The sequence below is a fragment of the Papio anubis genome, chromosome 11 (assembly GCF_008728515.1).
Source record: "Papio anubis isolate 15944 chromosome 11, Panubis1.0, whole genome shotgun sequence".
NCBI classification, from domain to species: domain Eukaryota; kingdom Metazoa; phylum Chordata; class Mammalia; order Primates; family Cercopithecidae; genus Papio; species Papio anubis.
This window is the reverse complement of record NC_044986.1, coordinates 44,208,255-44,348,730: the sequence shown is the minus strand read 5'-3', so window position 1 is coordinate 44,348,730 and position 140,476 is coordinate 44,208,255. Positions and strand designations below refer to the sequence as shown.

Sequence of the window (140,476 nt, the reverse complement as noted above, 5' to 3'; positions counted from 1 at the left end):
GGCAACAACGGACTGATGTTCTTTAGGGAGGATGCGAATCTGGATCCAAATGCTGGCCAGTGACTGGGTTTCTGCAGCACTAGAAACATCTAGGGTTGCAGGTCTGCAGTTTATCTGTTTTATCAAAATAGAAACAAAGTTTCATTTTCCCCCAAGCAGGAATTCAGCTAGCTTTACTTTCACTTTCTCGTTTCGGTTTCCGAGGTTTCCAACTTGCAAGGACACACCCACAGCTTACACCATTGGCTGCTGTTTAGCTCCCTTATATAACCCTGTCTTGGGGTTTAAACGTAACTGAAAATCCACAAGACAGAATAGCCAGATCTCAGAGGAGCCTGGCTAAGCAAAACCCTGCAGAACAGCTGCCTAATTCACAGCAACCATGAGGTAAGGATTTCTTTGCTTCTCTGCCATAATATCTAAAATTTTTGAAAAAATGATAATTAAATACTATTTCAACAGGTTAGATCTCAGTGAGGTCAAGTTTTCTAATTCCTCAATTTGTGTATCTGCTTATGGACTGAATGTGTGCATGCATGTGTGTGCACATTCGCACATATATAAATTGTTTAATTAATGCATTTTTAGTTTGTTAGTGTGAACTTGAGGAAGCTTACCTCATGCTGTAGCCCAAAGAAGGGGAGGGAAATGGGAAAAGAGTTTTGCAGGAAGGGAGAAAATGATCCCAATCTGAGAGATTCCTTCCCATCAGATTCACTTCTGTCTGATCTGGGGAAGGAATGGACAGCTTGTCTGGGTAGAGGCATTGCTTTCTGCTGGTTTCTTACCACAGAGAAAAAGCAGGACCCACAAGAATTTGAAAGCCTCAGTCTTGCAGCCTCTCTGATGTCTTGTGGGTAATACAGTGGAGATGTGTTAGGAAAAGCTCACAGCCTTCCTCCGTAGGCTACTGGTCTCACTTTCTGCACTGCTGGCCTCTTACAACAGATTTTCTTAATCAGACTGAGCTTAAGATAAACAGATTGCCTCTTCCCTGGAAAATCCAGGCTCTTGGTATATCCTTGACTGAAGATGATCCACATCTGCTTGGGAAGATCCATATCTTCCTTACCTAAAGGGCTTAATGTGGGAATTCCTCAGCTGATTTAAAAACTGTTACTTAGGCCAGGCGAGGTGACTCACGCCTGTAATTCCAGCACTTTGGGAGGCCAAGGTGAGCAGATCACCTGAGGTCAGGACCTCGAGACCAACCTGGCCAACATGGTGAAACCCCATCTCTACTAAAAATACAAAAAATTGGGCATGGTGGTACTCAGGAGGCTGAGGCAGGAGAATCGCTTGAACCTGGGAGGCAGAAGTTGCAGTGAGCTGAGGTTGCACCACTGCACTCCAGCCTGGGCAACAGAGTGAGACTCCGTCTCAACAAAACAAAACAAAACAAAACAAAACAAAACAAAACAAAACACCATTACTTAATACTGATTTGCAAATTTTCCCCTCAATGCTCCAGTGGTCAAACTTTTGAAGGAGTAAAAATTCCAGAAAATGCACATTACGGGCCTATGATGAACCCTCCTCTGTAAACAGATGGAGTTGGTATTGATAATTAAATCATAATAATATTAAATGTTATAAAGGTAGTTATCACTTTCTGAATTCTTATTAAGTGCCAGCCTGGCTTCTAAAAGTGTTATGTAAATTATTCCATTTAATTCTCAAAAGATACTTATGAGGCAGGTACTTCCACAGTCATGCATCATGTAACAATGAGGATACACTCTGAGAAATTTAGCTGTTAGGCAATTTCATCATTGTGCAAACATCAAACCTAGATGGTGTAGCCTACTACACACCTAGGCTATAAACCTGTGCAGCATGTTACTGTACTGAATACTGTAGGCAACTGCAACACAATGGCAAGTATTTGTTTATCTAAACATATTTAAACATAGAAATGGTACAGCAAAAGTGTGGCATTAAAATCTTATAGGACCACCACCAAATATGTGGTCCTTTGTGGACTAAAATATCATTATGCAGTGCATGGCTGTATGATCCTGATTTTACAATAAGGAATCTTAGATTTAGAAATGTTAAGATCACATAGACAATAAGTGGTAGCTTTGAGATACGGACCAGGATCTCTACATTCAATGATATTTCATTAAACCTTTAAATCAGTGTTTCCCAAAGGGTGCCAGTGGGGGCTCATGAGATTTTTTCAGATGGCAAACTCGTTTGCTTTTATGTTTTCCTGCTTTTATGTTTATGTCAACATGTACTACAGAAAAAAATATATATATGTATATATAATTTGTAGAATTTTATTCAGTTTAGCAATGTAATTTTTTATTGTGATAAAATATATGTAAAATAAAATTTATCATTTTAATTACTTTAAAGTATACAATTTAGTAGTATTTAGTATATTCATGATACTACTGTTCAATCATCATCACTATCTAGTTCAAGAACATTTTTCTCACTATGTGGAGAAACTCCATAGCCTTTAAGCAGTCACTCCCTACTTGCCCCTTTCCCCAGGCCCCAGCAACTGTTACTCTGCTTTCTGTCTCTATGGATTTGCCTATTGTGGATATTTCATATAAATGGAAACACATGCTATGTGGCTATATTGAATTGTTATAATTTTATATTTCCTAAGCATCCCTTTTTGAATATTAAGTTGGACTTTCTCATTCCAGAAGCAGGACTCAGTCACCCTTGACACAGTTTCTAGTTCTTCACCTTTTTCCAGTTCCTCAGTGTGATTGATCCAGATATCTGCTTTATAGAACTACCTCCTGGTGACCACTTTCCTATAGCATAGCAGGGTATGACCTATTTGACTTGCCCCCACTGACCTCACCCCCCGCTATGAACCAGGTAGATGTGCTGCAGTGACCACCTCTCAGTCACAGCATGACCCCTTGGCAAAACTTGCACCTGCTTGCTCTAAACCCACCAAATAGAACTTTCAGCAGGAAACCCACCTAGGTAACACCCTGGCCTAAGGCCCTAAAGGCTCGGGCCCACATTCCCCACTCGCTGGTTGAGCATGCATGTCCTCAATGGTTCCCCCTTTCCCATTGGCCCTGCAAGGCGTATTGCCCTCTTCTTTCTGGATCTGTAAGTAATAAGCTGCTTCTGTTATTTCACATACTTTTTTTTTCAATTGCCTCCTTTGTATCTCACCTGACCAACACACTCAAACCCAACTTCTTCACGGATCATGGCTTTCCGAGAGAGAGGCTATCTCGGCAGAAATAAACTAAACACATGTCAGGCAAGAACCACAAGGGCATCTGCCCAGTATAAACAAGTTTCCTATAAAAAGGGACACCTAGACATAGATCAGACACTTAGACATTAGGCTATTCATCAAAATAAAGAAATACCCCTAGAAAGTCACATTGTAAATATCCATGACCAAATACCCTGGAGCTCTTTCAAGTCAGGGCTATAGATTGTAGCCACTCTCATGAGAGAGACCTCAAGACCAAATTAGGAAAAAAAAAATACAACAGTGACCTTTTGGATCAGTTTTTTTCATTTAGTGTAGTGCTGTCAAGGTTTATCCCTGTTGTGTCATGTATCAGTACTTCATTCCTTTTTGTGGCTACATAACATTCCACTTTAGGGATATATTAACATTTTTCTATCCATCAGTTGGTGAACATGTGGGTTGTTTCCATTTTTTGGCCATTATGTATAGTGCTGCTATGAACATCTGTGTGCAAGTTTTTATTTGAACACCTGTTTTTATTTATCTTAAGTATATATCCAGATGTGGAACATCCAGGAATGTTTACCCAGGAATGTGTCATATGGTAAATATTATGTTTAACTTATTGAGGTACTACCACATTGTTTTCCATAGCAGCTGCATCATTTTACATTTCCACCAGCAATGTTTGAGGGTTTCAATTTCTCCACATCCTTATTGTCTTAGTCCTTTTTTGTTGCTATAGAAGAATACCTGAGGCTGGGCAATTTCTAAAGAAAAAAAGTTTATTTAGCTTACAGTTCCACAGGTTGTACAAGAAATATGGTGCTGGCATCTTCTCAGCTTCTGGTGAGGGCTTTGGTGCTGTGTCAAAACACACTGGAGAAGGTCAAAGGGGAAGCACATACAAAGAGGGTCTAAACCCAGGGGGCATCCTGACATTATAACAACCCATTCTCAAAGGACTAATCCATTCCCCTAAGAACCAATCCAGTCTCATGAGAATGAGAATTCACTCACTGCTACTAGAATGGCACCAGGTCATTCATGAGAGACCTACCTCTATGATCCGAACACATCCCACTAGGCCCTACCTCCAAAATTGTGACACTGGAGATCAAATTTCAGTAGAAGATTTGGTGGGGACAGTCAAACTGTATCAAAACCATAGCACTTGTCAATACTTGTTCACCTATTCTCCTTTTTAAAAATTATTATTGTAGCCAACTTAGTGGGTGAGAAGTGATATCTCATGGTTTTGGTTAGCATTGTGTTAGTGGCTAATGATGTCGAGCATCTTTTCATGTGTTTGCTAGTCCTTTGTGATTATTCTTTGGAGAATTGTCTACTCAAGTCCTTTGCTCATTTTTAAATTGGGTTGCTTGTCTTCTTGTTGATGAGCTATAAGTATACTTACATATATTTCTCCATACATGAGTAATCACACACAAAGAAATATATAAGGATTTGGTTCTTTATAAAACAAAAAATAGGGTAGTGTTTTGGACACTTCTTTACAATTCACTTTTCTTGATTAACTGTATCTTATGAAAGTCCATCAAACTCAACTAGTTTTGATCTAATTCATGTAGTCTAGTGGCTACATAATATTCTATGGTTTTAGATATACTTAATTTATTTAACCATTTCCTGTTAATATTTCCAGTTTGTTGCTAATATTTCCAGTTTGTTGCTAATATATACAGTGTTGGTAATGAATATTCTTGAGCATACATCCTTATGTACTGGTGATTTTTTTCTGGGAGATAGATTCTGAGGAGTGGAATTACTTTGTTGAAGGAAATATAATTTTACTGACTATCATTAATTTTAATTTTGATTTTAAAATTAAATTTTTAATTTTAATTACTTTAAATTTTCATGACTATCATCCGATTGATCTTGAAGGCCATAATAATTCATGGCTTCAGAAATTGTGTCCTCATCCATTTAAACTCTTGCCAATCTGAGTGGAATAAAGTTATAAATTATTGCTTCTTTAATTTGCATTTCTCTAATGACTAGAGGCTAAGGCATCTTTTTTCTTTTTATAGAGACAGGGTCTTACTGTGTTGCCCAGACTGATCTGAAACTTCTGACCTCAAGCAAATCTCCTGCCTTGGCCTCCCAAAGTGCTAGGATTATAGGCATGAGTCATTGTCCTGATCCAGAGCACTTTTTTTCATATTTATTGGCAATTTATATTTGCTCTTCTACAAATTATCTATTCATATAGATTTGCAGTGGTCTGTTGAACTATACCAATTTGCAAAACACTTTATATATTACAAATGAGAATCTTCTCCATATTAAAAACATTTTCCATATTTTTATTATTTTTCTATTTACTTTGTTTAGAGCACCTTTGCCATAAATAAATCATAAATTGTTTCATTATGGTAAAACATATATAACATAAAATTCATAATTTTAACCATTTTAAGTGTACAGTTCTATGACATTAAATACATTCACTTTATTGTGCAGCCATGACCACCATCCATCTCCAGAAAATTTTCATCTTCCTAAATTGAAACTCTGTACTCATTAAACAATAATTTCCTATTCCCTCCTCCCCCAGTGTGGAGGATCAGTCAGAGTGATGGGAAAAACTATAGGGAAAGAATGCAAACCTTCTGAAAGGTCAGAAGGTTCTGCAGAGCCCTGGAGGAGAATAGCTGAAGGCAGCTGTTCTATAACCCTGAGGCAGAGGGCAAGGAGTAGGTACAAGGCAGTGTGGGGGAATTTATCTTAAACAGGCTTGTTTACTTATAAATGTTAATTACCTACAGGTTGTGTTGGCTCCAGGTTTTCGGCATTGCGCCTGCACTGAATAAAAGTAAGCATCTCCAGCTTCTCGGAGATGTTCTCTGGCCATTAGAGCCAGGCAGTCACCTCGCTGCTTTTACACTGCATACCTGTGTCTGAGTACTCATTTCATCCGTCAGCCAGGGTCTGCGGGACAGACCCGGCACCCCAGTCCCTGTTAATCACTGTTCTACTTTCTGTCTTTATGAATGTGGCTACTCCAGGTACCTTATATAAATTGAATCATACAATATTGTACTTTTGTGGCTGGCTTATTTCACTTAACACAATACCTTCAAAGTTATCCATGTTGTAACATGTATCAGAATGTCTTTTCTTTTTTAAGGCTGAATATTCCATTGTATGTATATACCACATTTTGTTTATCCATTCATCCATCAATGGACACTTAAGTTGCTCCTGCCTTTTGCTGTGTGAATAATGCTGCTATGAATATGGACAAAAAAGTATCTGCTTGAGTCCCTGCTTTCACTTCTTTTTGGGTATAAAACCAAAAGTGGAATTGCTGGATCAAATGGTAATTCTATGGCTAATTTTTTTGAGGAATTACCATACCATTTTTCACAGCACTTGCCCCCTTTTACATTCCTACTAGCAGTGCACAAGTGTTTCCATTTCTCTAGATTCTCACCGATATTTGTTATTTCCTGGTTTTTTTTGTTTTTTGTTTTTTGTTTTTTTAAATAATAGCTAACCTAACAGACATGAAGTGGTATCTCATTGTGGTTTTTATTTGCATTTCACTAATGATTAGTGATATTGAGCACCTTTGCAAATGCTTATTGGCCATTTCTATATTTTCTTTGGGGAAATGTCTATTTAAGTCCTTTGCCCATTTTTTTAATCGTTGTTTTTTGTTGCTAAGTTGTAGAGTTTCTTTATCTATTCTGTATATTAATCCCTTATCAGATACATGATTTGCAAATATTTTATTTCATTCTGTGATTTGTCTTACCACTCTGTTGATAGTATCCTTCCATGCATAAAAGTTTTTAATTTTGGTGAAGTCCAGCTTAACTATTTTTACTGTTATTGCCTGTGATTTTGGTATCATATCTAACGAATCATTGCCAATTGCCAAATACAATGCTGTGAAGATTTTTCCTTCAGTTTTCTTCTGAGTTTTATAATTTTAGGTCTTACATTTAGGTCTTTCATCCATTTTGAGTTAATTGTTATATATGGCATAAAGTAAGGGTCCAATTTTACCCTTTTTCATCTGTATATCCAGCTTTCCCACATCGTTTATTGAAAAAACCATCCTTTACCCATTAGATGGTCTTGACATTCTTACTGAAAATCATTCCACCATTGTTATGGACTGAATTGTGCACTCCCAACCCACCCCTACCCAAATTCTTACGTTAAAGCCTTAACCCTCTTATGTTGAACTGTTATTTGGAGATAGAATCTAAAAAGAGGTAATAAAGGTTAAATAAAATCACAAGAGCAAGGCCTTAATCCAACAGAGCTGGTATCCTTAGATACCAAAACTCACTCTCTTTCTCTCTCTGCCACCGAGGAAAGGCCACTTTAGGATGCAGCAAGAAGGAGCCATCTGCAATCCAGGAAGATATTCCTTGCCAGCAACCAAATTGGTTGTCACCTTCATCTAGGACTTCTAGCCTCCAGAACTATAAGAAAATTAAACTGTTGTTTAAGACATCCACTCTGTTATATTGAGTTATGACATTCTGAGCTAACTAATACAGCCAGATAAGTAAGGGTTTTTTTTCAGGACTTTCTATTCTATTTCACTGGTCTATACATCTGTCTTTATGTCAATGCTATAATGTTATGATTACTGTAGCTTTGTAGTAAGTTTTGAAATCAGAAATTGTGAGACATCTAACTTTGTTCTTCTTTTTCAAGATTGCTTTGGCTATTTGAGATCCCCTGAGATTTCATATGAATTTTATGTTGAATTTTTCTATTTCTGCAAAAAATGTCATTGGGATTTTTATAAAGATTGCATTGAATTTGTAGATCACTTTGAGTAGTATTGGATAGTATTGACATCTTAATATTATGTCTTCTAATCCACTAAATGTCTTCTAATCTTCTAAAGAACAGAGGATGTCTTTCCATTTATTTATAGCTTCTTTAATTTCTTTTAGCAGTCTTATAGTTTCCAGTGTACACGTCTTTTGCCTCCTTGGTTAAGTTTATTGCTAAGTATTATATTCTTTTTGATGCTATTGTAAATGGGATTGTTTTCTTAATTTCCTTCTGGGATTTTTTAATTGTTACTGTATAGAAATATGACTGATTTTTCATGTAGATTTTGTATCCTGCAGTTTTGCTGAATTTATTTGTTAATGTGTAGAATCCTTAGAATTTTCTATATATAAAATTATGCCATTTGTGAACAGAAATAATCTTACTTCTTCCTTCCTTTCCAACTTGGATGCCTTGTATTTCCTTTTCATTCCTAATTGCTCTGACTAGAACTTCCAGTACTATGTTGAATAGAAGTGGTGAAAGCAGCATCTTCCCTCATTCCTGATGGTGGAGGAAAAGCTTTCATTTCTTCACCATTGAATATGATACTAACTGTAGGTTTTTCATATATGGCTTTAATTGTGCTGAGATCATTCCCCTCTATTAGTAGTCTGTAGTCTGTCGAGTGTTTTTTTCATAAAGGATGTTGAATTTTGTCAAATGCTTTTTCTGCGTCACTTGAGATGGTCATGTATTTTTCCCTTCATTCTGTTAATGCGATATATTACATTGATTAATTTTTGTATATTGAACTATCCTTTTATATGAAAGTCTCCATTTCGATGACTTTTTTTTTTTTTGAGACTGAGTTTCACTGTGTTACCTAGGCTGGAGTGCAGTGGTGCAATCTCAGCTCACTGCAACCTCTGCCTCTCAGGCTCAAGCAATTCTCCTGCCTCAGCCTCCCAAGTAGCTGGGACTACAGGCATGCACCACCATGCCCAGCTAATTTTTTTTTTTTTTTTTAGTATTTTGAGTAGAGACCGGGTTTCACCATGCTGGTCAGCTGGTCTCAAACTCCTGACCTCAAATGATCTGCCTGCCTCGGCCTCCCAAAGTGTTGAGATTACAGGCATGAGCCACCTCGACCAGCCTATATGACATTCTTGAAATGACAAAATTACAGAGACGAAGAACAAATTAGTGGTTACCAAGGATTAGGGGAGTAAAGGTGAGGAGGTGACAGATGTGACCATAAAGGGGTAATATGAGGGAGATGTGGTAGTGAAGAGTAGTTTCGTTTCTTTATCAAAGTGGTGGTCTCATAGGTTTACTCAGGTGAAAAAAATGACATAGCACTATACAAAAGCATTGTTGTACCAATGTCAATTTTCTAGTTTTGAACTATTGTATTATAGTTGTGTAAGACAGAATCACTGGAGAAATTGGGTGAAGGATACACTGGATCTCTGTACTGTCTTTGCAACTTTCTGTGAATCTATAATTATTTCCAAGTAAAAAAATGAAAAAAATTAAAACCCTGGTCAAATATTCTCTCTGTCATATGATCTTAATTTGTTGCATTCCATGCAGAGTAAGGTCCTAAAGTCAATGTTTCCTAAGGTTCTGCATTTCTAACTGACCTCTGTCCTAATTATCTTAATATTAAAATAAGAAACTCTCATATAGCATATAATATGCTCTCAGTGCTTTACACATATAAGTTTACTAATCCTCACCAAACCCAGTGTGATAAATACCATCATTATCTCCATTCTACAAATAGGACTCAAGTACAGAATAGTTACTTGGCTGGAAATTGCTCTAGCTAGCCTATGAAGCCAAGCAAACAATATCAACAGTCCATGAATAACTTAAAAATACATTAACTTTAATGAAGTCTAAGTAAGTGTGATCCTTTCAAGGATAAGTACTAAAATACAAGGTGTCTTATCTGATGTTTTTCTTCTGGCTGTTCCTCACCTAACAAAGAAAATCTGTTTTTGCTTTTACAGTACAAATGGTGATAATCATCAGATCAAGGATAGTCTGGAGCAATTGAGATGTCACTTTACATGGGAGTTATTCATTGAAGATGATGAAATGCCTGATTTAGAAAATAGAGTCTTGGACCAGATTGAATTCCTAGACACCAAATACAATGTGGGAATACACAACCTACTAGCCTATGTGAAACACCTGAAAGGCCAGAATGAGGCAGCCCTGAAGAGCTTAAAAGAAGCTGAAGACTTAATGCAGAAAGAACATGCCAACCAAGCAAGTGTGAGGAGTCTGGTGACTTGGAGCAACTTTGCCTGGGTATATTACCACATGGGCAGACTGGCAGAAGCCCAGGCTTACCTGGACAAGGTGGAGAACATTTGCAAGAAGCCTTCAAATCCTTTCCGCTATAGAATGGAGTGTCCAGAAATAGACTGTGAAGAAGGATGGGCCTTGCTGAAGTGTGGAGGAAAGAATTATGAGCGGGCCAAAGCCTGCTTTGAAAAGGCGCTTGAAGGGGACCATGAAAACCCTGAATTCAGCACTGGGTATGCGATCTCTGCCTATCGCCTGGACGGCTTTAAATTAGCCACAAAGGGTTACAGGCAGTTTTCTTTGCTTCCCCTAAGGCAGGCTGTCAGTCTAAATCCAGACAATGGATATCTTAAGGTTCTCCTTGCCCTGAAGCTTCAGGATAATGGACAGGAAGCTGAAGGAGAAAAGTACGTTGAAGAAGCTCTGGCCAACATGTCCTCACAGACCTACGTCTTTCGATATGCAGCCAAGTTTTACCGAAGAAAAGGCTCTGTGGATAAAGCTCTTGAGTTATTAAAAAAGGCCTTGCAGGAAACACCCACTTCGGTCTTACTGCATCACCAGATAGGGCTTTGCTACAAGGCACAAATGATTCAAATCAAGGAGGCTACAAAAGGGCAGCCTAGAGGGCAGAATAGAGAAAAGATAGACAAAATGATAAGATTAGCCATATTTCATTTTGAATCTGCAGTGGAAAAAAAGCCCACATTTGAGGTGGCTCATCTAGACCTGGCAAGAATGTATATAGAAGCAGGCAATCACAGAAAAGCTGAAGAAACTTTTCAAAAACTGTTATGCATGAAACCAGTGGTAGAAGAAACAATGCAAGACATACATTTGCAGTATGCTCGGTTTCAGGAATTTCAAAAGAAATCAGAAATCAATGCAATTATCCATTATTTAAAAGCCATAAAAATAGAACAGGCATCATTCATAAGAGATAAAAGTATCAATTCTTTGAAAAAATTGGTTTTAAAGAAACTTGAGAGAAATGCATTAGATCTCGAAAGCTTGAGCCTCCTTGGATTTGTCTACAAATTGAAAGGAAATATGAATGAAGCCCTGGAGTACTATGAGCGGGCCCTGAGACTGGCTGCTGACTTTGAGAACTCTGTGAGACAAGGTCCTTAGGCACCCAGATATCAGCCACTTTCACATTTCATTTCATTTTATGCTAACATGTACTAATCATCTTTTCTGCTTACTGTTTTCAGAAACATTATAATTCACTGTAATGATGTCATTCTTGAATAATTACATCTGATAAAATATTAGTTACAGTCAACAATTAGTGAAACAATGTGTGTGTGCATGTAAGAAAGAGAGAAATCATTTGTATGAGTGCTATGTAGTCAAGAAAAAATGTTAGGTAACTTTGTAGGAAATAAAATATTGGACTTACACTAAATGTTTAATTCATTCATTTTATTGTGAAATAAAAATAAAATCCTTAGCTCCTCCATCAACTGAACAGACCCTTTTGGCCAAGGAGACCCCAGAAACCTTAAAAACTAAGTTTCCCAACCATGACGAGATGAGAGATCATTCACACCTCATTATATTCCCTCCCTTGCTAACTGCCATTGGACTTTTTCCAATGAGTTAAACAGAAACCCATGGAAAACAAAGAACAGAAGACTCACTCCTTGGCTGACTTCACCTAGCTCACTCCACCTAGCACCACGGCCAGTCTCCCTTCCCCTCTTGCGGGTTCCACATGACAACTGATCAGCCTTCCCTCCTAATAAGTGACCACCGCCCACAGACTGGTTCTGGCCAGTCCATGGAGGCTGCACACAGGGTGCCTCAATGTCCTTTGTTTCACCTTTTGACATATGAAGCCTAATTTTGCTGCATTTTAATGTTAAGTCTCCACCATAAAGTGAACACAGAATGCTTGTAACATACATGCTTGTGTACCACTCTTCTGTGACTGCTCCTCATGAACATTCATAGCCCCCTATAACCTGTTAAATATGTGTGTCCAGCCAACCTACCAAGCATAAAACTTCTGTAATACCCTCCCTCACTCCAAGAGCCTGCTTTTGGTTGCTATGGTAGGCTCTGTTTCCCAGGCTGCAGGCTGTGGGAGAGGAGGCTGCAGTGGCTCATGCCTGTAATCCCAGCACTTTTTGGGGATGAGGCAGGAGATCACCTGAACCCATGAATTCAGGAGCAGCCTGGGCAACGGCAAAACCAACCATCTCTACAAAAAATGCAAAAACTTAGCTGGGTGTGGTGGCGTGCAACTGTAACTGCAGTTCCAGCTACTCAGGAGGCTGAGGTGAGTGGATTGCTGGAGCCGGGGAGTTTGAGGCTGCAGTGAGTCTTGCCACTGCACTCCATTCCGGGTGATAGAACGAGACCCTGTCTCAAAAAAAAAAACACAAAAAAAGTTTTCTCCAAATGTACACTGCTTGTGATTTTATGTCAACATCATCAACAAATAGCTTTCAGTGCAAGAAACCAAAAGTACTGTAATACACAGGCAAATATTCTTCCCAAACCTCATGCTGTTTACAATCTAGTGAGAAACACAGATAGCAGTACACAGTCAATTAAAGGTTAGCTTTCTCCATGAAGATGTTACAGGTTTAATTCAACGTGAAAGTGTTCCAAGGAGTTTATCTTGTTTTATGCCATTTTATTTGAAGCACTATTTACTACGTCATTTGCTGATATTAATCTAGTTAAATCAAGAAATACTACATGAAAGGTTGCTAAATAATCAGAGATCATTGGTAACAATCACCTTTGATTATAAATAATCACATTTTATTGAAAGGCAATGCACAACACATAATATTATAAGAAGGAAAAAATAAAGAAGCAATGTTTTTGAGCTTTCATTCTTGTATATGTTTTAGGGGAGAATATATTAGCTTCCTGTAGTGGCTGTAAAAAATTACCACAAATTTGGTGACTTAAAATTTCACAGATTTATTATCTTACAGTTCTGGAGGTCAGAAGCCTGAAATGGGTTTCAATGAGCCAAAGTCAAGGTATTGACACAGCTACACTCCTCCAGAGGCTCTAGGCCTTTTCCAACTTCCAGAGGCTGCCTGAATTATTTCACCCACCTTCAAAACCTACAGTGTAGTAGCTTCACATCTCTCTCTCTCTGCTTCCTTCTTCACATCGCCTTCTCTCCTCTGACTCTTTTGCCTCTTTCTTCTAAGGACCCACCAGGTCCACCTGGACAATCCAGGATCATTGCCCCATCCCCACATCCTTGATTAAATAACATCTGCAAATTCCCTTTTGCTATGTAAAGTAACATGTTCACAGGTTCTAGAGATTTGGTCATGGATACCATTGGGGGGGCATTATTCTTACTACTACAGAGCACCCCAAGAAAATCTCCAAATTTTGGGCTTCCAATCCATTTTGCTTCAATTATTTAATATTGTTACTCCTTCCAGTAGATACTGATTTCATCCATTGTCCTGACAGAGATTATGGCACATCTCAAATTAAATGCTAAATTTTCACTGGAAGTACATTTTTTGCTTCAACTTTTATTTTAAATTCAGGGGTACATGTTGAGGAGGTTCAGGTTTGTTACATAGGTAAATATGTGCCATGGTGGTTTGCTGAACAGATCATCCCATCACCAACATATCATCCCATCACCTAGATATTAAGCCCAGCATCCCTTAGCTGTACTTCCTGATGTTCTCCCTCCCACCAACCCCACCTCCAACAGGCCCCAGTGTGTGTTGTTCCCCCCTGTGTCCATGTGTTCTCATCATTCAGCTCCCACTTATAAGTGAGAACATGCAATGTTTGATTTTCTGTTCCTGCATTAGTTTGCTGAGGATAATCATCGGATATACTTGCTCTGTATTTAGATTTCATAAAATTTGCAACTTAAAAAGTAGATTCGTGTACCTAAGTTTTTCCAAATATTCTTTAAAGTTTTCTATTAACTTATCAGTTTTTAAATTTATATTAAATTAAAAATCAGGTCTTTAATAGCCACATGTGACCAGCAGTTTCTGTATAAGACAGTACAACTGTTAGAAGTGATTGCCTTAAATGAGGCACTAGCTTCAGGCACTAAGTCTTAGGGGGTGGGGTGCCAAGAAGCTCAGTGATCAAGGTAGACAATATTTCAATGCAATATGTTTTTAAAAATTCAAAATCAGGCCAGGGATGATGGCTCATGCCTGTGATCCGAGCACTTTGGGAGGCCAAGGTGGGTGGAACAATGTTTAAGGATTAGAAAAATGTTTGAGCCCAGGTGGTGGAGACCAGCGTGGGCAACATGGCAAAACCCCACCTCTACAAAAAATAAAGTAATGAGCCCGACATGGTGGTGGACACCTGCAGTCCCAGCCACTCAGGAGGCTGAGATGGGAGGATCGCATAAGCCCTGGAGGTTGAGGCTGCAGTGAGCTGTGATCTCACCATTGCACTCCAACCTGAGCTACAGAGTGAGACCCTGTCTCAAAAAAAAAAAAAAAATCAAAATCAATGCAAAAGGTGAATTACGGACAGGATATTGAGATTTTGAATACAGACATTAACTCAATAAGGGTAAGGCCCGAGTCTGTTTTCTTTATTGTTATATTGACAGTACTTTGAACAAAGTCTGGCACTTACAGTTGTTTGTCAACATCTGCCGAATGAATTCAGAGGGGACAAAATGTTTAAGGTATGGGTGGGTGTTTGACATTTTCTGCCTAGATCCCAATACCACTCTTGTCTTTATTGGGTACTCATTACACAAAGCACCATTGGCGAAGGTTGGAAGAGAAGCACTCTCCTACGATTGTGGGTAGGAGTGGATTTTTAAAGCTATTTGGCAATATCCGTCAAAACTTAAAATGTATATAGATTTTAACTCCAAATTTCTCTAGCTTACACCCAACAGAAATAACAGCATAGATAGATGTACAGCATTGCCGTGTTTCTTGTTGAATCAAAAGACTGGAGTGGAAGCAGGGACTTCAGTTTCCGCCTGTAATCCCAGCACCTTGGGAGGCAGAGGCGGGTGCATCGCTTGAGATCACGACTGAGTGACACAGTGAGACCCTGTCTCAAATAAACAAAGAGTTAAACGGGCAGCACGCGAACTCAGCGGACTCAGAGAGGCAGGTAAGAGCCGAGACCAAAGTGCAGGAGCCCAGCTGCAAATTCAACTCCGAAAAACCCTGGACTCCGCAAACGTCTGGCCGCGGCTCTTGAGCTCTTCTATTAAGTTTCGGTTTCTGAAGCTTCGTTAAGTTTCCATTTCTTAAGTTTCGGTTTCTGAGAGCTCGGGCATCACATTCAATTTCCAGTTTCCTGTTCTAGCTGGGGCTGGGGTACCTCCTTTAACAAAGACGGGCCGCGCGGCCGACTCCCAGGGCTGCCGCAGCCTGGCGGGCGCGCGCGCGCGCGCACGCGCACTCGCACGCGCACCCGCCCTCCCACTGCGCGGCTGCCCTCGGTCCCAGGTGCTGAGGAGAGAGAGAGCGCGCAAGGGACTGCGCCGCCCTGACGGCCTGCAGAGCGTTGCCATCATGAGGTAAGAGTTTTCCTCTGCCTCTCCTCCCAAGCCCCGGGTTGGCCTTTGTTTCAAACCGGGCATCTTTTATTCATTTCCAGCGCAATTCTGCGGCCTTTTCAGGGGCCAAGCCCCTCGCGCCCGGCAGCCAGGCATCTGCGTTGGGGACCCTCCCCAGGCACTCTGTCCCGGCGCGCGGCGTCTGAAGTCGGGCCTATCGGGGAGGGTGGCCGAGTGGACGCTTCTCCGGAGTCCGGTCCCTCCCGAGCGCCTGAGGAGGCCAGTCAGGGAGGAGGAACAGGAGATGCTCCCCGGCAGCCTGCCCCATCCCTGGCGTCTGCGGTCGGGACTGTCAGGGCGTGTGCCGGGCGACGCTCCCCCAGGAGGCCTGTCCACCCCGCGCTACCCGACGGCTTTTCTCGGAAGCGGCGACGGAGACCGTGCTGGGCACGCGGACGCCGCCTCCGGGAAACTGGTCAGAGCCTGCAGAGTCCCCCGGGGCCGTTCCGGGGGCAGCTGCTACATGCAGAGTCTCCTTAGGCCCTATCGCGTGCCTCTCTTTCCAGCTGCCATTCCCTCGGTGTGGCATACGCGGTTTCGCCGCAGCCCTCCAGGTGTCACATTCGCCTGCCACTGCCATTTTGCCTTTCTGATTTCTGGGTCTGAGTTCTTCCCTTCCGGGGAGCTACCTCTGTACCAAGCACAGATTGTTATCATCCCACCCAATCCGCTATTTTATAAGGATTTCTTTATCTGACTCCTTTACTGATTCAGTATGATGGCGTCCTTTTCTTAATCATTTTGTATTCGCAGGGGCTAGTACCCTGCCCTGCACGTGGTTAGTGAACATTCCGCATTTAATGAGTTGAGGAATAAGAGGTTAAGGTTAAGGTCTTGGGCTCTAAAAGCAGATAGTCCCTTGTTCTAAATCCTGACTGAGCTCCTACTAGTTGAGTGACCCCAAAGTTTCTCAAACTCTGTGAGTCTGTTCCTTATCTGTAAAAATTAATGGTGACCATCTCTTGGGACTGTGGAAAAGGACAATAATAAATCCTAGCAATTGACTGCTTAGCGCATAATTCTTGCACAATAAATGTTAACTATTCTCATTATTATAAGTTAAAAAAAGGTTTAAGTGCCACCCACACATCTAACTTTTTTTTGAGATGGAGTCTCGCCCTGTCACCCAGGCTGGAGTGCAATGGCTCAATCTCGGCTCACTGCAACCTCCGCCTCCCGGGTTCAAGTGATCCTCCTGCCTCAGTTCACCTTGTAGCTGGGATTACAGGCGTGCGCCACCACTCATGGCTAATTTTTTGTCTCTTTAGTAGAGACGGGGGTTTCACCATGTTGACCAGGCTGGTCTCGAATTCCTGACCTCGTGATCTGCCGGTCTCAGCCTCCCAAAGTGTTGGGATTATAGGCGTGAGCCACTGTGCCTGGCCACATGTAACATTTTTAAGAAAGGAGAGTGCTATCAGGAAGGGGCTTAAAAAAAAAAAAAAAAAAAAAAAAAAAGAGGGTGGTGTGCACCGTACATATGCAGGATGGGGAGGAAAAAGGCTGGGCCCCATTGGGGACTGTCTCCCAAGGACAATGAAAGACTGCTTCTTCCTAGCAGAAGAACAGAATTACTGAAAGATACCCTCTTCTGATGCAATAGCTTCTCTCTTATCAGCTTCCCAGAGACAGAGTTACAAAATTAAGTAGACAAAGTTTAAACAGTAAAAATTCTCATGGTGTCCAGTTGTGCATAAATTCCAGAGCCTGGACAAACCACTTCAGTACCTGATTGAATATCCCTTTGAGATCTTACAACCACATTCATAATACCTGAGCAGCCCTCCTCATCCTCCTTGGGCTGGGCTGGTAGAGACCTTCAAAACAAGCGTTTGTTTTAGGCAGAGGGCTGGTAAAGCAATATTGTGGATTTGAGCAGGCTGTAAGGACATGGCATGTCTTGCCCATGTTTTTGGTACAGTTATACTAGAGAAAGGAACAATTACCAAGGAACAATTTTACCAGGTTTCCTAGTCAGAATCAGTACTCAATACAGAAATGGAATTTTCATATTAATTATTGAATATGTATATCTTTATTCCTAATTTTCAGTGGTTTAGTGACTGCCAAAAGGAAATAGATGCATGTAATACAGAAAGCTCTGTCATCTCTCCAGAACTGTTTTTGCAATAAATAGTGAGAATTTAAATGAAATATTTCTAGGACATAACTGTACATAGAAGAAACTCTAAAGTTATGGGAACCTAATGCTTTAACTGTAAGATCAAATAGGGATAAAATTAGTTGTTATGCAAAGAACAATGTTTAAGGTTTAGAAAATTATTTCTTGTATTTCTTCAAAAATTTAAAAGTATTTTATCTTTGACAGTGAAATTCCTAAGGACCCCTTGAAGGCCATTCTGTTGGAGTTAGAATGTCATTTTACATGGAATTTACTTAAGGAAGACATTGATCTGTTTGAGGTGGAAGATACAATTGGGCAACAGCTTGAATTTCTTACCACAAAATCTAGACTTGCACTTTATAACCTATTGGCCTATGTGAAACACCTAAAAGGCCAAAATAAAGACGCCCTTGAGTGCTTGGAAGAAGCAGAAGAAATAATCCAGAGAGAACACTCAGACAAAGAAGAAGTACGAAGCCTGGTCACTTGGGGAAACTATGCCTGGGTGTATTATCACATGAACCAGCTTGAGGAAGCTCAGAAGTATACAGGTAAGATAGGGAACGTCTGCAAGAAATTGTCCAGTCCTTCTAACTACAAGTTGGAGTGTCCTGAGATTGACTGTGAGAAAGGGTGGGCACTCTTGAAATTTGGAGGAAAGTATTATCAGAAGGCTAAAGCGGCTTTTGAGAAGGCTCTGGAAGTGGAACCTGACAATCCAGAATTTAACATCGGCTATGCTATCACAGTGTATCGGCTGGATGATTCTGATAGAGAGGGGTCTGTAAAGAGCTTTTCTCTGGGGCCTTTGAGAAAGGCTGTTACCCTGAACCCAGATAACAGCTACATTAAGGTTTTTCTGGCACTGAAGCTTCAAGATGTACATGCAGAAGCTGAAGGGGAAAAGTATATTGAAGAAATCCTGGACCAAATATCATCCCAGCCTTATGTCCTTCGTTATGCAGCCAAATTCTACAGGAGAAAAAATTCCTGGAACAAAGCTCTCGAACTTTTAAAAAAGGCCCTGGAGGTGACACCAACTTCTTCTTTCCTGCATCACCAGATGGGACTTTGCTACAGGGCACAAATGATCCAAATCAAGAAGGCCACACACAACAGACCTAAAGGAAAGGATAAACTAAAGGTTGATGAGCTGATTTCATCTGCTATATTTCATTTCAAAGCAGCCATGGAACGAGACTCTATGTTTGCATTTGCCTACACAGACCTGGCCAACATGTATGCTGAAGGAGGCCAGTATAGCAATGCTGAGGACATTTTCTGGAAAGCTCTTCGTCTGGAGAACATAACCGATGATCACAAACATCAGATCCATTACCACTATGGCCGCTTTCAGGAATTTCACCGTAAATCAGAAAATACTGCCATCCATCATTATTTAGAAGCCTTAAAGGTCAAAGACAGATCACCCCTTCGCACCAAACTGACAAGTGCTCTGAAGAAATTGGCTACCAAGAGGCTTTGTCACAATGCTTTGGATGTGCAGAGTTTAAGTGCCCTAGGATTTGTTTACAAGCTGGAAGGAGAAAAGAGGCAAGCTGCTGAGTACTATGAGAAGGCACAAAAGATAGATCCAGAAAATGCAGAATTCCTTACTGCGCTCTGTGATCTCCGACTTTCCATTTAAATACACACTCTAGGAAATTAGCTCTAAGTTTTTCCCTCCATTTTGGGTTCTTCTTCTTTTTTTTTTAATTGTTTTAATCCATTGTTTATTATAGAGCTAATATTTATTGAATAGTTATTGTGTACCAAGCATTGTGCTAAATACTTTATATGCATTATGATGAATCTTGTGTAGTTTTCTTTTTCTTTTTAATTAAAATACTATAATCCGTTGAGAAATAGCAATATTCTAGCTATTGTAACTTTTAAAAATGGTATGGCCATTAGATCTGAGCTTTTTATCTCTGCTTTTTGTAACACTTTGCAGATTACATTTTGGCAAATTTCTCATATTATGTAGTAAATATATTCCTATGTAAACCTTTGATACCTAGATCAGGAATACTCTTCCAGGAGTACAAAATTACATTATTAATAGTTAAGCTCTTAACTATGTAGTTTGCAAAATACAGCACTTTTTAGTTACAGATGTTTTGACTTTGATGAGGATATTTAGCTATCAATCTAATAGTCACCTAAAATATCTTTTTTGTTGGAAAAAAGTTTATAATAAAAAAGTTTGTCATCTCTAGTGACTTCAATAAAATGGAAAAACTAGAAGAGAAGAAAAAAGATTTCCTCAAATTTTAAATATGTAACTTCAGGGATTCAATTCCCAAATGTTTATTAAGTAGTTAGAAATAATTATGTGGGAAAACAATAAATAATGGAAAATAGTGAGTCTCAAATTGTTCTTTTTTTTTTTTAACTAAAAAAAATCTGCAATGAATCTATATGCAATTAATTTTATTCCTTCCAGCTAAAATTACAATATTTTTAGGTTAAAATTATTGAGATATAAAGCAGCCATTGGGAAATTGGGAGAAAAGATAAACAAATGGAAAAAGAAGATGTCCCTAACCTACCCCCATAGATTACCAATATTTCAGTGTACTAATTTTGAATCTGTTCTGAATAGCGTTTTTATACCCTCAATTTCTGGCCTTTGACTATTTTAGCATTTCAAAGTGACTTCTACGAAGCTTTTTTTTTTTTTATGTGAAATTTTCAGAGTGTTGTTTTTTTCATGTAAATACTCCAGGAAGAGTTAAGCGTGGCTTTCAGTTTTAATATCCACCTTCAGGGGTTACTGCTTGAGGGCTTTTATCCCAGGGGACTTTTTAATTTGTATGTTACTTAATGTGGCTTATCTAATGTAGTTTCTTTGATTATAGACTACACAATTATGTACCATCACAGTATTAGTGGAAACGTACCATGTGATTTAATTCTCCATTCCTCCAATGTAACTCTTAAAATTATTATGTAAGTGTGTGTTTTACTTTTTGTTTTTTATTATTTTTAAAATTTCTATTATGGTTTGATTGTTATAAAAATAATGAATTCTCATTGTAAATTTCCAAAAAAAAATTACAAAAATATGTGAATTTAAAAATGAGAGCAGTCCCCTTACCCTACCACAGTTTCACACCCTCAAGGTAAACTTATAACAATTTGATATGTATCCTTCCAGATCTTTTTTCTATACGTAGTCAGACATACATATATACTGCAGTGTATCTCATGTATTAATTTTTTAATCTTTTGTTTTACTTAATTCTGTTTATTATTATTATTATGTTTGAGCTATTAAAGAAGAACAAGGAAGGGAATGATCTTTTCTCAAGAATTTCAGAAAGTCAGCACTGAAGTCCTGACCTATCAGTAGACACATTTTTCCCTTTGAAATATTTTAGGATATTCTAGCAAAGCAGGCCATTTCTCCCACCTGAAAGTACATAACTTCCATCGCTTGCTACGTAATTCAAAAAACTCACATTCAGGGGTTACTCAGACAGTTAATCATAGAAAAGATTATTTGCTTCATCATTTAACTTGTTTTTATAAATCAGAGCTGTGTTCATACACAGAAGGGGCCTGAGATTTCTGCCCTTTAAACAAACTACCAGGTGAGGATGCTGCTGCTGTTCTTCTAATTACATTTTGAGTAGTAATGTCTACAATATTGTTCCTCAAACTTGGCTACATATTGGAATCACCTAAAAAGTTAAAACAAAACATAGATGTCTGGGTCCCACCCCATAGAGAATGACTCACTTGGCATGGGGTGCAGTCCAGGCATCATGATTTTTAGATTTCCCAGTTGGAACTTGTGCAGCAAAGTTTGGGAGCTACTGATCTACAATGTGAAAAGTAAGTATAAATGGAATAAAATTAATTAGGCTAATAGGCTTAAACCAGGAAATCCTAAGTTCCTTGAATATCTGGTTTGCATTTGGACTCCTCATCTTGTACTTGGTATATAATACTCTAATAAAAGCTGCCTGAGTTGAATTGTATATTGTCCTACACCTACCTCTGAAAGCTGCCCTTACCAACTGACTCAAAGTCTCTGAAATGGGTCCAAATCCTACTTAGTTAGATGAACTCATCCTGTCAAGCCTGATAAGAATCCTATGATTCCAGGCCCAAGTTATTTTCTTGCCTATTAGACAAACTTATAAATATGCCCAGAAAAGTGGCTGTGATTGCTATTCAGGGTAATTTGGCCCTTCCGGAAAAGAAATGCCTCCTCTCCAAATCTTGAAGGTGCTCTTGGAAACTATTTCATTCAGCACTAAAGGTAGGCTCCCTGACTCATAAAAGCTGAGAAAAGCCCTTTCAACAAATGACAAATCAGCTGGCAGAAAAACTGGCTTCCCAGTCATGGAGCTCTTAAAGATATTTGCTGTCCTCTCTGGGTGCCCAAATAGTCTTAGCAGTTGATCACATGCTATCAGCCAGAGTTTCAAAAGCAATATAAACTGTCACTATTTCTTTCTAGATTGAGTCAACGATGAAGATTACTTCAGTTCAAGAACAACCTTGTAGACAACACAGAACTTTAAAATCAGGAGAACCTTGAGAAAATCCCTACTCCAACCAACTTTATTGATACGAAAATTGAGACCAGGACTGGTGATAGGACTTAAGGTTTCACAACTAATTTGTGGACCATAATTTTTTTCTCCTGGCTGCTGGTTCAGTAGCACTTACGCCCATTTTATAGTTTCTACCGGGAATCATTTGTTGTAGGCTAAACATCAATTGACAGAGTTTATCTGGCCATGATACGACTATGCTTATGTGACATCAACTATAACACAGGCGGGCCCAAGGAGAGTCCTTTTATGGAATATGTTCATTACTGAGATTAAAGAACATGACGGAACTATAAAACAATGTGGCAAGTTTTTATATAATTGGCAAATTACAAGAAGTGAAAATCCATTTGGCCTTGACAATTGGAACAGTTTCCTTTGAGTAGTTCAAGTGTAATAACATTGTAACCCTAATGTGGTAGCAATGAGAAGCACCTCTCAGATCTCTAGCTACAGGGATTATAATTGTCTGAAGGTCCCATCTCTACACATTGAAGTCTATCACTACATTTACACTGAGGCCATGCTTCCCAGTGTGGCAAGGATACTAAGTCATGCCCTCTCCTGAGAGATGCAATACTCCTCTGACAAGCAATTTCAGCTCAAGGACTCCCCACCAGCCTTGTCAAATGTTCCTTAAAACAATACTGTAATCTAAGATGTTTTTACCCAACTTTTCTTCCTTCTGTCTCCCCTACATATGGGGTCAAACCTGCATCACAGTTGGATGGCTCTCCCAGCCTCTGTCTGCTCTCTTCCCATTTTTTCTCAGAGGTGTTTCCCCGAATACATTTCTTGCACGTTCAACATCCCATCTTAGATCAAACTGACACATCTAGTGAAAGAAATGTAATTAGAGGACTCTAATTGGCTGGGTGTGTAAAAAATGTAATTAGAGGACTCTAGTTGGCTAATATGTAAATAATGTTTACATAATATAAATGTCATTTATTGTTCTTCAACTTTTTGGATCAGTAATTATGATTAAAGAACAAAACATGGCTGGGTGTGGTGACTCATGCCTATAATCCCAGCACTTTGTGAGGCTAAGGCAGACAGGTTGCTTAAGGCCAGGAGTTCGAGACTAGTCTGGCCAACATGGCAAAACCCCATCTCTACTAAAATTACAAAAATTAGCTGGGCATGGTGGCACATACCTGTAACCCCAGCTACTTGGGAGGCTGAGGCACAAAAATCACTTGAACCCAAGAGGCAGAGGTTGCAGTGAGCCAAGATCACATCATTGCACTCCTCCAGCCTGGGCGACAGAGTGAGACTCTGTCTAATAAATAAATAAATAAATCTTTCCAATGTTATAATATTTGATTTGGAAAAGAGAAGGGGGAAGAGAGGTAAGGGAAATAGTCTTAGTTTCTGTTGTGCTGCTATAATAGAATACCTGAGACTGAGTAATTTTAACAATCAGAAATTTATTTCTCACAGTTCTGGAGACTGGAAGTTCAAGATCAAGGAGCTGGCAGGTTTGGTGTCTGGTGAGGGCCTGGTCTCTGCTTCCAAGATGTCACCTTGAATGCTGCATCCTCTGGAAGGGAGGAACTCTGTTCCTCACATGGCAGAAAAGCAGAAGAGAGCAAGAACCCACTCCTGCAAGCCCTTTTGATAAGGGAATTAGTCTAGTCATGTGGACCAAGCCCTCAGGAACATCTCTCCTTAGGTCTCACCTCTCAATACTGTTGCATTGGAGATTAAGCTTCCAATCCATGAATTGGGAGGAGACAAAAACATTCAAACCATAGCAGAAAAATAGAGATGGAAAAGATACAGATCTAAGCGATGTTTTGTTTCTAGAACTGGATTTTGGAATTCAAAGATTTGGAATAAATTCCTCACAAAAGGAAGCTGTGTATTTTGGAAGATTGAAGAACCAGTAAACAATTAGAAGCCAGAATACATACCCAGTCCTTCATCATTGGAAGGAAGGATATATCCCTTGTGCAAAGACCAACCAGCATCAGACCCTCACCCAGTGTGGAGAGCAAAATAAGAAGGCAAGGAGACAGTTGGATTTGGCCATTCCACAATGTATACATATTTTAAAACATATTGTACATGATAAATATATACAATTTTTATTTGTCAGTTTAAAAAGGAAAGGGGGCCGGGCGCGGTGGCTCAAGCCTGTAATCCCAGCACTTTGGGAGGCGAGGCAGAGGATCACGAGGTCAGCGTGAGACCATCTGGCAGGTAGAGCCCGTCTCTACTAAAGATACAAAAACGAGGCGTGGTGGCTGAGGCTCCTGTAGTCCCAGCTACTCGGAGGCTGAGGCAGGAGGTAGTGAACCGGGGCCAGACTTGCAGTGAGCGAGATCGGACCCACTGCAATCCAGCCTGAAGTGACAGAGGCAGACTCTGTCTCAAAAAAGGGAAAGGGAAGGGGTGGGGGATGAGGAGGGGTGGAGGGTGCTGGAACACATGTAACAACTAGGGCTAGGGTCACCTGCGCTTTAACATCCCCTGAGTTTGCCTTGAGCCTCCAGGCCATGGACTTTGGAACGTGGCTGTGAGTCCCTAATTCTATTAAATATTAATTTGGTTCAAGAGTAACTTCATCTCTCTTCACATGCTTTTCCTTTCCATACCACATCAACTCCAGCAAATCTCACCAAAGCAAACAAACAACAACAAATACCAAAACTGAACAAACACCAAAACTCAAATCACTTACAGGTCATTTCTATATAAAAACCCTTTATTGAGAAGATCTGAGGAGACAGAAAAATCTACAACTTTAAAGTTAATATTAGGTAATCTCTGTTTTTCAGGAAGAAAAAGGGAGAGAAGTGAGAGGGTGGAATATTGGGAGAGGGGAGACAGAAAGGAAACAAAAAAGAATGGAGGGAGTAAAGAAAGAAGAAAAGAAGGAAAGATCCCCAACCATTTATTGATATTCCTACCTCTTTCCATTATTCTGAGCTTTGCCTCTTTCCCTGTGTCTCCTCTTCTCCCTTCAAAACCATTCTTCCATTTTTCTTAAACAGAGCAACTCTGTTCTCTTATCCTCATACTCAGTCACAAACCCACCGATGAGTAACCAAATTCATTGAGTTGCTTAGTTCTACATAAGAACTTTCATTTTAACATGATCCATTCTCCTTTGAAAGCAATTTCAGTTATAAATAAATAGCATCCCCACACAATTTCACATGCACTACACATTTAAAGTAAATTTAATCACTAACTTTGTCATTATTGCTGTACAGTATAATCTGATATTTGATGTTTTCAAATCCACATGGAATCCATCCTTCTCTATCATTTGGTTTCAACATTTTCTAACATTTGGCTTCTGATATATGTTTGAGATTCTGTGTCTCACACTTTAACTCCTTTATCAACCCACAACAAATAAATTAACACATTAGTAGGGGTCACAGTGGGAACAAGAATGGGAGAAGGCTGACAATCTGGGTTCCTGAGAGAGGCAGAGGACTCCAAATTTTTTTAACATTATGTTTTACCAATGACTATCCCTAGTCAAGCCAGTCAAAATCGTCATTCATATTAACTTTGATACTCCATGTTGCAGAACTGATATAGGTAACCAAAAGCTGAAAACTGCAACACAGCATCTTTATCCCAGTATTTATACTTGCAAGAGGAACAGGATAAATGTGGGATGGGTAACCAGCAAGGGGGAGTTGGAAGAGGAGGAAACAATAACAAACTTGAATGTCTGTGCTAAGGCAGGCCTTGGGGAGTTGAACAACTGGAGATCTCCTACTCCTGGGAAGTGTGCTTGCTAATTCCAGCAGATGGCAGTGCTGCATAAGATGTCAATTTTAAAATGCTTTTCCCTGCTGTTCAAACTTTGGATCCTTGAGAATGACACTCTACAGTTGAGAGATGAATATTGAATTATAACCCCATACCCTGAAAATCCCTGCTTTGTACTTAAAGAAGGCAACTTCAATCCCCAAAAGTCCCAGACATCTTTATGGACCCATCATCAGAACATTTACGTCCACATGTGCTTGGTTCTGCACTGGCTTGAGATGCCTGCTGAAACCTTAAGGAGCCACACAAAGCAGCTGTCTCACATCTCTTTCCCTCACTCCCAGCCTCTTGCCCTGAAAAAAGTAAGGGCTGATTCCAATCTGTTCAATCCTGTCTTCAGATTCCCCAGAATCAAATTTCTTCACCCATAGTGAATTCTTCCTCTCCTAACCCTCAAAGTACTTACACATGCCCTTAGCCTCAGGTCAATATTTAGTAACTTCTTGGTGTTATTCTAACCTGAGTTGGTTTCAATTTACCAATTAGGCAGTAAACTTGAGATCATGAAGGGGGTGCCATGTGTATTTTTAATTCTCCACCATATATATAACATGGTTCTAGATTCCAAAGAGGTGCTTGATAAATAGTCGGTTGCTTAACTCCTTTCACCATCTCTTAAAAAAGTCTGCCAGCATACTGTCTAATTTTCAACAATGCCTTATGAGTTAGAGGCAGCCATACATCTGGTCAGGACAAATATTTCAGTCAGAAACATCTCCTGCACCTGGCAAAACCCTGGCATAAAGATTTCGTGTAAAAGCAGTTTGTGTGGTGCCTGTAACTGAAACCCCATCTTTTCATGTTTGAGGCATGTGCAATCTACCTTTTCCCAACGTTCCGGGGCTCCCTTGTGTGAACAGTTCCTCTTCCCTGGGGTTTCCATTCATTTGTGCACAACAGCTATTTAATTAAGCCTGTCTGGGTTGAACACAGTAGTATCATTTTTTACATTCAGGCCTCAATCAAAAGTTTGTTATTTAGTATCTTTTGATCAACTCTTCTCTTTGCCACTTTTATTCCCTTTCCAAAACCTGCTCCATAATGGTCAATGTTCCACAGCTTCTAGTGTTTATGTGACACTTCTAACAAGGTGTCCTATTTAGACACACCAAATCTAACGTATCCTATCTGTTCTGGGTACAAGAGCAATTTGTACCCAAACAAACCTGCACCCCAACCCTTCAATCCGCCCCACCCTCACTAATGTTACAATTCTCCTTAGCAGTTTTTTCATTTATTTGTTCTTTACACTCATTTATTCATTCACCAAGTATTCATCGAATGCCTACTCTGGGTCAGGCACAGCTCTAAATAGTGAATGAGTGAGTATGATCCCTATCCTCAGAAAGCTTGTGGTTTTGTGAAGCAGACGAAATTTAAAAATAAAAACACACATCAATATATATGATTGTAACTAAAAGATGTTCTTTGGAGGAAAATAACAGAATGCTATGAGCATGTAGAATGTGGGTGGTACTGGCGGGGGAGGGATGTATAATTTAGATAAGGGCAGTGGTTAAAGATGGACTCTCTAGGGCAGTGACATTTAAACTGAGGCCCAAAATATGAGAAGAGAGTGATCACAGGGATCAACATATGCAAAATGCCCCAAGGTCGGGGGTAGAAAGGGGAGGCTTGGTGCTTGGAGGAACTGATAGAAAAACTGGGCACTAGAGTGTAGTAGAGGATGGGGGATGTAGCCTAAGGACAGGAACCACACCCTGTGTGACCTCGTAGGTCCAGTGTGGGCACTGAATGCTCACACCAGCCCTGTCAGTTCTGTGACTCTGAAAAAGACTTTGCTCTTCCTTGTTTGAGCTTTAGAAACTTAGGGTCAGATATCTGGATTCATCCACCTGCACGTGGGCCGGAGCCTCAGGTAACTACACAGAGGCTGCCCCCCATTCTTTCTCCCACTCCCAAACTCTTCCCTACCTTAACCCATACCCACACCTTGCTCTGCCCCCAGTTGCAAAAATAATCTATCCAAGAATGAGCACAGGTCTTCATCTTTCGTAGTACAAGGTCCTTGAGAACTCTTCTATCATTACACTGGTCAGTGGGAAAAGGTCTAACTTGTCATCACAAAAGAAACATTTACGGAAAAACTTGAAAAGGGCTACATTTGAAATGCTAATTCTAAAGCCTTTTAATGCCAACTCAACCCTCAAAAATAAACTGCTTTTTATTTAATTCTAGACCAATCTTAGTTTCCAGATCCCTCAAAAAGACCTCTGACCCTTAAACAATTAAGAGCAATAATGAGAGTAGTAATGATCACTCTCATCTAAACCTCAAAATCCCTTTTCATTGGTTTGACTCTCTTGGGTCACGAGAGAGAGAGAAAAGAAAAAAAAAAGGCCCTTTTAACTTATTTAATACAGCCCTGGGCCTCAGGTAGATAGACCCTTTAGGGTGCTAGGGAGAGAAGGAGAAAATTTTAATCTTCAATTGATACTCAAAGCCCATAGCAAGAAAGGGGCCCGAATCAGCTTTGTAAGTAATGATGTGGCTCATTAATAGGTGATACTAACCACACGTGTCCCTGTTAGCATGAACAAATTATTCTGGCCAAGTTCAGGTATTCCCTGGCAGCTGAAGGAAACACGAGCTGCGCACAAGTTAATATATTTCAAATTGCTTCATCAAGGGAGAGGATAATGGGTAGATAATTGTAGATGTCGGGGAATAGGTACCTGAAGTTCTTTACACTATTCATTCTACTTTTGTATATGTTTGAAAAATACCATAATGTTTTGTCTTAAATGTCAGTCTTTTTATCATTATTTAGTATCTTCCCACTCCCCCAACCAAATAGTTTTCTGTGCTATGGGACAAAACCTCAGTCATCTGTCATTGGTAGCTGTGCTGGTATTCATATGAAAATATGAAAATCTATTCTTTGACAGAGTTAAAACATTTTTTACGTTTTTTAAAAAACATTTTTTTAACTCAAACTTTCCAGTGTGAGGAAAGAAACTCAGATATCTACCCCGAATTTGTACTATTTCTTTTTTTCTTTTCTTTTTGTTTTTGAGACGGAGTCTCGCTCTGTCGCCCAGGCTGGAGTGGCCAATCTCGGCTCACTGCAAGCTCTGCCTCCCGGGTTCACGCCATTCTCCTGCCTCAGCCTCCCGAGTATCTGAAACTACATGCGCCCACCACCATGCCCAGCTAATTTTTGTATTTTTAGTACAGATGGGGTTTCACTGTGTTAGCCAGGAATGGTCTCGATCTCCTGACCTGGTGATCCACCCGCCTCGGCCTCCCAAAGTGTTGGGATTACAGGCGTGAGCCACTGCGCCCAGCCGAATTTGTACTATTTCATTTCAGTAAACAATTTCAGAATTTGCCCTACTGGGACCAGGAAGGGGAGTGCCAAACAGACATTACCATTTTCATTATCACTGGCAATGGTGAAGGCACTTCAAGAAGAACTCAACTCCTGAGAAAGCCTGTCTTTGGTAATGTGGAAGGCAAACAGTGGAACTAGCTCACTTTTGGGACAAAGTATGCTCCCCAATTCACCCCCTCAACCCTAAATGCTCCCCAGAAGAAGCCTGGATCAATCGACAGCAAATTAAACCACTGAGCCTGGAAGTAGTGGTTTTGAGAGATCCTCTTGGGAAAACTCTTGGAAATCTCCAATCTAGAATCTTCCTTTAATATTGATTAGACAATTGAAGCATAATCCAAAGGATTTTATCTGTCCAAAGGAGCATCTGTTTCCCAACAGCTTCTTGAACCCACATAAGATGATTCAAGTAGGCACAGGGGAAGGACACAGGGCTTCAGAATCAGCAGCATCCCAGTTTTACAGGATTTCACACTAGAGGAGTGCAGTGGATACTGAGCTGTGGGAACTGGTGCTTCATTTTCCACATCTCCAAAACAATAATGATAGAAGTCACTATGGGGATTAAATGAGACAATGCATAGGAAGTAGCTGGCATAATAGCTCACACGTTGGAAAAACTCAATAAAGACTTTTGGTTTTTGTAAATCATTTGATTACTTAACACATCTTAAAATGCTGACCACATCTTACCGTGATCCAGACAGGCCCACTCACCATCCAATCCAAACCTCTTGTCCAAGGGAAAAATGTCTTTCCAAACACAGGACAATAAACTCATTTTATTTTGCTTTTGAAATAAGAAAATATTAGCATAAATATTTCATCTATTAATGAAATTACAATCTGAACAAAGAGCCCAATCATACAGTGTATCTATAAAGTTAGATAATGTCTTCTGATTTTCTACTCAGATAATCCCAAAGTAGAGCTTACAGTAGTAGAAAGAAATATTTAAGATGTAAAATTATCCCGCTATAATTTTGTTCTTGATTCCACAAAATACATCATTCCCATGAATTTCTCAGTTTTGAAATAAACAGTATAGACACATGGAACATTAACACCAAAATTCTGTGTAGAAATGTAAAATAGTAGACCTTAAGATGTACATTTTTCTTACGAATTTTCTAAAAATGCTGCTTCAAAAGGGAAAGTAAAATGCAAATCTATGCACATATAAAGTCAAATCTCCCAAATGTTTTTACACAAAATCTTTAAAAGTTCTGATCACTATGCTCATTTTGCATACTTACAATACTTCACAGAAATTATATTGCAGAACCACATAAACAAAATTTTGTTGTGATCACGATGAAAAAATATGTATAAGAATATTTGTAACTATTCATATTTTAAAAAATCTTTAGGCTTGAAATTCAAAAAATGATATTTAGGGCAAAGTGCTATTCCAAACAGATATAACGTCGTTTTAACTTTGACGTTTTACAGATGTCTTTCAAATATAAAGATATATATATATATACACACACACACATATATATATATATATATATATATATATATTTTTTTTTTGAGATGGAGTCTCTCTCTGTTGCCCAGGCTGGAGTACAGTGGCATGATTTTGGCTCACTGTAACTTCCGCCTCCCAGGTTCAAGTGATTCTTTGGCCTCAGCCTCCCGAGTAGCTGGGACTACAGGCGCCCACCACCATGCCCAAGTAATTTTTTGCATTTTTAGTGGAGACGGGGTTTCACGATGTTAGCCAGGATGGTCTCGATCTCCTGACCTCATGATCCGCCCGCCTTAGCCTCCCAAAGTGCTGGGATTACAGGCGTAAGCCACCATGCCCAGCTCCAAATATTTTTAAAATTGCAAATAACAAAGTCAATGAAAAGTAAATTCTTTTCAGTCCAGTGTGGGCTTCAAAACTAAATTATTAAACTATGTAAGGAGATAACAGATAACATTTACATTTCTCTTTGGAAAACAACAAGAAATATTACCATTTTCTCCTATCAAATCAAGTCAGTATTTCATTCTGAAAGCAATGTATTAACATGTGATTTTATGAAATAATCAAGGTGTAGGCAAACTCTCTTGCTGAGCATACACAGTAACCCAGGATCCTCCTCACTGCTGGTTGGTTTTTTTTTTTTTTTTTTTTCCTCAGCACTTGTGAGGCCTTGTAGGGGACAGTGGATTAAACAGCCTTCAGGGTCAAAACAGTTCCTTAACATTTGGATTTTAAACTCCTGATAATTAAAATTGATTGCATAATTTGCCCCTATTTACAGGTGTGACATGATGTGAGATTCAGGATTATAATCCTTTGGATTTAAAATGGTTGGAGACAAGCTGGGGGATCTGGACTTTTTCTTCCCTCCATGCCTTCCCTCTTCAATCTGAAGACTCAGAAATTATCCCAAACCATAGAAAAGTGGAGTATTTGAGAATGAATCAACTTCTAATCCAATGAGTAGATTTCTAATTATTATCCACAAAGAGATGAAGAGCAGTGGACAGTGGAACAAGAATTAACACAAGGAGAAAGGAATCTCACCTTCAGAATATCTCTAGCATAATATTTGTTCAGATAACTGACCCCCTCCTATCCTCTTTTGGGTAATGATAAAACTAAATGTCTGATCTGCAAAGAAAACTCTCACCAGAGACCTGCTGATTCAAGAATTCAGTTCCTGCCCAACTGGAATACTGCCAACATTTTTTCATCCTAACAGGAATGCGTCTGCAGTTTAAATAAGAGCTTTTTCTCTGAAGGTAAAAAATGAGAAGTTTTGGTGTTAACATTTCAGGTAAGATTGAGAGGTTGTCCTTGTGACTAAGTGTGTTCTGCTAAATTTAGAGTAAGTATTATATGTGATGGTAACAAAGGTGAGAGCCTGGAACCCGGTCTTAGGAAAAGAGCTTTCAGTTTCCAGTGGACAATTTCAAATAGATCTTACCAGCCACCCTTTGAGATCTATTCCAACCATGGCACTCCATGATTATTTGGATTCTCATAGTGGTGTCTACCCTTGGGCAGAGGCAAGGGCTGGCTGCAAGACTAAGAGAGAAAAAAATAAGAGTTTCTTTCTATATTAATCACCACCTTTTGAAGAATCTCAAGTATTCTTTTAACAACCCCAGGTAAAACCCTAATGAGAAACTCCACCATGAAAAAGGTATGGCATCTTCACTCTTCACCACCACACCCAAGCTGACCTCCTTTCTCTAACCAGAACAAGGTTAGCAAAGCTACACATTAATGTTTCCATTTTCTTTCTGAGGAGGGAACATGAAGGGGCTGAGACTGGGACAAAGCTGCTGCCCAGTGTCATCTGCTTTGGTTATGCGTTGAAATTATCCCTAATTACAGCTAATTATATCAGCTGTGTCCTTACATTTCTCACAGAGCTATGCCCATTGACCAAAAGATATGAGTTCAGTTATGAGTACAAATCCCAAATGAGAAGCCTCTGGGCTAGTCCAGCTTTCCTTATTATGTGCTATTTTCCCTTATAAATATTAATATGTTAACAAAACAATAATAATAGTTTCCTTGGAAGGCAATACTTCTGCCAAAATAAAAAGTTTCAGAAACACGAAGAATCTGCTGGCCCCACACCTCTCTCAAATCTGAAGATTCTGGGGCTCAAGGCCATTGGTCATGTGAGGCTGTAGCCAGGCACTGCTGTAGCCACAGGCTCCCCATGTTTCTGATCTAATTCTCTCTCCACAGAATAAGCCACTGATCCATTGGTCCATAGCTGCAGCTTGGGATCGGATTCTTTGGCAATGAACTGCAGCTGGGTTTTTCTCATTCTCTTTACAAGTCTACCAAAGCCAAGCAACACAGAACTAAATATCATTGAAAATCCACAGAGGAGGAATGCTGCAGTGTAGCTGCCAGTGGTATCTACCAGCCATCCTGTAACAAACAACAGCAAAATGATATTGTTAAGTTGAAAATTCAATTGCTTACCCACTCTCAAATTCTAATACTTTGTAAGGTTAATAATAGACCAACAGCACCACCAATTGTAATTTTGTGCAGCAACTGAAAAACACATTCTGTTTTCCAGGAAAACTTCTAGAGTGAATTGATCGTTGTTATGTGAAGTGCTTGGAAGAGCATCATGTACTTAGTAGTCACAACGTAAATATTAGTTATTATTAACCCCGTGAAATCTGGTAAAAAGATAAAAATAGCATCATTTAAATTATTCAAGTCGGAATAATTCACCTAGGGTGTTAAAAGAATGAATTTGTAAAAAATGCTAGTAGTAGTCACAGCACCCATACACTATTTTGAGTAACATGACGCTTCAAAGCAGTATCACATTTTCAACTGGATTCAGTCATTATACTCTATCCAGTTTGAAAAATCAGAACTTTGGGCCATTTTAGAATTCGCAAATGCAAACTAGCTTTTTTTTTCTTTATCTCTTGTTGCAACAAATTAATCTCAATATCTATCTCAGCTCTACATTTTGAGGAAAACCGGGCATATGATATGCAAAATAGGGGCCACAATGACAGAAAACCAGTGGGGTAACATTATACTTCATCAGGCAATTATTTTATAATTAACCAAGGTTTTTTAAAATTCCTTCAAACTTTCTGATCTGCCAAGAAAACCCATCAGAGAAGTATATGATTTCTTCTTTACCCACTTCAAATCCATTAGTTGAAAATGGCATGTAGAAGTTGTTATAAGTCCCACAAAATTTCCTGAATTTAAACTGCTCTCAGATATTTTAGTTATTGTTTGATTTACTTGTGCATTTCTATAGCACCAAACAAAAAAGACCGAGTAGAGAGTTGTTATTTGAAAGGTAAATAAGTAAGAAAATGATACAATAAGAATTAATCCTCGAATTCCCAGTAATGAGTATCGTGTCTGATTTGCCAATGAAGGCCACGAACTGAAAAAAAGATTCATGAATCCCAATTTCATTTGTGTCCTGTGACCTTTGATAGGATGACACTGTTTCTAAAGGTTGGTGAGCACTAAAATAGGCTATGGAGGGAGGACGTGCGAACATTTTGGGGGCAGTTTTCAAAAATGGAGCATTAAACATAAAGATCACCATGGAGTTTAAACTGAACAGGATTTTTTCATCTGCACCACTGAAGCGGCCACAATTTCCCCTAGTTTGCTGTTTTTATTCCACCCCAATTGCTGGATTTGGAAATAGCCTGAAACTGTCTATTCACAATAATAGCTAATAGCAGAAACCGTGTCTTCCTCAAAAAAATTCCTGCCTTCTTTCTAGGCAAAGTTTTGGGTTATTTCTCTTTTGCCTGTCTTCAGAGACCTTGTTCACTCTCTCAGTTTTAATTTAGGCAGATAATAATATGGCACAGTAATTCTCAATATTTACCATGCATGAGCACCACAACAAAGCTGGTTGAAAATATAGATTTCTGGAACTCATCCTCAACATTCAGATCTAGGTGGGAGTGTCAAGGAATCTGCATTTTTAATAAGGTCCCTAGGAGACTCTGATGCAGGTGGTGTAAGACCACATGCTTTAGGAAGGAGAAACAAGTTCCAACCTGTTTACTCCGGTCTCTCCAGCATGATAAACACAATGCTAGTTACATACACAATATATACTTGTTGAATTACTTGTTTAATGCATACGATAAATATTTGTCAAATTATTTGTTTAATCATGCTTTACTCTATAGCATTTTAGAGTTTATAAAACATTCTGGGTGCTTTATATGATGACTCCCAAATCTATATATAAATCAGGCCATCCATTAAAGCTCATATTTCATCTTTAAACAGCTCTATTGAGCATTTCTACCTGTATATTTCAGAAATCTCAACATATCTAAAAACCATATTCATTATTTTTCAGGCAAAGCCACTTTCTCTAATTTCTTTATTTTCTCAACCATGACATTATTTTCTAAGTCATCCTTGACTTATATCTCTCATTCACCTCTGTATGCTAAATTCTGCTGAATTTTGTTTTGAAAACCCTCCTTGCCCCCAGAGCTCATCTTTATTTCTGCTGCAGCAGCCCTAGCTAGGCCTTTATCAGCTGCCTCCTAAACCATTAGAATGGAATCTTAGCTACCTCTCTCTTAAGTTACTAGATCAATTGCTAGATCACATTTTCTAACATATACACTTTACCATATTATCCTTTTACATAAAGACTTTAATACTATCCATAGTCTCTGAAGAATAGAGCCCAGTTCCTTTGTCAGGCACCCAAAACACTCCACTATGACACAGGCATTTATAATTTCAGCCTCATCACCCACTGCCCCCTGTTGGAATCCTGTTCTCCCCTGAGACTTCCCTCTGAATGCACCCTACTTATTTATAAAGCTAAACAACTGCTCCATCCCCCTGCTCCCATCATTAATATGGAAAGCAATCAAGACCCTAATTTGGGACTTACTCTTTCCAGGTAGGCTAAGATTCTTACTTGGTTGGAAGAAGATTATAAAACAAGGATGTAGGTGGGACCAAGATAGTTTTGAGGGCTCATATGTTCCTTTTCTCTTTCACTCTTCCCCAACTCTCTTGACAATTCTTCTCATTGACTGCATGTGAGTTTGCTGTTTTCACATCAATATGCCAAAGAGAAAAGGTGGTTGGGGTTTCTCTCTGGAAACTTACCTGCGATGGGTGGGCTCACCAAGTATGGCACTGCGTGAAGGAAGTATACCACACCAAGCGCTGATGACAAAGAGGTGGTCCCCACTATCTCTGTGGTCACTACTGGGATCAAAGTCACGTAGGCACCATCAAAGTAGCCAAAGGTACAAGAGAAAGGCACGAGCAGAGGGAGACTTTGAAGCATTGGAAGGCAGAGATAGCAGAGCCCATCCATTCCCACAGCAAAGAGGTAGCAAACGTACTGGTAATTCTTCAGACACCTGTTGATATGAAGAACAAGAATGAGTGCAAGATGTACACATTCTGTAAAAGAGCTTTAGAGCCACGGCTATGTAGCAGTAAGCACTGCAGTTATTTACAGAGATGGCTTTCCCATTGTGTGTTATCTATGTTGTCTTCCTATCTTTCCTTTTTGCAAATGCAAGAATTCATCTCCCCAGTAAGCATGGTGTGGTAGAAAGAATATATGCTTCAAAATTAGAAAGGTAGAATATTAAAAGTATTTCTGCCACCCACTGCCTGCCTAACTCAATTTCTTTAGCTATAAAATGGAAAGGTTACTTATCTCACAGGGTTACTCTGAAAGTAGTCGTGAAATAAAATGTAGAGCAGGGGTCTCCAATCTTTTGGCTTCCCTGGGCCACATTGGAAGAAGAATAATTGTCTTGGGCCACACATAAAATAAACTAACACTAATGATAGCTGATGAAAAAAAAGAAAGAAAGGAAAGAGGAAAGGAAAGGAAAGGAAGGAACGAAGGAAGGAAGGAAGGAAGGAAGGAAGGAAGGAAGGAAGGAAGGAAGAAAAGAAAGAAAGAAAGAAAGAAAGAAAGAAAGAAAGAAAGAAAGAAAGAGAGAGTGAGTGTGTGCATAAATCTCAAAGTGTTGTAAGAAAGTTTACAAATTTGTATTGGACCACATTCAAAGCCATCCCAGGCTGCAGGCAGCCCATGGGCTGCAGGTTGGACAAGCTTGACGTAAAGGGTCAGGAGGGTAATTTTCCTAGCAGTCTACCTTATTAGATGCTTTTAGATATGTTATCCATTGGTATATAAATACGCAATAACCCAAGTGGTTACACAAAGGGGAAACTGTAATACAAAGACATTAAAATGGTTTGCCAGAGATGATGGAGGTCTTGGACTAGGACAAAGTCTTAGTGGTATTCCCATTAATTTTCCTGATAACTCCAAACCCATCTATGATATGAATTATTTCAAAGACTCTGTATAATGTCAGCTCAAATATTGCACTGGCTCATTTTACAGAGAGAGATCAATGTGGATCTGAGGATTAGGTGACTTTCTGTAGGTTACAGGGTTAATAAGGAGCAGAGCCAGTGCAAGAACTTAGGTCTAGTATGCCTCAGACTAGAGATGCCTCCATTAGACCTACACCTGGCTGCTTCTTGCTGAGTTATTTGATTGTGAAAATAGGTACTCTTTGCTCTTCTCCTTCTTCTTTAACCATTACAAATGTCCAATTAATACTAAATATCATATTCATAACACTGGATAATGGCAGTTGGATCCTGATTAATTGCCAAAAACATAATTTGTGAGAAGCTACATGATGGTATTAGCTCTGCAAGTCACCTCTCAAGTGTGAATGGTTCACCATTTAGGAGAATATAAGTGGCCTGCATTCTTCAGTCCAAACAGATGAGCATTTGCTGAAGAAATTACTTCGTAGATTTCTTATAACTTTGGTTTCTAAGCCTACAATTACAAGGAAATTATTTGCAATTTGCATTGTCAAACATAAATATGTGGCTACAGATAATGTGTTATCATTGACCCTGGCCCTCCTGCCTGAATTGGATTCTGCTCCTTTTTCCATTGCCAGTCAGGAGTGGTTCAAAATAAACTAACACCACCACACCCAGCCAGAAGTTGCCTTGCTTGAGGACTGACTCATCTTAGGATGGAATTAAATCTTAAATCTACCACCAGAACCTGTAGTTACCCTAGGCTTCTGCAATTTAGACACATCTGGCCCACGACCTCTTTTTGTACTACCTGTGAACTAAGAATGGTTTTTCCGTTTAAAAATGGTTGGAAAAAATCAAAAGAACAATATTTTGTGACACATGAAAATTATAAGAGAAATTCACATTTCAGTTTGCATAAAGTCTTATTGGAACATAGCCACTCTCTTTTGTTTACATATTGTCTGTGGCTGTTTTGTACTATAATAGCAGAGTTGGATAGCTGTGATGAAGAACACTTGGCCTACAAAGCCAAAAATGTTTACTATCTGTCCCTTTACAGAAAATGTTGCCAACCTCTGATCTAGAAGAACCAGCAAGGGAGATGCCTTCAGATACTGCAGACTTATTAACATTATTCAGACCTAGGTATTCTACAGGGTAAGGAGCTGAGGAGAAACTCAAGGCTTAAAGTCCCCTGGTGGGGAACCAATTGTAGTTTCATGAATTTTACCTTCTGTCGGTCAGCCATCCAAATGTAATATTGCCAATAATGTCAATCACTCCAAGTATGGACATAAGAAAAGCAGCTTGCTGATGACTCACTCCAACACTCAAAGCATAAGGCACCAAGTACACAAAGAGAGGGCTGCAGCCATAAGCCATAAACAGAACGGAGATGGCTAACACAACAAAGTCTGACATCAGTAAAAAACTGTACTCTTGCTGCAAACAGCAACAGAGGCAAGTCTGTGCCCATTCTTTGGTCAAAGATGAATAGGGAGACACCCGCTTAAAGTCTTCTTTCTGAGTTCTACAGACATGGTCCTGCTCTGGAGTAGTGTGATCCTCTTTAAGAGTAATTGGCCTCATCAAGGCACCACAAACACAGAGATTCAAGACAAAGCCCCCAAGAATGAGTAAGGCTCCCCGCCAGGAAAACTGTTCAATAAGGAGCTGAACCACAGGAGCCAGGATGAAGGTGCCAATGCCACTTCCTGACATGGCAATACCGTAAGCAAGGGCTTTCCGTCTGCTGAAGTACTTGCCAACCATGGCAATAGCTGGAGAGTAACAAAGTGCAAATCCCAGACCTGAGGATAAAGAGAACTCTATGAGTGCTGATGTACCATAAACAGCCAACGATATCTCAGAATACAATGATTCATATTAAAGAGAATCTGACCTCTCATTAAACACTTTTAAAGCTGCTTTTTACACCAAGCTTAAAATGAGTCTCCCCTCACCAGTCATTCACAATTTGGCAAATGTAGAATATACATGACTTTCTTCTTAGGGAGAACACCCTTAAGGAAATGTGACTTCATAAACAAAGTTAAATGAAGAACATAAAAAGCATTATATGAACTATATTGGAATTCACTAGAAAATCTGGATAATGTCAACCAAAGAAGCTCATCACCTCCTCCATTTTTTAACTTAAATAATCCAGACAATTGCCTCAACTCTTCACTGCCTATGAAGACACAACACTGATAATCTGTACCACGCTGGAATTTGGATTCAAATAGCATATACAACTATGAAAATTCCAGGGTAATTTTACATAGTTGGGAAACATTATGCCAGTTTTATATGTGAACATAGCAATGTATATTTTCACATATGTGAAAACATCTCTTAAGGTCAGGAGACAAATGTTGACGCTCTAGAGAAAGCTTTCTAGAGACTTCAACTTTTGGGCTGGGTGCAGTGGCTTATGCCTGTAATCCCAGCGCTGTGGGAGGCCGAGGCAGGCAGACCACTTGAGCTCAGGAGTTTGAGACTAGCCTGGGCAATATGGCAAAACCCCATCTCTGGAAAAAAAAAAAAAAAAAATTAGCCAGGTGTGGTGGCATGCGCCTGTAGTCTCAGCTACTCAGGAGGCTGAAGGGGGAGGATGGCTTGAGCCCAGGAGACAGAGGTTGCAGCTGAGATTGTGCCACTGCACTCCAGCCTGAGGACAGGGTCAGATAGATCCTGTCTCAAAAAAAAAAAAAAAAAAAAAAAAAAAGATCAACTTCTATGACTTCTTAAGTAGAGAAAATCTGAGGGGCTTTGAGCCTAGATTTTATGGCAACTAGAATGTCAGAGAAGGAAAAAGAGAATCACCTTCTGAAGCTCCTGCTTTCATCTGCAGTGTAGGGTAGCCAGCAACCCAGAGTTGCCTGGACTCAGGGGTTTCTGGATGTGGGACTTTCAGTGTTAAAACCAGGACAGTGCCTGGTAAACTGGGATCCACTGGTCACCATAGCAGCAGTCAGGTTCTTTGGGTTATTAGGGGTGGATGTACCTTCTTTAGCTAACACAGCCAAATTTATAGCCTCACTATGAGGTTACATCCTTTATTGACCTTATTCACGCCACACCAATGGCACAATGCCCAGACAGGAGTTGGCGCTACTCTCCACACCCCTTTGAGTGATGGGCAAACTCCTACTGCAGTCCCACAGCCAACTCATCTTGATCCTATGCCGTCTCTGTAAGTGTGATTTATTGACTGTACATATTGTTTTTTACCCGTGGGATTTATTATAATTTGCTAAAGTTATAGCATTGAGAAAGAATGCGTAATATAAGAATATTCACAATAAAGGGCTTTTTTAAAATGAGAAACTCCCGTTTATTGGACAGCAATATTCATTACAAAGCAGGAGCAACTCAGATTGACTGTCAATAGTATTTTAATGTCTTGGCAATGGTTGGAAGAATGACCATTGCTGAAAATTCACGTTGCCCTGGGTAATATCTTGTTTCTTCTGAGTACAGAATCTCAGCCATACACTAATTCCGAAGAGAAAGCTGCAGTTGCTTTTGCCATCTGGCTGAATTAAAGTGGAGATGCATTTTCATTAGGGTAATATAATCTCATTTCCAGCTCTGTTTAACTGCTAGGTAGGTAAACATAAGCTAGGTCAACTAAATTATACATCTAACAAAACGAATATTTTATGAGTTACTTCTCTGTTGATGTGCTTGGAACCCCCTGGATGGAGTGGCGTGAGACAGGTGGTACCAAGTGCCCTTACCTGTAAGAACTCCCAGAGTGAGGTAGAGATGCTTCAGACTCGTGGCAAATGAGCTCAGGATGAGTCCGGTAGATGCAAGCAAGCCACCCAGCATGATTCCCACTTGACAGGATAAATGGTTACTGACGACACTCCCAAGTGGAGCTTCAAAAACAATAAGAAATAGGTTCAACAGAAAGGCCTTGAGGGCACTGTGAAAAGGCTGTGATGTGGCATTGACAGAGCAGAGAACCTTTAAAGCATTGGGCCCACCCTATTAATTCTGCAGCTTTGCAAACTGAGGCCCAGACAAAGGAAGTGATTGTCCACGGTCCCACAGACAATAAGCAGCAGGGCTGGAATAGAACTCAAGTGTCCTGACCTGCATTTCAAGGCTCATTCCTCTTCATTCTATTATAGTCACACTGGCAGGACTGTAAGGTGCTTTTTAAACAGTGGATCAACTTTCTCTAAATTACATGTCACTTGCACAGGGATGCTTACTATAGTGTTGATCCTATATCATTAGCAATAATGGTGACAATTAATTGGTGGAGAAAGAAAGTGGATAACACCATGTGACCAGCAGTGTTATGCAGTAAAAGACCAGGGAGAGAGATCATAGACAAATTCCACAATCTGGTCCGGTTTTCAGGCTTCAGCAAGCCCTGTAGTTGAGATATCAAAGCCCAGAAAATCTAAGCAAAATGCTTCATGTACATGGTGACATTCTGATTGGTCTCACTCGATTTGTGGCTTACCAGTCAGTGTATCAGAATTATGTTGACCTCAAGGCTCATAGAACATTAAGTAAAGCCAGAAGAGGCCAAAAAGGAACTGAAGTTCAGGGGTATATGGCATGGCCCAAGGTCACCAACAAGAGCACCTAACACTGATTGTGAGGTTATCTCTGCCCCTTACTCTTTGGGTCTCTCTGACTAATGGCAGGAGTGATGGGTGAGGAAGGCATGTGAGTTTCCTTCTAAGGAAAAATTCATGCTGACATCAGTAACTCTTAGTAGCAAGATCAGAAGAGCTGATTTTCTAGGTGTTTGAAGAGTATGATCATTTTCGTATCGATCAGACTGAAACTGGGGGCCAACTCAACTGGTAGCTTCTCTGTTCATCACAGAGCAGATCCGTTCCCAGTGGGTGTCCCACATGTGATTCTGCAGACTCTCATCCATACTCTGAACTTTAATGTTCTAATATTATGTTACAAGGTGAGGAGGTAGGTATATGGTAATTGCTTACAACAGGCCTCTTGATCTTGCATAGAATTTAAATACGTTGCTTCTGACATAACCCTACTCAAAGCTTCACACAGTCATTGGGACCATATTGGTCACCTAAGGTCATTTCTTCCTATTTGGGAGATTATGACTATCCTCCAAAAGATAGAAATGAGGGAAATGAGTCACCTTTATCCTCTGAGAAGACAAGCATGGCTTCTTTGGTGTGCTGATGCAAATGCTGTGACTAATAATGAGACCCTGAAAATCAAGTGGTTTAAAAAAAAAAGACAGGCTCTAAAACTCAAATATATGATTTTTTGATCCCTTAAGACCTTCTTATTAGTTGAAAGAGTGGAGTTGATTTAGCCTTCTCATGAAATCTGCTTTTAGTCTTAGAACTGCTCTCAGCTTCCCCCCAACTAAACAAATGTTATACATTTCAGTTACAATTTAACTGATTCCTGAGTATGTGTATTTTTTTCCAAAAAGAAATATGAGTCAGTACCTAGAATGGAATAAAATGGTACTATGAGTTACTGAATACAGGTATTATTTCCCTTTTGCCACTAAGACATGGCTTGAAGAGATGAACATTTCCTAAAATACTCAGAACTCATTTAAATGAATGGATTAAGTGGGTCTAAGCTAAAAACAATTTGATTTAATCTTAGAAACTCTCTAAGACATCAGTTTAATAATGTGAGTGTGAAATTTATTTTAAACAAATGCCAGGTCTGTTGTCCTCTACTACACAGATGGAATGTTAATTCCATACGTTTCTAGAACACCCTATATACCTTATATAACACGTTTGGAGTTTCTTGAATGAAATTACAGCCATAATGAATATGTTTATCTCATGACGACATAATCCTATCCTTCCCCAATACTTCTGTAAGCATGAAGATTTATACATGATAAAGATGAAATCCATGAGCCAAATGTCAAGTCCTTGGGAAAGGAACAGAATGCAATCCAAGACTTGAGATGTGATACAACACTGTTGGCACGCATTACTGTATAGAAATGGCTCATGGTACTATCGATAACCATTTACATAACTGGAGAATGAGAAGGCCATAGCATTTGGAAGAGAGAAGCCAAGCATATACTGTAAATTGCTTCCAAAATCAGTACAGGTTCTAGAATGTTCAGCATCCTATCGCTATATGGAAGAACCAAATCTTATGGGTTCTTTTGAGTGTATTATCTAACTGTTCTACCTGACATCAGCGAAGACCATTAATTACAAGAGCAAGTCTGGTTGGTTTTGGCTGAAGGTAGGATTGATCTTTTCTTTATATTATATAGTCCTGGCCAGTTTTTAATGTAGCCCTTCTACTTGGAAAAACTGGTAATCAAAGTCAGTGGAACGTCATTGTCATATGCAGTTCAACAGTGGCCAGTAATTCCCTATCCTAGCAAGTGATACTCACCACAGAGCATGGTTACACAATCTACAATGGAATGGATCCATGCCGTTTGTGCATAATCCTGAGTGAAGTATGTCTGGAACTCCACAAAAAAAATTGAGATACATCTGAAAAATACAATGCAGGCATTTTATACAAAAAGTGAATGAGCATGCATTTGAGCCAGAACTTAAAATGCCTGGTTCAATTAGCTGGTCCTGTCTCCAAGGGTTTTAATTGCTAGACTATAATAAGTGGGAAATCAGAAGTTGACCATTTGGGCCATGCTGGAGAACAAGAAGAACTAGTGTTCAACCACCACATGGGCTATACTAAAGCCAAGTAGATGTGAAGACCACTGCTCTAAAGAAGGTTTTATGGAAACAAAAGCAGGTCAAGAACATGGATTCTTATTTGTTTTTGTATTTTGCTAACTTCTTCTAAGAGGTTATTATACAAATTAAGATTTGACAATAAAGAATTATATATCACCAGCATTGTCATTTCTAGGATTTATATAAAGGAAATAATCAGGTGATATTGATGATTGATAGATAGATAGATAGATAGATAGATAGATAAAAGGATATATTCTGGAGAACTAGTTTAGTCTATATAATTATATATGTATATAAAATGATAAATTCTAAGGGATAGAATAATAATAGATATATAAGAGGATATATTCTGGAGAATAGCCAAATATCATAACTAATGTGACTGTTCATCAATAAAGGACTGGTTAAATAAATTATGGCATATCAATAAAATAAAATAGTATGTCTTAAAAATCATGATGTTGATCTATATGTATTGATTTGGAAATAAATTTGCAATATAGTGTTAAGTAAAAAATAAGTTAGTTACCAAACAGTCCATACAGTAAGAACTTATTTTGTAAAAACAGTCTATGTAAATAGAAAATTTCCTGGATGGCCGAATAGGAACCGCTCTGGTCTGCAGCTCCCAGTGTGATTGATGCAGAAGATGGGTGATTTCTGCATTTCCAACTGAGATACCTGGTTCATCTCACTGGGACTGGTTGGACAGTGGGTGTAGCCCATGGAGGGTGAGCTGAACAGGGTGGGGCATTGCTTCACCTGGGAAGCACAAGGGGTCAGGGGATTTCCCTTTCCTAGGCAAGGGAAGCCGTGACAGATTGTACCAGGAAAACTGGGACACTGCCACCTAAATACTACACTTTTCCAATGGTCTTAGCAAACAGCACACCAGGAGATTATATCCCATGCCAAACTCAGAAGGTCCCACGCCCATGGAGCCTTGCTCCCTGCTAGTGCAGCAGTCCAAGATCAGACTGTGAGACTGTAGCCTGGCTGAGGGAGGGGCACCTGCCATTGCTGAGGCTTGAGTAGGTAAACAAAGTGGCTGAAAGCTCAAACTGGGTGGAGCCCACTGCAGCTCAATGAGGCCTGCTTGCCTCTATAGACTCCACTTCTGGAGGCAGGGCATAGCTGAACAAAAGGGAGCAGAAATTTCTGCAGACTTAAACATCCCTGTCTTACAGCTCTGAAGAGAGCAGTGGTTCTCCCAGCACAGTGTTTGAGCTCTGAGAATGGACAGACTGTTTCCTTAAGTGGGTCCCTGACCCCCATGTAGCATAACTGGGAGACACCTCCCAGTATGGGCCGACTGACGCCTCATACAGCCGGATGCCCCTCTCAGATGAAGCTTCCAGAGGAAGGATCAGGCAGCAATATTTGCTGTTCTGCAATATTTGCTGTTTTGCAGCCTCTGCTGGTGATACCCAGGCAAAGAGGGTCTGGAGTGGACCTCCAGTAAACTCCGACAGACCTGCAGCTGAGGAACCTGACTATTAGAAGGAAAACTAACAAACTGAAAGGAATAGCATCAACATAAACAAAAAGGACATCCACACCAAAACCCCATCTGTAGGTCACCATCATCAAAGACCAAAGGTAGATAAAACCGCAAAGATGGGCAGAAACCAGAGAAGAAAAGCTGAAAATTTGAAAAACCAGAGCACTTCTTCTCCTCCAAAGGATCACAGCTTCTCATCAGCAATGGAACAAAGCTGGATGGAGAATGACTTTGACGAGTTGACAGAAGTAGGCTTCAGTAATAACGAACTTCTCCAAGCTAAAGGAGGATGTTCAAATCCACTGCAAGGAAGCTAAAAACCTTGAAAAAAGATGAGACGAATGGCTAACTAGAATAAATAGCATAGAGAAGACCTTAAATGACCTGATGGAGCTGAAAACCATGGCATGAAAACTATGTGACGTATGTACAAGCTTCAGTAGCTGATTTGATAAAGTGGAAGAAAGGGTATCAGCGATTGAAGATCAAATTAATGAAATGAAATGAGAAGAGAAGTTTAGAGAAAAAAGAGTAAAAAGAAACGAACAAAGGCTCCAAGAAATATGGGACTATGTGAAAAGACCAAATCTATGTTTGATTGGTGGCCCTCAAAGTGATGGGGAGAATGGAACCAAGCTGGAAAACACTCTTCAGGATATTATCCAGGAGAACTTCCCCAAGCTAGCAAGGCAGGCCAATATTCATATTCAGGAAATACAGAGAACACCACAAAGATACTCCTCAAGAAGAGCAACCCCAAGACACCTAATTGTCAGATTCACCAAGGTTAAAATGAAGGAAAAAATGCTAAGGGCAGCCAGAGAGAAAGGTCGGGTTATCCACAAAGGGAAGCCTATCAGACTAACACGGATCTCTTGGCAGAAACCCTGCAAGTCAGAAGAGACTGGGGGCCAATATTCAATGTTCTTAAAGAAAAGAATTTTCAACCCAGAATTTCATATCTAGCCAAACTAAGCTTCATAAATGAAGAAGAAATAAAATCTTTCACAGACAAGCAAAAGGTGAGAGATTTTGTCACCACCAGGCCTGCCCTACAAGAGCTCCTGAAGGAAGCACTAAACATGGAAAGGAACAATCAGTACCAGCCACTGCAAAAACATGCCAAATTGTAAAGACCATCGATGCTAGGAAGGAACTGCATCAACTAATGGGCAAACTAACCAGCTAACATCATAATGACAGGATCAAATTCACACATAACAATATTAACCTTAAATGTAAATAGGATAAATGTCCCAATTAAAAGACACAGACTGGCCCACTGAATAAAGACTCAAGAGTCATCAGTGTGTTGTATTCAGGACACCCATCTCACATGCAGAGACACATGCAGGTTCACAATAAAGGGATGGAGAAGATCTACCGAGCAAATGGAAAGAAAAAAAAAAAGGAAGGGGTTTCAATCCTAGTCTCTGATAAAACAGACTTTAAAGCAACAAAGATCAAAAGACACAAAGAAGGCCAATACATAATGGTAAAGGGATCAATTCAACAAGAAGAGCTAACTATCCTAAATATATATGCACTCAATACAGGAGCACCCAGATACATAAAGCAAGTCCTTAGAAACCTACAAAGAGACTTAGACTCCCACACAATAATAATGGGAGACTTTAACACCCCACTGTCAATATGAGACAGATCAACAAGACAGAAGGTTAATAAGGATATCCAGGACTTGAACTCAGCTCTGCATCAAGCAGACCTAATAGACATCTACAGAGCTCTCCACCCCAAATCAACAGAATATACATTCTTTTCAGCACCACATTGCACTTATTCCAAAATTGGCCACATAGTTGGAAGTAAACCACTCCTCAGCAAATGTAAAAGAACAGAAATCACAATAAACTGTCTCTCAGACCACAGTGCAATCAAATTAGCACTCAGGATTAAGAAATTCACTCAAAACCGCATAACTACATGGAAACTGAACAACCTGCTCCTTAATGACTACTGGATAAATAACAAAATGAAGGCAGAAATAAAGATGTTATTTGAAACCAATGAGAACAAAGACACAACACACCAGAATCTCTGGGACACATTTAAAGCAGTGTGTAGAGGGAAATTTATGGTACTAAATGCCCACAAGAGAAAGCAGGAGAGATCAAAATTGACACCCTAACATCACAATTGAAAGAACTAGAGAAGCAAGAGCAAACAAATTCAAAAGCTAGCAGAAGGCAAGAAATAACTAAAATAGAGCAGAACTGAAGGAGACAGAGACAAGAAAAACTCCTCAAAAAAATCAATGAATCCAGGAGCTGGTTTTTTGAAAAGATCAACAAATAGATAGACCACTAGCAAGACTAATAAAGAAGAAAAGAGAGAAGAAACAAATAGACATGATAAAAAATGACAAAGGGGAAATCACCACAGACCCCACAGAAATACAAACTACTATCATAGAATACAAACTACCATCAGAGAATACTATAAACACCTCTACGCAAATAAACTAGAAAATCTAGAAGAAATGGATAAATTCATGGACACATATTCCCAAGACTAAATCAGGAAGAAGTTGGATCCCTGACTAGACCGATAACAGGCTCTGAAATTGAGGCAATAATTAATAGCCTACCAACCAAAAAAAGTCCAGGACCAGACGAATTCACAGCCGAATTCTATCAGAGGTACAAAGAGGAGCTGGTACCATTCCTTCTGAAACTATTCCAATCAATAGAAAAAGAGGGAATCCTCCCTAACTCATTTTATGAGGTGAGCATCATTCTGATACCAAAGCCTGGCAGAAACACAACAACAAAAAAAAGGGAATTTTAGACCAATATCCCTGATGAACATCGATGCAAAAATCCTCAATAAAATACTGGTAAACCGAATCCAGCAGCACATCAAAAAACTTATCCACCAAGAACAAGTTGGCTTCATCCCTGGGATGCAAGACTGGTTCAACATACACAAATCAATAAATGTAATCCATCATATAAACAGAACCAAAGACAAAAACCACATGATTATCTCAACAGATGGAGAAAAGGCCTTCAACAAAATTCAACATTCCCTCATGCTAAAAAATCACAATAAACTAAGTATTGATGGAACGTATCTCAAAATAATAAGAGCTATTTATGACAAACCCACAGCCAATATCATGCTGAATGGGAAAAAACTGGAAGCATTCCCTTTGAAAACTGCCATAAGACAGGGATGCCCTCACTCACCACTCCTATTCAACATAGTGTTGGAAGTTCTGGCCAGGGCAATCAGGGAAGTGAAAGAAATAAAGGGTATTCAATTAGGAAAAGAGGAAGTCAAATTGTCCTTGTTTGCAGATGACATGACTGTATATTTAGAAAACCCCATCATCTCAGCCCAAAAGCTCCTAGAGCTGATAAGCAACTTCAGCAAAGTGTCAGGATACAAAATCAATGTGCAAAAATCTCAAGCATGCCTATACGCCAATAACAGACAGAGAGTCAAATTATGAGTGAACTCCCATTCACAATTGCTTCAAAGAGAATAAAATACCTAGGAATCCAACTTACAAGGGATGTGAAGGACCTCTTCAAGGAGAACTACAAACCACTGCTCAATGAAATAAAAGAGGACACAAACAAATGAAAGAACATTCCATGCTCATGGATAGGAAGAATCAGTATCTTGAAAATGGCCATACTGCCCAAGGTAATTTATAGCTTCAATGCCATCCCCATCAAGCTACCAATGCCTTTCTTCACAGAATTGGAAGAAACTACTTTAAAGTTCGTATGGAACCAAAAAAGAGCCTGCATTGCCAAGACAATCCTAAGCAGAAAGAACAAAGCTGGCAGCATTACCCTACCTGATTTCAAACTATACTACAAGGCTACAGTAACCCAAACAGCCTGGTACTGGTACCAAAACAGAGATATAGACCAATGGAACAGAACAGAAGCCTCAGAAATAACACCACACATCTATAACCATCTGATCTTTAACAAACCTGACAAAAATAACAAACGGGGAAAGGATTCCCTATTTAATAAATGGTGCTGGGAAAACTGGCTAGCCATATGGGGAAAGTTGAAACTGGATCCCTTCCTTGTACCTTATACAAGAATTAATTCAAGACAGATTAAAGACTTAAATATTAGACCTAAAACCAAAAAAATCCTAGAAGAAAACCTAGACAATACCATTCAGGACATAGGCATGAGTTAGGACTTCATGATTAAACACCAAAAGCAATGGCAACAAAAGTCAAAATAGACAAATGGGATCTAATCAAATTAAAGAGCTTCTGCACAGCAAAAGAAACTACCATCAGAGTGAACGGGCAACCTGCAGAATGCGAGAAAATTTTTGTAATCCACTCATCTGACAAAGGGCTAACATCCAGAATCTAGAAAGAACTTAAACAAATTTACAAGAAAAAAATTAAACCACCCCATCAAAAAGGTGGCAAAGGATATGAACAGACACTTCTCAAAAGAAGACATTTATGTAGCCAACAGACACATGAAAAAATGCTCATCATCACTTGTCATCAGAGAAATGCAAATCAAAACCACAATGAGATGCCATCTCACACCAGTTAGAATGGCCATCATTAAAAAGTCAGGAAACAACAGGCGCTGGAGAGGTTGTGGAGAAACAGGAACACTTTTACACTGTTGGTGGGATTGTAAACTAGTTCAACCATTGTGGAAGACAGTGTGGCAATTCCTTAAGGATATAGAACTAGAAATACCATTTGACCCAGCAATCCCATTACTGGGTATATACTCAAAGGATTATAAATCATTCTACTATGAAGACACAAGCACACATATGTTTATTGTGGCACTATTCACAATAGCAAAGACTTGGAACCAACCCAAATGTCCATCAATGATCGACTGGATTAAGAAAATGTGGCACATATACACCATGGAATACTATGCAGCCATAAAAAAGGATGAGTTCATGTCCTTTGTAAGGACATGGATGAAGCTGGAAACCATAATTCTGAGCAAACTATCGCAAGAACAGAAAACCAAACACCGCATGTTCTCATTCATAGGTGGGAAGCGAACAATGAGAACACTTGGACACAGGGCAGGGAACATCACACACTGGTGCCTGTCGTCGGGTGGAGGGATGTGGGAGGGATAGCATTAGGAGAAATATCTAATGTAAATGACAAGTTAATGGGTGTAGCAAACCAACATGGCACATGTATACCTATGTAACAAACCTGCACATTGTGCACATGTACCCTAGAACTTAAAGTATAATTAAAAAAAAGGAAAATTTCCTGAAAGCGTATACACTAAAATGTACCTAATCATTATATGTAAATAGTGAGATCAGAAATAATTATTTTATTCTTTATTCAGCATTTTGAATTACTTTTCAATAAACATGATTTCTTATGTAACCAGAAATGTGTATATATGTGTGTGTATGTGTGTATGTGCAGAGGAAGAGAAAGAAATATTTACATTGAAAAATAGTTAATTACTTAGAGAAAGACATGTGAACAAGAAGCAATAGTTTGCATCACTGTGCAACTTGGAAGAGCCTTATATGGATTAGCATGGTGTCCTCATTCAGGTAGGAAGCTTTTATAGCCTGGTAATAACAGGGGAAGAAATCAGGCCTGTGGCTTGGGGATGAGATAAGAGGTTATTAATCTCTTTGGAGCTAAGTTCCAATTAATCGTGCTTTAATAATCCATAGTAACCTGTTATGTTCACTCTCCCTCTCCTCTCCAGTTGCTGCTGGATGTGAAAGTAGGTGGTGAAGAGCTTGGAGAAGAAGGGAGAGAACCAGGTATAAACAAGACTACTGTGTTAGGCAGGGCCAACTTCATGGGAGTGCAGCCCACACAGTCACATAGAGCCTGGCACTTAGAAGTATGAAACTTGATTTAATGCTTGACTGTCACTGACTGAATTTTTTTTTTTTTTGAAACAGAGTTTCACTCTTGTTGCCCAGACTGGAGTGCAATGACGTGATCTTGGGTCACTGCAACCTCTGCCTCCCAGGTTCAAGCGATTCTCCTGTCTCAGCCTCCCGAGTAGCTGGGATTACAGATGCGTGCCTCCATGCCTGGCTAATTTTCGTATTTTTAGTAGAGACGGGGTTTCATCATATTGGTCAGGCTGGTCTCGAACTCCTGACCTCAGGTGATCCGCCTGCCTTGGTCTCCCAAAGTGCTGGGATTACAAGCTTAATAATTTAATATTTGAATTTGTGTTTCATACGTGCAGTGCAATGGAACAATGGAGACTTTATGTAAGCAGAGGAGATACATGCAATATGTGTTTCTGCAGTTCTGTGATCCACCATTCACACATAGTGTTAGAGATGTCCCATAAGCACAGTATTCTGCTAGGCCCACGATTCGAGAGAGTTCAGTTAAGACTCAAAGCCAGTATGAGGAAAGTGTGTTACATCTACAACTTGGCAGGCCTGGGGATAGGGAATGAAGTGTCTACCCGCCCCAAGAGGCTATGCTTTCCTTTTGAACCAAAACCTGCTTCAAATGCAGAAAGAAGGCAGTGGTGTTCTAAGAATCACAAAGGACCAAGGATTCCTATCACACCCTTTTTCATTCATATCACTTCCCTGTATTAGCGAACCACTAATGCTGAGGGTGATGGCATAGAAGGAAAGAGAAAGATCGGCCAACGCTATTTCCATTTCCTTTCAGTCCTTCCTTACTCATCAATACGCTGAAGGTAGGAGAATGTCGATAGGATGTGCAAGTCTCAGGAAGTCAAAGGAAAACAGTTGAGTTAGTTTTGTGCAGGGTTTCTATTGTTCTGATGGAAAATGAAGTAAGTATGTATGAGCTACAAAATAAGAGTTGTGTGACTTCAGTGATTCCATATATGAGTTCAAGACTCATATTTGCATTTAAAGCTGACATTGCATAACATAAAGATGTATGGTCAATTCATTCTAATTATTTCACACTCTCATTTACTTTACTTAGAATAACACTAAATAGCAAATTTAAACATCATGAAAAATGTAAAGAGACCACTGAAGAAAGGAAAAAGCTTTCTATTTTAGTACATTTAACAGCATTTCCCCCTGCTTTTTGAGCAAGGGTCCCTGCATTTTCATTTTGCGCTGGGCCCTATAATTTTGTTGTTGATCCTAGTGGTAGGAAAGAGAAAATGGAACAGTGTGGTGAGCTAAATTCTAAGTCCCAGCAAAAGGTGGGATGAAGTTTGGCATGCAGGGCATATAGTAAGGATCAACACTTGTAGAAGGAAAGGGAAGGATGCAGGATTAGGCAGAGAGGTCGAACTGCAATGCAGGCCTAACAAATTCTCAGCCAATTCCAGATGAAATGGTCCAGCCCTGATGCACATCCTCAATCAGTCATTGGTGGTGAGTACCCCCTCTACGCCCAAGGGTGTGCTCTTGGGAGAGGCAGCTTTCTGCAGGTGAGGAGGACCTAAGAATTGACAGCTGCAGGCTCTGCTGACTGTACATCCTGCAGCTAAGGCCAAGTGAGTGGCGCATCTCTGTGTTCACCACAGTCCCATTCTTGTATGCCACACTGAATGCTATATGTAATCTCTGTCAAAGGGGTATAAAAAGTGGTCCTTCTCTATCCAGTGATTTAAGAAACCACACATGCTGCAGCAGATCTGATGCTAGATTAATAATTATGTCAGAACTTGGAGTACTAAATAGTCACACCCAACGACAGAGAGAATGGTAACATGAACTGCCTGGCATTGATTAACTGCAACAGTCAAACTAGCTTTAATTCAGTGTAAACAATAACAAAAACCTTATGATGGTTCTTAACATTCTAAAGATTGCTAGTCTAATACTAAAAAGGTTATTTTCTCCTAACCACTAGGACTTCAATTTAAGTGAACAACGTTTCATTGGATTTACCCTCATTATAAAATGCAGACATGTACCACATAATGACATTTTGATCAACAATAGACTACATATACAATGGTGACCTCATAAGATTATAGTATCATATTTTTACTGTACCTTTTCTATGTTTATATACCCAAGCACTTACTATTATGTTACAATTGCCTACAGTATTCAGTATCATACAGTAACATGCTGTACAGGTTTATAACTTAGGAGCAATAGGTTATATGATATAGTCTAAGTGTGCAGTACACACTACTTTCTAGGCTTGTGTGGGATAAGAGGTTATTAATCTCTTTGGAGCTAAGTTCCTGATGCTCTCCCTTTTCCCACTCCCCCACCCAGACAGGCCCCGGTGTGTGTTGTTCCCCTTCCTGTGTCCACGTGTTTTCATTGTTCAGCTTCCACTTATGATTGAGATGATGGAGTGTTTGGTTTTCTGTTCCTGTGTTAGCTTCCCGAAGATAATGGCTTCCAGCTCCATTCATGTCCCTGCAAAGGACGTGATCTTATTCCTTTTTATGGCTGCATAGTACATACATAGTGGTGCATATGTACCACATTTTCTTTATCCAGTCTATCACTGATGGGCATTTGGGTTGATTCCATGTCTTTGCTATTGTGAATAGGGTTGCACTGAACATATCTGTGCACATATCTTTATATTATAATAGTATGATTTATATTCCTTTGGGTATATACCCGGTAATGGGATTGCTGGGTCAAATGGTATTTCTATGCAAAAATTGAAAAATAGGATCTAATTAAACTAAAGAGTTTCTGCACAGCAAAAGAAACTATCATCAGAGTGAACAGACAACCTACAGAATGGGAGAAAATTTTTGCAACCTATCCATCTGACAAAAGTCTAATATCCAGAATCTACAAGGAACTTAAACAAACTTACAAGAAAAAAACAAACAACCCCATTAAAAAGTGGGCAAAGGACATGAACAGATACTTCTGAAAAGAAGACACTTATGCAGCCGACAAACATATGAAAAAAGCTCAACATCACTGATCATTAGAAAAATGCAAATCAAAACTACAATGAGATACAATCTCACACCAGTCAGAATGGTGATTATTAAAAAGTCAAGAAACAACAGATGCTGGCAGGGCGGCAGAGAGATAGCAACACTTTTACACTATTCACAGGAATATAAATTAGTTCAACCATTGTAGAAGACAATGCGGTGATTCCTCAAAGACCTAGAACCAGAAATACCATGAAGTGTGATTTTTTTTTCAATCTTTATTGAATATTTTTATGTACAACCAGTTACTACATTTTTTTTTTTTTTTTAGGCAGAGAACACATGTACTTAATTTTGCACAGAACACTGAATTAGCCAGAATGTTCTGAACTGAGCACCCTTTATTCCATCCTGCTTTAGCTACCATTTCTTTTTGGAGCAAAGATCTCTCCCCCTGTGCCTTTTTCAAAAATATTCAGACTGTAATGTTATTGTAATTTGCTTAGTGGAAACTGAGAGCAGCAGTATAAACATATTTATCCCAAGTCTGATTGCGATTGTGGTGTCCTAAGTTATATCCTAAAGATGGAGAAGGGCCTGGAAAACTCTGTAGAAAACACTGTGTCCCTGAGGATCAATAATGAAAGATGTTAGTATGTGTGGATGACCTGGGTTCCGCCTAGGAGGTTTGTTTATTTACTTGTAGATAGGAGCATACTATAGAAGTTCTTTTTCAGACAGAGGGATTAGCAAATTTTTTCTTCTTTAAAGAACCAGCATCCATTTGCTGTTGATAAAGATAAAATTGTTTATAGTGCTGCCAAATCTAAGCAGCTGTTATTAGAATCTCCTCCAGTTTCATCACCAATTGAATCCAATATGCATTAGCCCATATACCTCTGGTCAAACGAGGCAGGAGTTTTCAGTCAAACATGTTAGATTGGGCAAGTGATAACACAAAATTGGGTGTCTATGAGCTTCATTCTCTTCATGGTTCTTCTACAGACAGAAGTATGAGAATTTGACCTTTGGGTCTATTTACCTGTCTGAAAAATAACAGTAATAGGCACTTTGGAACCATCTACTTACTTCTTTTTTGGTGTACAGAGGATTTAAGAGTTAAGCTCCCTTAGTTATCCAATTGAAAGATTTGGCATAAGCGCACCAACTATGATTAAGGAAACGACTAAAGTGACAGGCATTCTACCACCGGAAGGCATTTCTGGAGTGAACTGATTTTGCCTTTCTATTCATCATCAAATTGATACTTGGATACAGCTTAATATTAAGCAGATAGAATAAATTGCCTTTACTGTTCACATACTGAAGAGCTTTGCTTAATTAGGATTTGGTTGGGAACAAGGTGGTAAAGAGGCATTATTAGTGATTATTCCTGACACTTTTAAACAGTTTTTAAGTTCTTAAAATGCATCCAATCCTGAATTTCAAAGAATAGAAAGAATCATGGGGTGATGGTAAATCAGGATGGATTATCCCCTTCCTATAAATTGCAATGTAGGGTGAGTTAACAAACCACTTTAGGATCCTGAGTTAACTTTTGATCTTACTGGAAAAAAATTGTGCAAGTAAGATGTGTTTAACTTTTTCCTATTTGTCTGTGGTATGTCAGAGGAGGGGCAAGCCTAAGAAGTTTACACTAAAGTAAAACACTGTGGAAAGTGAGAAAATTTGAGGAGCACTCAGGAATACCTGTTCCTCTGCAATTTTTCCTATGGAAAAATTTTGCACTAAGATAGACATTTTATGAGAAGAAAAGATAATTAATTCCTTGGTTCCTAGGTTCCTTAGTCTGAAGTGTGATTCTTAAGAGGGTCTCTGTAAGAGGAATTTGGAGACATTTATTCCCTTGGTACTATGACTTCTCATCGCTGATATGACAGCTCACTGGGTATTAAGAAGTTGCCCATGTTAAGACAGTGACTCCCATAACCATTTTAAAAAAACAAAAAACAAAAAGCCATGTCTTCTAATACACAGTTGTTCCAAAGGATAAGCTGCAGAGTTTGCGTGTTTGTGTGTGTATGTGTATGTTTGTGTGTTTGTAGTGTGTATGCAGGGGCAGGTAGAAGCGTGGTGTATGTATGAGAATAGTTTAGGAAGCTATTGAATTATGTATTGGAAAGACCATAGTGGTTTCTGTGTTTGTGTGTGTGTGTGTGTGTGTGTGTGTGTGTTTGTTTCAAGAGTCAATGGATTATGAATGTATGTACAGTGACAAATAAGATGAGAAGTAAAAAACAAAACAAAACAAAAAACTAGAATTCCAGTCCAACTCTGTCCTGCTAGACAAAAATAAATGTAGGCCAGGCACGGTGGCTCACCCCTGTAATCCAAGCACTTTGGGAGGCCAAGGCGGGCAGATCACCTGAGGTCAGGAGTTCGAGACCATCCTGGCCAACATGGTGAACCCCATCTTACTAAAAATACAAAAAATTAACTGGGAATGGTGGTATGCGTCTGTAATCCCATCTACTTTGGAGGCTGAGACAGGAGAATCACTTGAACCCGGGAGGCAGAGGTTGCAGTGAGCTGAGATCATGCCACTGCACTCTAGCCTGGGCAATAAGAGTGAAACTCCATCTCAAAAAATAAAAATAAAAATAAAATAAATGTAGGCAAGTCAATCTTTCTGAGCATCAGTGTCCTAATCTATTAAATAGAGGGTGAATAAATCACAAGGCTCACATGAGACTACATGATTGGGAGACTTATCTTAATATCTCATTGAAAAGCACTACGGGCAACTCCACAAAAGTGCAACTTCATCATGAAGACTCAACTACCCCCAAGATTCCAGCATGATCCCTCCTTCTAAAGCATTGTGCCCACTTCCAGAACTCCCTCATCATGGGAATGATGGAAGCTTCTATATGAAGGACTAAGATGAAAAGGATTCCTTTTAACTCCACACTTCTTTAAACCCAGAACACAAGACTCATAATATAGATGAGTTTTTTGTTGTTGTTTGTTTGTTTGTTTTGAGATGGAGTCTCGCTCTATCACCCAGGCTGGAGTGCAGTGGCGCGATCTCGGCTCACTGCAAGCTGTGCGTCTCGGATTCACACCATTCTCCTGCCTCAGCCTCCTGAGTAGCTGGGACTAGAGGCGCCCACCACCACACCTGACTAACTTTTTGTATTTTGTTTAGTAGAGACAGGGTTTCACCGTGTTAGCCAGGATGGTCTTGATCTCCTGACCTCGTGATCCACCTGCCTCAGCCTCCCAAAGTGCTGATATTACAGGTGTGAGCCACCACGCCTGGCCTATAGATGAGTTTTATAGACTCATATTATAGACTCATAATCTAGACTTCTTAATGTCCAGGGAGCTGTCATATCAGTGATGAGAAGTCACACTGTCAAAGGGATAATTGTATCCCAATTCCTCTTACAGAGGTCTTCTTAAGAATCACACTTCAGCCCGGCACAGTGGCTCACACCTGTAATCCCAGCACTTTGGGAGGCTGAGGCGGGTGGATCACCTGAGTCAAGAGTTCGAGACCAGCCTGACCAACATGGTGAAACCCTGTCTCTACTAAAAATACAAAAATTAGCTTGGCGTGGTGGTAGATACCTGTAATCCTAGCTGCTTGAGAGGCTGAGGCAGGAGAATCGCTTGAATCTGGGAGGAGGAGGTTACAGTGAGTGGAGATTGCACCATTGCGCTCCAGCCTGGGCAACAGAGGGAGACTCCATCTCAAAAAAAAAAAAAAAAAAAAACCACACTTCATAGTATTTCCGGTTCTAGGTGAGGGAGGAATCACCACACTGTCTTCCACAATAGCTGGACTAATTTATATTCCCACCAACAGCGTAAAATCACTCAGCATCAATTATATTATTTTGAACAAATCTGTAGTTTATCATGACACACAATCAACCAACCTTACTGTAGCAAAGGTAAACATCTTATTCTATCCTGCATTGTATCTTTGCTATGGGAGGGACATTGATGCCTCTACTGATGATGCCATCAAATAATTAGTCCAAATTACTTTCTTGTAAGGGTCTGCTGCCAGAGGAGAGAAATAAAGATTTCCATTTGAGTGAAAGCACCTGTAGAGGAAAGAGCTAACATATGTAGACTTCAAATGCATATTTACTCCAAATATAAATGAGATGGATGAGTCCTAACATACATGCATCTAACTTAAGCATATTCAACACTGTGACCTTGGAGAAAAGTAAGAGGGAGAAGAGAGCAGGCAAGAATGAGAGAATCCCTGTATCTATGTTTGTGCTCTCCTTCAACCTAGAAGTCAGCCTTCACCACAAGAGCCAAAATGCAAAATAAAGCAAAATAATTTAAATTCTAGGTTTTAAGCTTCCAGGGGCTTAATGGGCCCTAGGGAGCAAAGGAGTTTTCCAGGATTATTTTGGCCTTACAAGTTTTATCCTTTCTGGGATGAATATAGACCCTAACCCTGTGTAAGATTAACTCTGTGTGACACATTCACACATCCACTACAAACTTTATAATCATACTCTTATCACCTGGCACCTGTTTTCCTCACCGCTAGACTTAAAGCCACATCACACCATCATGATTATGATCTCTTGTCATCAGTTTGACCATAGTGTTTTTTTTTTATTTATGAATTGTAGATCACACATCCTATTAGCTTTGTAAAACTTTAATGAATAAGATCTATCTTAATTTAGATTTATCATTAAGATGAAAGAGTTAAAAATTCTGGAGAAACACATTCGTAGAAATGATCTTACCCTCCCCTGGAGCTATGCCGGCTTAAGCTAAATTACCTCCTCAGGTGTGCATTTACCAATTCTTTAAAATCCCCAGAAAAGTGATTTCATTATGAAAATACTGTAGGACATTTCCCATGCTATTTCATATGTGATGAGTTTTCACTATTTCCTATTAATGAAGAGTGGAAGATGAAGAGTGAAAAGAAATAAATGTTTCCTTCCACATCTTCTAGAGCTGCTTATGAAAATGAACGACTGGAATAGTCACAGCATTGGCCTAAAACTGTCCTAAGACTCCAGGTTTAAATATCAGATATGATAGAAAAGACCACTATCTGGGACTCATAAGTGTCAGAGAATCACATACTTTGCAAAGGAAACAATACCTGAGCAGTCAATGGAAATACACACACACCACATGCACACACACATATCTTCACAATGATGGGTTCAGAAACAGAATGAAGCAGATTTAAAAGAAAAGACAGGCCAGGTCATCTTAATAAGTCAAGAAGGAAATCCTACCTACCTTGTGACTGCCCGGGTGCAGATGGTAACAAGGAAACAGCCAGCCACAATCATCCAGCCCCAGCCTCCATCTGGAGGCGAGGTAGACCGAGCTCTATTTACTTTTGCCATCGTTTTTCTTTTTTCTTCTTTTCCAGGTTGCTCCAACAGCCCAGTTATGATCTTGGAAGAGTTTGCTGTCCAGTGACTTCCTGTTGGCATTCAAGGTTGGCATAGAACGCTACCTGGCACATGGGTTACTCGCCATCTAAAACCAAAAATCAGGACATATTTATATCTTATTGCTATGTCCAAAGGTTAATTTTTCTTCACTTGGTAAAACATGATTATTACTTTCCTATTAAATATGAGTATTTGTAACTATGAATACTAGACTGGGGCAGACTATTTGCTGTCCTTGGTACATACTTTCTTTTTAAAAAATAGAATAGACCCTCTCAAATTGTAGTCAAATGCATGTCTACTCTATTTGATACCATTTTTCCCTAGCCTCTCTTGAAGGTAGTTGTGGCAATAAAGTGTAGTCTCCATTAAAGGGATGTGAGCAGAAGTCATGTGTGCCACTTCTGGTTCATCAACTCAAAGGCAAAGGTACTTTTCAAGGACTTCCAGCACCCTCTTCCAACTGACTGAAAGATGGATGTGGATATGAAATCACTTCAACCACACAGACCAGGACATCAGTCTAGGGGCTGGCAGAGCTACAAGACAGAAGAAGCCTGGGTCCCCAGATGACTCTGGGGAGACCTGCCCTCCTACCCTGGACTCTGCACATCTCTACACTGTTACACAAAAGATAAATAAGCTTCCATTTTATTTGTGTCTCTGTATTTTGGAGTCTCTCTGTTACGACAGCTTATAACATAGCCTAATTATTATACAGAATGAGTCTGAGAGAAACTTCTTGGCATATTTTAAAATGCTATAAATTTTTAAGCATGTAATTGAAGTAAGAAGAGAATGACAAATAAATGAGACAAAGTAGAGAGCCCAGAAACTAGTATATAATATTTTAATACAATCCAAATAAGGTAAAAAGAAAAAGATTAGTGAAGAAAAAAAGTATTATTTACCACATTCTGTTCAACTCTCCATTTAGCTCTTGACCTTCCAGATAAATCAATAAATGTAAAAAAAATAAAGAAGTAGTTAAAAACCTAGGTGAAAATATTGGCAAATATTTATCTGTTCTCTAGATAGGAAAACTCCCTGAGATGTAAAGTAATAAAACGAACCAAGATAAAAAAAAATTGTTAATTTGTCTAAATTAAAATTTAACATTTCTGTATTAAAACATGTGATTAATAAACAAAACCAAAAGGTAAGCCACAGGCTTGGGGACAAAACATTAGCAATACATACTTCAAAGAAGTAATATCTGCATTCATTCATTCATTCATTCATTCATTCATTCAACTGTAAGTATTTATTGAATCCCTAGCATGTGTCAGGCACCATTTTAGGGCACTAAGGATTCAGTAGTGGTCACAATACACAAAGCTCCTTGTGGTGGGCAGGCTCTAAGGTACCCCTATGGTCCTGGTTCTGGTCGTTCACATCTTTATGTAATCCCTTCCCTTGAGCGTGGGAGGGACCTGTGACTTGCTTCTACCCAACAGAATATGACACCTGTGAGGGAACCTGACTCTCACAATTATGTCATGTTATATATGACTCAGGCCTGCTAGCCACTCTCTCTCTCCCACTGTCCTTGAAGAAGCAAACTGCCATGCTGCACACCTAGGAGAAAGCCATTTGGCAGGGAACCATGGGCAGGCTGTAGATGCTGAGGGCAGCCTCCAACAGACAGCAAGAAACATGAAGATCTCAGGGTCTTTTGTTTTTTGCTTTTTCACAAACATCCCAAGTGAGCCTGGATGCAGAATTTCCCCTAAATTGAACCTCCAGTTAAGGACGGTCTCACTGACAACCTGACAGCAGCTTTGTGATACCCTTAGCCTAGGACCCAGCTAAGCTATTTCTGGATTCTGACCCCATAGAAACTGTGAGATAAGGTGCTTCTTAAGGTATTCCAAGGCTTGTCAAACAGGCTTCTTAATTACAGTCAGGGATGAATTTTTTGAGAGGAAAAATAAGAGTTTCAACACCTACTTCTTCTACAGAATTGAGCAAATTACCCAGTTGCTTTTATAATTTTATTGTGATCACTGGAAGAAATCCTAACATTAATTAAATGAAATGTCATTTCAACTATGACAATGTGTGGATTATTTGATGAACAAAGACTATGTACCACCTGGTAAATTACGAGCAAAACAAATTGCCTAATAAAAAGCATTTACTTTAAGAACACAACTTTCTCAAGAAAATGGCTCATAACAGAAATTTGTAAGTGTGCATCTTTGAAGATGGAACAAATTGGTGGCTGATTATTTCAGAGAGTGCATACAGAGCAGGGTAGTGAGGCTAAGGCAACAAGAATAATTCCCACATACATCACTTAGGTTTGCTCCTTTTGAAGCCTCAGGTCTTCATCGTCATGCTGTTAACCATCTGGTGACTTTGAGGAGACTGACAAAGGTGATTAAGTGTACAACTGAAATTATAAATCTATCAAAAGTATCGGGAGACCAATACTGGCATAAATACTAAACCTATTGATAAAGAAAAAAAAGTTATTACTGGAAATTATAATATTGCGAAACACTGGCCTGGGGATTGAGTAATAGCCAAAATACTGGTGTTGGCGCTAAGTGAAAATAACAGTGATACAGAGCTGCTGTTTACAAAGCACTTGCCACAGGTCAAGCTTCTAGCAAGCATCACTACAGACAGTATCTCATTTAATCCTTACAAGAACCATAAAGAGTAGATATTATTATCCTTATCTTATAGGTAAAGAAACTCAAGTTAAAGAGATTAAGTAATTTGCCTTATTATTCTTTAGATAATGAAGCAGCAGAAATGGGTTATGGACCTTGGTCTGATTCCAAGGCCAGTCTTCCTAACCAATGCCTTGCTTCTACTACACTTCCTTATTCCTTGGTATAAATTCATAAACATTTTTGTCTAATTATACACATAATTCTTGCTGATGACACACCAGTAGGATGATGTGAATTGCAGCCTGACGTAGCTATAAATGCAGTTCTTTAAATGGTACCCTTGGTATTTCCCTGAAACATTCTTGTAGGTCACTGACTTGACCAGCTGTGAAATTTCAGAGCAAAACCAACCCTCTAAAGGTGTCTCTAACACTCTGGAGCTTCAGAGTAAGTTTTTCCAAAACATAACTTTGTGTCATGAATAAGTAGCTTTAACAGTCATCTACTTTCTTCCACAAAATGAAACGCTCAAGGAAAAACTCTTATTTTAAAAGATCTACCATACCTGTAGTTTTGCTTTCACACACAGCCTGCTGCAGCAGACAGAGCCGGTAGTCCATCCCTTCCTCTATTCCATCATAACCCTGGCTTTGTTAGCATTCAACTCTTAGCTGCTCTCTCCAGTGGCCATCTGGGCCCAGTCCCTTGGTTCAGGGACTGGTTTTGGACTGGTCTCCCGTTTCCATGTCAATGAGTGATGAGGCACAGAATGGGAAGTATCTAGCCAATGACCTATGGAGAGAAGCCTCTGGGAAATGTTTCTCTGTTCTTAAGAAAAGATACGAGGAAGAAACAAGCCCCTCTTCTTCCTGTAGATTCTGGATGTAATAACTGGATCTATAGCAGCCACCTCTTAACCATGAAAGAAGCTAGTTTGAGGACAAAGTCAATGAGCCAAGACCCAGTTGGAAGATCTGGGTTCTGACTCTGCATCTTAAGAGTTATATGAGTTCAAGCAAATTCCTTTATGTCTTTGAGCCTCAGTTTACTTACCCATAAAACGGAGGTAATAATTTTACTTTCACAAACTGTTGTATATATTAAAATGAGAAAAAACATGAGGAATACCTGGCACGTAAATGTAGATATTATTTGCCATGTGAGTTAACCTCTTTTCATTTGTTCATCACTCATTAATTCAATATTTATTGAGTGTCCAATATGCACCAGAAACTATTCTAGGAGCTGCAGCTATGAGCATTGCAGAAAAGAGACAATAGCCCTGCTTTCATGAAGCTCACATCCTAGTGGGACAGGCACAGTTCATGAACTGTTGAACAATAACTTCTAAGCCTTCCTTGTTTGTATAAAAAATTACCTTTGGCCTACTTCACAGGATCATAGCTATAGTCAAATGAGAGCACCCACAAACTGACAGCAACGAGCCAATCAAACTTCAGGACAGTTTCATTATGCCTACAGTGTTTTTTAAATGTTTACATTAGTTGACACTTGTAAAGATCAGATACTATCCAAATTTTCAAATTCTTTTGAAAAACTGCAAGCTCTAAAAATACGTTGGGCTGCATTCCCTTGTGGCAGCCATGAGATGGGGCCAAGCAGCAGTGCCCCCTTTCAGACAAGGCCTGCACTTCCGCTTTACCCTATCCCTGACACCCTGTCCTGCACACATTTGTGTGCAGTTCCTGTGTGCTTTACCTGCCAGGCCCCTGGAGGCAGTAAGATTTTCAACTTCTGCCCATACTGTGCTAACATAAATCAAAGCTTTTTAAACAGCCATGTGAGTCACGTTTATGGTACGTTTTATGCCTAGCACCCTCTCTTTCTCTCAATTCCGATAGAACCGGCATTCAAGAGTCTACCTACACCTGTGACAAACACACACAATGGAATAACTCACCAGTTGGACACAATTAGCTGCCAAGTGTTATGATGTGATACCATCAGTTGTACCAGTAAAAAAAGGCACAACTTAGAAACTTCTGCCTTGGTATAGTCCTAGCTTCTTCTTAGGCTTTTCCATTTAAATAAACCCCAAGGTTAAGTTGTTTTCCAGTGTAAGACTATAAATCCACCTGTCCATAAACATCTGGTATAAGGACCATCCTTAGTGCCGCCCTATGCTATGAAAGAAGACTGAAACAGCCAGAGCTGTGCAACAGCCCTTTTAAAAAGAAACATAATGTGATGGATCATGAATTAGAAAGGTATCCACATTCTTTCAACAGTGATTCTATTTCTGGGAGGCTATCCTAAGAAAACAATGTAAGAGAAGCCACTATGGGCAAAAAATAATAGCTGCATTAACAATAATACATAAAACAGAAACAACCTAAATGTTTAACAACCAGGAAGTGTCTGGAGAATTATGACATGTTCAACAAATGGAAGAGTGCAATTCATTACAATTATAAACAGGAAGATAATATTGTAATACGGAAAACCATCATGATGCAACGTTAAAGCCAAGAAAAGACCCTCATATACTTTGTGAGGGAAGCTATGTAAAGCTTCTGTAAAAGTTGTATGCCTGTAATTGTCACAAAAAGTAGGAAGAATATGTAAAAAGGAATACAATTGAGCTGGCATGATTATTATTCACTTGCAAAACTGTGTTAAATATCATTTTACATATAATTTTCTTAAATAGATATTTCAGGTCTATTCCTTCGGTGAACACAAAAGTCTCTTTTGGACAGTTTCTCAAGGGCTGAAAATAGCTATCATTTATTGATATGGCACATTGAAAATGAGGTGATTATTCAGTAGCGGACACACTGTAGGCAACAAGCCCCTGGCAAAACAAAATGTTCTGTTTCTTTACAAAAATATTAAGCATCATTAATTTTTACTTTGCTGCTGCTAAACTCACATGATTCCCTTTTCATTTGTTTTAGGCGAGCATCCTCTGTTTGGCATTTCCACATGTAATAAGTTAAGAACTGATTTGATAAGATATCCCAAAAATCCAATTGTATAAATCCAAATAAAAAATTTAAATAATCATCCCAAGATAGCTGTGGTGATAGCATGATGAACAAAGGTCTGTTGTAAGTCACAGAGTCAACCTGGGTAAAACCACGGGACAAGGAACATCCTCATGGGACACCAGGGTGGGGAGAAAGAGCCTCTCTGCAACCATTTGTATGCAATACTATTAGTGACAATTTCTCATGAGTAAGCGCATTTGATCTTCACCATCCGCAGAGATAAATGCTGTCTTTCCCTCTTCCTCAGTGGTGAAACTGAAGCTCAGAGAAGTGAAAGGACTCCCCTGACAACACTGCATGTGAGTGTAAATGGAGGCAAGTAGCTTTGGCTGACTTTGGATGGTGCACTTGTCCATCTGCTCTGAGATTTCAAAATTGTTATTGGCGTTTCTGTCAACAAGATGTCCAAGCAATGCTAACGCTTAAGCACCATTCATGTGAGTGACCACGACAAGAGGAAGGGGGGAGAAGCCGACAAGGTTATCACAAGGGTATACGGCTGTTCACAAAACAACGCATGTGAGTTTCTTTCAAAACAGGTCATTTAATAGATTTATACATATTCAGAAGAAATGTGCAGGTTAGACAGGGCAAACCTTGTTTCCTGGAGACTTTGAAGCAGTCTGAAGTTCTCCCACAACATTAACCTCAGCATTCTTGTAAATAATTAACCCACCTGATAATAGACAAATATAATGGCCAGGTCTTTTATTAAGTTAATAGTATTGCAGCTGGGCATGGTGGCTCACACCTGTAATTCCAGCACTTTGGGAGGCCGAGATGGGAGGATCACTTGAGGTCAGGGGTTTGAGACCAGCCTGGCCAACATGGTGAAACCCCATTTCTATAAAAAGTACAAAAATTAGCTGAGCGTGGTGGCGCATGCTGTAATCCCAGCTACTTGTGGGGCTGAGGCATGAGAATTGCTTGAACCCCAGAAGATGGATGTTGCAGTGAGCTGAAACCACGCCACTGCACCCCAGCCCAAAACTATAAGCAAGGGAAGCATTTACCATCTCGCAACTCTTCGTTTTACTAATCAGCCTCCGATTCATATTATTTTGACATCAACCACTGATGAATTCTACTCATCAAATGGAACAGTATTCTGTATCCCATTCTGGCTTCAGAAAAATTTTCTGAGATGAAAGAAACTATATGATGATGTTCTTCTAAGATTACTCCTTACAGTGTAAGTTGGGATGTATTCTCAATTTCACTTTATCCTCTTTGCTTTTTTAAAAAAAAATCATTTGCAAAAAATTCTTGCTAACATTCAGTAACATTGCAGTAAAGCACTCCATTTGTGACGCAACTCTTCCATGTTGCCTACAGTAAAGTTTTCTGAAGAGATTCCTTTTATCACTAGAAAACCTACAAATTTCTTATAGTCAGTAAGCAACTAGAATAAAGGGAAGAGTATTCTTAGAAGCACTTGTTTTGGAAGGCCTCCAACATTGACTTTCCCTTGTTCTTTCCTTCCTTGACTCCTTCTATTTCCAGCACCTTCACCTTTAGCTGTATTCTTACCTTATAAATTGGTCTGTAGCCACAAAAGAGATAGAGTATGATGGAAAAATACCAACGGTGGGCATTTGGGCTGAGTCCCAGTGACCCTGTATGAATCACTTCCTTTCTGCTGCTATTTCCTCTTTAATAAAATCAGGATATTGAATTACTGATGCCTGTCTTCTAAACCAGATGACTAGTAACTACATCTTCCCTAATATGTAAGTTAACTGGTACAGATAAGCACTCTCAGTAAAATTCTAATTAACTTTGCTTTTTGTTTACTTAATAACTCACGGTAGAGACAATTCCTCTTTGTTATTGCTTAAGAATCATGAAATTTGCCAGTCTCCCTTTTTTTAGGCATTTCTAAAATATTCCTATACTACAGGTAATTTTTTAAAAAAATTCTTCTGATGTATTACCCCTTTCTGGTAAGCCAGGTTCCTTTAAATGTTCCCTTATGTCATTAAGGCTAAGTCAAGAAGCCTATTGCTATAGGGAATGAGACATAAGCCCCATGCAGAATAAATGCATCCACAGGCAAGGAATCATGGGATTGTGTTATAGGGGACATTCCCACCACACAGAAAGGGAAAGTACAAGCCTACCCTGAGAGGAAAGAGAAACGGATTTTAAAGGAAAGGTGATGAGCTGCCCAGGTTTCTTAGGGACTATGTCTCCCACTCCCTAAGTCTTGGCCCAGACAGGTATGTGGTATGGTGAAGAGATAGTTTTCCCTTAACCTAGGTAGCTGAGAGAGAAGTGCCAATAAGGAGGCCTGTGCTATGTGTGCCGTGTATAACTCTGGGAAGACACAACTTCACCAGTCCCCTCTGTCTAAGCAGAGAGAAACAGAGTGCCCACTGACAGTCCTTCACCTCCTAGGTGGCACAGAAGTGATGGGGGGATTCTCCCATGTTCTCAATGGAGACATAGAAGATAGCTTAGATGAGAGCCAGGGCCACAGCAAACGGAAGAGGGATGCCATGGCAAATGTGCTGAGCCAAATGGAAACCATAGGTGACCCTTAAGAACTACAACAAGAAAGGTGGGGAATTGCTCCAGGCCCTGGCCGTATGGAGAATACAAAACATAAGTTTCCAGCAGCAAAGTACACAAGGAGGACAGAAGCCATCACCTGGAGAGCACCAAGATGAGTTTCAATTTATATGGACATTCAGGAGGCCAGGAGGATGCCCAGTAACCAATACTAGGAAAATCTCTGCATGGGCCAGTGAGAACTTAGAAAACAACCAGAGGGCCTGGATGCTAACCACCTCCCCCACCACTACCACAAGGACACATGTGCTCTCCCCTAGACCAGACACACTCATGAAGAAGGAGGAATAAACACAAGAGAGGGGAGGAACAACCCTAATAATCAGAGTAACCTCAGATTTAGCTGAATAATATGCAAAGGAAGCTGATCTTAGATGAAAAATACTAAATTTGAAAGACTGTTAAACATTTTTAAATTGAGGTGTAACTTACATACAATAAAACATGCCCATTTTAAGCCTACATTTCAGAGTTTTGACAAATGCATCACTCATGTAATCACAACCGCCACAATCAAGACACAGAACATTTTTATCACCCCCAAACATTCCCTCACACTCCCTTGCAATCAATCTTCACCAGCCCTAGCACCAGAATACGACTGATTTGCTTTCTGTCAATAAAGATTAGTTGTCAATATAGATTGCTTTCTGTCAAGATAGAATTCTGTCAAGAATTTCACAAAAATAGAACCAAACAAACATGGATTACTTTGCTTCTGGCCTCTTTCACTCAGGATAATGTTTTGAAATCATTCAGTTTGTTGTGTGTATCTGCAGTTGATTCTTTTTATTGTTGAATATTAGCATGTGTTACGGATATACTACAATGAGTTTATTCATTCGTTTGTTGATAATTGTTACAGTTGTTTCCAGTTTTACATTATGAATAAAACTTCTATGAACATGAGTGTACAAGTCTTTTTGTGGATGTATGTTTTCATTCTCTTGAGTAAACCCCTAGGAAAGAAACTGCCCAATCATAGGGTAAATGTATATGTTAACTTTAGAAGAAGGTGCCAAACTGTTTTTAAAGGTGGTCGTGTGATATTTCCAGTACTAAATTAGAGTTCCAATTGCTTCACAACTTCGGCAATACTTGGTATTGATAGTGTGATTAATTTAGTCATTCTAGTGATATCAAACGGTATCTCATTGTACTTTTAATTTGTACTTCCCCAACGACTAATTATATTAACCAGTTTCCCAATAATTATTAACTATTCATATATCTTTTTTGTGAAGTGTCTATTCAAGTATTATGCCCATATTTTACTAGGAGGTCTGTCTTTTATTATTGGGATACAGGAATACTTTATATATTCTAGATACAAGTTATTTGTGGATATACGTGTTAGAAATATTTTCTCCCACTCTGTGGCTTACCTATTCATTTATTAGTGGTGTGTTTTGAAGAGCAGAAGACATTACTTTTGATGAGTTGAAATTTATTATTTTTTCTTCTGTAGTTGATTGCATTTCTCTATATTAGTGAATAATTAGAAATTTAAAAGTTTTAAATACCACTTTACAGTAGCTTCAAAAAAATGAAATGCCAAGAAATAGATTCAACATAACATGTGCATTATTTTTACACTAAAACTATGAAACAGCACTAAGAAAAATTTACAAAGTCCTAAAAAAGAAAGAGAGATATCCTGTTCATAGATTGGAAGACTTGGAAGATGTCATATCTACCCAAGTTAGTTGATAGTTTCAATGAAATCCCAAACAAAATTCCAGCAGCATTATTTCTTTTTTTTTCTTTTTCTTTTTTTTTTCTTTTGAGATGGAGTATCGCTCTGTTGCCCAGGCTGGAGTGCAGTGGCGTGATCTCAGCTCACTGCAAGCTCCACCTCTTAGGTTCAAGCGATTCTCCTGCCTCAGCCTCTCGAGTAGCTGGGAGTGCAAGCGCCCATAATCATGCCTGGCTAATTTTTATATTTTTAGTAGAGATGGAATTTCACCATGTTGGCCAGGCTGGTCTCGAACTCCTGACCTCAAGGGATCCACCTGCCTTGGCCTCCCAGAGTGCTGGGATTACAGGTGTGAGCCACCATACCTGGCTGGTATTTTTTCTTTTAAATTTCTTTTTTATTATTTTCTTGAAACAGGGTCTCACTCTGTCACCTGGGCCAGAGTGCAGTGGCGCTATCATGGCTCACTGCAGGTTTGACCTCCTGGGCTCAAGTGATTCTCCCACCTCAGCCTCCCAAACAGCTGGGACTACAGGCACATACCACCACACCTAATCAATTTTTGTATTTTTTTGTAGAGATGAGGTTTCACTATGTTCCTCAGGCTGGTCTCAAACTTTTGGGCTCAAGTGATCCTTCTGCCACGGCCTCCCACAGTGCTGGGATTACAGGCATAAGTCACTACACCTGGCCTCAGCAGTCTTTTTTTTTTTTTTTTTTTTTTTAATAGAAACTGACAAGCTGATTCTAAAATTTATATGGAACTGAAAATGACCTAGAAAAGCCAAAATATTTTTAAAAGAAAGAACAAAGATTGAAGACTTGTTCTAAAACCAGAGTAATCAAAACAGTGTGATATTGGCACATTATATTAGTGGAACAGAATAGAGAGTTCAGATAAAGACCTACACATTTATTCAAATGGGGAAAAATGAATCTTGAGTCTTATTGTCACTCTATATACAAAACCTATAGATAGAAGATGTAAACGTAAAAGAAAACTATAAAATTTACAGAAGAAAACAGAGGGAAAAGATCTTTATAACTTGGGAATAGGCAAAGGTTTTTTAGAGAGGACAAAAGCAGCAAAATAAACTCCCCACTCTTGCCTTCATTTAAAATGGAGGCTTATGAAGAAGTTTAAATTTATTACAGCAACAAATAAGTTGTAATGTTTTCCATATCTATATTGCTTTATGAGTAAGTTTCAACACTACCACAACTCACTAGAGAAGATTTCTAAATTTCTAAATAAACTGTACTGTTGTCTCTGCAGTGGGGAGGTACTCTTTTAGGGTACATTTGTAGCCTTTAATGTGTCCCATTTGAAGCTCTTTGATCTACACACTACTCCTGTCTCTGTAGAGAAGCAAGAGGGGAACACACAGATAGTATTTCTAATCGTGGAAACTCAGTGTCCTCAGTCATAATCTGTTGGCCTGAGGATTGGCTGGTCCTTGAAGTCCTCAGCAGAAGCCACATTCGGCCCATAAATATGACCATCTCCTTAGCCAAATATCAGCCTCGCTCCTAGCCCATCACTACCACACCCACCTATCCTACACTATAAATTTCTTACAACTCACTGAAAAACTCAGGCTTCATATCTTTTTACATGCTATTCCCTTTACCTTCAAATTCCTTTCTTCCACACTTTCAAACACACTGCCTGGTTCAGAATAAGAGCTCACTCAATGCCTAATAAATGAATGAAATAAGTTCTGCCTTCACCAGGGAGAACCCCCTCAAGTCACAAGAAATAAAAGCATAAATAACTGTCACTAGTTTTTAAATGGCCATTCAGCTGAAAGAAACATGGAAAGCAGTTTATCTTCATCAGAGAGGTCTAACCTTCACAAAGCAAGAAAATCAACCATTATAACCAGAAAAGGAAGAGTATTTAACACAACCAGCTTCTCTCTGAACAGCGCACACCAGAGCATGGCATTCATGTCATGGAGGTACCAGCCAGCACTTAGAGCTCAAGGGTCTGACTCTTGGAACACAGAATAAGCCACAAACTAATAACAGTAATGATGATTATTACTCTTTAGGGGCACTGAATCCACCAGGCTCTGAATTCACTGCTCTATATATGTTATTCCATGTTATCTTCATCTCGACCCTGTGAGGTAGGTATTATAATCTCCATTTTACGGACAAAGTAAGGTATGCTGTATCCAGGATTCTACCTCAGGTCTGACTTCAAAGCTTGTGCTCTTGTTCACTGCAAACCATCGTCTCTCCTCAGCCTTTAAGCTGTGTCTTGGTAGAAGCCATAACTGTCATGTGGGATGCTGTGTCCCCAGCAACTCAACAGCGCCTGGCATGTGTTTGCTAAATGTTGTTGCTAAATGTAAGCCTCTTGTGGATATTCAGAAAACGACAGTTTGGCTCCCTATCACTTTACATGTTATTACTCCCTCTTAACAAGAATTAAATGTCTGCCTCTACCCCGCCCCAGTTAACATCCTGGCCTATGGCTGGGAAACAGAGAGGAGACCACGTGTATTAAAGGGCAATTTTCCAAGTATGAGAGAATTCCAACATTTTTTTCTGCACAGCCTTTACAGCAGTGTAGCAAAGGGTTCCAGCTGGTAGCCTTACAGACTTCTATCCTAGGGGCAAACTCGAGTTCCAAAGGGACTGAACGTGGGAGGGAAGTTAAAGGAACCCCTCTCTCTCTGCTTAGGCTTGCACAGTCTCTGGCCCAAGCACCCAATTGTTTTCATCCACTTAGAGCCTCTGGATCCTGGAGATGCCTTCAAGTGGAAATAGATTTATTTATTTTTATTGTTCAGTGACATTACACATGTGCCATGAGACAATACATATATATTGTTCCAGGTGAAGAGAGACTAAGCCTGCTTTTTTTGATGTGCTTATTTTTCCTTTCTGCTTCTCTCTGCTTAGTCCTCAAACAGATCCTGGTAACGGGAGTAAATAATTACTGACTTCAACCAGAAATTTTTGGATGTTTGTCAGAGACCTTTGGGCACTAAACTGAAACACTGACCTTTGCTAAAGAAACTGCCAAAGCTTCTACATTGTGTGTGATGCTTTGAGGACAGGAACACTTTACATAAGACTTAGAATAAACAGCAGAGTGATTTATATGGTATTTGGTCTACAGAAAGGAAGAAAACTGTACAACTTGTGATTCACATACAAGGCAGACAGTAGAAAGCAAAATTCTTTCCCACCCTTTCAGCTCCTAATCCACAGAGCCACTGATTCTAGGCAACATCAGAAAAATGCTTACTTCTGAGTTGCTGAATGTGCAATTCATAACCAGGAGCTTGCCTCCAACTACATTTTCTGCAGTAATAGGATTCTGGTATAAAGTTGGGTATAGTGTCTGGCATAAAGTTGGTGCTCAATACTTGTGTAGTTCCATGAATAAATTTTTGTGTCCAACTCAGTGCCTTGGAAAACTCTTTTATTCTAATTTTGTACTTTTACAGAGTATGGCATTATTAAGTCAGATTATATCAGAGGCATCTTGGCTGCAAAGGAGAACCTGGGAGTTTGAGATGCATTTCAGAGTCTTTTTGTTCGTCATTAGAGAGCCTGTTATTGAGAACAGTGCTGCTGTCCATACCACAATATTTCCCTCACTCTGTAATCACTGCCACCCACCATGCTGTTGAAATGGGAGGGGCAATGAGTCCATTATTTCAGTCAGCTAGAAATTAACCCCTCACGTCATGGAGTACTATGGAGAACTGGTGTTTGTAAGAGTGCAGGCAGAAGAGCACAGTTCTGCACTCAGAGTGTGAGATCCCTAAGAGCAGGGACCGGGGAGGCTCCCACTCCCCACTGTATCTCTAGCGCCTAGGATCATGCCTGGGAGAGAACAGGGACTCAATAAGCAGTTAGTGAACAAACTTCCCCCCAGTTCTCTAGTTCAGGATAATTTCTCAAATTACATGAGGAAGTGGTACAGGGAGCTTGAGGAATGGGAGCAAGAAACCCTTTCTTTGATCTTTTTATCCGCCATACCCAGCCTTCCCAGCACTGGAGTCAGAGAATCCTAACTGAATCTATCTCACTGGGCACACAGGGGCGTGCCTAGGCCCTGACCCCAGACCAGGCCAAAGTTGGAAACAGAAATTCACTGGCAGGTTTGCCCCTTCTTTCTGCTTTTGCAGAGTGGGCCGCAGGAGGGCTCACCTACAGGGCCTGGCACTCGGCCCACAGTCTGCCCCACATTACGCCGCCCATCAAATTCCACAGGCCTGTAGAGATGTTTATTTTTGTGTTCTGTAGACTCTGCTCACGGCTTGAGCCACAGCAGGTCACACAAAGGACAAGGTGTTGCCAAGGTTGAGAATGTGGTGTACTCTTTTTGTAAGACTGGGGACTTGAATTTCTGCTGTGAAATGAAAGAGTTAGAAATGATTTTACAACAATTCCTTCAAGATACGGATGATTGTTTTTGTTCCTATCCTGATAGAAGTAGTTATTGTTGAACCAGTTCATTCCACCTCCCTCTAGTTTAGAACCAAAGAAAGTTTGATGAACTTTTAACAAAGTCCTTGGAAGTAATTACCCGATTCTTTGCATGTTAGTACAATCTGTACATTTAAAAAGATGTCCAGGCCAGGCACAGTGGCTCACGCCTATAATCCCAACGCTTTGGGAGGCCAAGGCGGGCGGATCACCTGAGGTCAAGAGATTGAGACCAGCCTGACCAGCAGAGATGGAGGAACCCCATCTCTACTAAAAATACAAAATTATCTGGGTGTGGTGGTGCATGCCTGTAATCCCCAGCTACTCGGGAGGCTGAGGCAGGGGAATCACTTGAACCCAGGAGGCTGAGGTTGCTGTGAGCCGAGATTGTGCCATTGCACTCCAGCCTGGGCAACAAGAGCAAAACTCCGTAAAAAAAAAAAAAAAAAGAAGATGTCCTCAGCCAAACAAAGCAATAGTTATATTCTTAATATAAGCCATAAGCCATTTGTTCATTAAGAATCTGTATAAAGACAATAGGCAAAATAAATTTGATGACATTTTCAAATAAATTTTCTTACGAATCACTAAGGTACTTACACATTCGAAGAATCTTGTAACTGTGTAAGATATTCTGTCCACCAATATTACATGTACATATGGATGTACAATCCTTGTACTAAGTCTATTGTTCCCTTCCAGTTCTGAGATCAGCTCCCACGCGCCGCTCCCCCAACCCCCGATGAAGTCCCTCTGTTTATTAAGAGTACGACTTGTGCCTTGGAGAACATGAGTTCTTTCTGGTTTACTGGGTATATTATTTAAGGAACTGGGAAGGGAAGATTTCAACAAAGACATTGTTTATAAAGGTATGAGCAGTGTGAATAAAATCTGACAACACTATATCATGATAGTGTTGGAGAATAACAGTTACATCAGGTAGAACTTAATAAAGGAAGTGGAGTCCCTTGGGCCTAGTAACAGTGGGAAACTATTACCGCCTCTAGACTTAAGGGGGCAGAGGGGAAGAGCAGTTACTGGAATCGTGGAGAGTTGATGTAGAAAGTCCCCGTTAAAGGGAAGCAGTCAGTCCACAGGATCTGACAGTCAAAGAGCCAAGGAGATAAACACATCAGCCACACCTCCTCCTGCATTCCAAGTCTCAGAGGTGATTCAACCCAATGGGAGTCCAACTGAAGCAGCCCATAAATGTTTTCAGCCTCGCAGGTCAGAGAACAGGGTGGAAGTGGGATGAACAGTGAACCTGCAGGGGGCAAACAAACTGTGTTGCATACCAGTGTGACCCATAAGCTCGCCCTGCAGCATTCTAGGGCTATGTAAAAAGGTGAGGTCAAGTCCTGAGCTCACGCTGGGCTTTGTCTTTAAACTAGATCAGTTGCTGATGTCTACCAACTCAAATCTTTTAGCATATTTCAAAGAGGAAACTCATCTGTGAAACCAACCTCCTCTTTCACTGCTCAGACTTAAGCACTCCCTTAGTTTCAGCCACCTGTCACCTTTAAATGGACAACTATAAAACCTGCATCTCTGCTTCCGATCTTTCTCCCCTGTTACAGACTCAAATTTCCAGTAATCTGCATGAGAGTCAAACTCTCATGTCCAAAAAAGCACTGGCTAATCACTCCTGGAAACATTGTTTTCTTAATGCTCTCATCGTTTCCAACTAGAAATGCTAAAAGTTTTGAGTCATTTTGACTCCACCCCAACTCTCATTACAAGTGAATCCAACTCTTATCACTTATTTTTTGTAATTCCTCTCACATCTGCCCTCCCATCTTTATTTTCCATTGCCTTGTTCCTAAACTGAGCCCATCCTAGCCTGGCTTGTTCAGCCCTGACTCTACCTCTTACTTATGGACTGACTTTATTTACACTTCTCTGCCACTTACTAATAGTGAGCTGTCAGTGCCCCATTCCTTATCTGCAGGATAGGCCCATGTTTAGTACCTACAGCTGGGGACAAAGACCTCCTTTTCCATGATTCTGTGGGGTGGGGACTCCAGTAGAGTTAACACTCCTGGCTCTTCTCCTTCTCCTCACTTTTCTCCATAAGAGGGGTTGCTTATCTGTTTCCTTGGGAGAAATCGCTACATACACTCACCTCACACTCTTTCTCTTTTTTTTTTTTTTCATGTGGGATCTGCCTATTTGTAGAGAGGCTCATCTTCCTCTGCAATTCTGTGCTATAAATAAAATAGGGGACGATGCCCTTGCAAGGAGGCCTGTGGTTGTTTAAGAGCTGCCAGTGACCACAACTTGGCTCTTTTTCATGAGCAAAGTATTGCAACCCTACTTGGCTAGTTGTCCTAAGCTTCATTCCTTAATTATCAGTATTATTAGCCTTTAGGGTGGCATTTTGATCTTCATCTGTTTAATACCTGTTTCTACCTCTAAATTGGCTTACAACTTAGGGAAACTATGAATGTTTAGTATTGGTCCTTTCAAATCCCAATTCCTACCACACAGAGTTGTTGAGAAAATGAAATGAGGTAACCCATATTATATCACACAGCATAGGTCCTGTCCATAGTAAGCATTCAAATAAATGTTAGCTATTACTACTGTTGTTGTTATAGACTGCCTCCATGAGCCTCACATAAGGGATAAAGAATTTAAAATTTCAATATCCTATGATTATGATTTTTATGTCATGATACTGTTGGAGAATAATAGTTACATCAAGTAGAACTGCATAAACTGCAAAGAAGCTCTATCAGCATTCCCTATCCAAAGACTTTATGTAGAGGCATTTACATGTGTTCTGAGGCTGGGTGTGAAAAATGTTCTGAAAGAGAATTCATCTGAGAAGGAGGCTTATAAGAGGCCCTTTAAGTCATGATGCAGCTGTAAATAGTAACACAACATGGCTCAGAAAGATTTTTAAAAATAAAAAAGAAACCCACATTCCTCTGACAGGACACCCCTCTCTCAGTAATTCCAGGGTTGTTTTGCCATCCTACTTCACCCCCAGTTATAATACTACTCTTTGAGGCCATTAAAACTGTTGCAAGTATGAATACCACATTACATTTTGAAGCCCATGGAACAGTGCCCCTGGCGTGAGGTCAGACATATCTAGCTTGGAAACTCTACTCTGATAATTACTAGCTCAACGATTTTGACATGCAACTTAGCTTTCTGAATCTCTCCTGCTGTATACATTGCAGTGAATATTTCCTTTTAAATAGGGCTTTAATGAGGGTTAAATAGCAAAATACATGTAAAAGCATCTGATAGCTATTAAATATTCACATACTAACAAATACTAATTTTCTTCCTTATAATACCAGCAAATACATTTTTCATCTTCATTTATTTCTTTCAATAATTTTCCAAACTAAAAAGTAAGAGACTGTTCACTACAGTAGCTATACAGGAGCATACAGTAGGTACAAAAAATGCTTAACTAAGTTATTACATCTACTAGTTACTAGATCAAATAGTGACATGATTAGAAAATTAGTAAATAGATATCTTCATCATCACTGAAAGTACACATATTTCTTTTATGGGAGTATCAAAAGGAAAACAGACCCAGTGTCTTCATCCTTCCAAGTCAATTTTCCCTTATGCTATGCAGACAACACTAAAGAGTTAAATGGAGTGAGGGAGACTGGCAAAACGAAAATAAGAGGCAGAACCATAAATCCAAGAAATGCCATGTTTCTTGAACATTTAAACTAATTTTCACTTCTTTGCAGTATTTAGTTGATTCTTTATTTTGAACTTCCACTGAAATTCTTTACAGACAAATATCTGTATACTAAATATCTGTGTCTATGTTCTTTCCTTTTTAATGATTTTTCCTAAGTTGTACACAAATGCTATGTCCAATCCCTGAACTATTAAAAGCCTCTATAAATGACAGCTCTGAGGACTGTAGCAGCACACAAAAATGCCCATCTATGTTGGGATATTAACTCTAAATCAGAACACAAAATGTACATGCTATGAGTACAACTGTAGAAATACATATGCATAAGGACAAAATAAGAAATGAATGCACCAAAATAGAAAATAGCTGTGTGAGGAAAGTGAGATCATGAATGAGCTCTTCCTGTATTTTCTGAATTTCCTGGAATACTCATGCTCTTTTTATACAAAGTAATAAAATCACTTGTACATAGAGGCAACTAAGTGTGTACATTTTATTTCTTTTCCAGTTAACATCAGTTCACATCAGCTTGTCTATATACTTGGCATAGCTGACATTTGTCTATATATATATGTTTAGGTTTGCTCTCTTTATTTAAACTTATTGAGATTTTATCATTCCACTAATACCTGAGAGTTTTGCTTTTGGGACTACTCTTTCATACATGGATTAAGTTTCCCCCTCACTTTTTATCTGCCCAAAAAGCTAAAAACAAGAATCTATTGGTGGATACATAAACTGTATAACTATTTTTTCAAGGTTGGCTACTATCTAATTGACACTTTGTTTTTTGTTTGTTTTTTTTTCATGTGTGTGTGTGTGTGTGTGTGAGAGAGAGAGAGAGAGAGTGTGTAAAACAAAAAAAAATGTATTCCAGTATGGTTTTTCACTATAATTTTCAAAAATTGTTTTCCTTTTACAAAGTGATGCAACATTTGATGAGTAAATAACATGGAACGAAAAAGTCCACTTTAGGACAACTGCACTAGACAGAATGAGAATGCAATGTTCTTTCTCATGGCATTTCAGGCTCGCATGAGGAAATCATTCTCTTTTTCTTTCATAAACTTCTTGAGAGAATGCTGACAATGATAAAATTGTCTTCACCAGGAGCTAGGAGAAAAACAAGTTAATATTTTCAGGATAAAAATAAGTAAAGGCTTGAGCTATGCTGAATAGTTTTAGAATCTTTCAATGAAATAGCCCAAACAGAGAAAATAAATGTTTTGAATTTCTGAAAAATAATTAATCATCTATAAGATTGAAAAGTACAATTTAGTCTGTACTTAATGATTTGTGTCTTAAATCCATACTCCTCACTTAGAATAGAGTGTCAAATAGTACAAATTCAGTTTACTTTGGATTCTCATTTCTCCAGAACACAGCAAAAAAAAAAAAAAAAAAAAAATGCCTAAAGTATAGCTACAGACTATGGTACAAAGTTAATATATATTCTTAGAAGCATTCCAAAGGCCAGTGTAGTCAATGTATTTTTACTATGTATGCTATACTAACAAGTTTGATGTTATGGGTTTTAGATCCATCAATAATAAATTTTAATCACAGTGTGGCAGAAAATAGTATCACGGTCATTGTATAATCAAGGATGAGAAGTCATAGTTAAGAGTCTAATAGAGGCCAGGTGTGATGGCTCACACCTATAATCCCAGCACTTTGGGAGGCTGAGGTGGGCAAACTGCTTGACCCAAGGAGTTTGAGAACAGTCTGGGCAACATAGCAAGACCCTGTCTCTACAGAAAATACAAAAAAAAATTACCCAGGTACAGTGGCATGGGCCTGTAGTCCCAGCTACTAGGGAAGCTGGGGTGGGAGGATCCTTGAGCCTGTGAGGTAGAGGTTGCAATGAGATGAGATCACACCACTGAACTAGAGCCTGAGTGACAAGAGTGAGACCCTGTCTTAAATAAAAATAAAAAATAAAAAAAAATTCTAATAGAATAGACCAAGAAAAAAGAAGAAAAAACCAAAATTTAGCAGAGCAAAATCATTTTGTGTAGAAGGAAACACATCAATACACCTTCTTAATCCAGAGCTTCCCAATTGCTGAGCCGGGCTCCAGCATGACATGAATCTGTATTAGTCTACTCCAGTTGCTATAACAAAATACCAGACACTGAATGGCTAAAACAGAAATTTACTTTCTCAGTTCTGGAAGCTAGAAGTCCATGATTAAGGTGCCAGCAAATTCAGTTTCTGGGGACAGCTCCCTTCCTGGCTTGAAGATGGCCACCTTTTTTTTTTTTTTCTGTAATGTGCTCACATGGCCTTTCTTGAGTGCATGTGCATGTGCTGGAGGAGAGGGGGTGTGAGTTCTCTGGCGTCTTTTCTAAGGACACTAATCCTATCATGGCCTACCCTTATGAGCCTCCTTCAACCTTAATTACTTCCTTTGAGGGCCCATCTCCAGATATATCACATCGAGGGTTAGGGCTTCAACATATGAATTTGGTGGGAACACAAACATTGAGTCCATAACAGGACCCTCAGCTCATGAGGCAGCTGGGCAGAGCTTCTGGTGGCCATACTGCAGAGTCACCAGGGCCAGTAACAGCGTCATAGTTTACTCCAATGTGGTTTAGAAAGATTATGATTTTTGAGGTCTGCCTCCCCAAGAGAGGTTTGGAAGCACTGCCTTATCAAATTGAATACATCACTGCCTGCCAACCATTATAATAATAAATTACAATAACCCTCTAAAATGAACAAAACCTGCTGGGTACAGTGGCACATGTCTGTAGTCCCACCTACTTAGGAGGCTAAGGCAGGAGGATAGCTTCAGTACATGACTTTGAGGCTGTAGTGCATTATAATCGTGCCTGTGAACAGCCACTGCACTCTAGCCTGGGCAACATAGCGAGATGCTGCCTCTTTAAAAAAAACAACAACAACAAGAAGAAAATCCTGATAATAATTAATGCTTAAATAGCATTCACTGTGTATTATGCCTGTCCTTAGTGCTTTTTACACATGTCACTCATTTAATTCTCACAAAAACCCTCTGATACATGAAGTAGTATAACACTGTGGTCAAGTGCATAGTCTTTTGGCATCCAAATGCCTAAGTTCAAATGCCTCAGCTTCTCCATTTCTAGCTGTATAAACTCGGTCATGTTACTAAGTCTCAGAACCCAGGTGTGGTGGCACATGCGTGTAATCCCAGCCACCTACTCAGGAAGCTGACGTGGGGGGCTCTCTTGAGGCCAGGAATTTGAGACCAGCCTGGGCAACATAGCAAGATACTGTCTCAAAAGAAAAAAGTTACTAAGTCTTTTCGAACTTCAGTTTTCCTCATCTGTAAAATGAAGATAAATATACAAATGTATAATTCCAAAAAGTTCTGAAAACAAACCCACAGTTTTCCCAGATATTGGCAGTGTAAACATCTGGTGACAAGACCTAAACTACTTATATGTCTCTTTTAGTAAAATATTCTTATGTTCTATTATAGAATATCTGATGGTTGACCAGGTACTCCCTCAGATCCTGCTAGAGGGTTATAAATATCTGCTCTCCATACCACAACAAAAAAATCTGGTCCTAAGATTTCTGAAAAGAGTTTAAATTCACAGTTGTGGATATGTAGTAAACTAATTTAACACACTTAAAACAGTACCTGGCATATCCAGTGAGTAATACACAATTGATCATTATTATTATTACTGCTGTTATTATTACTGCCATTGTGTAGGTGAGGAAATGAGACAAAGAGAGATCCAATAGTCTGTCCAAGCCACAGCTGTCGTGCAGTATGATGAATGTGAACCTAGACAGTCTAACTCCAAAGCCTGTGCTCTTAACCACTGCACTGCCCCATCTCCACAAGTCACATACGTTTTATCTATGTGCAATATAATCTAAGAAGGCATTGCTTCCTTAAAATATTTTTAGAATTTTTCCTATGTAAATCGGAAATACTAGGTACTTAATGGAGTATGCACTCAGTTACAAGGGAAATTCCGCTTCCCAGCACGATCTAGGCCAGGTGAGCTACAGCCATGTTTGTGCTACCTGTTCTGCGCCTCCCTGGCCCTGCCGATTGTACCGGGAGTCTACATATCATCCCAAGGAACCAATTCAAAGGCCGAATCAAATTCTGAGATTCTACATCTTTGGAGTGGGCAATTGAGTCAGGCTGGAGCTGGGAGGTGCAGCACAGCAAGGCTGAGGAGCCACCTTCTGCCTGTACACAGAGCAGCCAAGAACCAGGGGAACAAGGAAGCAGTTTCCTATGGATCAGTCATTGTCAACCATGGCCAATTTGGCTGCCCAGAGGACATCTGGCAATGTCTACAGAGGCATATTTGGTTGTCACAATCAGGGTGTGCTACTGGCATCTAGGGGGCAGAGGCCAGGGATACTGCTGAACATTCCACAGGACGTCCTGAAAAACAAAAGCAATGATCTTGCCCAAAATGTCAACAGTGACAAGGTTGAGAAAGTCTGATAGAGACTTAGAGCAAGAAACTATGTGGCTTCAACAAGAGGGTGAAATAGAGAAATGAGTTGCATTGGCTCCAATGCCTCCCCAGGTCCCGAACTCAGCTGCTCGTGACATCTATTGGCTCATCCTGCTCCAGGTGCCCTGAGGTCCTTTATGGCCAATGTTCTTCATGCCCACTTACCATTCCACAGAAGTTCTCCATTTCCTAACAGCAGTTTAATGAGTTTATGCTACCTGCAACCAAAGATACCTGAGATAGGTTTGGGGGAGAACAACTCAGGATGGCAGGAAGAGGGATTCTGGCAGAGGGAAAAGTGTATTAAACACAGAGACTGAGAGGACATGTGGAGAAAAGCCCAGGGAAAGGAGAAGAACAATGCAGGTGAAAGAAGAAATGAGTCAGGGCAAAGAAGCCCCAATAAGCATAGCGTGTTTGTGTGCAGAAAGGAGAGCAGCCTGCGTGGATCAGTAGATGCAAACTGAGGAAGTTAAAGAAATTAATTTAAGAGGTAACAGTTTTGAAAGATGCATCAGGACATACAATTGTAATAAAGACTCACATATCTGTCACTGTACCAAGCCTAATTCATCCTTATAAAAATTCATGCATATAAGAAAAGTACTTTGGGAATATAGATTTTCTTGGTAAGCCATCACAACAGAGTGCAAACTTTATCCTATCAGTAAAATCCATGATCAGGTACGTTCAACAAGCGGCATTTTCTGAAGATGTAAAATGACCAAAGAAGAGGCAGAAATCCCTGGCATTTATGGTAATCAGCCAAAATAATTTTTAATCAATAAGCTCCTTAGTTCCCTATTCTATACTCTGGGGGAGATGACCCGTGTCTTGCAGGGTTGGAAGGCAGCGAGCTGACTGCCTGGTACTGAGGATGATCTGGGTTGTACATAAAAGCTCCGTATGGTTCACTTATTTTCTTATCTAAAAAAAGAAAGAAAAATACCACAAAGACTGAGAATTGGCCTTCCTGCTCCATCACTCAGGAGATTTATGATTCATAAAAATATCACTGAATTTAGAGAGTCAAATACATAAGTAAACTATGTGACTCTGACATGTGATAGAACCTTCTCTACAAAATATAGAAAAAAGTGAATCAGACACAGCAGCATGTGCCTGTAGTCTCTGCTACTCAGGAGACTGAGATCGGAGGATCTCTTGAATCCAGGAATTCAAAATTACAATGAGCTATTATCAAGCCACTGTACTCCTGCCTAGGTGACAGAGTGAAACCTTGTCTCAAAAAAAAAAGAAAAGAAAAATGAAAGAAAAAGAAAGAAAGAAAGAAAGAAAGAAAGAAGAAAGAAAGAAAGAAAGAAAAGAAGAGAAAAAAAGAAATAAGTAGAAATAAGTATAGAAACAGAGACTCGGAAATGAGTATCACAGAAAAAGGGATGTCCTGGATACCTTATTTTTCTTTTTCTCTCCTTTGTTTTCCAATAAAGAGAACTGTGACTCTTTGAGGAAAATGTTGCTTTTCTGCTTAGTAAATCAAAGGTTCTAGATCAAAAAGCAACAGATACAGTGTTCAGAGAGAGATGTGTGTGGGCTGGTACCAAATCAACCCCTGAAGTCAAAAGACACTCCAGGACAACATTTGGAACTATGGGATGAAACGTATACCCTTTCACTTCCAATAGGCAGTGCTTCAAAAGGCTAGTGGATGATCCTGAGCAATCCCTTTTACGGCTGACTGAGAAGAAAGCTGTGGGCTCTACAGACTCCACACAAAGGGTCAGATTCCTCTGAATGAACACAACCACCCTGAGGCAAGGCAACAAGCCTTCTTTAAGGGGAAATCACATCTAACTCATTAATTGGGTGTTTAAAGGAAATGCCCAGAATGGTGTGGCAAAAAGAGAACTCAAAATTTTAATTCTGAAGATTAATATCATCATAGTGTACCATCTCACACCTGTCAGAATGGCTATTACTAAAAAGTCAAAAAACAACAGATGTTGGCAAGGATGTGGAGAAAAGGGAACGCTTATACATTGTCGGTGGGAATGTAAGTTAATAAAACCTCTATGGAAAACAGTATGGAGATTTCTCAAAGAACTAAAAATAGAACTACCATTCAACCCACCAATCACACTACTGAGTATTTACCCAAAGGAAAAGAAACCGTTGGCCAAGCATGGTGGCTCACACCTGTAATCCCAACACTTTGGAAGTCTGAGGCTGGTGGATCACCTGAGGTCAGGAGTTCGAGACCAGCCTGGCCAACATGGAGAAATCCCCGCCTCGACTAAAAACACACACACACACACACACACACACACACACACACACACACACACAAAATTAGCTGGGCATGGTGGGACGTGCCTGTAGTCCCAGCTACTCAGAAGGCTTAGGCATGAGAATGGCTTGAACCTGGGAGGCAGAGGTTGCTGTGAGCTGAGATCACACTACTGCACTCCAACCTGGGCAACAGAGTGATTCTGTTTCAAAAAAGAAATTGTTATTTCTCTGTCAAAAAGACACCTGCACTTGTATGTTTGTTGCAGCACTATTCATAATAGTAAAGTCACAGAATCAATCCAAGTGTTCATCAACAGATGACTGGATAAAGAAAATGTGGTGTGTGTGTGTGTGTATATATATATATAATTTATTATACCATATTAATAAATATATGACATTTATTATACCATATTAATAAATATATATTAAATATATACGTGTATGTATAATAAATACATATTATTTATCTACATATACACATATATAAAACCATGGAATACTACACAGCCAGAAAAAACAATGAAATCATGTTTTCTGCAGCAACAAGGATGGGACACACTAGAAGCCCAAACCTTACCATTACTCAATATATCCATATAAAAAACCTGCATATGTATTGCCTGAGTGTACAGAAATTTCTTTAACAGATTCATCAAAAGAATCCTTTACTCATAAGGAGGGCTTTTTGATGAATCTTTTAAAGAATGAATAGCAGCTACTATTTTTTCAGCACTGATTTGTGGGTCAGTGCTAAGGAAGTCACATGCATTACGGTCATTTGGAAGAGGATGTGGGTGCCAGCTCTTTGTTGGTGGAACTCAGCAGCATGGTACCACACCTTGCACAGCAGAATTCCATTTTCCTTTCTGAATTAATTCCATGCCTATAGCAGTGCTAATAAGGACTTAAGAAACAAACTCCCTCGCTCTCAAATGATAGGCAATGGGAGAGGCTCTGTGAACCTCAAATAAGTTAGCTTTAATGCATTAGGTCATTCCAATGCCTATGCCTAGGATAAAAGCAGCAAGAGCAATGACTAACTGATAGTAGTAACAGTTTCCCACCAAATGATGCCTTAGAAATCTGTAGATGGCTCCTCTCTGAGCAGTTTGGAGGATTCCTGAAGGACCACCCCCTAACCTTGTAAAAGATGTTAGGAAGAAGGATAGAACCTAGGATGCAGAGAGTTCACTGTAAACTAGACAGATGCTATGCACAGAGATATCGAGATCTGGTTAGGATGATTCTGCGTAATATCAGGATAAGTCCAGGATGTAGTGTGACAAGAGTCAAAAGGAAAACTGACGTATCAGGAAAGTGACTGGGGAGTGGCTTTATCAGAGCTAGCCAGTATACAGCTTCAGGGAGGGTTCTTTCATGATGAAAGAAAGGGGGATCGTATATTTTGTACTTGTACATTTTACTTTTAAGTAATCATCTCTAGAAATGTGGGCATATTATAACACATAAACATCATGAAAAATCTTTGAAATTACTGTTGGTATTGTTTTCACGGCCCAATCATTTAAATAAAGAAACCACGCTCACCATTTTGTAGACATATTAATGCTATTTTGACCCCAACATTACTGCCCAATTTGGTCATGAATATCACAGATTAGACCTAGTTCACAATGGCTTTTTGATGTTTCCAAAAATCATTTTCACGTTCTTGGAGATTGGCCACTGCTGAGGATTATTCTTTATATACTAAAGACTTAAAGTAATTTTATTTTATTTTATTTTATTTATTTTTGAGACAGGATCTCACTCTGTCGCCCAGGCTGGAGTGCAATAGCAAGATCCAGGCCCACTGCAACCTCCGTCTCCTGGGCTCAAGGATCCTTCCACCTCAACCTCCCGATTACCTGGGACTACAGACTAATGCCACTGCACTTGGCTAACTTTTTTTGTGCTTTTTGTAGAGACGGGCTCTCCCCATGTTACCCAGGCTGGTCTTCAACTCCTGGACTCAAGCGATCCACCTGCCTTTGCTTCCCAAAGTGCTGGGATTATAGGCATGAGCTGCCGTGCCAGTTCTTAAAGTAATTTTTTAAAATGAGATCTTAAAAATTATGAACTATGACAGCTTGACCTTAAAAACCTAAGGTGAATACTTTTAAGGCGATAATATCATTTGGAATATATTTTATACTATATTTTTGAGTCCATATTTTATTACATGTGTTTATACCTGTAAACACAGAATAAGGTCTGTTATTTCAAATATGATGAAAAAAGGTGTAAAAATTAATGCTGACTAGTTCCTAAAGATATGTCTACTGTCCTTTGAGGACCAAAAAAGTCATTATAGGCCCTAGTCATCATCAAGGGGAAACAGGAACAAACTAAACAATGTATTTCTCCTGTGCAAAACATTAGCATCCATAATGCTACATAAACTCTGTTCACTTGAAAATCAAAAAAACTATAACAATTTCTGAAGGGTCAAAGATAGATAACTATAGTGACTCAAGATATGAAGGGTCTTTATATGAAGAGGAATGTAAAAGTAGGGCTTTTCTTCAATAGGCAAAGAAATGAGTCAAAGATGGATGGGCTTGAAGATGATAAAATAATCATGAGCAGATAACGGTGAACCTGGACTTGCAATCAAATCTCAGAACTTACTGGCAACTTCTGGAGGAGGTCATGTCAAGTTATATGTAAAATAGTATTCTGTGATTTTCAAACCCTCCAATACCAACTCCATGTCTAACAATTCAACTCAACTCTGACGCTATCTGCCTGAGTTAGTGTCAGATCCCACAAGTTAACAGGCTCGGTCTCACAAGACTGCCCCCACTTCAGACACCAGTTACAAGTCTGGGCCTCCCTTCTCACTTCTAATGGACCAGCTATAAATCAAGGGTTCCCACAACCCCCTCAATACTTTGCCCTAATAACTCACAGAACTCAGGGGAAAATCTTTACTTATGTTTACTGGTATATTACAAAGGATACAGCTCAGGAACAATCAAATGGAAGAGATGCACAGGGCAAGGTATGGGGGGCTGAGATGGGGAACGCAGAGCTTCTGTGCATTCCACCCTGCTAGCAACTCCATGTGTTCACCAACCCAAAGGCTCTCTGAATCCCTTCAGTTAGGGTTTTTATGGCAGCTTCATTAAGTAAGCATGATTGGTTAAATCGCTGACCATTTCAGATAAACCCAACTTTCGTACCCTCTGTACTCCTGGAGGTAGTGGGAACAGTTGCTGAAAGTTCAACCCTTTAGTCACGGAGCTACCAGTCTCCCATCTTTAGGGCCTTTTCAAAAATCGTCTCATTAACAAAAGCTCAGGTTGGATGAAATTAGCTTGTTATGAATAACAAAAGACAGTTACCTCACTCCAGAGCTATTTTAAGAACTGGAGACAAAAACCAAATACGATAACAAAAGATGCCCCTATCATTCGTATTAACACTTAGGAAATTCCAAAGGTTTTAGGGAGCCAAATACATATTTATTATTTTATTACATGACTCCTCCCATGAATAGCAACTATACTACCACCCCCACTCTCCCTAAGGGAAAAGATGTGTGAGTTTCTCATGGGCCAGTTACAGAGCCTTCTGGGGAAAGAGCTGCCTGGAGCCATTATAATCCTGCCCAAGAGGGCCTGCTGGCAGAGGCGATGGTTTTCTAACAGCAAGGGTCCATAACCACAAGAGAACCAGGAGCTGAGCTGCAACCAGGCAAAAGAGATATACTACATGCCTCACAGGTGTGTGCCTAGAAGGACAAGCAGGGAGCCTCCATAAAAAAATCAAAATAAAATGAAACATAAAACCACCTACTACATAAAAAGTTAACAAGTGCGCATACCAAGTAAGATTGTGCCCTATTTTCCTAATCTCTTCTCCTACTGAGCCAGACCCTAGAGGAGTTTTTTCTTTTTTTTTTAATTAATTCCGGAGTGTTGGGAAAGAAGAAACATTAAGCTGGAAAGAGGAAAGGATCATTCCTCCTTCTCCCACTACAGACAATTTTATAGTGGCCCTGCCTGGGGGAGGAGGTAAGAATTGATATTAAATTAAATTCTAAGTTTTTATCATGTGTGTGAATTAGATATTTTAATTTCTAAATTGAGACTGTGTTTGTGACTTAAAATGACCCAGAGGACGGTCTGTTACCTAACAATGAGCAGAAAGCCATGGGACCTGTCCAAGTGTTCATCCAGGGATGGGGAAAGGCTGTTCCCACTGAATAAATTTTAAAGGGAAAGTAGGAGTCGAAAAATAAAGTTGCAGTTTTACTATACTCTGCAAATGATGCTTGTTCACCATACCATATACACAAAAGGGAGAAAAACATATAGACAGGAGCTACAAAAAAAAAGTATGCAAGTCATCCCAGAGGCAATACCAACTTAAGTATAAATAAATTATGGAAAAGTTTAGATCAATTCATGGATAATATCAAAATAAGTTATGACAAGGAGAAAATATTCAGAAGATGTTGTCACCTCTGAAGCTGACATGGTATCAATGTTCTCCCACTGGCTTCATTTGTTTATGATGTCATACTTACAAACAAAAGATCAATTTCAATATTTTAAAGCTGTGCATGTGTTAATTGATCACAACCAATAGATACCAAGATAAAATAATCTGCCATGATTATTACTTCATTGGCCAAAGCATTTTAAACATGACACTACAAGGATGATGATAAATGTACATAATTATCCACTAAAGGTTATTATTGATATTCCCTTTTGTACATGGCCCGAGATAAGAGCAGTTTTTTAGGAACAAGAATGGGGACAACTCACCTATGCTTAAAAGGACTATAAGTGACTATAAGTGGCTGGGCGCAGTGGCTCACGCCTGTAATCCCAACACTTTGGGAGGCCGAGGCAGGCGTATCACCTGAGGCACCTGAGGTCAGGAGTTCGAGACCAGCCTGACCAACATGGAGAAACCCCGTCTCTACTTAAAATACAAGAGTATTTTTAGTCTCTACAGGATGGCACCATTGCACTCCAGCCTGGGCAACAAGAGCAAAACTCTGTCTGAAAAAAAAAAAATAGCTATAAGTAATTTATTTGGGCAAGTCTGTACTAAGTCATAATTAAGTATTCATAAGATAAAAAGGACAACCTACATTTGTTGTATAGCACCATGGAGTTTATATTCACAAATATTACTCTTTCTAAGTCTCAAACTAATCTAGCATGGAAGGTAGAGAAAGTTAATAGTCATCTCCTGCCTTTGTCTGCCCAACATCTATGCCCTTTCCTTTAGGAAACAACACCTCAGTATTCCCATTCTCAGTTCAAGCACCTTGAACCTATCTCCTCCCGGGGAGGCCTGGCCAATCAGAGACATGATTAATTCAGAGACTTATGAACCAAGCTTGACCAATAAGAGTCAGCAAATAAGACATTCGCTAGAACAACAAGGAAGATGTGGCTTCTTTTCATGGGGTTCCCAAGTCACAGCATGCCAACAGTGAGCTGCAGGTGGCCATTTTTGTCTTTACTAAGCCAGCCTAGGAAAGAGTTCAAGAAATATGTGTTGCTGAAATTGTTTAAACATTTGAACTCAGCTATATCTAAATCCCACCCTTGAGGTTCTCTGTTAAGTAAATAAATGAATTCACTTTTTTATTTTTTATTTTTTTTGATACAGAGTTTCACTCTTGTTGCCCAGGCTGGAGTGCCATGGCCTTATCACGGTTCACTGCAACCTCTGCCTCCTGGGTGCTAGTGAGTCTCATGCTTCAGCCTCCCAAGTAGCTGGGATTACAGGCATGTGCCACCATGCCCAGCTAATTTTTGTATTATTAGTAGAGACGGGGTTTCTCCATGTTTGTGAGGCTGGTCTCGAACTCCTGACCTCAGGTAATTCACCCACTTTGGCCTCCCAAATGAATTCACTTTTTACTTTTTCTCACCCTGAGTTTAATGTCTGTCACTTGCACCCTAAAGTCCTAATTTTTAAAGTCACTGTTATTCTTGTCTATAAATATAGTCAGGGTTTATATGATTGTCCAAGATTGCATAGAAATATGCGGCTGAGCCAGAATGTAAGCTTAGAGAGCTGTCAAACTCCCAGTCCACGGCTCCTCTTCCTTCCTCAGATTGGCTCCCCTTTCCACACAGTTATACTACCAGTGTTTTACAGGCCTAAACAAATGCATTTTTCTCTCTTTTTGCCCAAATACCTTAACAAGCAAATGGGCCAGGAGCCGTGTCAGAAGCAGGGTGATAAAGAGAATGACTGTGTACCATCAAGCAGATAAATGAAAGGTTCCTACCAAAGTAATTTTGTCAAAGCAAACTATAAAAAAAAAAAAATTAGCCATTGGTTCCTCTAATGTTAAAAGTTCTAGAAGCCTGTGAAATTGAAAGATTGTGAGCCACAATAATCTATTAGAAATAAAGAAAGTTGAAGTAATCATATTGGCCCCATTCCTGTTGGTAAACTAATTTAATCCCCCACACTATATTTTTTCTTGAAGAACTATAATACAGTAATATTTAGTATTGAGTTTTTTAATGATCTAACATGAAAGTGTCTGCCAAGATTATTAAATAGAGGAAATGTTTTAAATCAAGCAAAGAAAGCCATTGGTCCAGCATCGAAAAGGACACGTAGCTAGTTCATTAATAAAAACATGTGCTGTATTTCATCCACACTGTTGACAGCAGTATTAATCGGTTCAGTTGTTCTGGAGTGACATTTGGCAGTAAGTTTCAAGTGTACTCAACTTCTGACCCAATGCTTCTACATTTAGGAATCTGTCATATAGTTAACACTCCCCAAATGCTCAAATATGGTCATATAAGAATGCACTAGCATTATTTGTAACTACAAATATTGGAATACGTTTCCATTAGCAGGGAATCAGCTGTGGTACTTTCAGTTTCCAATTTTATATAGCAGATTGAGCACACATGTTTATCCCTCCTCCTAAAACACTGCTGGTAGTAAAGGAATCAAAGGAAATAAACCACAAGGATAAAGAGAACAGGAGAGAACATAATAGCAAACAAAAGATGTCAACCACATTTTGGAAGCCGGAAAGTGAATGAACTGATGGGTTCTGATTTAGCAAAACAGAGAACACTGAAACCTAATCCAACAGGGAAGGGAGATGGTAAGAAGGAAGCCAAACTGCAGAACCCCAGAAAGACTCAGGAATGAAGGAACAGAAGATTTCTAAAGACAGCAAGTGTGGGAATGAAGCTAAAAATAGGACTGATGGAAAGTTTGTAGAAGTTCCCACCCCTCAGACAATCAGCCTTCCCCTCCCTGGAAGAAAACTGGTATTTACTCTGTGGAAATGCTACATACTGTTCTTGGAGATCGCAGATACAGCGGGAGTAGCGAGGGAAGGCAGAGCACCACACAAAAACAAGAGGATTAAATGAGTATCATACTGAATGGTGAAATGCCCTGTCCCACAACTCTGGCCTATATTACTCTAAAAACACTAGGAACTGGCCGGGCATAGTGGCTCATGCCCCTGTAATCCCAGCACTTTGGGAGGCCAAGGTGGGCAGATCACTTGAGGTCAGGAGTTCGAGATCAGCCTGGCCAACACATAGTGTCTACTAAAAATACAAAAATTACCTGGGCGTGGTGGCATGCTGTAGTCCCAGCTACTTAGGAAGCTGAGACAGGAGAATCGCTTGCGTCTGGGAGGTGAAGGTTGCAGTGAGCCGAGATTCGCCACTGCACTCCAGCCTGGGCCACAGAGCAAGACTCCGTCTCTCGAAAAACAAACAGAAAAACAAACAAACAAACAAACAAACAAAAATCACACTAGGAACCAGGTTTCTAGCGTCCAGGTAAACTACTGACAACTGTCTTTGGAGAAACTAACCAAGCCAAGAGAAATTCTAACCCTTGGGAGTGTTACTCAGAAACTACAAATGCTCCCAGACTTATGATGGGGTTAAATCTTGACACATCTATCAAAAACTGAAAATATCCCAAGTTAAAATGCATTTAATACACCTAACCCACTGAACATCCTAACTTAGCCTAGCCTACTTTAAATGTGCTCGGAAACTTAAATTAGCCTATAGTTGGGCAAACTCATTTAACACAGACCCTATTTTATAATTAAGTGTGGAATATCTCATAATGTATTGAATACAGGACACTTTAGAGTACAGTACCAGTTGTTTACCATCATGATTACGGGGCTGACCGAGCTGTGGCTTGCTGCCTCTGACCAGCATCATGAGAAAGTTATCTTACTATACATCACCAGCTCAAAAAAAGATCAAAAGTCAAAATGTGAAAAACAGTTTCCACTCAATGTGCATGTCTTTGGCACCATTGTAAAACCAAAAATTTGTAAGTTGAACCAGAGTTGCTCATTCTACATGCAATTGGCCAATCCACAAATCCTTCCTTCTAATCAGCTTCTTAATGTCTCATTCTGAAATACATGAACAATCAAAGATCATCAAATAGTTAAGAAATTACCAAATAATTAGGAAATTATTAATATAATTAATAAGTATTTTAACAATTAACATAAGAAGTGGGATGGGGGCTTTAGGAAGGGAAAGAAATAAATTCAGAGGAAACACAGACAATTCAGGGCATGAAAAGACATACAACGACACAAAAGAAAAATTCAAAGAAAAAAACTACAGTAAATATCTTCAGAGGTCAAGAAAACATAATGCATAAATAAAACAAGAACAGGAGGCTATAAAGAAACATTTGGAAACTAAAAAACAATGCTTGGAATTAAAATATAATTGTGAAAATTGAAAATTTAATGGAAGGATCAGAAGAGAAACGTGAAGAAATATCCCATAAAGTAAACAAAATCGCAAAGATGTAGAATATTAGAAGGAACAGGAAAATTAGTGAATTAGTTCAGAAGAGTTAATATTCAATTAATAGGAGTCCCACAAATAAAGAAAACAAGGGGAAGTAAATGATGAAAGAACTGCTGTAAAAACATATCCTACATTTGAGCATCCAATGAAATTACTCAAAAAACCCAGAGCCCTCAGTCTTGCACCATTCACAAAAGTTGATTTCAGGTGTATTATACAACTGCATATGAAAGGCAAAATAATTAAGCTTTAAGGAGCTAATATCCTCATGATTTGGAGGTATGGAAAGAATTCTAAAACAGGGTTCAAAGAGTTCCAATTATAAAGGAGAAGAACACTTTCACATTTGACTACATTAAAATTAATAATTTCAAAAGATGCTATTAAGACAATAAAAAAGCAAGACAGAGTGGAAGAATATACCTGCAACATATATAACCAACAAAGGATTCCTATCAAGAATATAAAAGGAACTCCTATTAATCAATATGAAAAAGACACTCCAATAGAAAAAGGACTTTGAGAGGCAATCCACACAAAAGGAAACCCAATGGCCAATGAATACATGAAAAGGTGGTCATTTTTAATCAGAGAAATACAGTTTTAAAATACAATGAGAAAAGTGTGAACCCGAATGTAAATTATAGGCTTTAGTTAATAATAATGTATCATTATTCATTCATCAGTTGTAATATGTGTACAACACCAACGTAAGATGTTAATGACAGGGAAAACTGGAGAGTCGGGGATAGAGGCAGACACAGTATACGGGACTTCTGTGCTTTCTGTTTGTAAACTTAAAACTGCTCTAAGAAATAAAGTCTATTAATTAAACACATACACACACATGAGATATACAAACACATCAGATTGATTTAAAAAGCAAGTTTCTTTTGGTTTTTATTTATTCTTAAAAACCATAGGTAGAAACAAAGAAATTCAGAGGTTAACGTATACTATTTATACAAACAAAAATGTATATATTTTAAAAACTGAACTACTGTGATTATATATTTTTTGGACCAAATTGCTGAGAACTCAAAGACCAGGTCTTTCAAATGAAAAATAAAACCACAGTGGTACAACAGGATAACTAGAAAGCACAGAGGAAGAATTCTAAATGGTGTGGGGGAACGGAGCACTGAATTAGGGCCTCTGGAACTCAAATCTTCCTAAACATACACAGCAGGTTAGAGGCAGAACAGAATTAAACTGAAGTCTCCTGACTTCTAGTCTAGCATACATCATCATCATGCTATTGCTATCCTCTGTGCAGTTACTGATTAAAGAATTAATAGGGGTAGAGATCAGAAAGAGGAAAAAAAAACCCCAAGGTGATTTCATTAAGGCCATGTCGATCTTTATTAAAGAGGATTCTTTCTAATAAGATATAAACCAACATTTCCTATTGAGATCTCAGAGCTATATTTTATGGTGTATGTTACTATGTAGTTATACCTCCAATATCTTAAATCATAAGGGCACACAAACTACATGAGATAAAGTTACAAGTAGGTATAATTATTTTATCTATGTCTGTACTATTTAAAAACTTAACAAGAAACAATTCTTATTTTTATAACTAGTAAAAATAAAGATAGTAGGGGCCAGGCGCAGTGGCTCATACCTGTAATCCCAACACTTTAGAAGGCCAGGGCAGGCAGAACCCACAAGTTTAAGACCAGTCTGGGCAATATGGCGAAACCCAAACTCTACTAAAAATACAAATACAAAAAATTAGCCGGGCGTGGTGGTGCGCACCTGTAGTCCCAGCTACTCGGGAGGCTGAGGCAGGAGAATGGCGTGAACTTGGGAGGCGGAGCTTGCAGTGAGCCAAGATCAGGCCACTGCACTCCAGCCTGGGCGACAAAGCTAGACTCCGTCTCAAAAAAAAACAAAAACAAAAACAAAAACAAAAATCTAGCCGAGTGTAGTGGTGTGTGCCTGTAGTCCCAGCTACTCAGAGGTGGGTAGGCTAGGTGGGGGGCAGGGGTGAGGTGGGAAGACGGCTTGAGCCCAGAAGGTCAAGGCTGTAATGAGCCCTGATCATGTCATTGCACTCCAGCCTGGTTAACAAAAAGAGACCATGTCAAAAGAGGGGAGGGGAAGGGAGGGGAGGAAACATTTCTAGTTCAATTGATTGAGATTAACTACATTAACAATGATTTCCTGTTTATGTACAATTGGCTGAAATATAGATATTGGCAAGGGAATGTGTTCCAAAAACTATATGAACAAATGAAGTTGAAAAACAACATATGGTTGACCTCATTTTTATCAAGTATGTAAAATATTTATAAAACACCTGGAACATTATATTTTAAAACGTTAAGAGATAGAAAGGGCAGTCATGATCAGAGTTCTTGCAGCTCTGACTCGTACAGACAGAACAGCTTGAGGAGCCTCACATTATGAAGTTCTGTTCCAGAACGACTGCAGGAATAAATCAGGAAACCCGAGAGGACCCACGGACCCTCTGAAGGAGGTGAATTCCTCCTGTAGGACCTGGGAGACACCCCAAATACTGTGCTGGTATCCATGTCTGAGAGACCCACAGACAGTCCACATCACAGGCCTCTGTGCAGACAATCCCCTGTACCAGCTCACAGCCTGGTAGACTTGCTGGGTGGCTAGATCCTGAAGACAGATAACAATCACTACAGCTTGGCTCTCAGGAAGCCACATCTATAAGAAAAGGGGAGAGTACTACATCAAAGGAACACCCCATGGGACAAAAGAATCTGAACAGCCTTCAGTCCTAGATCTTCCCTCTGACAGAGCCTACCCAAATGAGATGGAACCCGAAAACCAACTCTGGTAATATGACAAAACAAGGCTCTTTAACATCCCGCCAAAAATCACACTAGCTTGCCAGCAATGGATCCAAACCAAGAAGAAATCCCCGATTTACCTGGAAAATAATTCAGAAGGTTAGTTATTAAGCTAATCAGAGAGGCACCAGAGAAAGGCAAAGCCCAATTTAAGGAAATAAAAAAAAAGATACCAATGAAATAGATATTTTTATTTATTAAAGACAATCAAGCTGGGTGTGGTGGCTCATGCCTGTAATCCCAGGACTTTGGGAGGCCAAGGCAGGCGGATCACCTGAGGTCAGGAGTTCGAGACCAGACTGACCAACATGGAGAAACCTCACCTCTACTAAAAATACAAAATTAGCTGAGCGTGGTGGTGTGCACCTGTAATCCCAGCTACTTGGGAGGCTGAGGCAGGAAAATCACTTGAACCCAGGAGGCAGAGGTTGCAGTGAGCCGAGATCATGATATTGCACTCCAGCCTGGGCAACAAGAGTGAAACTCCGTCTCAAAAAGAAAAAAAAAAAAGCAAAACTTCAGGAAACAATTGACACATGTACAGAAATGCAAAATGCTCTGGAAAGTCTCAGCAATAGAATCAAACAAGTAGAAGAAAGAAATTCAGAGCTCGAAGGCAAGGTCTTTGAGTTAACCCAATCCCACAAAGACAAAGAAAAATTAATAAGAAAATATGAACAAAGCCTCCAAGAAGTCTGGGATTATGTTAAATGACCAAACCTAAGAATAATTGGCATTCCTGAGGAAGAATAGAAATATAAAAGTTTGGAAAACATATTTGGGGGAATAATTGAGGAAAACTTCCCCAGTCTTGCTAGAGAGCCAGACATCCAAATACAAGAAGCACAAAGAATACCTGGGAAATTCATCACAAAAAGATCATCACCTGGGCACATTGTCATCAGGTTATCTAAAGTTAAGATGAAGGAAAGAATCTTAAGAGCTGTGAGGCAAAAGCACCAGGTAACCTATAAAGGAAAACCTATCAGGTTAACAGATTTCTCAGCAGAAACCTTACAAGCTAGAAGGGACTGGGGCCCTCTCTTCACCCTCCTGAAATAAAACAGTTATCAACCAAGAATTTTGTATCCAGTGAAACTAAGCTTCATTATATGAAGGAAAGATACAGACTTTTTCAGACAAATAAATGCTGAGAGAATTCACCACTACCAAGCCACCATTACAAGAACTGCTAAAAGGAACTCTAAACCTTGAGACAAATCCTGGAAACACATCAAAACAGAACCTCTTTAAAGCATAAATCTCATATGACCTATTAAGCAAAAATACCATTTAAAAAACAAAACCAAAAATCAAAAAACCAAGGTATACAGACAACAAATAGCATGATGAATGGAATACTACCTCACATCTCAATACTAACATTGAATGTAAATGGCCTCAATGCTCCACTTAAAAGATCCAGAATTGCAGAATGGATAAGAATTCAGCAACCAATCGTCTGCTGCCTTCAAGAGACTTACCTAACACATAAGGACTCACATAAACTTAAGGTAAAGGGGTGGAAAAAGATATTTCATGAAAATAGACACCAAAAGCGAGCAGGAATACCTATTCTTATACAAGACAAAACAAACTTTAAAGCAACAGCAGTTAAAAAAGACAAAAAGGGACATTATATAATGATAAAAGGCCTTTTCTAACAGGAAAATAATTACAATCCTAAACATATATGCACCTAACACTGGAGCTTCCAAATTTATAAAACAATTACTAACAGACCTAAGAAATGAGACAGACAGCAAAGCAATAATAGTGGGGGACTTCAATACTCCACTGACAGCTCTAGACAGGTCATCAAGACAGAAAGTCAACAAAGAAACAATAGATTTAAACTATGCCCTGGAACAAATGAACTTAATAGATATATACAGAACATTCCACCCAACAATCACAGAAAATACATTCTATTCAACAGCACATGGAACTTTCTCCAAGATAGACCACATGATAGGCCACAAAATGAGCCTTAATAAATTTAAGAGAACTGAAATTATATCAAGCACTATTTCAGACTACAGTGGAATAAAACTGGAAATCAACTCCAAAAGGAACCTTCAAAACCATGCAAATACAAGGAAATTAAATAATCTGCTCCTGAATGATCATTGGGTAAAAATGAAATCAAGATAGAAATCAAAAAGTTATTTGAACTGAATGACAATAGTGACACAACCTATCAAAACTTCTGGGATACAGCAACGTCAGTGCAAAGAGGAAAGTTCATAGCCCTAAATGCCTACATCAAAAAGTCTAAAAGAGCACAAACAATCTGAGGTCACACCTCAAGGAACCAGAGAAACAAGAACAAACCAAACCCAAACCCAGCAGAAGAAAGGAAATAACCAAGATCAGAGCAGAACTAAATGAAATTGAAACTAAAAAAATACAAAAGATAAATAAAACAAAAAGCTGGTTCTCTGAAAAGATAAATGAAATTGATAGACCATTACCAAGATTAACCAAGAAGAGAGAAAATCCAAATAAGCTCAATAAGAAACAAAATGGGAAATATTACAACTGACACTACAGAAATACAAAAGATCATTCAAGGCTATTATGAATACCTTTACAGGCATAAACTAGAAAATCTAGAGGAGATGGATAAATTCCTGGAAAGATACAACCCTCCTAGCTTAAAGCAGGAAGAATTAGAAACCCACCAATAACAAGCAGCAAGATTGAAATGGTAATTTTAAAAATACCAACAAAAAAAAGTCCAGGACCAGAGGGATTCACAGCAGGATTCTACCATACATTCAAAGAAGACTTGGTACCAATCCTACTGATGCTATTACACAAGACAGAGAAATAGGGAGCCCTCCCTAAATCATTCTATGAAGATAGTATCACCCTAATACCAAAACCAGGAAAGGACATAACAAAAAAAAGAAAACTACAGACTAATATCCCTGATGAACATAGATGCTAAAATCCTTAACAAAATACCAACTAACTGAATCCAACAACCTATCAAGAAGATAATCCACCATGATCAAGTGGGTTTCATAGCCAGAATGTGAATGTAGGGATGGTTTAACATATGCAAGCCAGTAAATGTGATACACCACATAAACAGAATTAAAAACAAAAATCACATGCTCATCTCAATAGATGCAAAAAAAAAAAAAGCATTTGACAAAATCCAGCATCCTTTTATGATTAAAACCCTCAGTAAAATCGGCATACAAGGGACATTCCTCAATGTAATAAAATCCATCTATGACAAACCCACAGCCAACATTATACTAAATGGGGAAAAGTTGAAAGCATTCCTGCTGAGAACTGGAATAAGGATGTCCACTCTCACCACTCCTCTTTAACATAGTACTGGAAGTCCTAGCCAGAGCAATCAGACAAGAGAAGGAAATAAAGCACATCCAAATTGGTGAAGAAGAAGTCACACTGTCACTGTTTGCCGATGATATGATTGCCTCGAAAACCTTAAAGACTCCTTCAGAAAGCTCCTAGAACTGACGAAAGAACTCAGCAAAGTTTCCAGACACAAAATTAATACACACAAATCAGTAGTAGCTCTTCTGTATACCAACAGCTACCAATCTGAGAATCAAATCAAGAACTCAACCCCTTTTACAATAGCTGCAAAACAAAACAAAACAAAACAAAACAAACAAACAAACAAAACAACAACTTAGGAATATACCTATCCAAGGAAGTGAAAGACCACTACAAGGAAAACTACAAAACACTGCTCAGAGAAATCATAGATGACACAAAGAAATGGAAACACATCCCATGCTCATGGATGGGTAGAATCAATATTGTGAAAATGACCATACTGCCAAAAGCAATCTACAAATTCAATGCAATTACCATCAAAATACCACCATCATTCTTCACAGATTTAGAAAAAACAATTCTAAAATTCATATGGAACCAAAAAAGAGTCTGCATAGCCAAAGCAAGACTAAACAAAAAGAACAAATCTGGAGGAATCACATTACCTGATTTCAAACTATACCATAAGGCCATAGTCACCAAAACAGTAAGTATAAAAATAGACACATAGACCAATGGAACAAAATAGAGAAACCAGAAATAAACCCAAATACTTACAGCCAACTGATCTTTGACAAAGCAAACAAAAACATAAAGTGGGGAAAGGCCAACATGGCAAAACCCCATCTATACTAAAAATACAAAAATTAGCTGAATGTGGCAGCACATGCCTATAGTCCCAGCTACTCAGGAGGCTGAGGCATGAGAATCACTCGAAACCAGGAGATGAAGGTTGCAGTAAGCCAAGATCACACCACTACACTCCAACCTAGGCAACAGAGCAAGACTTCATCTCAAAAAAATAATTAATTAGGCTGTTTTATTTTCTTCCTAGCATATTTATCACTATTTAAAGTTGTCTCATTTGTTCATTTGTTTACTATTTGTCTTCACTACCAAAGTGTAAGCTCCATGCAGGAGGGACACTTGCCTATCTTATTTCATGGCTGGATTTCCAGTACCTAGAACATGCCTAACATACATTTTTAAAATTCCCCAATAAATACCTGTACCTGTCAAAACTGGAAAATGAATTGTCTCATGAATTGAAGATAATTTTGATCCTTATTGTGTTGCTTTTAAGTTATCTAGGTTGGCTGCTGACACAGCCCAGATTGAAAACTGTCACTGTCTCAGTTAGGGGAGGACGTAGGGTAGTATACAGCAGAATGACCATTTGATGCTGGAATTTAGGCAAAAGTGATGCCCAGCCGGCTGTGGGGGCTCATGCCAATAATCCCAGCACTTTGGGAAGCTGAGGTGGGCAGATCACGAGGTCAGGAGTTTGAGACAAGCCTGTCCAACATGGTGAAACCCTGTCACTACTAAAAATACAAAAAATTAGCCAGGCATGATGGTGGGAGCCTGTAATCCCAGCTACTTGGGAGGCTGAGACAGGAGAATCACTTGAACCCAGGAGGCAGAGGCTGCAGTGAGCTGAGATCGCGTCATTACAGCCTGGGCGACAGTACGAGACTCCATCTCAAAAAAAAAAAGTGATGCCCACAGAAATTCCTGGTACAATTGAGAATTAGATCTTGCATGCATTCACCTGCTTATGGGTAAAGCTTCTGAGCAGAACTCAGCAGCTTGCCCAGGAGTTTGCAGCATTTCAGAGCCACACGCTGGAGATCTATCAAAACTATGTCATGTGCCTTGAGCCCTGAAGACTACAGAAGCAAATAAACACCAGTGATCTTGGCTGCACACGTGTCAGACACTGCTAAAGTCAACACCCCTTCCATAAGGAGTGTGCGTTTCAGTTTCCAGCTGCCAAATCATATTGGCGTTATAAATCATGAGGCCAACATGATTCATAAATGTTAATTTGGCAGAGGATCAGGAATTCCCCAACTTCATGTCAACTAGGCTTCCATCTGTTCAAGGAAGCCAACAGTCTGCTTTCTCCTATCTCTTAATCAAAGACTGAAAAGATGAGCAATGGTGATCGGCAAAGCTTGTAGGAAATGTGCTCTATCTACAATCAAAACTACAACCTATGATCAGGATCAGCGGGTTCCAATCTGGTAATAAGGATCTTGTCAAAGCAGATGAGCACTTAGTTCATCTCCCTCCAGTGAATGTTCTCAAAAGCAGCCCCAAGTCACTAGAAACAATAGGATGAGAGAGAACAAGGCAACATTCTCTTTGCATAAGAAATCTTAGTAAATTATAAACACATCAGAGTGACTTATTCCTCACATAATTGACTCCTACCTTTTCTTTTTTACATTATTTTTCTTTTACATTAAAGATGCCTTACTAAAGTGGTGGGTCCTTAATTAGCAACCTTATGTAAACACAGGCCTTGTTTTATTTGAAAAAGATTAAAAAGGTGGTGACTCACTTTGTTAAATAGGAAAACCCACAAACAATGAATGCAATGCCCTTTAATCCATAGTTGCTGTTCCAATCCCACTTAGAATTACAAAAGTTCCCCATAAAATCCCATTAACCTGCTCAAGACCTCTCTCTTAATGGCTCTCTGCCTCTTCCATGCAGATGCACAGCATGATTGAAGTAGACGAAATATGAAGTGATTTCACACCATGGGGTTAGAGAAAGAAGGCAAAGTCCAGTAAGGACATGGAGCATATGGATTTCTAGATGCACCCAAATAAAGAAGAGATGTGGACAAGTGAGTCAGAAGCAGTGGCCTGAAAAGACCATGGAGCCAGGTAGGTCAAGAAGGGTGGGTGTGTTCAGAGTCACTGGAGAAGGCAAGTCCACAATAAGACCGAGAAGAGACTGGAAAGAAAGATGCTTGTGGTGGAGTATGCAATTGTTCCCATACAATTTGGGCCACAGAGGCCACTGTAGCCAGCTGGGGCCACAGTAACGGGAAGGAATGGGAGGCCTGAACAGAGGCTGTGGAGGAAGACAAGTCTATCGCCAGAGGCTGGAAGTGAAGGAGGAAGTCAAGAGCAAGCCAAAACCCCAGGGGATCAAATGCTTCTCATTTGAGAAGTCTGCAAGAAAACAGCACAAGGAAGACATGTTGAGAGGAAATGAACAGCAATGTCTTGTTCAATTACAAAATAATTAAGAAATGGAATTTTACTCTTGTGCGTCCTCAGTACACAGTTTTCTCAGCTTCAGCTCCCATCTCCATGAGGCCTCAAAATTAGTCATCAGATTTTACCACTCTTTCCCGTATCTACACAAAATAGTTCAAGTTCAAACAGCTCTGAAATTCTCTTTTCTGTTGCTTCAAATTCTTGGCCCTGAAACTAAGCAGCCAGAATCATCCTGTCAAAACAAAACAAAAAAGGCTCCCTGAAAAGGTCACTGATCATTGATTAAAACAGTTGATCTCATGTAAAGAGTCCATTAACTAGTTGAAAAGAGGCTCTTAACTAATGCCTTTCCTTATCACCTGTTCCCTGGTTCATCAAGCTGTCTAACCCTAAAACACAAACATACTTTCCAACCCACCCTTTCAGCTGGGGGAAATTTATAGCACTAAATGCCCACAAGAGAAAGCAGGAAAGATCTAAAATCAACACCCTAACATCACAATTAAAAGAACTAGAGAAGGCTGGGTGTGGTGGCTCACGCCTGTAATCCCAGTACTTTGGGAGATCAAGGCGGGCGGATCACAAGGTCAGGAGATCGAGATCATCCTAGCTAAGATGGTGAAACCCCATCTCTACCAAAAATACAAAAATTAGCCGGGTGTGGTGGTGGGCACCTGTAGTCCCAGTTACTCGGGAGGCTGAGACAGGAGACTGGCGTGAACCTGGGAGACGGAGCTTGCAGTGAGCTGAGTTTGCACCACTGCACTCCAGCCTGGGCAACAGAGCAAGACTCTATCTGGGGAAAAAAAAAAAAAAGGAACTAGAGAAGAGCAAACAAATTTAAAAGCTAGCAGAAGGCAAGAAATAACTAAAATCAGAGCAGAACTGAAAGAGACAGAGACACAAAAAAACCCTTTAAAAAAATCAATGAATGCAGGAGCTGGTTTTTTGAAAACATCAACAAATAGATAGACTGCTAGCCAGACTAATAAAGAAGAAAAGAGAGAAGAATCAAATAAACACAATAAAAAATGATAAAGGTGGTATCACCACCGATCCCACAGAAATACAAACTACCATCAGAGAATACTATAAACACCTCTACACAAATAAACTAGAAAATCTAGAAGAAATGGACAAATTCCTGGAAACATACACCCTCCCAAGGCTAAACCACGAAGAAGTCAAATCTCTCAATAGATCAATAACAGGTTCTGAATTTAAGGCAATAATTAATAGCCTACCAACCAAAAAAATCCAGGACCAGATGGATTCACAGCTGAATTCTACCAGAGGTACAAAGAGGAGCTGGTACCATTCCTTCTGAAACTATTCCAATCAATAGAAAAAGAGGGAATCCTCCCTAACTCATTTTATGAGGCCAGCATCATCCTGATACCAAAATCTGGTAGACACAACAAAAAAATAGAATTTTAGACCATAAAATAGAATTTTAGTTCATCCCTGATGAACATAGACGTGAAAAATGTCAATAAAATACTGGCAAACCAGATCCAGCAGCACATCAAAAAGCCTATCCACCATGATCAAGTTGGCTTCATCCCTGGGATGCAAGGCTGGTTCAACACATGCAAATCAATAAATGTAATCCATCACATAAACAGAACCAACAACAAAAACCACATGACTATCTCGATATATGCAAAAAAAGGCCTTTGACAAAATTCAACAGCCCTTCATGCTAAAAACACTCAATAAACTAGGTATTGATGGAACGTATCTCAAAATAATAAGAGCTATTTATGACAAACCTACAGCCAGTATCATATTGAATGAGCAAAAACTGGAAGCATTCCCTTTGAAAACCAGCACAAGACAAGGATGCCCTCTCTCACCACTCCTATTCAACATATATTGGAAATTCTGCCCACAGCAATCAGGCAAAAGAAAGAAATAAAGGGTATTCAGTTAGGAAAAGAGGAAGGTCAAATTGTCTCCATTTGCAGATGACATAATTGTATATTTAGAAAACCCCATCGTCTCAGCCCAAAATCTCCTTAAACTGATAAGCAACTTCAGCAAAGTCTCAGGATACAAAATCAATGTGCAAAAATCACAAGCATTCCCATACACCAATAACAGACAGAGAACCAAATCATGAATGAACTTCCATTCACAATTGCTACAAAGAGAATAAAATACGTAGGAATCCAACTTACAAGCGGTGTGAAGGCCCTCTTCAAGGAGAACTACAAACCAATGAAATAAAGGAGGACACAAACAAATGGAAGAACATTCCATGCTCATGGATAGGAAGAATCAATATCATGAAAATGGCCATACTGCCCAAAGTAATTTATAGATTTAATGCTATCCCCCTCAAGCTACCACTGACTTTCTTCACAGAATTGGAAAAAATACTTTAAATTGCATATGGAACCATAAAAGAGCCCGCATAGCCAAGACAATCCTAAGCAAAAAGAACAAAGCTGGAGGCATCATGCTACCTGACTTCAAACCACACTACAAGGCTACAGTAACCAAAACAGCATGGTACTGGCACCAAAACAGATATACAGACCAATGGAACAGAACAGAGGCCTCAGAAATAGCACCAGAAATCTACAAGCATCTGATCTTTGACAAACCTGACAAAAACAAGCAATGGGGAAAGGATTCCCTGTTTAATAAGTGGTGCTGGGAAAACTGGCTAGCCATAAGTACAAAGCTGAAACTGGATCCCTTCCTTACACCTTATACAAAAATTAACTCAAGATGGATTAAAGACTTAAATGTAAGACTTAAAACCATAAAAACCCTAGAAGAAAACCTAGGCAATACCACTCAGACATAGGCATGGGCAAAGACTTCATGACTAAAACACCAAAAGCAATGGCAACAAAAGCCAAAATAGACAAATGAGATCTAATTAGACTAAGGAGCTTCTGCACAGCAAAAGAAACTATCAGCAGAGTGAACAGGAAAGTTACAGAATGGGAGAAAATTTTTGCAATCTATCCATCTGACAAAGGGCTAATATCCAGAATCTACAAATAATTTATACAAATTTACAAGAAAAAAACAATCCCATCAAAATGGGCCAAGGATATGAACAGACATTTCTCAAAAGAAGACATTTATGCAGCCAACAAACTTATAAAAAAGAAAACTCATCATCACTGGTCATTAGAGAAATGCAAATCAAAACCACAATGAGATACCATCTCACGCCAGTTAGAATGGTGATCATTAAAAAGTCAGCAAACAACAGGCCGGGCACAGTGGCTCACGCCTGTAATCTCAACATTTTGGGAGGCCGAGGCAGGCAGATCCCGAGGTCAGGAGATTGAGACTATCCTGGCTAACACGGTGAAACCACGTCTCTACTAAAAATACAAAAAATTAGCCAGGCATGGTGGCGGGCGCCTGTGGTCCCAGCTATTTGGGAGACTGAGGCAGGAGAATGGCATGCACCTGAGAGGCAGAGGTTGCAGTGAGCTGAGATTGCGCCACTGCACTCCAGCCTGGGTGACAGAGCAAGACTCCATCTAAAAAAAAAAAAAAAAAAGATACAACAGATGCTGGAGAGGATGTAGAGAAATAGGAACGCTTTTACACTGCACTGTTGGTGGGAGTGTAAATTAGTTCGACCATTGTGGAAGACAGTGTGGCGACCCCTCAAGGATCTAGAACTAGAAATACCATTTATCCCAGCAATCTCATTACTGGGTATATACCCAAAGGATTATAAATCATTCCACTATAAAGGCACATGCACACATATGTTTATTGCAGCACTATTCACAATAGCAAAGTTTTGGAACCAACCCAAATGCCCATAAATGATAGACTGGATAAAGAAAATGTGGCACATATACACCATGGAATACTATGCAGCCATAAAGAAGGATGAGTTCATGTCCTTTGCAGGGACATGGATGAAACTGGAAACCCTCATTCTCAACAAAGTAACACAAGAAGAGAAAACTAAACACCGCATGTTCTCACTCATAAGTGGGAGTTGAGCAATGAGAACACATGGACACACGGAGGTGAACATCACACACCAGGGCCTATCGGAGGGTGGAGGGGTTGCGGGAGGAATAGCATTAGGAGAAATACCTAATGTAAATGACTAGCTGATGGGTGCAACAAACCAACACGGCACATGTATACCTCTGTAACAAACCTGCACATTGTGCACATGTACCCCAGAACTTAAAGTATAATAATAAAAAACAAATAAATAAAATTTAAAAACAAACAACAATAAAAAACAGAATTACCATACAATCCAGCAATTCCACTTTCAGATATATACCCAAAAGAATTAAAAGCAGGGACTCAAACAAATGTTTGTACACCCATGTTCATAGACACATTATTCACAATAGCCCCAAAGTGGAAGCAACCCAAATGTTCATTAATGGATGAATGGATAGACAAAAGGTGGTACATAATGGATTATGCAGCCTTATAAAGGAAGGACATTCTGATATATACCACACAATGAATGAAGCCTGAAGACATTATGCTAAGTGAAAAAAGCTAGTCACAAAAGGACAAACATCGTATGATTCCACTTACGTGAGGTCCTTAGGGTAATCAAACTCATAGACACAAAAAGTAGAATGGTGGTTGCCAGGGCTCGAGGGAGAGAAGAATGGGGAGTTAGTATTTAATGGGCACAGTTTCAGTCTGGGAAGATGAGAAAGTTCCGGAGATGGATGGTGGTGATTAATGCACAACAATGCGAATGGTGAACATACTTCTGACATAGTGAGAAATATTTGGTCTCTGCACTCCCCATCATAAGGAATTTTAAGAAAACTTCAAACCTTGTAAGTGATGTTTCTTTTTGCACACTAATGAGATGACTAGTGGCTGGGGGTTCCTGGGCAGCCTCAGGTTGGGGGCTGGTTGCAGAGAAGCCAAACTTCTGATTAGAGGGTTGGAATTTTCCGCCCCAACCCCAGCCACCTTTGACCTTAGGGGAGGGAATAGGGCCTGAAGATTGACTTAATCACCAATGGTTAATGATTATTGCCTACGCAATTATGCCTCCATTGAAACCCAAAAGAACAGTGTTCAGAGAGCCTCCAAGCTGGTGAACAAGAATGCATCCACAAGCCAAAAGTCCAGTAGGAGAGAAGCTTGGGAATCTCCCAGACCTTGCCCTATGTACCTCTTCATCTGGCTGTTCATTTGTATCTTTCAATATATCCTTTGCAATAAACTGCTAATCTAGAAAGTAGATTGTTTTCCTGAGTTCTGTGAGCCATTCTAGCAAATGATCAAACCCAAGTGAGGGTTGGAACCTCTGATTTATAGCAGGTTGGGTCAAAGTATGGGTGCCAACCAGGACGTGGAATTGGCATCTGAAGTGGGGGCTGTCTTATGGGACAGAGCCCTTAATCTGTGGGATCTGCTATCTCCAGGTAGATAGTTTCAGAACTAAGTTAAATTGCAGGACACCCAGGTGGTATCTGTAGAGAACTGGAGGACTACTCAGTGTGGAAAACCCCATACCTCTGATGTCAAAGTTTTCTCAAGTATTGAGAATAGACTAGAGAGGAAAACAGTTTGTTTTTCCTATTGAGTACTTAATGACACAGAATTGTACCCTTAATAATGATTAAAATGGTAAATTTTATGTTATGTACACTTACCATAATTAAAACGAAACTGTGATCATTTAATCTATATTGCTCTTTTCACACAATGATACCATGGATGTATACTTATGTTAATAAATGTACTCTGTCCAGTCATTTTAATGGTTGCAAAGTATTTGATTGTTTGAACGCAGTGTAACTGACTTCACCAATTCCCTATTGTTGGACAGTTACATTATCTCTGATTTCTCTCTCCCAAAAAGATGTGTGATTCAATCATGTGACATATCAGGTCACACTGCATTCCTGGCGGTTCTTCCTTTGGATTCACTGTGGTCATTCACAAATATTTTGAAAATCTGACACTAAAATGAGAGAATATCATATTTCCTCACCATTAAAAATATTAATTTACCACTTGCATCTGTAATGAATTAATAACAAATATAATTGTTAATAATATATTTATAAAATGTACACCTGGAAACATCACAGAGGATAAAAAGTTAGACTTGTTACTAATCAAATGTGACTCGATGGGTAAAATTCAAAATATTTAGCAAGAGACTGATAACACTGAGAAATCAGAGATCAGATCAAGGCAATAGCCAGACCAGTGCCCACCAGCTGGCAATCAGCCCTGACCCCAAAGAAACCACTTAACCCAGGAGTATGTGGTTAAATGGGCATTCTTAAGTAAAACTTTCTGGAAAGGTCCCATATTTTGTGGGTTGCTCAAAGAAGGAGGGGCATATTTAGGAAAAAAGAAGTCAGATTCTGGATGGATAAAAGTGTGATATCCCTGTAGGACCTCTAAGTGGTTAGATGAACTGGTCAAGAGCCTAGGAGAGAGATCTAGTGTTCAGATGTATACTTGGAGGTCAGACCATTCAGTTGGTAACTGAAATCCTAAAGAGCAGGGTTTCTCAGATTTTCCTAGGTACCACCTGTTAAATGGCAGATTCAGATTCGGCAGATTTGGATGGAGTCTGAAATTCACATTCTGACATGCTCACAAGTGACGCCTTCGCTGGTCTACAGACCATAAGAGTAGCAAGGTGCCTTGCAGGAAGGTGGAAGAAAAGAGAGATTAGGAAGGGTTAGGAAAAGAGGCGGTTGCAAGGAAATTGAGAAAGTGTGGCCAGAAAGATAAAGAGAAGTCCAGGAGAGCTTGGTGTCACTGAAGTCAGAGAAGAAAGAAATGATACTATCAGAGGATTGTGAGTGTCTTAGCTCAGGCTGCTAAAACAAAATACCATAGGCTGGTGGCTTAAGCAACAGACATTTATTTTTCTTACAGTTCTGGAGGTTGGATGTCTGAGAACACGGTGCCAGCATGCTTGGGTTCTGGTGAAGGCACTCTTCCTGGCCTGTAGACAATGGCCCTCTGGCTGTGTGCTTGCTTACATGGCCCTTCTCAGAGCATGTATGGGGAGAGACAGATTTTTCTCTCTTCCTCTTCTCATCAGGACACTAATTTTATCATGAGGACTCCATCCTTGTGACCTCATCTAAACCTAATCACTTCTCAAAGGCCCCACCTCCAAATACCATCACACTGGGGGTGACAATGTTTCCTCAATGTTTATAGGTCTTAAACATAAATCTGGGTTGACACGAACCATCAATCCACAATAGTGCCCACTGTACTTTGTAGAGATGAAAAGGGGCAGGCCGGGTGCGGTGGTTCATGCCTATAATCCCAGCACTTTGGGAGGCCAAGGCAGGCGGATCACCTGAGGTCAGGCATTCGAGACCAGCCTGGCCAATATGGTGAAACCTCGTCTCTACTAAAAATACAAAAAATCAGCCAGGCATGGTGGCATGCACCTATAATCCCAGCTACTTGGGAGGCTGAGGCAGGAGAATTGCTTGAACTTAAGAGGCAGAGGTCGCAGTGCGCCAAGACTGCACCACTGTACTTTAGCCTGGGCAACAGAGCGAGACTTCATCTCAAAAAAAAGAAAAAAAAGAAAAAAAAAAAAGAAAGAAAAGAAAAGGGGCCTGTTAGGTGCTGGACAGCAATTTCAATGGATGATGTGATTACATGAGGGCACATGGATTTCCCAAGACCACTTCTGTAATAGGTACAGCCTGTCAGGACTCTCAAATCCCTCCAATGGAAAATCCCCCGCATCGGGAATGTTAAGACCCTTGTTTGGCAGAATTAATGCGCTCCTAGGTTCATATGCAAAGAGGCTCCTGAAGCAGGAATCCATGCCACAGATATTCATATCCTCGGTATTCATTCATTTGCTAAAACACATCCACCCAGGGTATTGAAGTCAGTGTCGGAGGGCTCTATTCCCCTCCAGCCGCCTGCTTTTTCTCTCTCAACAAAGACCCATTTTGCCTCACTTTACAGGCACAGCAGAAGTTCCACTTGTTGAAACTTAAGATAAGTGCAGTTCCAGATGCTTCTTATCCCTGTTTTCCCACAAGAAGCTCAAGAAAAGGCATATGGTTTCCCAGGTCCAAGCTCCCAGGCTTGTTATTATAGTGATCTCATCAGAGTCACAGTGCAGAAAGCCCTGCTTGGGTTGCCCAAAGAAAACCAGGCTTGCAAGAGCACCCCTGCACTCTCCAGCCCGGAGCCATGGAATTCATGACTGTGGCCGTGGTAAATCACTAACTCACCGTGAATTAACCACAGAAAGTCATCACAATCAGTACCATAACAGGAGAAAGAAATGGGATTTTTCACAATGAGCTTTTCATTTTCAATTAAACAGCAAAACTAGAATTAAATAAACCAGGTACCGCCTTGCAGAGCCAATAATATCTTATAATTACGGTCATTTGGCAAGTTATATCATCAGACCAAGCAGAATGCCAAAAACAAACTAACTCTACTTGTATTATATAGTAAATCTTATGTATGCAGAATCGTAGCTGTGTGAAAAGGGCCTAAAAGCGAACAAAATCTAAATCCATACAATTTACTCACCGGAACACACCAGTGTGTCTGACTCATTTACTCTTACTAGTTGTTTTCTAAGGAAGCAGCAGGTTAGAATGTAAACTCTGAGAGAGGAATTTTTTGTTGAATTTGTTCACTGATGTATCCCTATCACCAAGAGCAGAATTTAAGTATCTGTCGAATGATGAGAGAATGAGCCCTGACGTGTCCCCTCCGATTTGGCTATGGTCCAGCCCCTCCCGATGATGTCACCACTCAACTACTTCACACTGGAGGCCCCCAAAATGTCTGTCTTTGCAACCTCTGGTTTAAATGCTGTAATAGACCATTAACCTGAAAGTAGAAACTCTAAATGACTGATGAGATTTCTTTTAGGAATGTAAATACTCTCTCTGTGATCTTGTTTCCACTGGTGATTTGGTTAGCACCGTGTTTTTAACTGGCAAGGTAAATTGTTTCCTACTAGATTGTAAACTCCTTCAGACTTGGTATTAGGGCAAATTGGCCGAATGAAGCCGGAAAGTGAAATTTTAGCTCAGTTCCTAGGCTTTGCAACCTTTGCTCCCTCCAAACTGAACTCTATCTGGACAGGAATAGTGTCTGAATAATTGTTTTTGATCCCCTGATGTTACCTGGCAGATTGTAGGCATTCAATGGCTTTCTTGTTTTCAGTTTGAATCCCAACACTTCTTTTTGGACTAACATTCTGTTTAAGAGTTTTGTGACCCTAATGATATTTCCAGTAAGGGCCAGGAATCCACTAAATCCATGGTAAGCAATTGATTCTTGCTAAGGCCTAATTTAAGAAAAGTTCAAATGTTTAAAAGTCATGTTTGCTTGTTTGTTTGTTTCACTTGAAATAAAAATAGTATCAGCCATGATGGCTCATACCTATAATCCCAGCACTTTGGGAGGCTGAGGCAGGAGGATTGCTTGAGGCCAGGAGTTTGAGATTAGCCTGGGCAACACAGCAAGACTCCATCTCTACAAAACGTTTTAAAAACTAGCCAGGTGCAGTGGCATGTGCCTGTAATCCCACCTACTTAGGAGGATAAGGCAGGAGGATCCCTTGAACCCAGGAGTTCAAGGCTGCAGTGAGCTATAATTGTGCCACAGTATTCCAGTCTGGGTGACAAGGTAAAACACCATCTCAAAAAAATAAAAAATACAAATAAAATAGCTTATTGAGTTCGATGGGGGGCAGGGCGATGGGACAGAATAGAAATGTACCTAGAATACTACCTTTTCTTTTTTTTTTTTAGAGACAGGGTCTCACTCTGACATCCAGGCTGGAATGCAGTAGCACAATCATAGCTCACTGTAACCTCTCCTGGGCTCCGGCAATCCTCCTGCCCCAGTCTCCCAAGTAGGTAGGACTATAACTGCATGCCACTTGCCCAGGTAAAAATATTTTTTTTGTAGAGACTGGGTCCTCACTATGCTGCCCAGGCTAGTCTCAACCCCTATCCTTAAGCAGTCCTCCCGCCTTGGCCTCCCAAATCCCTGGGGTTACAAGCATGAGCCACTGCACCTGGCTCCAACTTTATCGAATAGAGGAATGTCATTACTTTTTAAATCAAGAAGTTCCTGTCTGGGCATCTCTGAGAAATAATGACACAGGGGCGGTTAGGCAGTAACAACACAGCTGGGTAGTTTTCTGATTCTTGATGTTTATATAAAACTTCACAGTTCATAGGAGGTAGCCACTATCCCAACAATCCTTCAGGAAAATGATTGCCATATTCCCACAGTCCTAGAATAACATAAATTGTGAGTTATCCCACTATTACAACTTCTCAAGAAAAAGGAAAAATTAAGAAACACTACTATATTAACTATATACACCTATGATGCCAATCCCATCTTATTTCAGAAACATTAAAATAAGGAGGGAAAAAAGGGCACCTTAGACTTGGGGAAAACAGACTAGGCCTCTAATCTTGAAGTGACCTGCTCAAAGTCGCTCAAAGTCACTCAAATGATTTACCAGCAGAACTAGGGTTAGGGCATCTTCAATCCTTTCATGCAACAACAGCTGGGCACCAATAAATGCAGACACAGGAAAAACAGAGATAAACAACAGGCAGTCCCTGGGCCTCCAGGAAGCCCTCCACTGGTAACAGACTCTGCTTTCTGCTTGGGAAGTCAGAACAGTGCAGGCAGAAAGCCAGAGAGCACAAATAGTTCTCCTTTCCCAAAAGGCTGGCTGCCAGGGCACTCTGGCTTCTCTCTGTTGCTGTTAAATGACTTCAGTGTGTCCTGGTCCCCAGAGCCCAACATGCCACAAGCCTCACCCAGGTAGGTCCTGGAGAAGACAAGTCACTCCCTACCCCCAGCAGCTGTTCTGTCTGGCTGGAAACAGGCATAGCTGGTTTCCTTAGGCAATTTGTACATGCAAGGAAGGTGGCCTGGGAGCACACCAAACTGTTCACAGTGCAAGCCTAAGGTATGAGAGGCGGTGGAAGGAGCAGTATCTGCTTTATTCCCTTCTCTAGAGTCTGGATTATTTTAAAGGTAATTTAAAAAATTCAAATCTGGAAAAAGAAACCAAGAAAGGCAAAGAACATGCAAGTTGGATTTAGGAAGATTAGGATTGAAATCGAGGCTTTCCATTGACTTGCTGTGTGATCTGGAACCAGTGACCTCCTGGGCCTCCATTTTCTACCTACTCATAGGGTTACTCTGAGGTGCACTCCACAAAGAGCACTCTCTTTCCACCTCCCCAACAATCCTGGCCACACTTGGTCACTGCCGGTGGACCCTTATATGGCAGGGGTGGCCCCATTTTTTGCTTTTTCCTGTTATCATATCTAACCCATTAGGTGTTTAAAATTACCTGGGGAAAAGTACAGGCAGAAAACAAAATATAAACCCTCAATATATATTATATACTAAATATACACTATGATCACAACTATGATATTTTAAAAGTCTATTTAAGAAAAGTGGTGGTTGCTACCTAGCTTCAGCATTAGCATATCTTAGGGCAGGTAAGAATAGTTGGGGAGAAGTATTTTAGGAATTCTTGAAATAATTATATGGGACATTCAGTCATATGAATGAAAGTCTTGTCACTTTCACCACAACTCCAAAACACATATCCCATATTGATACTGTGCCACAAAAATGGGAACAAAAGACACTGGGACTTACTTGAAGGGGCATGGCGGGAGAATGGTGAGGGTCAAAAAACTACACATCAGGTACTATCCTCACTACCTGGGTGAAGAAATCCTTTGTACACTAAACTCCACCAACACACAATTTACACATGGAACAAACCTGCACATGTATCCCCTAAACCTAAAACAAAAGTTGAGAGAAGAAAAAAAAAATACCCTATCAGCAAAAACTGGTGTTTCCCACTTCTTTTTCCCCATCAATTTACTCATAAATTGTTTGAGAGTATAGCAGGGATCCCAGCGTGAGAACCGGAAGTATGAATAAAAAGCAGATGTGTCTGTAATATAGGCCCTCAGGGAGTATATGTGCACACAGGATCAGGAAGCCTCTTGAGAAGGAACTCACACTAGGGCGAGGATGAATTCAGATGCACAAGTTTAGTTTCCCCCCGAGACTTTATGAACTAATAGGCAGGAATTGATGTAGGCTGGATTTCCTCAAGATCTAGTACAGGCTGAACAATAGAAACACCGTTTTCATTGTCATTGCAGGGGGTGGAGTGTCCGAGGAAAAGAATGTTACACGGCAACGGAACGACTCAGATTTTCTGGAAATCTTTTATAATCCCAGACATATAAAACATCATACAAAGGCCGGAAGCAGTGGCTCATGCCTGTAATCCCAGTACTTTGGGAGGCCGAGGTGGGCGGATCGCAAGGTCAGGAGTTCAAGACCAGCTTGGCCAATATGGTGAAACCCCGTCTCTACTAAAAATACAAAAATTAGCTGGGTGTGGTGGCGGGTGCCTGTAATCCCAGCTACCTGGGAGGCTGAGGCAGGAGAATTGCTTGAACCTGGGAGGTAGAGGATGCAGTGAGCCGAGACAGTGCCACTACACTCCAGTCTCGGTTACAGAGCAAGACTCCGTCTAAAAAGAAAAAAAAAAAAAAAACATGCAAAGAGAAAAATGCATATTTCTAAAATAGCACTACAAGTATGTCATTGTCACCATCCAAAAAGCTTCCACAAACCAATCAGGCAATCTATATAAAAAGAAGTTCAAACCCTTTGACCCACCTACCAAGGCTGCTTCAGGAAAATTATCATAACAATATAAACCAAAAATATGGAAAAACTTCATCTCACACTGTGCTCAAAGCAAGGCAATTTGCAACATCAAAAAATTATGTCCCCTACCTTCTAACTTCAAACCTCACTGACAGGTGTCATGATCACTAAGCCTCAATACAATACAAATTCATGCTTGACTTCTTCATGAGGTTCAAATTAGCCAATACATAGACAAGAACTCAATAAGCATTTGTAAATCCCTCAACTATTTCAAAAGCTTAAAAATGCAAAAAGCTCATATTTCAGAAAATAAAGGAACAGTAGAAACAAAAGCATCAAGTGTTTTAAAAGCACACATACACTTGTGTTTTGGAAATCACCTGTGCAGTGAGCCCTGAACTAGTTAGCAAACAGCAATCCCTGCCAGATAGAAAAGTAACTGTCCAAGGCCCCATGTCCAGCTGCCACTAATGGGTCACACAGGCCAAAAAAAAAAAAAAAAAAAGAAAAGAAAAGAAAATGGAACCCCTGGGCGAAACTGAACCCATATCTGTTCTCTGCCCCTGCCCTTGAGCCTTAATGTTTCAGATCTCAGCTTAACTGATTTTGGAAATAAAGTACTTATTAGAGTACCTAGATATCATCATTGCTTGTTATGGATTTAGTGGGTAATAAAGAGAATGCAGGTAAGCCTCCAGCCAGTGCCTGGAACACATACATGCTCAGTAAATGTAAGTATTCTTGTTATTGTCATTATTTTTACTATTAAATGAGTAAGTCACATTTGTATAGCTACTAAGAATTTATGTAAAGTGCTTTCAGTCCCTGCAATGGTCTTGTAAGAGACAACTGAGGCTCACGGAAGGTGACAATCTGTCCAAGTTCACACTGCAATCAAATGCTGAAGTTGGGGACTTGATTGCCAGCCAAGGCTCCTTCCCCTTACCAAGGCTGTCTGAATCTGACAATAATGCCTTGTCTCTGTCATGGACATTGTAGCTGATCCCATTGTAACTGATCCCAGTCCCAGCAAAGCCAGTCCAAGTCGAGGTTTCTGTTTCTTACGCCCCAAAACATCCTACCAACTACATTTTCTAGTCATGGCACTTACGGATCAGACCTAGTACACATATTCTATCAGGGAGCAATAGCTCCATATCTTCATATGTGGGGCTTTCTAAGCTTACATTAGATCTAACTTTGATTTCTTAGAATCCTGCATGGGCAGACGAGAAAAAGAAACAATGATATGTACAGCTGTACAAAGGAAACACATATTGCTGGTTTCCCATCACGTGGCTAACTACAGAAGCAGAGGACACCACACTGAGTCCCACTGAAGCTTCTGGCCCCTCTCCCATGACCCCCACCCCCACATGTCATAACAAAGCTCCACATCTGGAAGCCTGATGATCTTCAGCTGCCTCTCTCTGTCCAGAGAGTGTCACATTGCACATTGCCAGGAGAAAAGAAAGAGGGAGGAGGAGGAAGAGGAGGAGGAGGTTTCATCAGGGCATGTAGTCTTTTCTTCCAATTGTAATATGGCTGAAGCATCCAAAGTTACCTGTGATGTGTGTTGTTTTGCTAACTCATACTTCAAGTTAGTTTTCAAAAACTGCCATGCAAAATGTAAGCTATGCAACTGTCCTTTGACAATGTTCTATTGAGATCATCAAGTGGTCTTTATTGTATGCCAGAAACCAGCTATCCTTTTGTATCTTTCCCTATTACTGCCCATACTTGGGTTGTGTCCTTCTGAAGTCCAGACCATCCTTAGGACTACCAGGAACCATCCTCCAATGAGAGGCAGGGCCCAGTCAACATCTATCCAGCAGTTTTGCCATTCTCAGCCTCAAGCTTGACCACCTCATGTCCCATAGCATTCACCTCCAATCCATTTCAGCCATGCACTCCCAAAGCCACACTATCTACCTATCATCACAAGGTGAAGCCAGCCCTCACTTCTGAAATCTAGAGATGTATTGGGAATTAAGTAGCCTTCTTGAATCCCAACTTTCTATCCTCCAACCATCTCCAACACCCTAACTCTTACTGCACCTGGTTTTCAACCTCCTTGAGCCCTTGGGCCCCTTGCTGCTCCGCTTTCTCCCATTCCATTAACTGGTCCTGCTCTCTTTTCCCTCTTCTTGGCTGCTAGACCTCATGATCCATCACTTTAATTGCTCTCTTGCTAGAAGCACCTCTGTTTCAAACTACTAATCCCCAATTCTGCATCAATCCAAATACCCAAACATTTCCACTCCTGTAACTGGTAAATCAAGTTTTACTGGAGGAAATCTCTCAATCTTGGAGATTAATGGCAAAACATAATTATGAATTCCAACAGAAACGAAGTGCTTGGTGTGACTCAGCAAAAATATATTGCACCTGTTCCTTACACACACTGGTTATTTGAAATCTTAAGTACTCCATGTGCCCCTCATTTTCAGCAGTACAGCATGATGGTACACAGCTTTGCATCCTGGTTCTGCCTCTTAGTCACTGTATAACCTTAGACAAGTAACTTAACCTCTCTGGACTTCAGTTACCTCAATCGTAAATTAGGACAGTTCCATCTTCACAAGGTTGTGGAAAGAATTTAGTGAGTTATCTAGGTAAGGTATTTTAACAATGCTTGCGATATAGAAAGTGCCCAAAACATGTTAGTTACTATTTTGTAGACAGAATTGAGGCCTTAGGTGGGATTTTCCTCCATTTCCTTTCCTTTCTTTCAGTTTATTATTTTCCTCCATTTCCTATTTCTCCAATTTATTTATATCCACACGCATCCTTATCTTTTTTCTTCCTCTTTCGAAGAAAGACTTGTCACTAGCTGAAATACTTGCCAGCTAGTATCCCATCTTACTTTTTTCTGTATTTTGAACCTAGACCTTTTCACTGGGTTCTCCTTAGCCTGTAAATTTACTCATGTGTCTCTTTTTTTGAAAGCAGGGAGAATGTGAAGGAGAAAAGAAGGGAAGAGAAGGAAAAAGCAGGGAAGAAAACTCCCCTTCAGCCTTACCACCCTTTCTGGCTCTCACTGATTAGTCTCCTCCCTTCACAAACCCAGCCTCTAAGATCCTGCCTATACTGACAATCGCCTCACTTCTCCTCTCATTCCCACCTCAATGGAAGGGAATTTGCCTCCTGTGTCCTCCACACACCACTCGGGCTGTTTTTGACATTATCACCAATGACTCCTAATTGCCAGTGGTTACTCTGGCATCCTTAATTGGCCAATCTCTGTAGAATGTGGCACTGTTGACCTCTCTGTCATGACTAAAACTTGTTTTTCCCTGAGTTTCCATGATAGGAGTCTCTACTATTTATCTCTATTTATCTTTCTTCCCCACTGACCTCTGCTTCTTAGTTTCTTTCACTAGATTCTCTTCCTCTGACAACTCATTATATGTTGTGTCATCATTCATTCATTCATTCATTCATTCAACAAGCATATTAAACTCTTACCATATGTCAGGTACCATGACAGCTGCTAGGACCACTTAAGGAGAGGCAGCTGAAGCACCACTCCAGGCACTATTCACAGTGCAGACACGCTACACAGGCAAACGAAGGACCCCATCCAAAGTTGTGCAATGGCAGTGATGCTATAAAGAAGACACAGTCCTTGCCCTCTTGTTGGACCAGTGAAAAAGACCAAAACACAGCTAGATAATTAGAGAATATAACGAAAGGTGCAGTGACCAAGAGATGCCCTGGGTATCATGTGAGCACAGCCTGGTTATTCCCCCAAGTTCTTTGACCTGTTTCATACCTCACTCTTTCCCTTTTCCTCAGGAAAAGACATCCAGACAAGTGATTTCAACTGAGCTTCTTAGCTGATGATACAATTTTGAATTTCTTGCCCAGAATATCAAACTTTCTACTACACATTTCTACCACATGCCTTATAGGGCACCAAGCACCAGGAATATAAAAATAATAAATAAAAGTCTTACGATAAGGCATGATTCTTATTTTCCATCTGCACCACTTTAACAGACCCTCTGGGGCCTTTCTGCAAACCCCATTCAGAGTTATCTGTTCGAAACACAAGCTAATTTTATCACCAAATCCCCACTCCCACCCACTCCCTTGTTCAAAAACTGCCAAAGCAAAATCAAAACCCCTTGGTGGTGTGATGTACCAGACCCTGATGCTCTCACTCCAGCCTGCTCCTCTAGTCTTCTCCAGCCCCCTGGCCACACACATTCCCGTCAGCCACGCCACACCACCCAAAGATGAACAGTGCTTTCAATTCCAAGGCAATTCCCACCTCAGCGCTTTTGCACCTGTTGCTCCTACTGCCTAGAAGGTTCGCCCCATGAATTTCTTTTCTTTTTTTTTTGAGACAGAGTCTCGCTTTGTTGTCCAGGCTGGAGTGCGGTGCCGCCATCTCCACTCACTGCAAGCTCCGCCTCCCGGGTTCACGCCATTCTCCTGCCTCAGCCTCCCGTGTGGTTGGGACTACAGGCCCCCGCCACCGCGCCCGGCTAATTTTTTCTGTATTTTTAGTAGAGATGGGGTTTCACCGTGTTAGTCAGGATGGTCTCGATCTCCTGACCTCGTGATCCGCCCATCTCGGCCTCCCAAAGTGCTGGGATTACAGGCGTGAGCCACCACGCCCGGCCCGCCCCATGAATTTCTACATTTATTTAATGGTTTGACCAACCTCGGCAACGCTAAGAGCCTCTGGCTCTGCACGCCCATAGCAGGTGATCGCTTATGGGACTCATTCCAATGCTGTAATACTTTGTATGTGTACAAAGGCCCTTCCTCAAAGGCTTTCCATCTCATGGGAAGTGTCTTCCCCAGAAAAAGGTAAGCCTTTGAAGAAGAACCCTCACACATGGCAGGGCCTCGTGCGTGTTTGCCTGGGAAGAGGTAAATTCATGAAGTTATTTTTAGCATTGTTTAATCACAATATTTTTTGTTAGAGACTTTAAAGGTAATTAATTATATTTCATCTAAATCAAATGTCTCTTCTACAGATTCTGCTTAAAGATGTTAAAAGCTAAACTGAGGCCAGGCACAGTGGCTCACACCTGTAATCCCAGCACTTTGGGAGGCCAAGGCCGGTAGATTGCCTGAACTCAGGAGTTTGCGACCAGTCTGGGCAACACGGTGAAACTCTGTCTCTACTGAAATACAAAAAAAATTACCCGGGCGTGGCGCCGTGTGCCTGTAGTCCCAGCTACTCGGGAGGCTGAGGCAGAATTTGTCTGACCCTGGGAGGCGGAGGTTGCCGTGGGCCAAGATCATGCCACTGCACTCCAGCCTGGGCGACAGAACAAAACATCATCTCAAAAAAAAAAAAAAAAAAGCTAAACTGAAATTCAACCTTAACAGAGCCTACATTAGCAGTCAATTAGGTATACTATCATGCAAGCATTGACAAAGAGAGCAGAATATGCCAGGAACATTCTGAGATGCCAATTTGGGTCCATCAATTACTGAGCAATACTTGAAATTTTAGTTAGACCTTCATCTGTAATAAAATCAGAATATACGGTTGTTTACATTTTATCTTTTTTTGAATGTGGAAGACAATGAAAGAAGTCAATTTCAGGAAGTAAGAAAGGAATGAAAAAAATGCATGGGGCTTAATTTTGATAAAATGAAGAGTCCCTTAATCACTGGAACACCTTAATTATCAAGTAAAATAATTTTAACAAGTATCTTATTTATGAGTATTTATTTGTTCTTTATCTAAGTACTCTGCCTTTTTCTAAGAGTGTTTTTGAATTTTTTAATTAAGTTAATAGCTGTTGCCAGGTGATCCTTGTGACTAAATTTGCCACAGAGCTGGCTGGCATGGAGGGCGGAGTCTGTGTCAATAAAACACAATAAGCTACAGACCCACGTGGAATGGGGATTGGCCCTAAACCTCCACAGGATCACACCCAAAACCTGGCAGTCACTATTCAAGTTCCACAAGGGAGAACTAAGATACGGGGGAAATGTCTGGATTTTTAAATTTAAGAAACCATGATATTTCTTAACAAATAATTTTATGTCAAAAAATGCCACAACGGCTGTCTGCATTGCCAAACCACTAGGTAACCACTCAAGTTTATCCTCTCATTGTGCACTTCAACCTGCATGTAGAAGGGGCCCCAGTGATTTGTGCATGATGCAGGGTTTTCAAAGAAAGGATAAGCATCCTTGGCTGGTTTCCAAGCCCTGTCCTCTGACCCCATCACGCTACCTCCCACTCCCACACATGTATACCCATGCATCAACTCTTTTGGCAGTTATGTACAACTGTACATAGGGGAATTATAAGATTAAAATAAGAAATGCAAACTTCATTAACCAAAATGTGCATTTGGTTAACATGAGTACAGAGAAGGGCACTTAGCCCAGTATGGCTATCCCCAGAATTTTATCTTTGACCCATCTCACCTCTCTCTAGAAACACTCTCCCAGGAGACATCTGACTTGAACTGAGTCCCTATACTGATAACTCCCAAGCTATAGTTCTTGCCCTAAATATCTAACTGCTCACTTGGTTATCTCTATCCACAGGCACCTAAGTTATAAAGTTAGTAAAACCAAAAATTTCCCAGGCTTTTCAACACAGATGCACAGTAGTAGCTTGAAACAATTAGGAGCTGCTAGAATATAAAACAAGTTTGGCAAGGAAAAGGAAGCAGAAACTTAGAAACATGTGGCCCAGTGACTTACAAACTTATTTTGGCCAAGAAATCCTTTGTTCAAATAAAATCTTACTTGGAAACCAAATCTGTGAAATCAAGAACAGGACACCTGCTCAGATAGCAGAAGGGGCCACCAGAAAGGAGCCCAAAGTTTGAAGTTGGACATCAGTCTGCCACCCATCACCCTCATGCCCTGTAAAACAGCTCCAGAGGTGCTCCTTGATACTCCCAGGAATTTACAAGATACAGTTTAAAATCTACTAGTCAAAATCCATTAAGACTTTTATTTGTGGATAAAAATTTATTTATTTTTATTACAAAACCAACAGTTAAAGCATAATTTGGGGAAGCTAACTGGTAACAGTGGGTGAGAATCTCCATGAGCATTAAAACCAAATAAGAACAAATTAAAAAAATAAGTGGCTGAGCTGAGCGTGGTGGCTCACGCCTGTAATCCCAGCATTTTGGGAGGCCAAGGCGGGCAGATCACTTGAGGTCAGAAGTTTGAGACCAGCCTGACCAACATAGTGAAACCCCATCTCTACCAAAAATACAAAAATTAGCTGGGCATGGTGGCAGGTGCCTGTAATCCCAGCTACTCAGGAGACTGAGGCAGGACAATCGCTTGAACCCAGGAGGCAGAGGTTGCAGTGAGCCAAGATCGTGCCATTGCACTCCAGTCTGGGTGAAAGAGTGAGACTCCACCTCAAAAAATAAAAATAAAAAAACTAAAAAATAAGGGGCTGGCATGGTAGCTAACATCTATAATCTCAGCACTTTGAGACGCTGAGGCGAGAGGATTGCTTGAGCCCAGGAGTTTAAGTCCAGCCTGGAAAAACATAGTAAGACCCCATTTCTGCTGGGCATGGTGGTGCACACCTGTAGTTCCAGCTACTTTGGAAGCTCAAGCAGGAGGATTGCTTGAGCCTAGTAGTTCAAGGCTGCACTGAGCCATCATTGCACCACTGCACTCCAGCCTGGGTGACAGTGAGACCCCATCTCTTTAAAAAAAAAGAGAGAGAGAGAGAGGGAGAGAGAGAAAAGATAAAAAGAAAAAAAGAGGTGAATTCTAAGTAGAAACAGTCCACTAGATCCATCTTCAGAATCTGTATCAGTCACCTCACCACATTTTCTCAAAAGCAATAAATCTTAACGACAAGGAAAACTCGAAAATTAATCGTACTTTGTTGAAGTCACATAGGGCAAGGTTTAAACGTCTATCTTTCTTACATAAGAGTCCTATATAATATCTTTCTTATATAAAAGTCTGGCCAGGCATGGTGGCTCATGCCTGTAGTCCTAGCTACTCGGGAGGTTGAGATGGGAGAAATGCTTAAGCCTGGGAGGTCGAGGCTGCAGTGGGCCCTGATAAGGCCACTGCACTCCAGCCTGGGTGACAAAGTAAGACCCTGTCTCAAGAAAACCTTTTTATGCAATTTGACACAATAGAATAAAAAGAGAAAGTTTTCAGACAAAGTTCGAGCATTAAGGTTGACAACTCAATCAATTTAAAGAAACACATAATAAAGGACACATCTGTAAGTATTTTAGAGGAAACAGATTATTGTTGTAGAGTAAAAGGCCAAATTATTGTCCTAAACAAAAATACGCATATGGTACCACAATCATCAAAAACTTGAAACTAGCTGGTTAGTTAATTCATTGGTTGACAGTAATTATACCAATTGGCTTGATTTGGTTGTTTTCACATCTTATAAACATAAGCTTAGTAAATTCCACAGAGAAGGAAAAAAAATTACTGAACATTCATTCAACCATTGGGAAAAGCTTTTCATATAATGAACGGGCCCTCTATAGAGAAAATGCCCATACAAAAAATTTCCATTATATGTTAAGGAGATACCACAATATGAAATTTTGTGTTTCAATAAAATTTTTTTCTAAGGAAGCATAAAATTAATATTATATATATCCATAGTTTCTCAACCCTGGTTGTACATGAGATTCACCAGAGAGATTTAAAAACTACCGATACCCTAGCCCTGTATCTCAGACCTACTGAATCAGAATTTTTCAGAGTAGGACATTAGTACCAGTTTTTTTCCTTCCTCAGGTGATTCTAATGTGTAGATGGGGTTGAGAACCATTGATACAGAGTCTTCAATCAACTGATTATGGATACTAGGTTGTCAGGTGTCAACCTGAACAGACCATTTATTTTTTATATCATTTATGCCTGTGAGTTTGGGCTACCGCTATTCATAACTATTTAACAATGATGGTTAAGGCTGGTTTTTGATAGTTGTCTGGTTGAACTATCGCTGCCTGAAGAAGCAGCACTCTGTTCTCCCTTATGAGATTTAACTTTGTTGTGAGTTTTTATTTTTTTGGTGGTTCCTTCACGGGCTATGAATGTGGTTGCTTTGAAGTTACAGGTTCAGAGAGCTGAAATTGCTGTTTCAAGAAATACATCTGGTTTCAGTAGATAAATACAAACTCACTCCCATGGAAAGTATTCCATCAAGCAAAGTGGAATTACAAAAATAATACCAGTTGGTCCCAAAATAAGTAATTATGGCCCTAATTTATAACATGTCAAATAAACCACAAAATGATTACTTGTGCTCAGAAATATTTTGAAAAAAAAAAAACATAGTCTACAAATGTTTTGGGTGATAAATTTTAAGTATTGGTGTAGTAACATTTTATGTAGCTACTTTATTTACATATATGAACCACGGAGCCAGAAGACGGTGTTAGGGGGAAACAGTTGCTGATTTTTATGGTGATTTGGAAGTTTGGAAACTGAGTCCCAATTTCCTTTACAGTCTTTTTTTTTTTTTTTTTTTTTTTTTGAGACAAGAGTCTCGCTCTGTTGCTCAGGCCGATCTCGACTCACTGCAACCTCTGCCTCCCCGGTTCAAGTGATCCTCCTGCCTCAGCCCCACTAGTAGCTGGGATTACAGGCACGCACCACCACGCCCAGCTAATTTTTGTATTTTTAGTAGAGACGGGGTTTCGCCATATTGGCGAGGCTAGTCTTGAATTCCTGACATCAGGTGATCCACCCGCCTCGGCCTCCCAAAGTGCTGGGATTACAGGCGTGAACCACCACGCCTGGCCTCCTTTACAGTCTTAAGTGACTAATGCTATATCTATAAGAGGCTCATAGACATGGAATTTCTCTCTACATAGGGAGATGAGTTATTTTCAAAATATACAGGATACCCTCAGAAATGGAAACATTAGAAGCTCTCAGCAGTAATCAGAAGTCAGGAAAAGCAGAGTCAAAAAGTTGATACAACATATTTCGAACATTTTGTTTCAATTCGTATCATAAACAAAAAATTCATTCACTAATCTTTGGATATTGGGTCATGATTGGAGTTCTATGTTATTTTTCTTGGTTAATCCACATCCAGATTTCCTGCTTCCATTTCTTAAAGAAGAGCAGGGCCTTATTAGAGCCTGTGAAAAAACCTGAATGCAAAATCATTCTAGAAATTTTTACTGTACTCTTCAAATCTCTTATCACTATGCCACACCTAAGTGCTCATCCCTCTTTCTTTTGTAATTTGCTTGTTCATGTTGCTTTTTTAAAAGCTTTACAGTATTTTTATAAATTGAGATAAAATTCACGTAAACTTCACCATTTTAACACTTTTAAAGTGTACAATTTGGTGGTTTTTATATATTTACAATGCTGTGCATTCACCACCTCATTATCTAATTCCAGAACATAGCCCTCACCCCAAAAAAGAAACCCTTCATCCATCATCAATCACTCTCTATTTCCCCTACCCCACTTCCCTGGCAATCACTAATCCACTTTTTGTTGATATGCATTTGCCTATTATGGACATTTCATATAAATCATACAACATGTGGTCTTTGTATCTCACTTCTTTCACTTAGCATAATGTTTTCAAGGTTCATCCATGTTGCAGCATGTGTTGATATATTTTTTTTAACATTACTTACTTTTATGGGCCCATATAGTAATCAACTTAGTTTGCACAGAAATATCATTCTTTGTTTAGCACTCATATTACATCAGTTTATGCAATATTTCATTAAATCAAAAATTACAATACAAATCACAAAAGTACAATGGTACTTTGGGAGGCCAAAGCGGGTAGATCACCTGAGGTCAGGAGTTCGAGACCAGCCTGGCCAATATGGTGATACCCTGTCTCTACTAAAAAAAAAGAGTGGCCGGGAGCGGTGGCTCAAGCCTGTAATCCCAGCACTTTGGGAGGCCGGGACGGGCGGATCACGAGGTCAGGAGATCCAGACCATCCTGGCTAACACGGTGAAACCCCGTCTCTACTAAAAAAATACAAAAAACTAGCTGAGGCAGGAGAATGGCGAAAACCCGGGAGGCAGAGCTTGCAGTGAGCGGAGATCCGGCCACGGCACCCCAGCCTGGGCGACAGAGCGAGACTCCGTCTCAAAAAGAAAAAAAAAAAAGTACAAAAATTAGCCAGGCATGGTGGTAGATGCCTGTAATCCCAGTTACTCAGGAGGCTGAGGTGAGAAAATCGCGTGAACCAGGGAGGCGGACATTGCAGGGAGCCGAAATAGCACCACTGCACTCCAGCCTGCGTTTCAGAGCAAGACTCTGTCTGAAAGAAAAAATAATAATACAATAGCAAAGTACTACTGGCATACACTAGACTGTAACCAAACACGACTGTAAGCATGCACCTGACCTAGTAACAGTCAAGTATACAAATTTATTAAGATGACAGCTATTTCCCACAGCGGTCTCTGTGTCTGAGCCACAACCAGGATGCGTTTCAGAGAAGGAGAGCACTGGTTAACCCAATGAGTTGTTTCAGTGTTGGGCAGTATTTCATTAGGCAGAACAGAGTCAGATGCATGCAGAGGGGCAGAGAGGTGATAAGTGTCTATTATACAACCTAACACAGCCTCAACTTGTTCCCAAGAGGAAGTTTTCTAGTGTCTTCAAAAAGAGGCAAGGATGTGCTCCCGTAAAGACAGGTATATCCTCTGCCTCTATAAAAGCTTTACCATGCTTTACTATCTTTCAAGAAGCAACTCCAATGTGCCCTTCTCTACAAAGTCTTCCCTAACCCTCAAATCTTCACAGCGCCTGCCTGCTCTCTCTTCTTCTGTTTAATTCCCCAAGTACTTATGCATCTTTACGGTAGTTAGAATTGGTATGACAGCCAGCCATACAATGTCCTCTCTTCCATACCAGGATGTAAGCTGCATCGCAGGCACGTTCTGTGTCTTTACACGTCCTGCTGTCACCAGCACCAGAAAAGAGATGCTCAAAACACAATCTTCACACAAATCCTTACACAAATCTTTTAATAAGAAGTAGAAGTTCAGTAAATATTCATTAAATTAATAAATGAATGAGCACATGAATTAAATAATTAATTAATTTCATGCAACGTCTTACCTGGCTACAGCAATTCCCCCTACTCGTCAATGTGCGGTAAATGAAGGAAGGATGTGTATGTGATGGGGCACAGTGGTGGGTGAATGAAGAAAAAAAAATCAGCTATTCCATGTGCCTAGCATGCATCAGAAATTGTGACTCTTCTCCAGATGTTCAACAGACACCACCTTCAAACAGGACATTGTTAGATAATGACACTTTCTGATGTCCTTTGATGTAGAGCACATTAAAAATATTATCAGAGAGAGAATCTTTCTGTTCAAAATCCCCCAACGTCTTCAACTGTTTATTTAGTTTTCATCAATTAAATTATTACACCATTTCAAGGGGTGACTTTTTATATACACTGGAAAGGTACTCATAAGAAAATAGCTTCCAAATTGGCAATTTTTAAAAGCAAAGCCACTGGTTAGGTGAGGAATGCATAAACAACCCCAAAAGCAGCACTGAATACTTTTCTTTGGCTGTATACGACTGAAAAACTGCCAAGTTCATTTTGATAAGCCTTTGTTAAAAACAATAAACATGCCTGAGCTTGCAAACCATGCTGTTTTGAAGAGAAAGCAATTGAGGGAATTAGAAAATGCTTAAAACTGGAATGTCTGATTAAAAAGAAAAACTATTGTGGAAACGGATTTACCAATAAGTTGTAACACTGTGCAGTCTATAAACGTGGAGGAAAGTGGGGGACAAAATGTAAAGTGAGACAAAACAACAACAGAACACCATCTTCATAACTAAATAAAAAGCTACATCTTATAAACTGATTTAATTAGTCTCCAATACTAACACGGTACCATTAACAGTCTTAAGAAAACAAATCATCCCGTGCTTCAAGTTTAGTCACGACGGTGATGTCCCTGCAATAAAGGAAATGTAATTTCATTGACTCCAAATGAACATATATTAAATAACCAAATGTGGGAACTGCAATTCATTTACAGTAAAATGTCAGCTCATAAAAGTCAAAGTAACTTCACCTGAATTTGTTTTTTGTTGTTGTTGTTTTGTTTTTGTTTTTCCATGATTATAAGATTCTCAGAATCGTAGGATTGGAAGGAAGATAGTTTGGATCACTTATGTTTATTTTCCTGCTTAGGTAAAACTGAAATTCTCTTGTATCTGTCTAAGAAATCCTGGAAAAATTCTAATGAATAAATTGTAACTTGATCTCTATAGGATCAAAGTTCTTTGTTTTGTTCATTGACACATCCCAAATGCCCAGAACAGCACTAGGCATACAGCAGGCACTCAATAAATATCTGCTAAATTGAAATAAATTGAAAAATATGCAGTGCAATGCAATGTTAAATAAGTCAGTTTGAAATTCCTTTCTTAGCTTTGTTTTGGTCATAGTATTAATCACAACAAACAAACAGTCCTCATATAAACCACTTCAACACTATAATTCATGTTTTTACTTCTGATCAATCATTACCATAGAGGGTGCTGAGAATCAGAAAAGACTCCAAGGAAAGATGGGAGTAGACTTACTCCCGTCTATTTGGACTAATTTTCTTCTTCTGGGCATTCACCTGAGATATATCTGCATATCCATAATATAAATAATTTAAAATATCACTTAAAATTAAAGGTTTGCATCTTTAAAAATTGTGCCACAAAAGCAATTTGATTAAATCAACTTCTCATCTATTTCAGAATCCCATCAGTTAAAAAAACAAACATAAAAAATAAGAACAGGAAAATGATATGATTAGGTGATGCTAGTCATATTATTTTTGCTCAAAACGCCTAGAGGCAATATGCCTTGGAAAACTGAGTTAGGTTGGAATGAGATCTGGATTCTAGTGTTGATTTCATCACCAGTTAACAATATGAATTCAGCCAATCCTTGCCAACCTGGATCTGAGCTTCCGGGGCTGTAAGGTGAAGGGTTTCAATTTAGTAGATGGTCTCCAAAGCCTTTCAGTTTCAAAGTTTCTCTAAACCCTATAATTATAAGTGACCAAATCCAGTTCACCTAATTACTACCACTACTCTTTTACATCCTTCATTTCTTCAACAAACATCCGGTCACCTTGGGGACGCGGGGGTGGGGGGGATGTCAAACACCATTAGCCATAGTTCGGCATGACATTTATGGAGGGGGAGCGACAAAGTATGCAAGGGCAGCTAGCTGATGATTTTAAATGTTAGTGAGCTTGGACACCTGTGGAGTGAATGTGTTTCTGAATTTGAAAGGCTGGAAGATTTCCCCCCTGGGCTAAGCTGGTGGCGCCGTGGGAGTGCCTAGCTCTGAGCAAAGAAACAGGTAGCATGAACTAATTAGAGGCTCTTCAAAATGAGAGTGTTTAACCAGTGTCCTGGCAGGACCCGTCTGACTCGACATTTTAAAACATTATGGCCAGGCACGGTGGCTCACGCCTGTAATCCCATCACTTTGGGAGGCTAAAGCGGGCAGATCACTTGAGCCCAGGAGCTCGAGAGCAAACCGGGCGACATGGCGAAACTCTGTATCTGCAAAAAAACAAAAAACAAAAAACAAAAATTAGCCGGGAGTGGTGGCGCGCACCTTTAGTCCCAGCTACTCCAGAGGCTGGGGAGGGAGGATCGTTGGAGCCGGGGAGGCGGAGGTTGCAATGAGCTGAGATCGCACCACTACACTTCAGCCCGGGCGACAGAGCGAGACCTTGTCTCTAAATAAATAAATAGTATGAGAGGTTTAGAATGCTGATGTGTGAAAACAAAAGACTAACCAAATAGCCCCAGGACTTACTGGAATTGTGCTTCAAATTTTGTTAGGAACGGTTTTCCGAGTCCACAATACAGGTATCACAGGTTTCTTTGTGGACAAGAAGCAACTGAGAAATTGAGTTCAATCCACTGAAAGTCAGTGTGTTTGTAATATAAAACACAGGGGAAATAAATATTGTTGTCTGAGGTGGGGAACAGGGGAGATATTTTTAAAATGTACTATAAACATAAAATCCAGAATGAAATCCAGAAGAAAGACGGTCTCTATTCCACCGAGAAGTCTGCATTTGAAAACCACAAGAGATGGAGATCAAAGCCGCTCGTTCTCCAGCCACCTGCCCAAAAACTCGGACGCAGCGCAGACCCAACCCAGAGAGGGCAAGTGGGCACGTGTCTCCCTCCCAACCCAAGCTGCGCGCCGACGCACCCAAGTTAGGGTCCCAGGCTCCCGGCGCGGGATGGGCGCTAGGGCAGCGGAGAATGGAGCGTCCCCGTCCTCCTCCAGCTCCAAGGGCAGCCCCAGCGCCCCGCCGTCCCGCCGCCCTTCCTTGAGGGATGCCCGTGTCACCTGAGCCACCGCGCCCTCTGCACAACCGAGTCAGGGAGAGGGAAGAGGAGGAGCCGAGGAAGCTTCTTGACCCGGTCGCTGGGGATCTGGGAGCCGGGGCCGCCGGCGAGACTGAGCCCGGGACAGCCCAGCGCTCCAGCGCTCCGCAGCCCGCCCAGAGCGCACAGACCACCCCCATGCCCCGCCCGCCCTCCTGCCACACCCGCCCCCAGCCCGGCCCCGCTGCCTCCTCACCTCGCCGGGACCACTGCAGCCCCGGCAGTAGTGGGCCGACATGCCCCCGGGGCGCACCCGCCGAGCCGCGTCCCTGCGCGGTGGCCCCTTCCCGGGCCCCAGGCGGCGCGATCCGCGCTTCGGTGGGGCGGGGAGCGGACTGGGCGGAGGCGCCGGCGAGGCTGGGGCAGGGGGCCCAGCTGGCAACGCCGGGGGAGGGAAGCGTGGCGCGGAAAATCCCAGTGCTCGGCCTTTGAAATGCACCGGCTCATTCAGCCCCGCCAGCTCGGCGGGGCAGTGGGCCTGGCGGGCGAAGAGGATTTAGCGCGGGGATCCGGTCTAAGTGCTGCGGCTTGACTAGGGGCGAGGGGCGCAGCGGGGAGGAACGTCTCGCAGTTATGTAATGCACTGGCTTTCTGTGTCACCAGCCAGACCGCTCTAGGCCTGCCGGACCCTCCCCGGGAAGAGCCATGACCCCTGACCTCGGCAAGCCGAGGGGAACTCGGTGTTCCCAAAAAGAACTTTTCCTCGCAGGGTCAAAGAGCAAGATCTCGAGAAAAAATACAAGGCCTCCTTTAGGTGTATCTGGCAGGGATCTGGACCCTGCTAGCCAATCCTTCCCATTTCACAGCACAGGAAACTGAAGCTCCAGAATGCTAGTGAAAAGCGTTATCTCTTGGAGTCAAAAAGACTTGGGTTCAACGCATCTGAAAATCTCCTAACCTTGGGCAACTTAACTCTCTGAGCCCCACTTTTCCCTGTAAAACAAAGGATAAATAGCGCCCACTTCATGTTGTTTGCTGAGGATGGAATGAGTGAAGTGTAATACAATTCCCCAAACGTTGACTCAAAGCCTGAAAAGGGAGCTGCCAGGACGTACCCGACATAGGACAGGTTCCAGGCGAACTTTCTGTAAAGTCCTCTCCTTGTCAAAAGTAAGCCCTCTGAGCTGACAAGGTCTGGTTCCAATATCTTGGAGCCTACGGCCTCGCTTCTCCAAGAGTGGCCGGTAGACCAACAGCCAGGTCATCACCTGGGTGCTTGCTAAAAATGCGGAATCGCAGGCCCAACCGCGGATCAGAATCTGCATTTTTTTGCAAGATTCCCTGGTGATTTCGCTGTGTGTCAAAATTTCAAAATGAATTAGACTTTTTGGAATTTTTCTTTTCTTTTCTTTTTTGAGAAGGAGTCTCCCTCTGTCGCCCAAGCTGGAGTGCAATGGCGCGATCCTGGCTCACTGCAACCTCCACCTCCCTGGTTCAAACGATTCTCCTGCCTCAGCCTCCCGAGTAGCTGGCATTACGGTCGCGCGCCACCACGCCCGACTAATTTTTTGTATCTTTAGTAGAGATGAGATTTCACCATGTTGGCCAGGCTGATCTCGAACTCCTCGTGATCTGCCCGACAAAGTTACGGGTCAACAGTAGGGAGCATGTGCCATGCAGCACCACAGGTATTTGTTTTTTTCAGTGAAGGAGTCTCACTTTGTTTGTGTTTTAAAGAAGGGGTTTCACTATGTCGCTCAGGCTAGAGTTCTGTGGTGAGATCATAGCTCATTGCAGTCTCGAACTCCTAGGCTCAAGGGATCCTCCTGCCTCAGCCTCCCCAAGCACTGGGATTACAGGCATGAGCCACTGTGCAAACTAGGGTTTTTTTTTTTTTTTTTTTTGTTTTTTTGTTTTTTTTTTTAAATAGCCTAGTAAAGTCCTTTCTCATTTTACCCTCTGGCTATTTTTAGTCTCCACCTCCTCTCAGTTTCCTGCCCTTTAACTATAAATCTGAATTTAAGTCCTATTTTCACTTGCAAAGAAAAACCCTAGGTTAAATCTAAGTGATGATTGTGAATAAATGTTTAAAACACACAAAAGAAGGAACAAATACAGCTTGTAAAAGAATTTATTAGCATTGAAAATGAACCTATAAACGTAGAGGCTGCCCTGAGCCCTGAACTCTCGGCTGTGAAGGTCTTTAGGTTAAAGACTTGAATACCTTCGAGTTTCAGAAAAATGCATCTTTCAGTTAAACATTGCTTTTGGTAGCAAATAAGTCTCCTTTTCCATTTAAATAATGTAGGACAACAGTTTTTAAAGTCTTGGAGACTAGGACACCGCACAAGTGTTCCTTTCATCTAAGTCACCACTTACAGGGGCTCTAGCAAAGACCAAAGCAAATACTGTGTTTATTCTGTTCAATGCTGTGTCACGGATGTTGTTGTTTCATTAGAAGTTCAGATTTCGTGTATCTGACTCAATCTCTGGCAGGATGATTTTCATCCTTTAAGAGTTCAGTAATTGTGGGTTGATGATGGTGATGGTGAGTGCAATGCGTATAGGCAGTGCCAGATATAGACAGGTCACTTCTGTGTGCCTACCCCTTTGGGGTTCCGCACTCAAGACCTGACATAGCTGCTGACGTGGGGGTAGGCAGCATGGAAGTGGAGGAAAGGGAGATGCACAAAGCAAAGCAATCTTCTTTCACTGAGGCTGGAGGGTTGGGGGTGGAGAAAGTTGGACTGCTATCACTGTGCAGGAGGAAAGCAAAGCAAAGGTGGAACCCTAGAATCCAACCTAGGAGAAAAGGGAAGGAGCAACATTTCTTCCAAATAGCACTGTCCAACAGAACTTTCTGCAGTGATGGAAATGTGCTATATTTGCACAGTCCCAACACGGCTATAAAATGTGGCTATTTACATTTTAGTTAATTAATTATAATCATAATTAAAACTGAGGTTTCTTGTGCGTGTTTTGCTTTTTTCTTTTTTACTACTAGTCTGTTGCACTAATCACCTTTCAAGTGCTTCATTCCAAGATGTGGCTAATGTCTACCATACCGGACAGCACTCAAAACATTTTCTTCGTCATAGAAAGTTCTACTGCACGGTGATGCTTAGAGGCCAGGATTTGGGCAAAGAAATGAGCCCAGATACTCAGCTTTTCCAAGTTGTAGTCAGAACCTCATCTGTCCAAAAGCAAGTAATAGAATGAAAATTATACCTACATCATTGAGTCCTTATGATAATCAAAATGAGTTAATCTATAGAATGTATTTAATTCAATGCTTTGCATATTATAAATGTGTAAAAAATATTAATCCTTATTAGTATTAATAGTCTTTTACCTTAAAAATATTGGGGAATGACAAAGATTTTTTCCTTGGCCAAACTTTAGTCAGGTTCCTGAGACTTCTCCTAAGACCATATGTGTATTTCTTTGTAAATTCCAGTTTATCAAAGAACCCGGCGGAATCAGTTTGGCAATAACCTCCCTCCCCACTGACAACTGATCACCCAAGGGTCCCCCATTCTCCACTGTCCTCCAGGTGATATCTAATCACCTTGGCCTGTTTTTAGTAATAATCCTGTTAGGTTGATTTAACTAGAGTGCCATATCCTGTTTTCTTGGCTATAAATTCCCGTTTTCCTCTGCTGTATTCAGAGTGGAGCCCCATCTCTCTACCCTAATGCAAGCCTTCATTGTAGTGGCCCCTCTATCTGTCTCAATGGTCCTGAATAGTCTTCTTTACCATGCTGTAACAAGTGTCATTGAATATTTTTTTTCTTTAACAGGGACATGGCATTAATGGTACATCATTATTAGTTAAGTAAACTTTCGCTGATATGGTCAGCTGATCTGGTACCTCCACATGCATTAATAGTTGTATTCTAACTCTCTCCCTTCCTCTTCTTCCCTGCTCAGAATTGAGTACTATTTGTACTATTCTGGCCTGGAGGCACAGCATATTTTGTCAAATCCCTAGCATGTGTAGCCAATAAATAACAAGTGTGTTAACTAAAATCCTATTGCACCATGGTTCAGTGGAATTAATTTTCAGATAGGATTCTGAGAAGCCTGACACCTTAGGGTACATCCATTATGAAAGGAATTGTTTGTTCCTGTTATTTGGTCAAACAAGAATATGTGGACTCAGTAGAGAAAAACGGGAACATTGGCTACAGATAAGTAATATTTGGGGCGTTCAGGTCAAAATAGAAGCTACTGGAAGGTTGGGGGTTGAAGATGAAACCTTAAGGCTTTTGCCTAAACAGAATTTGAAATTTTATTCTCATGACTAATTAAGATTTTAGGAATAACTACAAACAGCATAAATAAGATGCAAGTATTTTACGTAGTCAACTGTACAGATTAAGGCAATACATGGAAAAGAAAATAGTGAAATTCTTCCTTAGACTCCGATAAACAAATTTTTGAAGAACTGCCTTCTCAAACTCCTGTTCAACTGACTTCTTTAATAACATCGTGTCCTGTGGGCTTGCTGCTTCCTTCCTTCCTTCCTTCCTTCCTTCCTTCCTTCCTTCCTTCCTTTTCTCTCTCTTTCTTCTTTCTTTCTTCCTTTGTTTCTGTCCTCTCGTTCTCTTTCCCTCCCTTCCTTCCTTCCTTCCTTCTCTCTCTCTCTCTCTCTTTCTTTCTTTCTTTTTTTGTTGCTTCTGAGACAGAGCCTCACTCTGTCACCCAGGTTGGAGTGCAGTGGCATCGTCACAGTTCACTGTAGCCTTGATTAGCTAGGTTCAGGTGATCCTCCCACCTCAGCCTCCTGAGTAGCTGGGACTACAGCCGCCCACCGCCACGCCCAGTTAGTTTTTGTATTTTTTGTAGAGACGGAGTTTTGCCATGTTGCCCAGGCTGGTCTCAAACTTGTGGGCTCAAGTGATCCTCCCGCCTTGGCCTACCAAAGTGCTGGGACTACAGCCGTGAGCCACCATGCCCAGCCTAGAGTCCACTTTCTTTATCATCTTTTTTGGTTCCTCTTTCACCAGTCCACTCTTTTCTATGAGCATTTTCTTAGAATTTAGCCCCTATTTCCACTGTCTTTTCTTAATGTTTATTTCCATCCCAGCCCCATGACCGTAGCTAACACCTGCTGTCAACGTCAGTGCCTTTCCAGTTCTGACCTCCCTCTGAACTCCAATTCTTGTTGCCAGATAGCCAGTGAATATTTTCACTTGCATTCTCCCTACACCATCACTTCAGATTTTAAAATATCAGGAACTCAAGTCATCACTACAATCTGCTCTTAGATTCCAACAACTCTCTTCTCCAATGTCACTTAGTCTCTGGTGCTAACATTCTCTCATTTACTATGACTCAAAGCTATGTCATCATTTTAACCCATTTGTCTTTCTGGAGTCATGGTATAACTGAAAGGCATTGAATTTGAAATCAGAAAACCAAAGTAAAAAATCTCATTTCTGCCACTTCTTACCGAGACCAACTAAGCAAATTTCTTTTTTCTTTTTTTTTTTTTGAAACAGAGTCTCACTCTATTGCCCAGTCTGGAGTGCAGTGGTGCAATCTCTGCTCAATGCAAGCTCCGCCTCCTGGGTTCACGGCATTCTCCTGCCTCAGCCTCCTGAGTAGCTGGGACTACAGGCGCCTGCCACCACACCTGGCTAATTTCTTTTTTTTTTTTTTTTTTTTTTTGTATTTTTAGTAGAGATGGGGTTTCACCGTGTTAGCCAGGATGGTCTCCATCTCCTGACCTCATGATCCGCCCGCCTCAGCCTCCCGAAGTGCTGGGATTACAGGAGTAAGCCACTGCACCTGGCCGCAAATTTCTTAACATCCCACCTCTCGAGCATCAGATTTCTTATCTATAAAATAAAATCACCAGTACTATTCAAAAACCATGGATTGAGGCTGGGTATGGTGGCTCATGCCTGTAATCCAACATTTTGGGAGGCTAAGACCAGAGGATCACTTGAGGCCAGGAGTTCTAGACCAGCCTGGGCAACATACTGAGACCCTCGCTCTACAAAAAAATTTAAAAAATTAGCTAGACATGGTGGTGAGCACCTGTAACCCCAGCTACTTGGGAGGCTGAGGTGGGAGGATCTCTTGAGCCCAGGAGTTCGAGGCTGTGATCGTGCCATGGCACTCCAGCTTGAGCGACAGAACTAGACCCAGTCTTTAAAAACAGAAAATAACAAATAAAGGATCGAGCAGCTACATATACCAGTCTCTGTGCTAATTATGTTAGACCCCCAAGGTCTGCACTACTGATATTTTAGGCCTGACAATTCTTTTTTGTGGGGCTGCCCTGCGCATTGAAGAACATTTAGCAGCATCTTTTGTGTTTGCCCATTAGGTGCCAATAGTAATGCCCTAGTTGTGATAATCAAAATTTTTTTCAGATATTGCCAAATATCTCCACTAGGTTAGGTTGTGCAAACTTTTATGTTATTATTTTCTGAAATATGTGTTTGGTTTTATTATTTTATTTCTCCAAATTAAGTGTTCTAATATTATTTAATTTTCATAATATTAAGAGCAACTCTTGGGAGGGAGGGTTGTGAGGAAATTTATTGATATTTTTAGTTCCTGTGCTGTCCCAGGGGGGATAGTGCCTTTCTCTCTGTGTGCTTTGAAGATTACATGAGATGACAAATACGAGAGTGGCTGGCATAGCCTGACCCAGGTCACTGTTTGCAGAATGTGAATGTCTACTCATTCATGAAGCTCTGTGAAGGTGAGGTGTTCTCTGAAGATCACAGGTAGAAGACTATTTTTACAAAAACATTCAATTTAGATTATATTGTTATGAATTATTATTATATGCTAACAAATATTATTTTTGAATTTAAACATCAATAAAGCAAATTTCTTCTGTTATATTTTCTTTTTTTTTTTTTTTTTGAGATAGAGTCTCGCTGTGTCCCATAGGCTGGAGTGAACTGGTGTGATCTCGGCTCATGGAAACTGCCGTCTCCTGGACTCAAGTGATTCTCATGCCTCAGCCTCATGAGTAACTGGGACTACAGGTAAGCACCACCACACCCGGATAATCTTTGTATTTTTAGTAGAGATAGGGTTTCACCATGTTGGCCAGGCTGGTCTTGAATACCTGGCCTCAAGAGATCTGCCCACCTTGGCCTCCCAAAATTCTGGGATTACAGGCGTGAGCCACGGTGTCTGGCCTGTTATATTTTCTTAATAGTTTTTCTCCCTATCTATTGTCACTGATCTCCAGACTCATCTTCCCTCATGCATGGCTCACTAGAACTGCTATACTTCCATTACTTTAGCCTCTTTCCCCACCCAACTATACAGTTAATTTCTTGACACTGTGCCTTATATTCTTTCTACTGGGAACTCTGGCCATTCCTATTCCCCGTATTTACTTCATCGAAATGGGACTCATTTGCCTGTTGGTTGGCCAAAGCCCTCTTCCAACAGCCTCCTATCCACCCTTCATTATCATGTTTCTCAACACTAACTGGCACCCTCTGTCACACCCTCATTCTTGTTCTGTGAAGTCGTCATGCACATTCCTACCCCTGTTCTTTCACCCATACTCTTTCCTATGTCTGGGCTGCCCCTTCCTTTCTGTCTTCTGCCTATGGAGATCTAACGGCATCATTGAAGGTCCAATTCAAATCCCAACTTCTACTGATATCTGTAACTTCCCTTGAAAGGCATTTACAAAAGATGCTTAATGGTTAGAGAGAGGGATGGACAGATGGATAGTTATATGATAAAGCAAATTTAATAAAATGTTAAATCTATAATCTAGGTAGCAACATATAGGTGTTCACTGGATAATCTTTTTGACTTTTTTCTGTTTCAAATTGTCATAATAAAATAAAAATAATTTAAAACTTAAAGATAAAACAAACTTCCCAATTCATTCACAAAGTCTTCTCATCCAACTCTAATGATATTCATTAAGAACCCAAGTTTATACATCAAACAGACTTGAGTTCAAGGCTCAGCTCCCTCTCATGCTAGCTGGGTGATTTGGGGCGAGTTGTATAATAACTCAGAACCTAATTTTCCTCATTTATAAAATGAACATAATAATAACAACCTTTCATAGGTGTTGTGGAGGCTAACTGAGATTTGTACTTATAAAGCACTTAGCTGGCTGGGTGCAGTGGCTCATGCCTGTAAACCCAGCACTTTGGCAGGCCAAGACAGGAGGATCACTTGAGCCCAAGAGTTTGAGATCAGCCTAGGCAATATGGTGAAAACCTGTCTCTATCAAAAAATATTTAAAACTTAGCCAGGCGTGGTGGCACATGCCTGTGGACCCAGCTACTTGGGAGGCTGAGGTGGGAGGATTGCTTCAGCCCAGAAGGTCAAGGCCGCAATGAACCATGATTGTGTCACTGCACTCCAGCCTGGGCAACACAGCAAGACTTTGTCCCAAAAAAAAAAAAAAAAAAAAAAAATGGATACAGTGCTTAGCAGAATAGCTGAAGCATAGTAAGTGCCCAATATATATTAGCAGAAAATACAAATACTCCTCCCTTAAGTGAATAGAGTGTAAGCTATTTGATGGCAGTAACTCTCTCTGTCTCATTTACCATTCCCCCGATGTCTACAGAGTAGAAACTTAAGCTTTGTAGAATGAGTGAATGTTCATTGTATATCACCTTTGTTGTTTACCTCTGTTGCTCTTCCTCTGGGAGACTCATTCAGTTAGTGTTGCTGAAGCATCTACTATGAACAAAGCCAGCAGCCTGAGCAGAACCATTATGGCCCCACACCTAACGCAATACTTTATCCCTGAAATCAAGTTTCTCTAGCTGAGTGCTGCTGTGCAGGTTGGCAGTTCTCTGACCATCTAGGGCTTCTTCTGAGAATATATTTGGAGTAGAAATATATGTTTAAGTGGAGAACAGAAAAGAGAAAAGAGTTACTGGCATTGTCTCCCAACCAAGTTTGGAGTATGAAGAAAAGGAGGTGACACATTCCCTATGGTCTGACACACAGACTTTATGACCTACCCTTTTTGGCTCCCACTGGATCAGTTGGATCTACAGGTTTTAATAATGTTGAACTTGGTTTTCCAGTTAATTTATTCAAAATCTTTTCAAATGACTGTTCAAACTTTTGTCTCATTATTTTCTGAAGTATGTGTTCAGTTTTAATATTCTGTTTCTCCAAATTAAATTTAAATATAATTATTTAATTTTCATAATATTAAGAGCAATTCTTTGGAGAGAAGGTTGTGAGGAAATTCATTGAAATTTTTTAGTTCCTATGATATACCAGGCCCTGTGTATATATTATTTCATTCAGTTCTCATAATACCTGTTTCCAATTGAGGAAAAATACCTCAGAGTGGTTAAGTGAATTGCCCAATATCAGGCAAGTAGTAAACAGTGCCTGTTTATGAAACCAGGTCTGTCTAACTCTGGGGTAGATTGATTGTAAAAATAGTTGGGGTTTTCTCTATCACCCGTATTTTCATATCCTTTGCAATATTCATTCCATAAAGAACCAGGCCTATCTCTATACTCCTTAAGTCAGGCATCATCTTATGATTGCTTTAGCCAATAGGGAAAATAAATGATAGTGGGTCAA

General features: G+C 40.1%; 3 protein-coding genes across 7 annotated transcripts; 2 read left to right on the top strand and 1 right to left on the bottom strand.

Annotated features, from left to right (window-relative positions):
• The first annotated feature begins 220 nt into the window (after positions 1-220).
• On the top strand, positions 221-11,681 carry IFIT1 (interferon induced protein with tetratricopeptide repeats 1). The gene is made up of 2 exons (XM_003903978.3): positions 221-387; positions 9,973-11,681. Exons 1-2 carry the CDS (start codon positions 383-385, stop codon positions 11,402-11,404), a joined length of 1,437 nt encoding a protein of 478 aa, XP_003904027.2. The 5' UTR covers positions 221-382; the 3' UTR covers positions 11,405-11,681.
• Positions 11,682-15,439: 3,758 nt separating this feature from the next.
• On the top strand, positions 15,440-22,815 carry IFIT5 (interferon induced protein with tetratricopeptide repeats 5). 3 transcript variants are annotated; one of them, XR_002524362.2, is made up of 3 exons: positions 15,440-15,785; positions 18,154-20,901; positions 22,421-22,815. XR_002524362.2 is itself a non-coding variant. In XM_003903974.5 (2 exons), the coding sequence occupies exons 1-2, from the start codon at positions 15,781-15,783 to the stop codon at positions 19,595-19,597; spliced, it is 1,449 nt and encodes a 482-aa protein (XP_003904023.1). In that variant the 5' UTR covers positions 15,440-15,780; the 3' UTR covers positions 19,598-22,815. The 3 variants fall into 3 exon arrangements, 1 of the variants encoding a protein (XP_003904023.1); XR_001906503.3 differs by having other exon boundaries at positions 18,154-21,789; XM_003903974.5 differs by having other exon boundaries at positions 18,154-22,815.
• Positions 22,816-31,775: 8,960 nt separating this feature from the next.
• On the bottom strand, positions 31,776-131,273 carry SLC16A12 (solute carrier family 16 member 12). 3 transcript variants are annotated; one of them, XM_009214943.4, is made up of 7 exons: positions 131,175-131,273; positions 59,794-60,039; positions 43,880-43,983; positions 41,230-41,373; positions 38,715-39,294; positions 36,275-36,534; positions 31,776-33,559 (listed from the first exon to the last, which is right to left on the bottom strand). In XM_009214943.4, the coding sequence occupies exons 2-7, from the start codon at positions 59,991-59,993 to the stop codon at positions 33,297-33,299; spliced, it is 1,551 nt and encodes a 516-aa protein (XP_009213207.1). In that variant the 5' UTR covers positions 59,994-60,039; positions 131,175-131,273; the 3' UTR covers positions 31,776-33,296. The 3 variants fall into 3 exon arrangements, with proteins under 3 accessions (XP_009213207.1, XP_009213208.1, XP_003904025.1); XM_009214944.4 differs by lacking the exon at positions 131,175-131,273 and adding an exon at positions 130,941-131,088; XM_003903976.5 differs by lacking the exon at positions 131,175-131,273 and adding an exon at positions 60,866-66,393.
• Between the last annotated feature and the right edge of the window lie 9,203 nt (positions 131,274-140,476).

Coding starts and splice junctions, on each gene's coding strand:
- SLC16A12 (XM_009214943.4), bottom strand. CDS start 59,993: ATGCCAACAGGAAGTCACTGGACAGCAAACTCTTCCAAGATCATAACT. Junction 39,295..41,229: donor CACTCTGGGAGTTCTTACAG/GTAAGGGCACTT, acceptor CTTTATCCTCAG/GTCTGGGATTTGCACTTTGT. Junction 36,535..38,714: donor GGATGGCTGACCGACAGAAG/GTAAAATTCATG, acceptor TCATATCAACAG/GTGTCTGAAGAATTACCAGT.